A 144,179-nucleotide genomic window follows, 5' to 3' on the forward strand; every position below is an offset into this window, starting at 1 on the left:
CTCAACCCCTTAGTGTAAAAGAACGTCACGTCATATTGCCCCTTGTGATGGCAACCTTTATTATGCAGTCTTTCGCTTTTATTCTTCACCATCACAAGTTTGTACAACGCTCAATTTTCTCTTACACTAAATGATCTCACACTTTTAGAAGCAATTTGTATTGCCTTATTGCACCGATGACAACTTACTTGAAGGATCTTACTCAATCCTTAGGTAGGTATGGTGGACACTTGAAAATAAGATTCGGGTTTAAGGGTTTTTTGATGCACAAGTAGTATCTTTACTTAGAATTTTTGGCTAGCAAAGATAGGGGCAAGCACCACATGTTAAAGGATCCATGACAATATGACTTCTTTGTGAATATGGACAAACATAAATCATTAAGTTGTCTTCCTTGTCCAACGTCAACAATTTTGGCATATAATATTTTGATGGGGGCTCACAATCCCAAAAGATTTCTAGGATAGTATATTTATATGTGAATCTTCTCTTCCCTTATTAATTCTTTCGTGAGTTGCATCATTAACCAATGCTATGTTTGTCAATCTCTAATAAAATTTTCTACTTATACTTTTCCTTATGTGGTGTCGTCACCTACCATAAGATTAGCATATGATCTTCTTGATTTATTTCCTTTCCTTTTATTTATTTCATTTCTTTTTATTGCTACAAGAAAGCAAAAACTCAAACTAAACTTTATTATATATCTCACACACGATTAGAAGTATAGATCACTAAGCAAACTCTCGAAAAGAAAGGATCGAACTAGACTTTTATTCATCTAAAGCAAAAGATAACTATGGATCGAACTAAAATAAGTGAAGGCAAAAGATAGTGGGGATGATACGATGCTGGGGCACCTCCACCAAGCTTGGCGGGAGCCAAGGGGAGTGCCCATACCCGATACTCAATTTTCTTTTTGTGATGAAGAAGAAGGTGGTGGTGTAGTAGTATTCTCCAATATAACCATGAGTAGATCCTTCAAACCTTGAATCTCCCGAAGGCTTGATGAAGTAACTCACTATTTTTTCTCCACTTCAGCCATTATGTGTTTATTTTCTGGCCCCCAGGAGTTCGTTCCTGCACTGTTTTCTCTTGGGCGAGATATGTCCCAATTGGACGATATGTGCCTACGAGGAGTATTCTCAAACCCATAATTATGAATCAAATTGCGAAAATTGTCACGATGTAACCTGTGTAGAGGCCTTCTTGGTGGGATTTCTTCTTGCACTTCGAGGCCCTCTTGATTATTTGATGATCTCATAGCTTGATGAGGATTCGGATGAGTAGATATACCAGCCAATGTGTCTCTCTCGGAAGCCGGAGAGTGAACCCCAAAAGGATTTTCCTCTTCTTCCTCCATAACAACTTCTTCAGCTTCCTCTCTCCTTAGATCTCCCCGAAACACCTCTGCGTCTTCTTCTCCGTTGTTGGAGGGTGAGGAAGACATGATGCTAGCCTTACTGAATCTGTCAGGAAACAGTAGGAAAAGAAAACAGAATATTTCTCTGCGATAAGGTGATCAATAGGTTCGGGGGGTATGTAAAGATTTTTTATCTTGGGGGACAAGCAAACTGTAGAAAAATGGAGTCCGAAAACTACCCAAGGTGGGCACAACCCACCTGGGCACGCCTGCCAGGCGCGCCCTGGTGTCTTGTGCCCACCAGGGTACGCTTCCTGGTTGTTTCTTATTTTCTTAATTTTTGTTATATTTCAAAACTGACAAAAAATATTTTTGCGGATTTTTTGGAGTCCGTTTACTTACCATATCACGTACGTCCTTATTTTCACGATTCTGTGGTGTTCCGGAAGGACTTTTTTATGTGTTCTTCCGGTGTCAAAGTTTGGATAATATTACTTTCAACATTAATGGGCGTACCTGAGATATAATGTTTTATTCGTTGCCCATTTACAACCTTCAGGTTAGTACCTTCGGCATTATTTATTTTGATAGCTCCAGACTGATAAACCTCCTCGATAACATAGGGTCCTTCCATTTGGAGAGAAGTTTTCCTGCAAAGAATCTGAAACGAGAGTTGTATAAAAGAACATATTCTCCAACTTTAAACTCACGCTTTTGGATTCTTTTATCATGCCATCTTTTAACTTTTTCTTTAAATAACTTGGCATTTTCATAAGCTTGGGTTCTCCATTCATCTAATGAACTAATATCAAATAACCTCTTTTCACCGGCAAGTTTGAAATCATAGTTGAGTTCTTTGATTTCCCAATATGCTTTATGTTCTAAATCAAGAGGCAAATGGCAAGATTTTCCATAAACCATTCTATAAGGAGGCATACACATGGGATTTTTATATGTTGTTCTATAAGCCCAAAGTGCATCATCTAATTTCTTAGACCAATATCTTCCGGGACCTATTGACAGTCTTTTGCAAAATTAATTCTATTTCTCTATTGCTAAGTTCAACTTGACCACTAGACTGAGGATGATAAGGTGATGCAATTCTATGGTTGATGTCATACTTGGCAAGCATTTTAGGGAAAGCACCATGAATAAAGTGTGAACCACCATCAATCATTAAATATTTAGGGACTCCAAACCTTGAGAAAATAACTTTTAAGCATTTTAATAGAGATGTTGTGATCAGTACTACTAGTTGGAATAACTTCTACCCACTTAGTAACATAATCAAGTTTTGGGGTGTTATAGATAACCACTCCGCCCAAGTTCCCTTCACTGTTAGAACAAGGGGGCGCATCCTACTTGAGTTATTCAAGCTAGTTTTCTTCGGTTTTTATTTGTTTCTTCTCTTTTTTCTTCCCCGTTTTTGTTTGGTTTTCAATTTTCTTCTCCATTTCTTGTTTGGTTTCCCTTTTTCTTCTCCATTCTTTCTTTTTCTGATGTTTATTTTCGTTTTCACTGTATATTTTCGTATATGTCAAAAACATTTTTTTAGTAAGTGATCAACATTTTTTGTGTACACGTTCAACATTGTCAATATTTTTAAATACTTGTTTAACATTTTAATACTCATTCAAAAAATTCAAATACATGTTCTACATTTTTCAAATACTCGTTCAATAATTTTTTAATACTTATTCAACATTTTCAAATACCTTTTCAACATTTTTAGTACTTATTCAACATTTTGAAAAACGTGTTCAGCATTTTTTGCAAATACTCATTCACTAATTTTTTATACTTATTCACATTTGTCAAATACTTCTTCAACATTTTTAATACTTATTTAACATGTTTAAATACTTGTTCAATATTTTTTTAATTCTTGTTCAACATATTTTAATACTTATTATATATTTTTCAAATACTTGTTCAACATTTTTCAAATGTTTTTCAAATGTGTTTTTAAACAGTGTTTTTTCTGTATATCTATCTATCTGGGGCCCCTCCAGACACGAGGCTTCCCTTGTACTCGCCACGAGAGCTATTTATCGCTTTAAGCGATACGATAGCCTCCTCACTCCGAAGGAATCTTCCTCTGTCGTATGAATCAGGCTGGCCCATTTTATACATTTTTCACCAGATCTCTTGTTTCTGTTTTTTCTTTTCTTTTTTCTTCTCCATTTTTTCATTCTTTTTTTGCACTTTGTTTTCTTTCTTTCTTCCTTCCTTTCTTTCTTTTTTCGTTTTATTTTGTTTGTTTTTTCTTATCATTTTATGTTTTCTTTTCTTTTTTCTTCTCCATTTTTTGTTTTTATTCAGTTATTTGTTATGTTTGTTTATGTTTTCACTTTACATTTTCGTATATATAAAAACGATAAAAATCGTAACAAAGTTGACATTGCCTAACGCCACACATGGCCAACAAATGTTCCTACTCTTTCAGGCTCACATCCAGTCGCCACCATCAAGGTGGTGTCCTTGACTTCAAAGAAATCCGTCAGTGGGCGGTTCTCAGGAACGGAGGTCGCAACAACATGAGTGGAGACCTCGCTACAGCGCGACTCAAGCGTGCAAGCACAAGTCAGGCTCCTTCGTTGGCGGCAGCTTCTTGGAGGTCGACCAAGCGATCCCAGGCTCCAACTACACGTTCGATCAACGGACCCAAGTGGACATCAACATCCTGCGAGATCCACATCGAAACCTGCCACACGGGTCAGCGCCTAGTGACAACACCAAGGCTGTCTTGATCCGGCACAACATATATTTACGGAAGAATACCTGCAACAATTAACCACAATTAGCAAACATGGCGAGACGCCAGACAAAAAGCACGTCACAGAAGGACAAAGAAAGGGCATCCACCTCGGGCGACCTCCTGGAGCTTGGCTATTTGGCCGTATTGATCTGACAGTTTCACCGACATGCATTGACCGACCTCTCGCAGGGCGGCCCCCTCGGCAATCGAAGGGCCCTCACGCTTCCCTGAAGCTTCAATCTCATCCCGGATGGACTGGATTAGTCACCGCAGGTCGGCCTCTGCCACTCTCTCATTTTGCACCATTGCCCGGAGACTGGAGGTAATGTTTTGGTTGGAATCCCCAGCGTCTCGCGTTTTCAACAATAATTCCTGGCAGGAACAGCCCTCCAAAGCATCCAACTCGGCGATGCTCTGTTAATTGCTGGCCTCCTTCCAAACCAAGCTAAGACAACGACGAATCTCGCAATATTGCTCCTCGGCTGCTTCATCACAGCAATAACAAGCTATATCAGCAAAAAACAAGTCTACACCAATTAAATGCTAGTAAGCAGAAGGTAGGTACTCACAGATGCAATCGGATACTGAGGCCTCCAACGCAGCAGTTCGGGCCTTCTCGCTCTCTAGCAATTGGCGCCCCCTCTCAATCTTCTTGGTCAGCAAAGCGCCGCGCTCCTGCAGGACCTACCATCAATGGGATCAAAAATCAATACATTTACAGGCCATGTCTACAACACAAGCAATTACGAAAACAAGTGCACACATCCTGTCCACAAGCACTTACGAAATATAAGCAGCACGACGCGAAATAAAACACGACACGTCAGCCTAATCCAGAATGTAAAATCATCACTTAACTAACAAGCATCACAAGAGTATAATGAAAACAAAGCTAATGCATTAAAAGAAGGTTGCAAACCTTGATGAACTGAACAAAGAAAAAGCAGACTGGATAGATGGATTCCAGGTGAAACATTCGAAACTATACCCCAAATATCGTTCTTCTGTTACAGAAGATGCATAAACAATGGGGTTCCTTGCCCGAAATTCATCATAGTAAGCTTGGTGCAGATTACTGTATCATGAATAGGATATTTAAGACCAGAACACAAAAGAGTTGCTGTTACATGCATATGCAAAAAACTAAGCTCTAAAATTTGAACAGAGATGCTATTCTCTTACTAAGCTCTTAAATTTCTTCTCCCGGAACAGAGATGCTATTCTTTTGCAAAGCTTTTAAATTTATACACAATTTTGATAGAAACATGTGAGACGTCCCTTGCTTATTGCTGATACTGCAACTGTAGTTTATATGAGTCTACTTTTGTGCTTCCATACACCTGTTATGAAGCATTCATCCTGACAAAAAAAAACAAAGGATGACATTGGACTCTTCTACCAATTCTAGAACTTGTTCCTTTCTGAACCAAGCATCAACCAAAAAGTCATGTCAAATTTGAACCAAAACACATATCAAACATCATAAAGAGAGAGAGAGAGAGAGAGAGAGAGAGAGGTCAGAAAGGAGGGGAAGGATTGGGAGCAGGTCACCTAAGCAAAGTAGATCACGAGCACCAAAATCCTACATGAGGCAGCATGGTGCAGAACAAATTATTGGGATGGATGCCATACAACTTAGAAATGATGCCTGAAATGGAAAGGTTGCACAAGGCACTCAAGAATCATCTAAAGCACTTATAAATATAAAACAATAGAATATAGACAGAAGGGAGATGAGAATGTATCCTTAAATTCATAAACCAGGAACACTAACTGGGCTTTCACAAGATGCCTACACTTGAAAACCCGATGATTGTTTTCTGCAGAAAAATCACAATGGAATGGTATCAATGCATCATATGAGGAAATTGCAAATCATGGGGTGGAAGTGGAGAAACCATCATATACTTTGGCATTGATAAACTCGGTTATCCCAAAAGTTTGTAAGCATGGAGCTCTTCTATCTGAACCCAAACCTGCAAAGCAATCAACAACACGAGTCAATTCATAAGCAAATCCAGAGAGAGAGAGGGAGAACTGGAACAAGGGCTCCAAGAGGAGGAAGCAAGCGAGGGGAGGAGGCGGCGCGCCAGTTGCTCTGCTCGCTTCTCTGCACTTACGCAGCTGCCTGGCTTCTGGTCCAAGCCAGAGAGGAGCAGCCGCCATTTGAGGAGCCCTGGCTTCCCTTCATCTTCTTCAGTGGCCCGTGCTGGACAGTGGGAGATAAAGCCCCACCATTCCCCACCTGCTGCTCCTTGCGCCCCACGCCAGCCTCTCCTCCAGGGCCGGCACTGAAGGGGGGCAGAGGGGGCCGCCGCCCCAGGCCCCCCAAGCTGCAGGGGCCCCAACCCAAGGTACGTACGCTGCTAGCTTAGGCTAGCCCACACACGCAGCTACGCATTATTTTGTTTTGGAAAAGGAGCTGAGCACTACATGGGCTGGACACGCAGATGTAAGCACGGCAAGCCCACGCACGCAATCGCTAGTTCCTCGACTCATCATAACCGTACGTACTAGCCTCGAACGCGCTCCTGTTCGCTTTCCTAATTCCCCTTTCTTTCAAGATCCAATCTTCCCGACCCCCCGGATCTGATTGCAAGTCGCTGTTTCGCCGGCGAGCTCCGCTCTCCTGTCTCCACTCGAGATGTCATCCACGTCGTGTCATCTCCGAGCGCACCATAATGACATGCCAGGTTGCCAATGGCAGTCCCCTTCGTGTCATGGCAGAGCGCCCGATCAGGCCATTAGCAAAGCAGATCCAACCGCTCTAAGGTATACCATGTTATTCACTATTACTCCCTCCATTCCTAATTATATGTCTTCCTAGTGATTTCAAAAAGACTGCATATGGATGTATATAGACGTATTTTAGAGTGTAGATTCACTTATTTTGCTTCGTATCTAATGCATATTAGCATCTCTAAAAAACTTATATTTAGGAACGGAGAAAATAGTTTATTATAAGTAGCCCTTCTTTGCACATATTCAACTTATGTTCTATTTTATTTATTTACAATATCGTTTTTGTGTGTATAAACTATTTCATATAAATATTTGTTTTGATTTGATTAAAGTATATATACACATACTAGAAATTACTCGTGCATTGCAACAAATATAAAATAAACTGATACATGTTGATAAACTTGAAACAAACACCCCGCTCTCGGTATATATATCACTACAAATATGTTAGGACTCATCCATAGTATATTCCTCTTATTTGTTTGGATGATGTCGGGAAAGGTTGGGGCTGGTTCGGACACACTAACGGATTTATTACAAACATGATGCATAATGGGGGTCTCTTTTCAATACCATTACCTACATCACATGCATTAGATGCAAACCGAATGATCAAATTTAGGGATAACACACATGCCATCGTCGTTGGCTGAGTCTTTTAAAGAGCAAAGATGGTTAGTATTATTATTATGATTTTCATGCAAAGGGGGCCCCGAGTTTTGGTTTCGCCCCGGGCCCCCAAAATCTCAAGACCGGCCCTGCTCTCCTCCACCCCGTGATGTGTGCACCGCCTAGAGCTCATGCCTCGTGCTTCATCCCCCCGCCGCTAGCCTAATGACCACCCCTGCTCCTCCACCCCCACAGTAAAGACCCTGTCGCCCTGGTCTTCCACGACGACAACCTGCGCCCGATCCGGGCAAAGGGCAAGCAATGGGGAGGCAAGGATGAGGAAAACGGGAGGTGCAAGAGGAGGCTGGATAGGAAGTTGAGATGGACGCCGGCAAACGAGGGATGGAGGGACATATGCGTGATTGGGGCTAGGGTTCATATGGGGTTGCACGCAAAAGCGAAGACGCCAAATACGAGCAGTACAACATGCGACATGTGAGGATAGGGTCGCTCGCACCCATGAAGGGCTCACCCGGGCCACTAAGGAGGAAGATCGAGCCCACCGGTGAGGGATATTGAAAATTAACCGCACGGTGAAAACTAGCAGAACAAATCTCCAAGACGAACCAGTTGGCCAAAAGCAACTCAATCGAACGGCCAACGAAGCTTCAATCTAGGGGAGTGCTGGGAGGCTGAGTTGGCCAACCTCATTATAGGTTAGAATGTTGATGACATGATCATGAATGGCGACGACCCCGAGTATATTGCCTTTGTGAAGGCACGTCTTAGTGAGCAGTTTCTTATGTCTAATCTTGGCCCCCTTCGCTACTTTCTTCAAATAAAGGTCTCTTCTACTTCTGGTGGATATATTTTTCTCATCGTTGTCAGACTATTCTTTTGGATATATTTTTCTAATCGTGATTGAACTCTTCTTTTTTATATGTTGATGACATGATCATCAATTGGGACGACCCTGAGTATATTGCCTTTGAGAAGGCACTTCTTAGTGAGCAGTTTCTTTTTCTTATGTCTGATCTTGGCCATCTTCCATACTTTCTTGGGATAGAGGTCTCTTCTACCACTAATGGCTTTACTCCCTCCATCCGAAAATACTTGTCGGAGAAATTTCAGGTAGTATTTCCCAAGACAAATATATCCAGAATCTTCTTGCTCGTGCTACTCTTACTAAGGAGTGCACTATTGAGACTCCCATGGAGCTCAATGTTCACCTTCGTGCTACTGATGGTGACAGTGTCTGATCTGACACGTTATCGTCATCTTGATGGGAGTCTTGTCTATCTAGATGTCACTCGTCCAGGTATCTTCGATCATGTCCATATTTTCAGTCAGTTTGTCTCTGTGCCCACATTGGTTCACTATAGTCACCTCCTTTGTGTTCTCCGATATCTTCGTGGCATTATCTCTCGCTGTCTATTCTTTCCCTGCTCCAGTTCATTACAGCGTCAGGCCTACTCAAATGCTATGTGGGCTAGTGATCCCTAGGATTGTTGTTCACTTTTTGTTTACTATGTTTTTCTTGGTGGTTCTCTCATTGCCTCTAAGACAAAGAAACAGACTGCAGTTTCAGGTTCGAGTGAAGAGGCCGAGTCGCGAGCTATGGCTCTTTTGGCGGCAGAGGTGACTTGGTTACGATGCTTACTTTAGAAGTTTGGTGTTTCTGTCACTACACTCTGCTCTTGTCTGACATTACATGTGCTCCTAGTATTGTGAGCGACCCTGTGAAGAATGAGCTCACCAAGCATATTGGTGTTGATGCTTCTTTTGTGCATGCCGTTGTGCAAGATTCAGGTTATTACCCCTCAGTATGTGCCTACCGAGTTACAGTTGGCGGATTTCTTTAGATAGGCCCAGACTAGAGCACAACATGACTTCTATCTCTCCAAACTTGATGTTGATCCATCATGAGTTTGGGAGGGGGGGGGGGGTTAAGAGTTATATATGTAGCCATGTACCCCTTTGTATTTTCCCCGTTCTATAATGTTTTTTTTCATATTGTAACACACTTGCATGTTTGTGTATAATGGCATATGGCCACCTCGAAATACAAGTTGCATATTTCCTAACAGGTACGATCCCTCCTGGTTAATGGCCAAGGACTTCTTAGCATTTCATTTTTTCATGTTCCTCGATTTACCATGCAGCTCATTTTTTGTGGTCAAATTGTTGACTCTGGTTGTCGGGTAATTCTCGACTTTGACTCATGCTTTGTTCCAGAACGTCACACTAGTGCTCTCCTTGGTGCTGGCCCCCGGTGGCTTGACTCAAAGGGCCTCTAGGAGTTCTTTTTCTTATGTCTGATCTTGGCCATCTTTCATACTTTCTTGGGATAGAGGTCTCTTCTACCACTAATGGCTTTACTCCCTCCGTCCGGAAATACTTGTCGGAGAAATTTCAGGTGGTATTTCCCAAGAAAATATATCCAGAATCTTCTTGCTCGTGCTACTCTTATTGATGAGTGTACTATTGAGACTCCCATGGAGCTCAATGTTCACCTTCGTGCTACTGATGGTGACCGTGTCTGATCTGACACGTTATCGTCATCTTGATGGGAGTCTTGTCTATCTAGATGTCACTCGTCCAGGTATCTCTGATCATGTCCATATTTTCAGTCAGTTTGTCTCTGCGCCCACATTGGTTCACTATAGTCACCTCCTTTGTGTTCTCCGATATCTTCGTGGCATGATCTCTCATTGTCTATTCTATCCCTGCTCCAGTTCATTACAGCGTCAGGCCTACTAAAATGCTACGTGGGCTAGTGATCCCTAGGATTGTTGTTCACTTTTTGTTTAGTGTTTTTCTTGGTGGTTCTCTCATTGCCTCTCAGACAAAGAAACAGACTACAGTTTCAGGTTCGAGTGAAGAGGCTGAGTCACGAGCTATGGCTCTTTTGACGGCAGAGGTAACTTGGTTACGATGCTTACTTCAGAAGTTTGGTGTTTCTATCACTACACTCTGCTCTTGTCTGACATTACATGTGCTCTTAGTATTGTGAGCGCCCCTGTGAAGAATGAGCTCACCAAGCATATTGGTGTTGATGCTTTTTTTGTGCATGCCGTTGTGCAAGATTCAGGTTATTGCCCCTCAGTATGTGCTTACCGAGTTACAGTTGGCGGATTTCTTTAGATAGGCCCAGACTAGAGCACAACATGACTTTTATCTCTCCAAACTTGGGGTTGATCCATCATGAGTTTGGGGGGGGGGGGGGGGAGGGGGTGTTAAGAGTTATATATGTAGCCGTGTACCCCTTTGTATTTTCCCCGTTCTACAATGTTTTTTTTCATATAGTAACACACTTGCACGTTTGTGTATAACAACATGTGGCCACCTGGAAATACAAGTTGCATATTTCCTAACAGGTACGATCCCTCCTGGTTAATGGCCAAGGACTTCTTAGCATTTCGTCTTTTAATGTTCCTCGATTTACCATGCAGCTCATTTTTGGTGGTCAAATTGTTGACTCTGGTTGTCGGGTAATTCTCGACTTTGACTCATGCTTTCTTCCAGAACGTCACACTAGTGCTCTCCTTGGTGCTGGCCCCCGGTGGCTTGACTCAAAGGGCCTCTAGGAGCTTGATTGGCTTCACCTTCTCTCCGTTGCCACCATCACAAGTCTCTCCACCTTTGTTTCCTTGTCTACCAGCTCTTTTCAGCATTGCGAATCGCCTTGGACACTTGTGTGACTCTCGTCTCTTGTCCTTCATTCGGTGTGGTCTTCTTGAAACGTGTGGGGCCTTAATGCACTAACGCGAACCATTGCCCTCTGTGTTCGCCTCAAGCACCCCCTTGGTGATTGTCAACCTTATATGGTCCTTTCCCTGATGCAAATTGCTTCGCTTTGCTCCAAGAGCTATGAGTTCCGCTCCTCGCACCATGGTCCTTGGGTCGTTACCGGTGACTACTTTATCTAGCAGGCAAGGGATAAGAATAACACTAACCAAAAAAAAGATAGATGGTCAAATTTCACCATTTCCTTAATGACCTTGAGCTTTGCAAGATCAACCTCGTTGGTTGGAACTACAGTTGGAGCAACAAGCTCCTTCATGCTCACCGACAAGGGCTAGCACGCCAGATCGCAACCCTCATGCTCAAGGTTGACACTGCGAAGGCATTCGGTTCAGTCTCATGGCCCTTCCTCCTATGAACGCGTGGCACGCTGACATTGGCGACAGATTCACCTAGTGGGTCTAAATGATTCTACCATGGACATCCTCAAAAGACATCCTCAACAAGATGCCCGGAAGGCATATTCTTCACCATCATGGCATGTGGCAACATGACCACTTTTTGTCGTTGTTGTTTCTTCTTTTGTGTTGGTGGTGCTCGACGCCTTGTTGGTCCATGTGAAGAGCGTTATCATGTCGGAGCCATCGCACTGGCATCCATGAAGCACCTCATGTCACTGTACAATGTCGACATGGGCATCCTCCTGTCTTTGACATGCAGCAACCTGATCTTGGTGGCGTGTCAAACTTATGCACCAACTTTGAAAAGTGCTCCTTTGCACCAAACTGCTGCAGCATCGTCCAGATTTAGGTGATCAAGTTAAGCTTCGCATGTGCTTTCTCATTGCTCCCGTGCACCTAACTCAGCCTCCCCTTGTCGTGCAAGAAGATTCAAACGGTCCACCTGTGGCCTCTTCCAGACAAAGTTCTCAACTTCCTCCCCACTTGGATTGAGAGTCTACTCAACATAAGACCTCCTGTCTTCAACGTGCGTCAACCTGATACCTCCTGTCTTCGACGTGCGTCAACCTGATCTTGGTGGCGTGACAAACTTATGCACCAACTTTGACAAGTGCTCCTTTGCGCCAAACTGCTGTAGCATCGTCCAGATTTAGGTGATCAAGTTAAGCTTCGTATGTGCTTTCTCATTGCTCCCGTGCACCTACCTCAACCTCCCCTTGTCGTGCAAGAATATTCAAACGGTCCACCTGTGGCCTCTTCCAGACAAAGTTCTCAACTTCCTCCCCACTTGGATTGAGAATCTACTCAACATGAGAGGCTCCTCAAATTTGCTCTCCATCCCAGATTATCAAGCCATCGCCATAAAACTACCTCTGTGGTTACTTGCGGAGATCGAGAAGTGCATTCGCGCTTTCCTTTAGAGCGGGACCGACATAGTCAACGATGGGCAATTTATGGTTACCTGGAGCAAGGTGTGCTCCATGTGGAACTCAGCGGCTTCAGAATCCTTGAGTGCATCTCTCATTTGTTGGGCAGATTCCTTGTTGAGCAGGGTACACTTCCTTAGTTCTCTTGTCCTGGTGCTCATGCTCAGAATGATGTTGCTGAGCGCAAACATGGTCACCTTCTTGAGGTGGCTCGTGCGTTGATGATTGTCATGGTTACCTTCTTGAGGTGGCTCGTGCGTTGATGATTGTCATGGTTACCTTCTTGAGGTGGCTCGTGCGTTGATGATTGTCGCCTCTCTTGCACCTCACTTTTGGGTTGACGTAGTTTCTACTCCATCTATGTCATCAACATTCATCCTTCCTCTGCTCTACAAGGTGACATTCCTCTCGAGCGTTTTTTTGGTCATTCTCCTAACTCAATAATTCCTTTGTTTGCTTACATTTGCTACATTTTTTTTGCCCCCCCCTCTCGAATGCAGCAAACTAACTGCTCAGTTTGTTGAATGTGTCTTCTTAGGTTACAGTGATGAGCAAGGCTATCGGGTTGGGATTCTGTCAGTCGTCAATTTCTCGAGATGTGACTTTTGATGAGTCTCGTCCTTTATATGCCGATGCTACATATCAACGCGCCATGGCTAAGATCTTTGATGAGATCATACATAAGATTGTCGAGTGTTATGTAGATGATCTCATTGTAAAGGTGGTATCCTATGAAGAACATCTTCAACATCTCCAAATCGTACTCGACCGCCTAAGGCAACATGCACTCAAGTTAACCCCGTCGAAGTGCGCCTTCATGGTCTCGTCAGGCATTCCAACGGTTTCTCATTCGACATCAGGTAATAGAAATCAACCTGAGTAAAATCAAGGCCATACTCGAAATGCCTCGTCCTCAAAACCTTAAGCAGCTGTGTTTGCTCGTCCATCCTCTCCTTTGGCCTCCCCCATTGAGGATATTTGTTTCCTCACTTTTTCCAATACACCTATCACTCAAGTATTTGCTCTCGTCCACCCATCCCACCGTGTCTTTCCGTAGTACTATTGTAGACCCCACACCGTCGTCACCTGCGGCTTCCCCACCCCGTTTATTACCTGAGACTACCTCTCCTAGCTCGTCCCCTGAGGCCGCCCTATTGACTCCACCTCATCTTCGTTACTTCATTAACCATCCGCGTATTTTGGGTTGATCTGATGAGCCATCTCCCTCGACTACTATCTTCTTCTATTGGTAACGCACTGCCTCCGGCTCAACCTACTTATGGCTTCCGAGCTCGCCCACTTCCTCTTATTGACGCTTATGGTTAGTCTGGGGCCACACTTCTTGAGACGACTTCTTAGCTTGACAGCGTTGTTCGTGCCAAATGGCAGCATGCGACGACAGCTGAGATTGATGCTCCTGCGTGCATCGGCACGAGGGATCTCATTTCCCTTCGTCCTCCTGCTCGTCTCATCACTTATAAGTGGGTCTACAAGGTTAGTTAAGCCTCTGACGGTTCTATTGAGCATTACAAAGCTTGTCTAGTGGTGAGAACATGGTCATGACTATGATGAGATATTTGCTCCTATACAGCCCAAATGACCACTCTTCGCACACTTTTTGATGTGGCTTTTGTTCGCCACTAGTCTCTCTCTCTCGCTCCCTCCCTCTCTCTCTCAGCTTGATGTCAAGAATGCCTACATGTAGCCACCACCTGGGTGTTCCCTTCCTAATGGCATGGTCTATCGTCTTCGTCACTCTATATGGTCTTAAGCAAACCCCTCGTGCCTGGTTTGAGCACTTTGTCTTAGTAGTGACTATGGCTGGTTTTTCGGCCAGTGCTCATGATCCTTCACGTTCTATCCACCATTCAACTCGTGGTCCAACACTTGTTCTATATGCCAATCATCACTGGTGACAAAGTACATTGCATTTGTGAAGGCTCGTCATAGTGAGTTTCTTATGTCCGATATTGGTCCTCTTCGCTACTTCCTTGAGACTGAGGTTTCTTCTACCTCTAATGGCTTCTTTATTTGCTATAAGAGAAGTATAGCTAGGATCTTCTTGCTCGTGTTGCTCCTACTGATGAGCACACTGTTGAGACTCCTATGATTCTCTTGGAGACATTGTTCTCTTAAAGTTTGGGGTCCATCTCCCTTTGCCTCGAAAGGAGGTCATCGCTACTATACTGTCTTTATAGATGACTTCTCTCAGCACAGCTAGATATACTTTATTTCTTCTCATAGTGGTGTCTTATCCATATAAGTGTTTTGATGACATGGTTCACACTAAGTTCTCTACGCCTAGTCTTGTATTTTGTGATGACTCTGGTGGAGAATACATCTCCACGTTGTTGCTTTGAGTCCTTGTCGAGCAGGGTACTCTTGCTCAGTTCTCTTATCCTGGTGCTCATGCTCAGAATGGCGTGGTTGAGCGCAAGCATCATCACCTTCTTGAGAAGGCTCGTCCATTGATGGTCACTGTCTCTCTTCTACCACACTTTTGGGCCGAGTCTGTCTCCAGTTCCATCTATCTCATCGACCTTCGGCAATCCAATCCACTGAGTGGGGGTCTCCTTTCGAACGTCTATTTGATCGTTTCCTGATTGTTCGACGCTTCAATTGTTTGGTTGTGTTTGTTGTGTCCTTCTTGCCCCTCGTGAACGCACCAAACTTACAACAATGAGCATAAGGGATATCATTGTTAGGATCATGTTGGTCGTCAGATGACTATTTCTTGGGATATGACTTTTGATGAGTCTCGTCCCTTCTACCCGCGTCCATCTTCCCCGACCTTTTCCATGGAGGATATCTGTTTCCTCACTTTTCCCGACACTCCTATCACCCTTGTTGAGCCCTAATCCATTCCTCGTACTACTCCTCTATTATTCCAGATTCAGCACCATCATCACCTATGATTTCCTCACCTCGCCTGTCACAGGATTCTACACCTTTATCACCGGTGGCTTCCTTGTCTTCATCACTTGAGTTTATCTCGTTGATTCTTCCTCGTATTCTTCCATATTTGCCTCACTTTTATACACGTCATTCATGTGTTGTGGATGTGTCTACTGATGTGCCATCTTCCCCGTCTCATCCTACTTATGGGTCCACGTCCGCTTTTGCCTGTTGCCCGCCTTAGTCTTTCAGTCTCTTGGCTTGATGTCAAGAATGGCTACATGTAGCCACCACCTGGGTCTCTTCCTAAGGGGCAAACCCCTCGTGCCTGATTTGAGCGCTTAAGTGGTGCCTGTGGCTAGTTTTTCGATGAGTGCTCATGATCCTGAACATCTGTCCACCATTCAACTCATGGCCAAACACTTACCCTATATGTCGATCATCACTGGCGACGACTAAGTACATTGCCTATGTGAAGGCTCGTCATAGTGAGTTTCTTATGTACGATCTTAGTCCTCTTCGCTACTTAAGATTGAGATTTCTTCTACCTCTAATGGCTTCTTTATTTCCTATAACAGAAGTATATCCAGGATCTTGCTCGTGTTGCTCTTACTAATGGCGCACTATTGAGACTCCAATGGAGTCAACGTCCACCATTGTGTCCACCTCCACTCCCTGTCAGTCTAGATGGGCATCCTTTGCTTTGCTGTGGAGCGGCACCAATGGCAAGCAGGAGCTCGGACAGTCGAAATAGAGGACACAACACAACCTAAAGTCGGGGCCAAGGGCGCACAGTAGTAGATGTGGGGTGCTTAATTAAGTGTGTGGCACAAAACTCACAAACAGGAGAAGAACACCAAGCCGAATCAGCGGTGAACAGAGAGTGCACACGCACATGGGATGTTGGATCAAGTTCCTCTACTGCCACCGCCACCAGTCTCTCCACCTTTGTTGCATTGTCTACGAGTTATTTTCAGTAGTGACATCATCACCTTGGGTCACTTGTGTGGCTCTCATCTCTCATCATTAGTTCGACGTGGTCTTCTTGGATACGTCTCCAACGACGTATTTAAACCATCGAGTTGTCACCTTGGTAGACAGGTCTAGTTTCCTTATAGTCATATTGAGACAGTGTCTCGGCGTCCTTTTAACCTTGTTCACTCTGATGTGTGGGGCCCATCTCCCTTTGCCTCGAAAGGAGGTCATTGCCAGTATATTATCTTTATAGATGACTTCTCTCGACACACCTGGATATACTTTATTTCTTCTCGTAGTGAGGTCTTATCTATATATGTGTGTTTTGCTGCCATAGTTCACGCTCACTTCTCTACGCCTATTCGTGTGTTCTGTGACGACTCTAGTGGGGAGTATATCTCCAAGTTGTTGCATGGAGTCCTTGTTGAGCAGGGTACTCTTTCTCAGTTATCTTGTCCTGGTGCATATGCTCAGATGGCGTGGCTAAGCGCAGACATCATAAGCTTCTTGCGATGGCTCGTGTGTTGATGGTCTCTGCCTCTCATCCACCGCACTTTTGGGTCGAGTCTGTCTCCACTTCCATCTATCTCATCAACCTCCATCCACTACTTTGTCGGGTGGCGCTGCTTTCGAGCGTCTCTTTGATCGTTTCCTGATTATTCGACGCTTCAATTGTTTGGTTGTGTTACTATGTCCTTCTTGCCCCTCGTGAACACACCAAACTGACTGCTAAGTCCGTTGAGTGTGTCTTCTCATGATACAACGATAAGCATAAGGGATATCGTTGTTGGGATCATGTTGGTCGTCATATGCCTATTTCTCAGGATATGGCTTTTGATGAGCCACGTCCCTTCTAGCCGCGTCCACTTCGACCTTTTCAGTGGAGGATATCTATTTCCACAATTTTCCCAACACTCCTATCACTCCGGTTGAGCCCTTATTCACTCGCCGTACTGCTCCTGCTTCTCCGATTATTGCAGATCCAACGCCATCATCCCCGATGATTTCCTCACCTCGCTTATCATAGGATTCTACACATTCATCGCCGGTGGCTTCCTCGTTCCATCACCTGAGTTTATTCCAATGATTTCTACTCGTATTCTTCCATCTTTTCCTCACTTTGATACACACTATCTATGAGTTGTGTCGTCTTCCCCATCTCAGCTTACTTATGGCTTGCATCCTCGTCCGATTCCGCATGTTGACTGCCTTGGTCGTTGGCACTACTTTTCTTGAGCCGGCTTCTCATTGTGATGTTGCTCATACCAAATGGAACCTTGCGATGGTGGAGGAGAATGCTTGAGCGCATCGGCACATGGGATATTATTTCTATTCCTCCTCGTGTTTGTCCCATCACCTGGTGGGTCTACAAGATTAAGACTCGCTTTGATGCTTCTCTTAAGCGTTACAAAGCTCGTACTATCACTCGTGGCTTTCAGCAGAAGCATGGTGCTGATTACGATGAGACATTTTGCTCCTGCAAACCATATGATCTCTGTTTGCCACTAGTTTGTGTCCCGGCTTGATGTTATGAATGCCTTTCTTAATGGTGAGCTGCGTGAGGAGGTTTACATGCACCCACGACCTGGTTATTCTACTCCTAATGACATGCTTTGTCGTCTTTATCGCTCTCTCTATGGCTTTAAACAAGCCCCTCGTGCCTGATTTGAGTATTCTGCCTTTGTGGTGGCTACCGCTGAGCGAGTGCTCATGATCCTACATTGTTTGTCCACCTTTTTGCTCTTGGTAGGACTCTTCTGCCATATGTTGATGACATGACATTCACCGGCAAAGACCCCCGAGTATATTGCCTTTGTGAAGGCACGTCTTAGTAAGCAGTTTCTTATGTCTGATCTTGGCCCTCTTTCAAGAAAAATAATCCATGATCTTCTTGCTCGTGCCGCTCTTACTGATGAGTGCACTGTTGAGACTCCCATGGAGCTCAATGTTCACCTCTGCTATTGAAGATGACTCTTTGTCGGATCTAACACCTTATTGTCATCTTGTTGGGAGTCTTATCAATCTGGCTGCCACTCGCCCGAAAGAAGAAATAGACTGCACTGCCCCTTGTTCGGGTGCAACTCCTCCCGAAGCGTCGTTGCTCCACCGTCCTACACCCTCTACCATATGCTCTGCAGCATTGCCGTCGTGGTGGCAACCTTGCTAGTGGCGATGCCTCTCGCACAATGTCGCAAGAGCCTTCATCCTCTCAAGTGGCATGAAAGGAGGGGATAATGCCGCCATTGCCGCTGGCGTTCTCTCTCTACGATCGTGAATTATTTTTTTGAATTTTTTGAATTGCTTACCACATGTGACACGTGCGGATCATGAAGTGTTTGGGAATGAGACTAAGAAATATGGGAAATGAGATAAATGACTGGCGCATTAGGGGAATGAGGCCTAAACATAATTGCTGAGATGAGTTATAGCTACCAAAATCATTGGTGCATTCTTCTCCAAAGTAGGACACGCTTTTGATGCAAACAGGATCGAGTGGGATTTACTCGTATTCTATCCGGTCCGAATGATAATCTTCTTTTATTTGGCAAACTTTAACCCTTGCTTTCAAAAAATAATTTGATCCAAACAGTAAATATATCATTGACCATAATTCTTTATACATCACACCATATCCTTAGTGTTAATCTTCATGAACTAGCCAATGCAAACCAAAAGTCCAAAATAATGGAAAGGGCTAGACAATTCACGCAACCTAAAGTCTGAACTAATGGAAAGGGCTAGGCAATCCACATACACACTTCAACACTTACAATCTAATAACATATAAGGCGAATTTGACAAAATAGTTAGAAATTCAATAAATGTTCACAAATTCAAAATATATGTTTGCGAATACGAAAAATGTTCACCAATTCCAAAAAAGATTGTGGATGCAAAAAATGTTCACTAATTCCAAAATATTCACGGATTCCAAAAAACCTGTGAATTCCAAAATTGTTCATGTATTCAAAAGATGATCACATATTCAAAAATTTCACGCATTCAAAACAAGTTCGTGAATTCAAAAAATGCACATGAATACAAAAAACTATTCACATATACAAGAATACGTGAATTCGTAAAATGTTCGCGTCGAATTCAAAATATGTTCGCGAACTACGTCTTCTTCTGTTGGCAACGCACCACCTCCAACTCAGCCTACTTATGGCTTCCGAGCTCGCCCACTTCTACTTATTGACCGCTATGGTTATTGCACCACTCTTTCCGAGACGACTTCTTATCCCATATGGCAACATGTGATGGCATCGAGGAATGATGTTCTTGCCCACATCGGCACGTGGAATCTCATTTGCCTTCCTCATCGTGCTCGTCTCATCACTTGTAAGTGGGTCTACAAGCGTAAGACTAATGGTTCTCTTGAGCATTACAAAGCTCGTCTAGTGGTGAGAACATGGTCATGACTACGATTAGACATTTGCTCCTATACGGTCCAAATGACCACTCTTCACACACTTTTCGATGTGGCTTATGTTCGCCACTAGTCTCTCTCAGCTTGATGTCAAGAATGCCTACATGTAGCCACCGCATGGGTATTATCTTTTTGATGGCATGGTCTGTCGTCTTCGTTGCTCTCTATATGGTATCCTCGTGTTTGGTTTGAGCGCTTCGTCTCAGTGGTGATTGTGGCTGGTTTTTTGGATGCTCATGATCCTTCACATCTTATCCACCATTCAACTCATGGTCGAACATTTGTTCTAGATGTCAATCATCACTGGCGACAAAGTATATCATTTGTAAAGGCTCGTCATAGTGAGTTTCTTATGTCTGATCTTGGTCCTCGTCGCTACTTCCCTGAGACTGAGGTTTCATCTACCTCTAATGGCTTCTTTATTTCCTAAGAGAAGTATATCCAGGATCATCTTGCGTGTGCTGCTCTTACTAATGAGCGCACTGTTGAGACTCCTATGGTGTCAACATCCACCTTTGTGTCCACCTTCGCTCCCTACCAATATACATGGGCATCCTTCGCCTTGCTGCTAGTTGCTATGGGAACTGTCTCAATCCCACATCCCTTGTTTCCTTGTTGGGCGACACCAAGACCGGACACTCAAGCAACACCAATGGCGAGCACGAGCATGGACAGTCGGCACATACCTAAAGCCGAGGCCAAGGGCGCACAGTAGAAGAACGTGCGGTGCTTAATCAAGTGTGTGCTACACAACCTGTAAACAGGAGAAGCACACCAAGCGAGATCGGCGGGAACGAAGAGTGCACAGGCAGATGGGATGCAATCAAGTCCCTCTGTTGCCTTGTCTACCAGTTATTTTCAGCAGTGGCATCATTGCCTTGGACACTTGTGTGGGTCTCATCTCTCGTCATTAGTTCAACGTGGTCTTCTTGGATCCATCTCCAACGATGTCTCTAAACCACCAGGGTTGTTGGCTTGGTAAACAGGTACAGTTACCTCATACTCATAGCGAGACAGTGCCTCAGCGTCCTTTCGACAATGTTCTTTGATGTCTAGGGTCCATCTGCCTTTGCCTCAAAAGGAGGTCATTGCTAGTATACTATCTTTATAGATGACTTCTCTGAACAGTTGGATATCTTTTATTTCTTCTAGTAGTAAGGTCTTATCTATATAAGTGTTTTGCCGCCTTGGTTCCACTCAGTTCATTACGCCTATTCCTGTGTTCTGTGATGACTCCGATGGAGTGTATATCTCCAAGCTGTTGCGTGGAGGTCCTTGCTGAGCAGGGTGCTCTTACTCAATTCTCTTATCCTGGTGCTCATGCTCAGAATTGCATGGCTGAGCGCAAGCTTCATCACTTTCTTAAGGCTCATCTATTGATGGACACTACCTCTCTTCCACCACACTTTTAGGCCTAGTCTATCTCCACTTCCATCTAACTCATCAACCTTCGGCAATCCAATCCACTGCTATGTAGGGTGGTCTCCTTTCGAGTGTCTATTTGATCGTTTCCTGATTGTTCGGCGCTTCAATTTATTGGTTGTGTTTGTTGTCTCCCTCTTGCCCCTTGTGAAGGCACCAAACTTATTGCTCGGTCCGTTGAGTGTGGCTTATTAGGATATAACAATGAGCATAAGGGATATCGTTGTTCGGATCATGTTGGTCGTCGGATGACTATTTCTCAGGATATGACTTTCGATGAGTCTCGTCCCTTCTACCCGCGTCCATCTCCCCGACCTTTTCAGTGGAGGGCATCTGTTTCCACTCTCCCCGACACTCATATCACTCTTGTTGAGCCCTGATCCATTCCTCGTACTGCTCTTGCTTCTCCGATTATTCAAGATTCAACACCATCATCTCCTACGATTTTCTCACCTGCTTATCACAGGATTTGACACATTTATCACGGGTGGTTTCCTTGTCTTCATCACCTGAGTTTATCTTGATGATTCTTGCTTGTATTCTATCTTATTTGCCTCACTTTTATACACGTCGTTCGTGTGTTGTGGATGCGTCTACGAATGTGCCATCTTCCCCGTCTTGGCCTACTTGTGGCCTGCGTTCTCATCCTCTTTCGCCTACTTACCGCCTTGGTCTTTCAAACATTGGCATTGTTGTTCTTGAGCAGACTTCTTATCTTGATGTTGTTCATACCAAATGGCACCTTGCCATGATAGAGGATATTACTACTGTTGAGCGCATCGGCATGTGGGATATTGTTTCTCTTCCTCCTCATGTTCTTCCCATTATTTGGTGGGTCTACAAGGTGAAGACTCGCTCTACTGGTTCTCTTAAGCATTACAAAGCTCGTCTTGTGGCTTGTGGCTTTCAGCAGTAGCATGGCCCTGATTACGATGAGACTTTTTGCTCCCGCGGGTCATATTCATCATGTGTCTGCGTCTCGGCTTGATGTTAAGAATGTCTTTCTTAATGGTGAGCTGTGTGAGGAGGTTTACGTGCAGCCGCCACTTGGGTATTCCACATCTAGATTCCCCTATTCATGTTTTTACTGTCAAATGGAACTTCCCTACCAGTTGATAGTCGAGCCACTCTTGCGCTTCGTCTTTTCATCTTCCTTCTTTTGCTCATCTTCCTTGACTTTACTACAATAATTGTCCGTGTGTTGTGCATTCTTCTAATGAGTCATCTTCCTCGACTACCATGTCTTCTTCTATTGGCAACACATGGCCTCTAGATCAGCCTACAGCCTACTAATGGCTACTGAGCTCGCCGGCTTCTACCTATTAACTACTATGGTTATTGTGCTGCTCTTCCCAAGAAGACTTCTTACCGTGACATTTTTGTTCATGCAAAATAGCAGCATGTAATGGCATTGAATGCTCTTCCCCGCATCGGCTAGTGAAATATCATTTCCCTTCGTCTTGCTCGTCACATCACTTGTAAGTGAGCCTACAAGGGTAAGACTCTGATGTTTCTCTTGAGCTTTACGAAGCTCTTCTAGTGGTGAGAACATAGTCAAGACTACGATTAGAAATTTGCTCATGTATGGCCCAGATGACCACTCTTCGCACACTTTCCGTTGTGGCTTCCGTTCGCCACTAGTCTCTCTCTCAACTTGATGTCAAGAATGCCTACATGTAGCCACCACATGGGTATTCTCTTCCGGATGGCATGGTTTCTCGTCTTCGTCGCCCCCTATATGGTCTTAAGCAAACCCCTCGCGTGCCCGGTTTGAGCGCTTCATCTCAGCAGTGAATGCGGCAGGTTTTTAGTGAGTACTCATGATCCTGCACATTCTGTCCACCAACTAACTCGTGGTCTGACATTTGTTCCATATGTCGATCATCACTAGGGACAACTCTTACATTGCCTTTGTGAAGGCTCGTCATAGTGAATTTCTTATGTATGATCTTGGTCCTCTTCACTACTTCCTTGAGAATGAGGTTTCTTCTACCTCTGATGGCTTCTTTATTTTTTAAGAGAAGTATATCCAGGACCTTCTTGCTCGTGCTGCTCTTACTACGAGCGCATTGTTGAGACTCAACGTCCACCTTTGTGTCCAACTCCGCTCCCTGCCAGTCCGGATGGGCATGCTTTGCCTTGCTGCGGGCTGCTATGTGTACTGTCTCAATCCCACATCCCGTGCTCCCTTGCTGAGCGACACCATAACCCTCGAGCAACACCAATGGTGAGCAAGAGCTTGGACAGTTGGCGCGTACCTGGATTATGCACGACAAGCCGAGGACAGGCGCTACCTAAAGCCAGGGCCAAGGGCGCACAAGTTGAGAACGTGGGGTGCTTAATCAAGTGCGTGCCACACAACCCGCAAACAGGAGAAGCACACCAAGCCGGACCGGCGGGTAACGGAGAGTGCACAGGCACGTGGGATGCTGGACCAAGTAACTCTGCTGCCATCGCCGCCGCCAGTCTCTCCACCACTGTTGCCTTGTCTACCAACTGTTTTTAGAAGTGGCATCATCGCTAGGAGTCACTTGTGTGGCTCTCATCTCTCATCCTTAGTTTGGCGTGGTCTTCTTGGATCCGTCTCCAACGATGTCTCTAAACCGCCAGGGTTGTCAGCTTGGTAAAGAGGTATAGTTACCTTATGCTCATAGCGAGACAGTGTCTCAGCATCCTTTCGACATTGTTCTCTTTTATGTCGGGGGTCCATCTCCCTTTACCTCGAAAGGAGGTCATCGCTAGTATACGATCTTTATAGATGACTTCTCTCAACACAACTGGATATACTTTATTTCTTCTTGTAGTGATATCTTATCTATAAGTGTTTTGATGCGATTGTTCAAACTAAGTTCCCTATGCCTGGTCTTGTATTCTATGATGACTCTGGTGGAGAATACATCTCCAAGTTGTTGCTTTGAGTCCTTGCTGAGCAGGGTACTATTGCTCAGTTCTCTTATCCTAGTGCTCATGCTCAAAAAGGCACGGCTGAGCGCAAGCATCGTCGCGTTCTTGAGACGGCTCATTAGTTGATGGTCACTGCTCTATCTTCCGCCGCACTTTTCTGTCAAGTCTACCTCCACTTCCATCTATCTCATCAACCTTCAGCAATTCTTTTCCCTACAGGGTGGCGCTCCTTCGGAGCGTCACTTTGATTGTTTTTTGATTATTTAACGCTTCAATTGTTTGGTTGTGTTTGCTATGTTCTTCTTTCCCTTCATGAAGGCACCAAACTAACTGCTTGGTCTGCTAAGTGTCTTCTTAGGATATGACAATGAGCGTAAGGGATATCGTTGCTGAGATCATGCCTATTTCTCGGCATATGACTTTCGATTAGTCTCGTCCCTTCTACACGCATTCATCTTCCTCGACCTTTCCAGTGAAGGATATCTCTTTCTACAATTTTCTCGACCCTCCTATCATTTCTATTGATCCCTTATCCATTCGCTTCTCCGATTATAACAGATCCAACATCACCATGTTCTATGATTTCCTGACCTCGCTTATCACAGGATTCTATGCCATCACTGGTGGCTTCCTCGTCTCCATCACCTGAGTTTACCCCGATGATTCCTCCTCATGGTCTTTCATCTTTTCCTACTCATTGGCCGCGTGTTGTGCATGCGTCTACTGATGTACCATCTTCCCCGTCTCAGCCTACTTACAACTTGCCTTCTCATCTGTTTCTGCCAATTGACCGCCCTAATTTTTCAAGCGCTCGTGTTGCTACTCTTGATCTGATTTCTTATCGTGACTAGTAATAATGTACGTGCAATGCACGTTTATATTAGGTAAGATATATCTGTTGCACGTTGGTATTTGGTAAGATATCAATTATTTTTTCGCGGGAATGGTAGGATATTAATTACATGGCAGATTTCAAGGGATATCGTTGAGTCAAAACATGTTTATAACCAATGGCAGTGGTGGGTAATTAGAGCGTTAAACGCGTTTGGTGTTCAACATTGCATCGATTTGAACCGCTAGATAACATGATTTGACACCCGAGATGGTTTGGATCTGTCCATTTGGGTCTTTTTATATTGGTATAGATGTTGTTGCTTATCTGAAATGGCAGTTTGCGATGTCAGAGGAGATTGTTGCTCTTGAGCGCACCGGCACGTGGGATCTTGTTTCTCTTCCTCTTTGTGTTTGTCCAATCACTTGTAAGGGGTCTACAAGGTTAAGACTCGCTCTGATGGTTCCGTTGAGCGTTACAAAACTCGTTTTTGTGGCTCGTGGCTTTCAGGAGGAACATGGTATTGATTACAATAAGACTATTTGCTCATGTGAACCATATGACCACTGATCGCAGATTCGCCACTTATCTGTATCTCAACTTGATGTTAAGAATGTCTTAATGGTGAGCTACGCGAGGAGGTTTACATGCAGCAACCACCTAGCTATTTTTTTACTTACGACATGCTTTGTCGTCTTCATCGCTCTCCATGGCCTGAAGCAAGCCCTCGAGATTGGTTTGAACGTTTTGCCTCTACTGTGGCTGCCGCTGGTTTCAACGAGTGCTCATGATCCTGTGTTGTTTGTCCACCTTTCTGCTCTTTGGTCGAACTCTTCTTCTATAAGTTGATGACATGTTCACCACTGGCAAAGACACAAGAGTTTATCTTTGTGAAGGCACGTCTTAGTGAGCACTTTTTTATGTCTAATCTTGGCCCACTTTGCTACTTTCTTAGGATTAAGGTCTCTTCTTGGTCAAGAAAAGTAATCCAGGATCTTGCTTGTGTTGCTCTTACGGATGAGCGCACCGTTGACGCTCATGTAGCTCAATGTTCACCTCCGTGCTACTGATGGTGACCCTTTGTCAGCTCCGACACGTTATCGTCAACTTCTTGGGAGTCTTCTAGCTGTCACTCGCCTGGATATCTCCTATCATGTCCATATTTTGAGTTAGTTCGTCTCTTCCCCCACCTCGGTTCACTATAGTTATCTTCTTCGTGTTTTTTTGATATCTTCGTGGCACGATTCCTCATTGTATATTCTTTCCCCGTTCCCGTTCATTACAGCTCCCAGGCATATTGAGATGTTATGTGGGCTAGTGATCCTTTGGATTGTCGTTCACTTCTACTTACTGTGCATTTCTAGTGGTTCTTTGATTGCTTGGAAGAAGAACCAGACTACAGTTCCCTTGTTGGGCAACACCAAGACCAGACACTAGAGCAACACCAATGGTGAGCACGAGCACGGACAATCGGCGCATACCTAGATTATGCACGACAAGCTGAGGACACGACGCTACCTCAAGCCGGGGCCAAGGGCGCACAGTAGGAGAAAATGCGGTGCTTAATCAAGTGTGTGCCACACAACCGACAAACAGGAGAAGCACACCAAGCTAGACCGGCGGGAAAAGAGAGTGCACAAGCAGATGGGATGCAATCAAGTTCCTTTGTTGCCACCGCCGCCAGTCTCTCCGCCTCTGTTGCCTTGTCTACCAGTTATTTTCAGCAATGGCATCATTGCCTTGGGACACTTGTGTGGGTCTCATCTCTCATCATTAGTTCAACGTGGTCTTCTTGGATTCATCTCCGACGATGTCTCTAAACCACCAGGGTTGTCAGCTTGGTAAACAGTTACCTCATACTCATAGCGAGACAGTGTCTCGGCGTCCTTTCAACCTTGTTCTCTCTGATGTTTGGGGTCCATCTGCCTTTGCCTCAAAAGGAGGTCATTGCTAGTATACTATCTTTATAGATGACTTCTCCGAACAGCTGGATATCTTTTATTTCTTCTAGTAGTGAGGTCTTATATCTATACAAGTGTTTTGCCGCCTTGGTTCCACTCAGTTCTCTACCCTATTCCTGTGTTCTGTGATGACTCTCATGGAGTGTATATCTCCAAGCTGTTGCGTGAAGGTCCTTGTGGAGCAGGGTGCTCTTACTCAGTTCTCTTATCCTGGTGCTCATGCTCAGAATGGCGTGACTGAGCGCAAGCATCATCATTTTCTTAAGGCTCATCTATTGATGGACACTACCTCTCTTTTGCCACACTTTTGGGCCGAGTCTATCTCCACTTCCATTTAACTCATCAACCTTCGGCAATCCAATCCACTACTATGTAGGGTGGTCTCCTTTCGAGCGTCTATTTGATCGTTTCCTGATTGTTCGGCGCTTCAATTGTTTGGTTGTGTTTGTTGTGTCCTTGCCCATCGGGAACGCACCAAACTTATTGCTTAGTCCGTTGAGTGTGGCTTATTAGGATACAACAATGAGAATAAGGTATATCGTTGTTCGGATCATGTTGGTCGTTGGATGACTATTTCTCGGGATATGACTTTCGATGAGTCTCGTCCCTTCTACCCGCATCCATCTTCCCCGACCTTTTCAATGGAGGACATTTGTTTCCACACTTTTCTCGACACTCCTATCACTCTTGTTGAGCCATAATTCATCGACACTCGTATCACTCTTGTTGAGCCCTAATTCATTCCTCGTACTGCTCTTGCTTCTCCGATTATTCAAGATTCAACACCATCATCTCCTACGATTTCCTCACCTGCTTATCACAGGATTTGACACATTTATCACCGGTGGCTTCCTTGTCTTCATCACCTGAGTTTATCTCGATAATTCTTGCTCGTATTCTTTCATATTTGCCTCATTTTTATACACGTCGTTCGTGTGTTGTGGAAGCGTCTACTAATGTGCCATCTTCCCCGTCTCAGCCTACTTGTGGCCTGCGTCCTCGTCCTCTTTCGCCTACTTACCGCCTTTGTCTTTCAAACACTGGCGTTGTTGTTCTTGAGCAGACTTCTTATCTTAATGTTGTTCATACCAAATGTCACCTTGCCATGATAGAGGATATTGCTACTGTTGAGCGCATCGGCACATGGGATATTGTTTCTCTTCCTCCTCGTGTTCTTCCTATTACTTGGTGGGTCTACAAGGTTAAGACTCGCTCTAATGATTCTCTTGAGCATTACAAAGCTCATCTTGTGGCTCGTAGCTTTCAGCGGTAGCATGGCCCTGATTACGATGAGACTTTTTGCTCCCGGGGGCCATATGACACTGTTTGCACACTTCTTGTCGTGGCCTCTATTCGTCATGTGTCTGCGCCTCGGCTTGATGTGAAGAATGCATTTCTTAATGGTGAGCTGTGTGAGGAGGTTTACGTGCAGCCGCCACTTGGGTATTCCGCATCTAGATTCCCCTATTCATGTTTTTACTGTCAAATGGAACTTCCCTACCAGTTGATAGTCGAGTCACTCTGGAACTTCGTCTTTTCATCTTCCTTCTTTTGCTCATCTTCCTTGACTTTACTACAATAATTGTCCGCGTGTTGTGGATTCTTATAATGAGTCATCTTCCTTGACTACTATGTCTTCTTCTGTTGGCAACACATGGCCTCTAGATCAGCCTACAGCCTACCCAGATGACCACTCTTCGCACACTTTCCGTTATGGCTTCCGTTCGCCACTAGTCTCTCTCTCAGCTTGATGTCAAGAAAGCCTACATGTAGCCACCACCTGGGTATTCTCTTCCGGTTGGCATGGTTTCTCGTCTTCGTCGCTCCCTATATGGTCTTAAGCAAACCCCTCATGTGCCTGGTTTGATCGCTTCATCTCAGCAGTGAATGTGGCTGGTTTTTAGTGAGTGCTCATGATCCTGCACATTCTGTCCACCAACTAACTCGTGGTCTGACATTTGTTCCATATGTCGATCATCACTAGGGACAACTCTTACATTGCCATTGTGAAGGCTCGTCATAGTGAATTTCTTATGTATGATCTTGGTCCTCTTCACTACATCCTTGAGAATGAGGTTTCTTCTACCTCTGATGGCTTCTTTATTTTTTAAGAGAAGTATATCCAGGACCTTCTTGCTCGTGCTGCTCTTACTACGAGCGCATTGTTGGGACTCAACGTCCACCTTTGTGTCCACCTCCGCTCCCTGCCAGTCCGGATGGGCATGCTTTGCCTTGCTGCGGGCTGCTATGTGTACTGTCTCAATCCCACATCCCGTGCTCCCTTGCTGAGCGACACCATAACCCTCGAGCAACACCAATGGTGAGCAGGAGCTTGGACAATTGGCGCGTACCTGGATTATGCACGACAAGCCGAGGACAGGCGCTACCTAAAGCCAGGGCCAAGGGCGCACAGTAGGAGAACGTGGGGTGCTTAATCAAGTGCGTGCCACACAACCCGCAAACAGGAGAAGCACACCAAGCCGGATCGGCGGGTAATGGAGAGTGCACAGGCACGTGGGATGCTGGACCAAGTAACTCTGCTGCCATCGCCGCCAGTCTCTCCACCTCTGTTGCCTTGTCTATCAACTGTTTTCAGCAGTGGCATCATCGCCAGGAGTCACTAGTGTGGCTCTCATCTCTCATCCTTAGTTTGACGTGGTCTTCTTGGATCCGTCTCCAACGATGTCTCTAAACCGCCAGGGTTGTCAACTTGGTAAAGAGATGCAGTTACCTTATGCTCATAGAGAGACAGTGTTTCAGCATCCGTTCGACATTGTTCTCTTTTATGTCTGGGGTCATCGCTAGTATACGATCTTTATGGATGACTGCTCTCAACACACCTGGATATACTTTATTTCTTCTCGTAGTGATATCTTATCTATATAAGTGTTTTGATGCCATTGTTCACACTAAGTTCTCCATGCATAGTCTTGTATTATGTGATGACTCTGGTGGAGAATACATCTCCAAGTTGTTGCTTTGAGTCCTTGCTGAGCAGGGTACTCTTGCTCAGTTCTCTTATCCTGGTGCTCATGCTCAGAATGGTGTGGCTGAGCGCAAGCATCGTCGCCTTCTTCAGACGGCTCGTTAGTTGATGGTCACTGCTCTATCTTCCGCTACACTTTTCGATCAAGTCTGCTTCCACTTCCATCTATCTCATCAACCTTCAGCAATTCATTTCCCTACAGGGTGGCGCTCCTTTGGAGCGTCACTTTGATTGTTTTCTGATTATTTAGCGCTTCAATTGTTTGGTTGTGTTTGCTATGTTCTTCTTTTCCCTCATGAGCGCACCAAACTAATTGCTCGGTCTGTTAAGTGTCTTCTTAGGATATGGCGATGAGCGCAAGGGATATCGTTGTTTCGCGCCGATCGACGGATGCCTATTTCTCAGCATATGACTTTCGATTAGTCTCGTCCCTTCTACATGCATTCATCTTCCTCGACCTTTCAGTGAAGGATATCTCTTTCTACAATTTTCTCAACACTCCTATCATTCCTATTGAGCCATTATCCATTCACTTCTCCGATTGTAACAAATCCAACGCCATCATCTCCTATGATGTCATAACCTCGCTTATCACAGGATTCTACACCATCACCGGTGGCTTCCTTGTCTCCATCACCTAAGTTTACCCCGATGATTCCTCATGGCCTTCCATCTTTTACTCACTTTCACACTCGTTGACCACGTGTTGTGTATGCATCTATTGATGTACCATCTTCCCCGTCTCAACCTACTTACGGCTTGCCTTCTCATATGTTTCCGCCAATTGACCATCGTGATTTTTCAAGCGCTCGCGCTGCTTTTCTTGAGCTGATCTCTTATCGTGACGTTGTTGCTTATTTGAAATGGCAGTTTACGATGGTAGAGGAGATTGCTGCTCTTGAGCATACCAGCATGTGGGATCTTGTTTCTCTTCCTCTTTGTGTTCGTCCCGTCACTTGTAAGGGGTCTACAAGGTTAAGACTCGCTCTGATGGTTCCGTTGTGCGTTACAAAACCCGTCTTGTGGCTCGTGGCTTTTAGGAGGAGCATGGTCTTGATTACAATAAGACTTTTTGCTCATGTGAACCATATGACCACTGTTCGCACATTCGCCACTTATCTATACCTCAACTTGATATTAAGAACGCCTTTCTTAATGGTGAGTTACGTGAGGAGGTTTACATGCAGCCACCACCTAGGTATTTTGTTCCTTATGACATGCTTTATCGTCTTAGTCGCTCTGCATGGCCTGAAGCAAGCCCTCAAGACTGGTGTGAGTGTTTTCCTCTACGGTGGCTGCTGTTGGTTTCAGCGAGTGCTCATGATCACCACTGGCAAAGACACCGAGTATATTACCTTTGTGAAGGCATGTCTTAGTGAGCACTTTCTTATATCTGATCTTAGCCCACTTTGCTACTTTCTTAGGATTAAGGTCTCTTGGTCAAGAGAAATAATCCAGGATCTTCTTGCTCGTGTTGCTTTTACTGATGAGCGCACCGTTGACTCCCATGTAGCTCGATGTTCACCTTCATGCTACTGATGGTGACCCTTTGTCAGCTCCGACACATTATCATCATCTTGTTGGGAGTCTTCTGGCTATCACTCACCAGGATATCTCCTATCATGTCCATATTTTGAGTCAGTTCGTCTCTGCCCCCACCTCGGTTCACTATAGTCATCTTCTTCGTGTTTTTTTATGTCTTCGTGGTTTTTGATAGCTTCGTGACACGATCCTCGCTGTATATTCTTTCCCCGTTCACGTTCATTACAGCTCCCAGGCATATTAAGATGCTATGTGGGCTAGTGATCCCTTGGATCGTCGTTCACTTTTTGCTTACCATGCATTTCTAATGGTTCTCTGATTGCTTGGAAGAAGAAACATATTGCAGTGCTCGTACAAGTGCACCTCCTCCTGCAACTTCGGCATGCCACCATCCAGCTCTACCCTCCAGTATATGCTCTACGGCATTGTCGTCGTGGCTCAGATGGTGGCAAACTCGCTAGCGCTAATGCCTCTCGCACGATGTCGCAAGAGCCTTCATCCTCTCAAGTGGCATGAATGGCCGGGGGGACAATGGTGCCATGGGCGCTAGCATTCCCTCTCTCAAATCGTGAAGTGAATAAGAGAAATAGTCTAGCATATTAGGGTAACGAGGCCCAAACAGAATTGTTTAGATGAGTTAGGCTCACTACCAAAATGGTTGTGTATTCTTCTCCAAAGTGGGCCACGTTTGCATAACATGACCCCATGGGATATAGTCATACTCTATCAAGCCCAAATGATAATCTTCTTTTCTCAATAAACTTTAACCCCGACTTCCAAATAATAATTTGACGCAAACACTAGACATAGCATTGACCATAATTTTTTATACATCACACCATATTTTTAGAATCTACTAACATGTAAGTCATATGAAAAAAGGAATAAATCTACGCATGTAATTTACATGTAACCATTATATTATATTGTTTCAGAAATCCTAGGTAGGTCTCACTAGATGTCTAGACCAACATTGTACATTTGTAAATAGAAGGGTTTGGTTTAATTTATAACCATCGTCTAGACGGTAATCTCTAGTTCCCAACCTAGGGGTGTGCATTACATGATGGAGAATACAATAATTTTTTGAACTTTGTCAAAAACTTACGGAAGTACTTTCAACTCAATAAACAATTATGTTTGCGATTTCAAAAGGAAGATATAATGATAAGGTGTTTAACAAATATGCATGCATGTTGTATCATGCTTATCGAGTGAACAAAACAAATATTAGGATAGATACTAGGAAATAGAATGCATACCAATATGAATACAACCACTGGCTCCATCACCAAAGGTTGCGTGATAAAAGCCCGCGCCCGCCATGCTAACTCAGCAGCTTCCTCAACTTCCTCAACTGCAACTGACACGTTGAATTTGTAACTGAAATGTAAAACACAAACATAAGGGATGCAACTTCAAGATAATATGAACAGTGAGCAAAGCAACATATAGAGGTATAAAAGAACATACCCCTCATCCAAGATACCATGAGCATACAATAAGCATACAGAGAGTTAGAGAACCGGCTTCCCTTGAGCCTTGCACCCTCGCTTATCAACATAGTACCAAGACCGAACCCTAGAAAAAGAGCAGTATTGTTAAGCATAGACCTAAGTACAGCTTAACGACACTAAAATATGTCAAAGGGCCACTCACAGTTCCATCAAATCTCTAAAGGAAGAAACTATTGTTATGCTAACTGTCTTTTACTATCAAAGGAGAGTGCGGTTGTGCTGGTAGGTCGTGGTACATCGATTCGCATGTTCGTGTGTCGCTTCCTCCGCTCTCAACCAAATTATCGCCGATGAGTGGACCCGCCCGCTCTCTTCCCTGCCTCATCGACTCGCTCGACCCAATCTGATTTATTCTTCCTCTCTCATGAAGAGTGAGCGCGACCAGCTAGGGTTACTATCGCGTTCAGTCGTCGCCGCCTCGCATAACATTTGTCGAACACAAGCCTAGGTCGCCCTCATTTGTACATGCAAGATGTAGCTCACCATCTTCTATGTCATGTACGACCTTCATCTATACCTGCTTCCTAGCGGCATCGAATAGTGGCACCGCAGCAGGTCTCCGAGTGCAGCAGCTACTCCAGTTGTACGTGAGCCATGGGTTCAAGAGAGGTTCTTGGAGTTCTCATGGTCCACGGCCGCCCAAAGGGTGTAAGAGTAGATTTGTTAAGGCTTCCAGGTGTTAACGTATTCTTTTCTCATCACTAAGCATTTGTCTCGCTCACTAATTGTTTCTTGCACTATATGGCCAGATCTAGCTTCTTCATTTATCCATGATTTTTCTTTAAAGTCCATCGACTAAATGTACAAGAGCTTGGCGGCTCTTTTCTAGCTGCGGCTAAAACTTTATATTAAAGTAAACTTTAGTTTTGTTGGTTTCTTGTTCATAGAAACCAGCGGCAAGAAATAAGGCTAGATTAGCCACGGCAACATCAACCAACTTTATGAGCATGTACCTGGACCCTCCTGTATGGCAGTTGATCCACCTTACATGAAGATTAATGTCATCTACATCAATATATTAATTTTGCTCCTGGTATGCATTTCTTGGAGAAATCTTAGGGCAAATATTTTCTTATTTTTGCTTTCTTCAGAAATCTTGGGAGAAATTTAGTGTCAGCACCTTCAGTTCTATTACGTCCATCCCAAAAAGTTTGTCTTAAATTTATCTAGATACGGATGAATCTAACACTAAAAATTAGCATTGTAATCACAACTGTGGGCTAATTCTGTAAAGAAATGCAATGATGTAATGTTCTTGGTTAAACTTCAGTTCTGTATATACTCCCTTCGTCCCAAAGTAAGTGCCGCTGATTTAGTACAAAGTTAGTGACACTTATTTTGGGATGGAGGGAGTACTTAGTAATGCAAATTCAAGAATGTTGCAGGCATGTTGTCATTGAAGTTTTGATAGATATTTTGCTTATGCGTATTTAACATTAACAGAGTTACTAACATTGTTTCGATATTTCGCCAGTAGAAGACTGGATTGTGTCTATAGCCATTGTGCATCAATGCGATCCAAAAATAGGTAATTCGAGGTGGATTTCACTTGTGGTAGCACACAGTTCAGATAGCAACGCGGGAATTTTACAGAAGCCTTCTACAAAATCCTTCTACAAACCACAAACATGCATCAAGCAAAAGCCTTCTACAACGACTAACAAACATGCAAGGGCAATTTTACAGAAGGATCAGCACTTGTGGAAAAATAGACATTTCATACAATAACAGCAGCTTTCTATTAGCTTACTCCAAACCACAAAGACACAAATCAATATGCACAAATGTTGGACCTACAGATAAGCAGACTTGAATTCAATAGTAAGTATTAGCAAAACTATCTTTTTTGTGTGTGTGATATCAGTATCACATCAATTCACAACTCTCTATCATTAACAATCCCACTACAGATTACCTCCCTTCTCAGTTCCTACAGATAATTAGCATCCAAACTCAATAAGTATCTTTGTATTCACCGCGTAATCCAAATGAACCGCCACATCCAAGCACGGTCACCACAACTGGTGTGAGGTTATGGCACTGCAATTGGTGGTTCAGCTATTGTGAGGTTGCGATATGTTTTTCTCTGTTGTACACTAGAACCTAAGCAGAAGTTCTTCACACCCAAATCAAGTTGGTTTGAGATTTCATAGATGTATGAATCACTGCCCTGAATTACTAGATATGAAAATGTACAGCCCTGGTACGCAAGAGTAAAGAAACACACCCCTGACCACCAAATTGTCCTCCCAGAGATAATCAACGGACAAAGGAGACAGATTTCGCTAGGACATCTATAAACATCCCGACCCTAAATCACGCGTCCACGCCAGCAAATCGAATCCCCGCAGCACCAAACCCTAGCACGAATGCGAGGCCAAGGGACAGGGGACTCACATGTGTACCCGCCCATGCTGGCCCGGGAGTCGGCGGCGACGATGACGCCTTGTCGAAGATGAAGGAGAGCGTGTTCGTCCCATTCTTGTTGCTCACCATCTCCTTGGTCGCCTTCTGGAACCCATCGAACTGCCACCGGGAAACGAAAACGGGGCGCAAACGGATCAGAGGCCGGCGGAGAGAGAAGGGGATTGAGGGAGGGGATGGCTCACGCACGTGGTTGCAGGTGGGGAACTCGAGGGCGAGTTGGTCGGCGGTGTCGGCGGAGAAGAGGCCGCCGAAGTCGTCGCTGCCGGCCGCAGCGGCGCCGGTTCTCTAGGGCGGACAGGTTGGGAACTCGAGGGAGATCAGGTCGTCGGTATCGGCGGAGAGGAGGCCGCCGAAGTCTTCGCTACCGGCCGCGGCGGTGCCGAAGTGCTTCTCGACGGCGTGGATGTGTAGCGGCGGAGGCGATCAATTGAGATCTTTTTTCTCCTCTCCTCTTCGCGTCGGTCTCCCCCTTCCTTCTTGCGGCAGGCCTTCGCGTCGGGATCGGGCCGGGCTGTGCGCCCCGACTTGGATGGAGGCGGTTATGGCGCCCCATGGGCCGCGGCCCATAAGCGGGAGGTGGTGGTTCGCTCCCAGCAGAGCATTAAAAAAGGCAACTTTTTTTTAAAGATTACTAGTACTAGTAAGCGTGACATGAAACATATTAAAAAATCGCTATAGTTTAGCACTGCATAGAGAGCAAAAACACGACTATTTCCTAATATATGTCTAAAAATTAAGTATAATATCAGTAATCTTGAGTGCATCTTCTCTCAGGTGCGGCTGCTCAAGTGTTGAGGGAGCTAGGTCTTCGTGAGCAAGCAATTTGCATGCATACACACTTAGTTTTTTTTGTTAAGCTTTAATGTATTTATAACTCTAGTGCATCCGTTGTATGACAATCCCTACTCGTTGCATTGACATCAATTGATGGGCATTTCCATAGCCCGTTGATTAGCCGCGTCAATGTGAGACTTTTCCTTTTTTGTCTTCTCACACAACCTCCATCATCATATTCTATTTCACCCATAGTGCTATGTCCATGGCCCGCGCTCATATATTGAGTGAAAGTTGAAAGAGTTTGAAAAGGCTAAGTATGAAATAATTTATTGGCTTGTCATCGGGGTTGTGCATGATGGGAGCATTTTGTGTGACAAAAATTAAACATGGCCAAACTATATGATTTTGTAGGGATAAGCTCTCATTGGCTATGTTATTTTGATAAGACATAATTGCTTGGTTAGCATGCTTGAAGTATTATTATTTTTATGTCAATATTAAACTTTTTTTAGAATCTTTTGGATCTAAACATTCATGCCGCAATAAAGAGAATTACATTGAAAATTATGTTAGGTAGCATTCCACATCAAAAATTTCGTTTTTATCATTTACCTACTCGAGGACGAGCAGGAATTAAGCTTGGGGATGCTTGATACGTCTCTAACGTATCTATAATTTTTTTATTATTCCATGCTATTATATTACCTGTTTTAAATGTTTAATGGGCTTTATTATGCACTTTTATATTATTTTTGGGACTAACCTATTAACCGAAGGCCCAATGCAAATTGCTGTTTTTTTGTTTATTTCAGTATTTCACAGAAAAGGAATATCAAACGGAATTTAAACGGAACGAAACCTTCGCGAGGATTTTTTTTGGAACAAACGCAATCCAGGAGACTTGAAGTGGAGGTCAAGGAAGCAACGGGGTGGCCATGAGGTAGGGTGCAGCACCCAAGGGGTAGGCGCGCCCCCCACCCTCGTGGGCCCTTCGTAGCTCCACCGACCTACTTCTTTCGCCTATATATACTCTTATACCCTGAAAACATCCGCGAGAGCCACGAAACCACTTTTCCACCGTCGCAACCTTCTGTACCCGTGAGATCCCATCTGGGGACCTTTTTCGGCGATCTGCCAGAGGGGGATTCGATCACGGAGGGCTTCTACATCAACACCATAGCCTCTCCGATGATGTGTGAGTAGTTTATCACAGACCTTCGGGTCCATATTTATTATCTAGATGGCTTCTTCTCTCTCTTTGGATATCAATACAAAGTTCTCCTTGGTATTCTTGGGGATCTATTCGATGTAATTCTTTTTACGGTGTGTTTGTCGAGATCCGATGAATTGTGGGTTTATGATCAACATTATCTATGAACAATATTTGATCCTTCTCTGATTTCTTATATGCATGATTTGATATCTTTGCAAGTCTCTTCGAATTATCAGTTTGATTTGGCCTACTAGATTGATCTTTCTTGCAATGGGAGAAGTTCTTAGCTTTGGGTTCAATCTTGCGGTGCTCGATCCCAGTGACAGTAAGGGAACCGACACGTATTGTATTGTTGCCATCGAGGATAAAAAGATGGGGTTTATATCATATTGCTTGAATTTATCCCTCTACATCATGTCAGCTTGCCTAATGCGTTACTCTGTTCTTATGAACTTAATATTCTAGATGCATGTTGGATAGCGGTCGATGTGTGGAGTAATAGTAGTAGATGCAGAATCGTTTCGGTCTACTTGACACGGACGTGATGCCTATGTTCATGATCATGCCTAGGTATTCTCAAAACTATGCACTTTTCTATCAATTGCTCGGCAGTAATTTGTTCACCCACCGTAATTTATGCTATCTTGAGAGAAGTCACTAGTAAAACCTATGCCCCCCGGGTCTACTTCACATCATATAACTTTCTGATCTACAACTCTGGATTACCGTTTATTTTGCAATCTTTATTTTCCAATCTATACAACAAAAATACCCATAATATTTATCTTATTATCTTTATCAGATCTCACTTTCGTAAGTGACCGTGAAGGGATTGACAACCCCTTTATCGCGTTGGTTGCGATGTTCTTGTTTGTTTGTGCAGGTACTAGGCGACTTGCGTGTAGTCTCCTACTGGATTGATACCTTGGTTCTCAAAAACTGAGGGAAATACTTACGCTACTTTGCTGCATCACCCTTTCCTCTTCAAGGGAAAACCAACGCATGCTCAAGAGGTAGCAGAGAATATGTTCTTTTGCACAACTCTCGTTTCGGATTCTTTGCAGGAAAACTCCTCTCCAAATGGGAAGGACCCTATGTTATTGAGGAGGTTTATCGGTCTGGAGCTATCAAAATAAATAATGCCGAAGGTACTAACCCGAAAGTTGTTAATGGGCAACGAATAAAACATTATATCTTAGGTACGCCCATTAATGTTGAAAGTAATATTATCCAAACTATGACACCGGAAGAACACATAAAAGAGATCTTCTGGAACGATTCAGAATCGTGAAAAAGAGGAGGTACATGATACCGTAAGTAAACGGACTCCGAAAAATCCGCAAAAATATTTGCTGTCAGTTTTGGAAAATAACAAAATTTAGGAAAATAAGGAACAACTAGGAAGCGTACCCTGGTGGGCACAAGACGTGCCCAGGTGGGTTGTGCCCACCTCGGGTACCTTCCGGACTCCGTTTTTCTACAGCTGGCTGATACGTCTCCAACGTATTTGTAATTTTTGATTGTTCCATGCTATTATATTATCTGTTTTGGATGTTTATGGGCTTTATTATGCACTTTTATATTATTTTTGGGACTAACCTATTAACCCAGAGCCCAGTGCCAGTTTTTGTTTTTTCCTTGTTTTTAGAGTATTGCAGAAAAGGAAAATCAAACGGGGTCCAATTGACCTGAAACTTCACGGAACTTATTTTTGGACCAGAAGAAGCCCACAGAATATCAGAGATGGACCAGGAGAGTCCTGATACGTCTCCAACGTATCTATAATTTTTGATTGCTCCATGCTATATTATCTACTGTTTTGGACTATATTGGGCTTTATTTTCCACTTTTATATTATTTTTGGGACTAACCTATTAACCGGAGGCCCAGCCCAGAATTGTTGTTTTTTTGCCTATTTCAGTGTTTCGGAGAAACAGAATATCAAACGGAGTCCAAACGGAATAAAACCTTCGGGAACGTGATTTTCTCACGGAACGTGATCCAGGAGACTTGGACCCTACTCCAAGGAGTCAAAGAGGAGGTCATGAGGGTGGGGGGCGCCCCCCTAGGGCGCGCCCCCTGCCTCGTGGGCCCCTCGGTGCTCCACCGACGTACTCCTTCCTCCTATATATACCTATGTACCCCCAAACTATCAGAACAGGAGCCAAAAACCTAATTCCACCGCCGCAACTTTCTATATCCACGAGATCCCATCTTGGGGCTTGTTCCGGAGCTCCGCCGGAGAGGGCCGTCATCATGGAGGGCTTCTACATCATCCTAGCCCCTCCGATGAAGTGTGAGTAGTTTACCTCAGACCTTCGGGTCCATAGTTAGTAGCTAGATGGCTTCTTCTCTCTCTTTGGATCTCAATACAAAGTTCTCCCCCTCTCTTGTGGAGATCTATTCGATGTAATCTTCTTTTTGCGGTGTGTTTGTTGAGACCGATGAATTGTGGGTTTATGATCAAGTCTATCTATGAATAATACTTGAATCTTCTCTGAATTCTTTTATGTATGATTGGTTAACTTTGCAAGTCTCTTCGAATTATCCGTTTGGTTTGGCCAACTAGATTGGTAGTTCTTGCCATGGGAGAAGTGCTTAGCTTTGGGTTCGATCTTGCGGTGTCCTTTCCCAATGACAGAAGGGGCAGCAAGGCACGTATTGTATCGTTGCCATCGAGGATAACAAGATGGGGTTTATTTCATATTGCATAAATTTATCTCTCTACATCATGTCATCTTGCTTAAGGCGTTACTCTGTTTTTAACTTAATACTCTAGATGCATGCTGGATAGCGGTCGATGAGTGGAGTAATAGTAGTAGATGCAGAATCGTTTCGGTCTACTTGTCACGAACGTGATGCCTATATACATGATCATGCCTAGATATTCTCATAACTATGCTCAATTCTGTCAATTGCTCAACAGTAATTTGTTCACCCACCGTAGAATACTTATGCTCTTGAGAGAAGCCACTAGTGAAACCTATGGCCCCCGGGTCTATTCTCATCATATCAATCTCCATCACTTTAATCTTGCTTTGCTTTTTACTTTGCCTTTACTTTTTACTTTGCATCTTTATACCAAAAATATTATATCTATCAGATCTCACTCTCGTGAGTGACCGTGAAGGGATTGACAACCCCTAACCGCGTTGGTTGCGAGTAGCTATCGTTTTGTGTAGGTACGAGGGACTTGAGAGTGGCCTCCTACTGGATTGATACCTTGGTTCTCAAAAACTGAGGGAAATACTTACGCTACTCTGCTGCATCATCCCTTCCTCTTCGAGGAAAACCAACGCAAGCTCAAGGCGTAGCAAGAAGGATTTCTGGCGCCGTTGCCGGGGAGTCTACGCAAAAAGTCAACATACCAAGTACCCATCACAATCCCTATCTCTCGCATTACATTATTTGCCATTTGCCTCTTTTTTTCCTCTCCCCCACTTCACCCTTGCCGTTTTATTCGCCCTCTCTCTCTCTATCCTCCCTCTCTATTTGCCTCTTTTGCCCACTTGCTTTTTGTTTGCTCGTGTGTTAGATTGCTTCTTTGTCGCGATGGCTCAAGATACTACCAAATTGTGTGACTTCATGAATACCAATAATAATGATTTCCTTAGCACTCCGATTGCTTCTCTTGCTAATACTGAATCTTGTGAAATCAATGCTGCTTTGTTGAATCTTGTTATGAAAGATCAATTCGTCGGCCTTCCTAGTGAAGATGCCGCTACTCATCTGAATAGCTTCGTTGATTTATGTGATATGCAAAAGAAAAAAGATGTCGAAAATTAAAATTAAAGATCATGAGTTTTATGCTTTGTGTGATTTGGGTGCTAGTGTCTCTACTATTCCCAAGACTTTGTGTGATTTGCTAGATTTCCGTAATTTTGATGATTGCTCTCTAAACTTGCATCTTGCGGATTCCACTATTAAGAAAACTATGGGAAGGATTAATGATGTTCTTATTGTTGCAAATAGGAATTATGTGCCCGTAGATTTCATTATTCTTGATATAGATTGCAATCCTTCTTGCCATATTATTCTTGGTAGACCTTTCCTTAGAACGGTTGGTGCGATTATTGATATGAAGGAAGGGAATATTATATTTCAATTTCCATTAAAAAAAGGCATGGAACACTTTCCAAGAAATAAAATAAAATTGCCATATGAAACTATCATGAGAGCCACTTATGGATTGCCTACCAAAGATGGCAATACCTAGATATATCCTCGCTTTTATGCCTAGCTAGGGGCGTTAAATGATAGCGCTTATTGGGAGGCAACCCAATTTTATTTTTATTCCTTGCCTTTTGCTCCTGTTTAGTAATAAATAAATTATTTAGCCTCTGTTTTGGTTGTGTTTTTTGTGTTTAATTAGTGTTTGTGCCAAGTAGAACCGTTGGGAAGACTTGGGGAAAGTCTTGTTGAACTTGCTGTAAAAAACAGAAACTTTAGCGCTCACGAGAACTGCTGTCATTTTTATTTGAAGAGTGATATTTAGTTAATTCTTTTTGCAGATGATTAATAGATAAATTCCACACGTCCATCAATTTATTTTAGAATTTTTGGGGTTCCAGATCTTGCGCTAGCTACAGATTACTACAGACTGTTCTGTTTTTGATAGATTCTGTTTTTCGTGTGTTGTTTGCTTATTTTGATGAATCTATGGTTAGTAAAATAGTTTATAATCCATAGAGAAGTTGGCATACAATAGGTTTAACACCAATATAAATAAATAATGAGTTCATTACAGTACCTTGAAGTGGTCTTTTGTTTTCTTTCGCTAACGGAGCTCACGAGTTTTCTACTTTAAGTTTTGTGTTGTGAAGTTTTCAAGTTTTGGGTGAATTCTTTTGATGGATTATGGAACAAGGAGTGGCAAGAGCCTAAGCTTGGGGATGCCCATGTCACCCACAAGATAATACAAGGACACCAAAAAGTCAAAGCTTGGGGATGCCCCGGAAGGCATCCCCTCTTTCGTCCACATTCATCAGTAATTTACTTGGAGCTATATTTTTATTCACCAACATGATATGTGTTTTGCTTGGAGCGTATTGTATTATTTGTGTCTTTGTGTCTTAGTATTCCATAATCATCCTTGCTGTACACACCTTTTGAGAGAGCCATAAATGAATTATAATTTGATAGAATACTCTATGTGCTTCACTTATATCTTTTGAGCTAAGTAAGTTTTGCTCTATGTGCTTCACTTATATCTTTTGAGCTAAGTAGTTTTTATCTATCTGCTTCACTTATATCTTTTGAGCTAAGTAGTTTTGCTCTATGTGCTTCACTTATATCTTTTGAGCTAAGTAGTTTTGTTCTATGTGCTTCACTTATATCTTTTGAGCTAAGTAGTTTTGCTCTATGTGCTTCACTTATATCTTTTGATCTAAGTAGTTTTGCTCTATGTGCTTCACTTAGATCTTTTAGAGCACGGTGGTGGATTTGTTTTGAAGAAACTATTGATCTCTCATGCTTCACTTAAATTATTTTGAGAGTCTTAATAGCATGGTAATTTGCTTAATAATAATATGCTTGGTATTCAAGATTTGTGAAACTTTCTTTTGAGTGTGTTGAATACTAAGAAAAGATTGAAGCATGATAATTGTTTTGAGATATGGAGGTGATAATATTAAAGTCATGCTAATTGAGTAGTTGTGAATTTAAAGAATACTTGTGTTAAAGTTTGTGATTCCCGTAGCATGCACGTATGGTGAACCGTTATGTGATGAAGTCGGAGCATGATTTATTTATTGATTGTCTTCCTTATGAGTGGCGGTCGGGGACGAGCGATGGTCTTTTCCTACCAATCTATCCCCCTAGGAGCATGCGCGTAATACTTTGCTTTGATAACTTCTAGATTTTTGCAATAAGTATATGAGTTCTTTATGACTAATGTTGAGTCCATGGATTATATGCACTCTCACCCTTCCACCTTTGCTAGCCTCTCTAATACCGCGCACCTTTTGCCGGTATCATACACCTACCATATACCTTCCTCAAAACAGCCACCATACCTACCTATTATGGCATTTCCATAGCCATTCCGAGATATATTTCCATGCAACTTTCCACCATCTAGTTCATCATGACACATTCATCATTGTCATATTGCTTAGCATGATTATGTAGTTGACATAGTATTTGTGGCAAAGCCACCGTTCATAATTTTTTCATACTTGTCACTCTTGATTCATTGGATATCCCGGTACACCGCCGGAGGCATCCATATAGAGTCATACTTTGTTTTAGAATCGAGTTGTAATCATTGAGTTGTAAATAAATAAAAGTGTGATGATCATCATTTAATAGAGCATTGTCCCAATAAAATAAAGGCCAAAGAAAAAAAAGAAGGCCCAAAAAAGAAAATAAATAAAAAGGGGCAATGCTACTATCCTTTTACCACACTTGTGCTTCAAAGTAGCACCATGATCTTCATAGTAGAGAGTCTCTCATGTTATCACTTTCATATACTAGTGGGAATTTTACATTATAGAACTTGGCTTGTATATTCCAATAATGGGCTTCCTCAAATTGCCCTAGGTCTTCATGAGCAAGCAAGTTGGATGCACACCCACTTTGTTTCTTTTTGAGCTTTCATGCATTTATAGCTCTAATGCATCCGTTGCATGACAATCCCTACTCACTCACATTGATATCTATTGATGGGCATCTCCATAGCCCGTTGATACGCCTAGTTGATGTGAGACTATCTTCCCCTCCTTTTTGTCTTCTCCACAACCACCATTCTATTCCACCTATAGTGCTATATCCATGGCTCATGCTCATGTATTGCGTGAAGATTGAAAAAGTTTTGAAAAAGTTAGAGTATGAAACAATTGCTTGGCTTGTCATCGGGGTTGTGCATGATTTAAATACTTTGTGTGGTGAAGATGGAGCATAGCCAGACTATATGATTTTGTAGGGATAACTTTCTTTGGCCATGTTATTTTGAGAAGACATAATTGCTTTGTTAGTATGCTTGAAGTATTATTATTTTTATGTCAATATAAACTTTTGTCTTGAATCTTTCTAATCTGAATATTCATATCACAATTAAGAAGATTTGCATTGAAATTATGCCAAGTAGCACTCCGCATCAAAAATTCTCTTTTTATCATTTACCTACTCGAGGACGAGCAGGAATTAAGCTTGGGGATGCCTGATACGTCTCCAACGTATCTATAATTTTTGAGTGCTCCATGCTATATTATCTACTGTTTTGGACTATATTGGGCTTTATTTTCCACTTTTATATTATTTTTGGGACTAACCTATTAACCCGAGGCCCAGCCCAGAATTGCTGTTTTTTGCCTATTTCAGTGTTTCAAAGAAACAGAATATCAAACGGAGTCCAAATGGAATAAAACCTTCGGAAATGTGATTTTCTTACCGAACGTGATCCAGGAGACTTGGACCCTACTCCAAGGAGTCAAAGAGGAGGTCACGAGGGTGGGGGGCGCGCCCCCCTGCCTCGTGGGCCCCTCGGTGCTCCACCGACGTACTCCTTCCTCCTATATATACCTACGTACCCCCAAACGATCAGAACAGGAGCCAAAAACCTAATTCCACCGCCGCAACTTTCTGTATCCACGAGATCCCATCTTGGGGCCTGTTCCGGAGCTCCGCCGGAGAGGGCCGTTGTCGGTGTGAAAACCGACGGATCTCGGGTAGGGGGTCCCAAACTGTGCGTCTAGGCCGGATGGTAACAGGAGGTAAGGGACACGAAGTTTTACCCAGGTTTGGGCCCTCTTGATGGAGGTAAACCCCTACGTCCTGCTTGATTAATATTGATGATATGGGTAGTACAAGAGTAGATCTACCACGAGATCGGAGAGGCTAAACCCTAGAAGCTAGCCTATGGTATGATTGTTGTGTATGTTGTCCTACGGACTAAAACCCCCCGGTTTATATAGACATCGGAGAGGGTTAGGGTTACACAAAGTCGGTTACAATGGTAGGAGATCCACATATCCGTATCGCCAAGCTTGCCTTCCACGCCAAGGAAAGTCCCTCCCGGACACGGGACGAAGTCTTCAATCTTGTATCTTCATAGTCCAGGAGTCCGGCTGAAGGTATAGTCCGGCCATCCGGACACCCCCTAATCCAGGACTCCCTCAGTAGCCCCTGAACCAGGCTTCAATGACGACGAGTCCGGCGCGCAGATTGTCTTCGGCATTGCAAGGCAGATTCCTCCTCCAAGTACTTCATAGAAGATTTTGAACACAAAGATAGTGTCCGGCTCTGCAAAATAAATTTCCACATATTTCCATAGAGAGAATAATGTTCACACCAATCTAATCTGCTGACGTATTCCGTAGCATGACAACACCACGGCCAAGGCTTTATTCGAATCGTTTTATTATCCCACCTCAGCGTGTCATGCGAGGCGGTTTCCTTGGCACGTCTTGTTAAAGCAGAGATCGTGTCCCCTTATTCCGGGATTCTCATCGATACGGGCGTGGGTAACCCAACCGCTTCTAGGACTCCTAGACTATAGGCAAGTCCAAACGGCCACGGAGGGGACGCTTGATATTCACCCTCTTTATAAAGGGACAAGGCTTTTATTTTTTTCCCTTTCGTGCTCAATCAAATCCTTCCCCCACCTCAAGCTCAAACACCCAAAGTTCAGGTCAGGTGCTTCGAACCTTCAATCATGTCCGGATCTAGCCTTCAAGGCCGATGGATGCCTTCCTCCGTCACGGAAGAAGACATCAAAAAGTTGAGGGAGGCCAGATATCTTACCGCCGAGGTTTCGCATCGGCTGCCTGCCCGAGGGCAGGCCGTCCCCTCCCCCGAACCCAACGAGAACGTCGTGTTCGTCTCCCACTTCCTCCGAGGTCTAGGCCTTGCTCTGGATCCTTTCGTCAGGGGTTTGATGTTTTATTACGGGCTAGATTTCCATGATCTAGCTCCGGACTACTTTCTTCATATCACGACATTTATTGTCGTGTGTGAGGCCTTCCTCCGGGTTACCCCTCACTTTGGCCTATGGCTCAAGACCTTTTGAAGTAAAGCCAAAGATGATCGAGGGGCGACATGCAGCGTGCAAAGGTGCCTCAATATGCAAGATGACGGGAGCTCCATGGACCAAAGGTTCCATTCCAGAGGTGTCTGAATTGTGGCAACAGGAGTGGTTCTACATCACGGCTCCTAGAAGTGCCAAGTGGGCGGCCGCCCCTGTTTTCCGCTCGGGCCCTCCACCACAACTGATGTCATGGATCAGCAAAGGTCTGAGCTGGGGTCCAGCCAAGGACGTGCCTATACTGCAAAGCCGCATTCGAGATCTCTTCAATGGAGATTTTAGTTTGGTTGCGGTAATACAAGTTATGTTGGTTCGTCAAGTCCAGCCTTGCAAACGCCGTCCCCTTCACTTGTGGGAGTTCAATCCCGAGGGACCGCGTGTCATTCAAAATTTCCTTGGCCTGACGCACGAGGATATGTACAAGTCATTCTTTGGACCTCGGGTAGAGTGTCCGGAAATCACCGAGGACGTGGTCCTGAGCAGTAACCGTGCCGCCGAACAGGTAAGGAATCTTCCGGCCGAACATACTATCTCTCATTTGTTACGAAGTTATTTCTGAGAGTTCGCTTTTTGACCAGGACTGGCTAACAAAGGCGAAGTTGATTCGGTGTTCGGCCCCCCTCCCTGAGGGTTTGGACAATCCGGTATTGGAAAAGATGCTCCAGGTCGCACCTTGCCCGGAGCCCTTGAAGGAAGACACTGGGGAGGATAATACGGGCGGACGTGGGCCCCCAACGCTGCCCATTCTAATCGAGGGAGCGAGCGTCTCCATGAAGGAAGACGACCGGAGGAGGAACAGGACTGCGCCCGGGGATTCGGAAGCCGAAGCTTCCAAATGGGAGAAGAAGTCTCCCACAGAGGGTCCTACCTTGGGGGTGCTTTTGCCGCACAAAGTCCGCAGGGGGATCAATTCTCCAGCGAGTCGTAAGTGACCCGAAATACTTTAATAGTACAGGTATGCCATCTTTTTCTTCTGAGAAAATAACCACCGCATATATCTTTGCAGTTCGGGCCTTAGCCCCTCTCAAATGAGCTCGTCTTCAAGGGATCTTCTTCCAGAGATGATGGAGAGCGAAACGCCTCCTCCGGATTCCTCCGCTCCGGAAGCGGGCGACCCCGAAGTGTCGTCACGGAGGGCCTCTCCGAGTCCGGTGAGGCCAGAAGATAATCCCATTGACCCCCAAAGCTCCCAGTGTCCGGCTCCCGATGAGAGCAGACAAAAGAGTCCGGCACCGTCTGGTGTGCGATCAGATGTTCTGAGGGAGTTGGTGGGGCGAGCGGCCATCTCATATGAACACCGTATGCTGATGAATACGGTGATGGAGAGAATCTCGTCCGCCAAAAGCGGATTGCATGAAGCTTTTATGAGTCTGCTGACAGGCTTTGAGGTACGTAAAATAATGTATGATAGTCCTGCACATGCTAGGTGTGCCCTGTGTAGATAGTAGCCCCCGAGACTCTGGTTGTCGTCGGAAACGACGATGAACAGAGGATCATATTCCCAGGTAATAACCATACTGCCTCTATGTGCAGGTGATGGAAGCTCCGGTGGCTAGCCGGACTAGCGAGTTTGCCCATTTAAAACGGCAGTTAGATGCGGTAGACGCCGACATCGAGCTTGCTAACAAAAGGCTTGACGAGGCATAGGGTAAGTGTCATTATCTGGTAAACGCCACATAGTAAGAGCAGCATGATGCCAGTATCTTTAATATGTTGTGACTACAGATGGAGCTGCCACTGTTGAAGCCTTGCGGGCAGAACTTGCCCGAGCCAAGGAACAAGTGAGGTTTGGTAATGCGGCTGCTTTGAAGGCGGCCGAAGAGTTGAAAGCCGAGAAGGCCGCGCATGGCGAGAGCCGAGATAAGATGGCCAAGATGGCCATAGAATTAAAAGCCGCCGCTGACCGTTGCCGAGTTCTTGAAAAGGAAGACCTAGCGAAGGCATCGGGCCTTGAGAAGGCTGCTGCGACGAGAAAAGACATCCGCTCTGCTATGAGGGCGAAGAAGGAGGAGCTGCGGGAAGCTGGGGATATTGTAGCTGGGAAATCCTTTATGTTGCGGAGGAAGTTCGGAGATCCATGGTATGCCCCTCTGGATCGGCTGTGGAGTTCGGAGGATGTGTATATGGATTTGGCGGCGAGCGCCGCCGATGCAGCCAAGTACTTCCAGGGTCAGACGGACCGTGAAGTGGACCAGCTGTTTTGGTCACAATTCCATTCTCCCGAGCGTATGTTTTCATTGACTGACCAATTAGCCGAATGGGCCGAACTGAATAGGTTTTCCGGACTCGCCATGAGGTCTGTTGTGGATCAGCTATGGCCGGAAAGGCCAAAACCGAACAACTATTTCAGCTTGGTGCAGCAGTTCCTTGACGTGGTGCCGCGCATTAATGCGATGATGAGGTCGGCATGCATAGAGGGCTCACGGATGGCCTTTGCCCGTATTAAAGCATACTGGGTGGAGATGGATGCTACCACTGTTGCGGCGCGGGATTCGGCCATAGGCCGAATGGCTGCTGAGCACTACTTTGAAGAAGTTCTTGAGGGTGCTCGTTTGATAGAGACCCAGTGCTCAAAAAATATTATGTTTGAGTGACATGTAATCTCATTGTAAGAGAAATGCTTTTATAAGTTTTAAGGCTATTTTTATACTTTTGCCTGAAAGTAATATGATGCCTCCTGGGCGGCCGTTTATGTATACATGTGTATAACCTGAAAGATTGCAGTCGTCGGCTTCAACCCCCACGCATATAATGTAGAGGTGCTCGCAAAAAACACGCGTTCACACTTAACCCAACGTCTTGGTCCTATTAAGGAGGTGATAGCGGAGCGAGCGAGGCAACCGGACTATAATGCTTTAGCACTTTCACTTAGCCATAGGAGTTTGACAGTGGGGCTACTAGATAGCCCCTGGTGGCTCCGCACTCTCCCGATCCCGGGGTGCGTACATGCCTTGCCGAAAAACGGCCCTTCGTTAAGGCGGAGGAATTCTAACATTCCAACAGGTCATCGAGTGGTTGACCAGTCTCACGCTATATCATGACAGTCAGTTTTCGGCTTTCTCTACTGAGGTGCTCGTCCGGATGAACCAGGGCACAATCGCAGTAGTTCTCTTGGTGCTACCTTAGCCGGTAAAGCGGAACGTAAGGCACCAAAACACAGGAGCCAGGCAAACCCAACATTTGACCAAAGACAATGATTTGGAGCTGATGCATATAGGGCCAAACTTGCGACGCCGAACACTCCCTAAGGTATTCGGTCTTTGTGGTATAAACCGGGCCTAAATAATGGCTTTTGTAAGAAGCCCCTTGTGTCCAGGTACGTGCATTGTTCTGGCGTGGCCACATGCCAAGACGTCAGCATCCTTCTCAACGGTGGATATGTATCAACAAGAGACAGTAAAAAAGGTTTACGCAGGGTCTTAATCTAAAAATAATCCTTGGAGCGGGTCCCTGCTGCACGTCTGCGCCTGTGTCTCCGTTGTGCCATATCCTGGATGGGTGTAGCACGATGACCATCTGTAAAAGAGAGGAATTTAGGTGAAAAAGTTGTCGTGCAAAAAGATAGTTTTTAAAGAAACCATGTATAATTCAAGATGAGAAAAAATTGCCACTTGTCTGCGCGCCTTGAGCCCCTTGTATTGACAAATAGGGGTGTGACCATTTATTCGGTATAAATAGCGGCGCTGGACTTGATTAGTTGTGTCTGAGGTCTTGACGACATATTGGATGCTTTCGCTGGTCCGGGTGCCTTTAGTGTGCGGCTGCCAAGGCAGCCACACTCTCTTCGGCGCACAGAGATCGCTTGATATTTCCGTTCACTGAAATGATGCCACGTGGACCGGGCATCTTGAGTGTGAGGGAGGCGTAGTGTGGTATTGCATTAAAGCGAGCGAAAGCTTCACGTCCGAGCAGTGCTTGATAGACACTTTGGAACGGAGCGATGTGGAAGGTTAAATGCTCGCGACGGAAGTTATCGGGGGAGCCGAATATAACTTGTAGTAGGAGGGAGCCCGTACAACGAGCCCCTGGGCCTGGCATTACTCCTTTAAAGGTAGTATTGCTATGGCGAATTTTTGTTGGGTCTAACCCCATCTCGCGGATTGTATCCTGATATATTAGGTTTAGATTGCTGCCACCGTCCATCAAGACTCATGTGAGATGAAATCCGTCAATAATTGGGTCTAGAACCAATGCGGCGAATCCGCCATGACGGGTGCTAGTGGGATGGTCCCTTCGATCAAAGGTGATCGGGCAGGGGGACCATGGGTTGAGCTTTGGGGCGACTGGCTCTACCGCGTATACGTCCCTTAACGCGCCTTCCGCTCCCTCTTGGGGATGTGGGTTGCGTATATCATGTTTACCGTCCGCACTTGTGGGGGAAAACCCTTCTGTCCACTGTTGTTCAGCGGCCGGGGCTCTTCGTCGTCATCGCTATGCAGCTCCTTGTCTTTATTTTCATCATTTAACTTGCCTGCCTGCTTGAACACCCAACAATCCCTGTTGGTGTGATTGGCTGGCTTTTCGGGGGTGCCATGTATCTGGCACAAGCGGTCGAGTATTCGGTCCAAACTGGACGGGCCCCTAGGATTTCTTTTGAATGGCTTTTTCCGCTGACCGGATTTATAGCTTCTGAATCCGACATTAACTGTCGTATCCTCAGCATTGTCACCGTTAATGCGGCGCTTCTGCTTGTTGCGACGCGACCTGCCACTACTGTCCCTGGTATCTGAATTACCAGGGTTCTTGGTCATATTGTTGCTACGAGCAAGCCAGCTGTCTTCTCCCGCGCAAAAGCGGGTCATGAGTGTCGTGAGTGCTGCCATAGATTTTGGCTTTTCCTGTCCAAGGTGTCGGGCAAGCCACTCATCACAGATATTGTGCTTGAAGGCTGCTAGGGCCTCTGCGTCCGGATAGTCGACTATTTGATTTTTGTTTGTTAGGAACCGTGTCCAGAATTGCCTGGCCGATTCCTCTGGCTGCTGAATTACGTGGCTTAGGTCATCGGCGTCTAGTGGTCGCACATAAGTGCCCTGGAAATTGTCGAGGAATGCGGCTTCTAGGTTGTAGGATCGAAAGTATGTCTAGAGGGGGGGTGATTAGACTACTTGACCAAATAAAAACTTAGCCTTTTCCCAATTTTAGTTCTTGGCAGATTTTAGCTATTGTAGGACAAGTCAAGCAATCATCACACAATTCAAGCAAGCATGCAAAGAGTATATTGGCAGCAGAAAGTAAAGCATGCAACTTGCAAGAATGTAAAGGGAAGGGTTTGGAGAATTCAAACGCAATTGGAGACATGGATGTTTTTCCCGTGGTTCGGATAGGTGGTGCTATCCTACATCCACGTTGATGGAGACTTCAACCCACAAAGGGTAACGGTTGCGCGAGTCCACGGAGGGCTCCATCCACGAAGGGTAACGGTTGCGCGAGTCCACGAAGGGCTCCACCCACGAAGGGTCCACGAAGAAGCAACCACCCACAAAGGGTCCACGAAGTAGCAACCTTGTCTATCCCACCATGGCCATCACCCACAAAGGACTTGCCTCACTAGCGGTAGATCTTCACGAAGTAGGCGACCTCCTTGCCCTTACAAACTCCTTGGTTCAACTCCACAATCTTGTCGGAGGCTCCCAAGTGACACCTAGCCAATCTAGGAGACACCACTCTCCAAGAAGTAACAAATGGTGTGTAGGTAATGAACTCCTTGCTCTTGTGCTTCAAATGATAGTCTCCCCAACACTCAACTCTCTCTCATAGGATTTGGATTTTGTGGAAAGAAGATTTGAGTGGAAAGCAACTTGGGAAGGCTAGAGATCAAGATTCATATGGTAGGAATGGAATGTCTTGATCTCAACACATGAGTAGGTGGTTCTCTCTCAGAACATATGAGTTGGAATTGTGTATGTGTTCTGATGGCTCTCTCCACGAATGAAGAGGATGTGGAGGGGTATATATAGCCTCCACACAAAATCCAACCATTACACACAGTTTTCCAATCTCGGTGGGACCGAATCAACAAACTCGGTCGGACCGAAAAGGTAAACCTAGTGACCGTTAGAGATTTTTGGTGGGACTGACATGCAACTCGGTAGGACCGATATGGTTAGGGTTTGGGCATAACGTAATCTCGGTGAGACCGATTACACAAACTCGGTGGGACCGATTTTGGTAATAAGCTAACCAGAGAGTTGGTCAGGCAAACTCGGTGGGACCGATTTGCTCTTTCGGTGAGACCGAAAAGTTACAAAAAGGAAACACTGAATTTACATTGCAATCTCGGCGGGACCGATCCGCTCTTTCGGTGAGACCGAAAAGTTACGAAAGGGAAACAGAGAGTTTGCAATCCCATCTCGGTGAGACCGAGATCCCTATCGGTAGAACCGATTTGCTAGGGTTTGGCAGTGGCTTATGACAAGTGAAACTCGGTGGCGCCGGATAGAAAGAATCGGTAGGACCGAGTTTGGCTTAGGTTTTAGGTCATATGTGGATATGGGAAAGTAGTTGAGGGTTTTGGAGCATATCACTAAGCACATGAAGCAAGAGGCTCATTAAGCAACACCTCATCCCTCCTTGATAGTATTGGCTTTTCCTAAAGACTCAATGTGATCTTGGATCACTAAAATATAAAATGAAGAGTCTTGAGCTTTTGAGCTTGAGCCAATCCTTTGTCCTTAGCATTTTGAGGGTTCCACTTTCACATCCATGCCATGCCAATCATTGAGCTTTCCTGAAATAATCATCTTGGAATAGCATTAGCTCAATGAGCTATATGTTGTTATGAATTACCAAAACCACCTAGGGATAGTTGCACTTTCACAGGTCCTCCCAACAACTAATTGATCCTGCTGGCAAGCTGTTAAGCTAATGACGAGCTGGTCCTTTAAGCTTGAGTGGGAGGTATTTGATGGCGTGGAGATCATCGCCGCAGGCCATGTGGATATGAAGGAGATAATCCTCGATCCATACCGCAGGATCTGTTGTGCCATCGTATGATTCGATGTTTACGGGTTTGAAACCCTCGGGGATTTGATGATCCATTACTTCGTCTGTGAAGCATAGTGGGTGTGCGGTGCCTCTGTACTGGGCTATATCACGACGTAGCTCCAATGAGCTTTGTCTACTGTGTTCGGCCCTACCGGATTTGTGTCCGGCGTGACGGTTATCGTCTCGAGTCGTGGGGCGCCCACGCGATCCGTAGATCGATCTTGTTTGCCTTGCCTTGTCCTCCAACATATCTCGTAGGTCTGGCACATTTTCCCGTGCCTTGGTACGGGGTGCGGCTTGAGTGGAGGGCCGAGAGGCCTCTCTATCGCGGCCACGAGGTGGCCGGTCGGCCGTATCAAGTGCTGGTGATGTAGGTTTAAGTGCTTCCTCCTCTAATCGGGGTAGCAACCTGCGCTTTGGGTAGCTCTTGGAGGGGCGTTCGAGTTTATGCTCTTCGGCCGCAAGGACTTTAGTCCATTTGTCGACTAGAAAATCTTGATCAGCTCTAAGCTGTTGCTGTTTTTTCTTGAGGCTTCTTGCCGTGGCCATAAGCCTGCGTTGAAAACGCTCTTGCTCGACAGGATCCTCTGGCACGACAAATTCGTCGTCATCGAGGCTTGCTTCGTCTTCGGAGGGAGGCATATAATTATCATCCTCGACCTCTCTGTCTGCCGCTCTCTCATGAGGGCTGGCTTCTCCATCCTCCTGTGCTGAATCTTGCTGGAGGGGGTTTTCTTTGGCACTCTCCAGAGTATTATTATCTCCCGTGCTGGAATCACCGTATTTGCTTTGGTGGGATTTTGAGCGGCGCCGCTGACGTCGGCGCTTAGGCTGTTTCTTGGAGGGGTCATCCTCCGCTGTTCCATCGCCATCTCCTTCTTTTGGGGTGTCCACCATGTATATGTCATATGACGAGGTGGCTTTCCAGGGCCCAATAGGCGCTGGTTCTTCATCGTCTCCTGCATCAGCGTCCATACCGTCGATGTCTTCGGAGTCGAAGTCGAGCATGTCGGTTAAATCATCGACAGTGGCTACAAAGTGGGTGGTGGGTGGGCTTTGAATTTCTTCATCGTCCGTATCCCAACCTTGCTGACCGTAGTCCGGCCAGGGCTCTCCTGATAAAGAGAGAGACTTTAGTGTCTTCAGAATATCGCCGAAGGGCGAGTGCTGAAAGATGTCCGCAGCGGTAAACTCCATGATCGGCGCCCAATTGGATTCAATCGGCAGGGGCGCGGATGGTTCGGAGTCCGAGGAGGAGTCCGGCTCCTTGGAGTCACGAGTCTCGCGGAGTGCGGGGCTGGTGTTCGGCTCGATCGTTGTTGGGATCGCAGCCCCTGAGGCGGCGTCCAACCACCCATCCTCGATCGGCGCAGTTGACTCCAAATTAAGGGTCGAAGCCGATGCGGGTGCGGCCTCTAGGGCACTGTTCGGCGGCAGAGCTAGATCATGCCCGTCGTGACAGTGCGGCGTGCTCGGCAGTGGCTCGACTCTGTCGAAGATCAAGTCCCCGCGGATGTCAGCCATGTAGTTTAAACTTCCAAACCTGACCTGACGGCCAGGGGCGTAGCTTTCGATCTGCTCCAGATGGCCAAGCAAATTAGCCCGCAGTGCAAAGCCGCCGAAGATAGAGATCTGTCCGGGGAGACAAGTTTCACCCTGGACCGCATCACTATCGATGATAGTAGGAGCCATCAAGCCTGACGGCGACGACACAGACGAACTCTCAATGAAAGCACCAATGTCGGTGTCAAAACCGGCGGATCTCGGGTAGGGGGTCCCGAACTGTGCGTCTAGGCCGGATGGTAACAGGAGGCAAGGGACACGAAGTTTTACCCAGGTTCGGGCCCTCTTGATGGAGGTAAAATGCCACGTCCTGCTTGATTAATATTGATGATATGGGTAGTACAAGAGTAGATCTACCACGAGATCGGAGAGGCTAAACCCTAAAAGCTAGCCTATGGTATGATTGTTGTGTATGTTGTCCTACGGACTAAAACCCTCCGGTTTATATAGACACCGAAGAGGGTTAGGGTTACACAAAGTCCGTTACAATGGTAGGAGATCCACATATCCTTATCGCCAAGCTTTCCTTCCACGCCAAGGAAAGTCCCTCCCGGACACGGGACGAAGTATTCAATCTTGTATCTTCATAGTCCAGGAGTTCGGCTGAAGGTATAGTCCGGCCATCCGGACACCCCCTAATCCAGGACTCCCTCAGCCGTCATCACGGAGGGCTTCTACATCATCCTAGCCCCTCCGATGAAGTGTGAGTAGTTTACCACAGACCTTCAGGTCCATATTTAGTAGCTAGATGGCTTCTTCTCTCTTTTTGGATCTCAATACAAAGTTCTCCCCCTCTCTTGTGGAGATCTATTCGATGTAATCTTCTTTTTGCGATGTGTTTGTTGAGACCGATGAATTGTGGGTTTATGATCAAGTCTATCTATGAATAATATTTGAATCTTCTCTGAATTCTTTTATGTATGATTGGTTATCTTTGCAAGTCTCTTCGAATTATCCGTTTGGTTTGGCCAACTAGATTGGTAGTTCTTGCCATGGGAGAAGTGCTTAGCTTTGGGTTCAATCTTGCGATGTCCTTTCCCAGTGACAGAAGGGGAAGCAAGGCACGTATTGTATCGTTGCCATCAAGGATAACAAGATGGGGTTTATTTCATATTGCATGAATTTATCTCTCTACATCATGTCATCTTGCTTAAGGTGTTGCTCTGTTTTTAACTTAATACTCTAGATGCATGCTGGATAGCGGTCGATGAGTGGAGTAATAGTAGTAGATGCAGAATCATTTCGGTCTACTTGTCACGGACGTGATGCCTATATACATGATCATGCCTAGATATTCTCATAACTATGCTCAATTCTGTCAATTGCTCAACAGTAATTTGTTCACCCACCATAGAATACTTATGCTCTTGAGAGAAGCCACTAGTGACACCTATGGCCCCCGGGTCTATTCTCATCATATCAATATCCACAACTTTAATCTTGCTTTGCTTTTTTACTTTGCCTTTACTTTTTTACTTTGCATCTTTATACCAAAAATACCAAAAATATTATATCTATCAAATCTCACTCTTGTAAGTGACCGTGAAGGGATTGACAACCCCTAATCGCGTTGGTTGCGAGTAGCTATCGTTTTGTGCAGGTACGAGGGACTTGAGCGTGGCCTCCTACTGGATTGATACTTTGGTTCTCAAAAACTGAGGGAAATACTTACGCTACTCTGCTGTTGGGGAACGTAGTAATTTCAAAAAAATTCCTACGCACATGCAAGATCATGGTGATGCATAGCAACGAGAGGGGAGAGTGTGATCTACGTACCCTTGTAGACCGACAGCGGAAGCGTTAGCACAACGCGGTTGATGTTGTCATACGTCTTCATGGCCCGACCGATCAAGCACCAAAACTACGGCACCTCCGAGTTTTAGCACATGTTCAGCTCGATGACGATCCACGGACTCCGATCCAGCAAAGTGTCAGGGAAAAGTTCCGTCAGCACGACGGCGTGGTGATGATCTTGATGTACTACCGTCGCAGGGCTTCGCCTAAGCACCGCTACAATATTATCGAGGATTATGGTGGAAGGGGGCACCACACACGGCTAAGAATATGATCACGTGGATCAACTTGTGTCTAGGGGTGCCCCCGGCCCTCGTATATAAAGGATCAAGGGGGGGGGGGCTGCGGCCGGCCAGGAGGAGGGCGCGCCAGGAGGAGTCCTACTCCCACCGGGAGTAGGATTCCCCCCCTTTCCTAGTTGGAATAGGATTCGGGAGGGGGAAAGAGGAGAGAGAGAAGGAAGGGGGGCGCCGCCCCCTCTCCTTGTCCTATTCGGACTAGGGGGGGGGGGGAGGGGCGCGCGGCCCAGCCCTGGCCACCTCTCCTCTCTTCCACTAAAGCCCACTAAGGCCCATATACCTCCCGGGGGGTTCCGGTAACCTCCCGGTACTCCAGTAAAATCCCAATTTCATCCGGAACACTTCCGATATCCAAATATAGGCTTCCAATGTATCAATCTTGATGTCTCGACCATTTCGAGACTCCTCGTCATGTCCGTGATCACATCCGGGACTCCGAACAAACTTCGGTACATCAAAATGCATAAACTCATAATATAACTGTCATCGAAACCTTAAGCGTGCGGACCCTACGGGTTCGAGAACAACGTAGACATGACCGAGACACGTCTCCGGTCAATAACCAATAGCGGAACCAGGATGCTCATATTGGCTCCTACATATTCTACGAAGATCTTTATCGGTCAGACCGCATAACAACATACGTTGTTCCCTTTGTCATCGGTATGTTACTTGCCCGAGATTCGATCGTCGGTATCTCAATACCTAGTTCAATCTTGTTACCGGCAAGTCTCTTTACTCGTTCCGTAATACATCATCTCGCAACTAACTCATTAGTTGCAATGCTTGCAAGGCTTAGGTGATGTGCATTACCGAGAGGGCCCAAAGATACCTCTCCGACAATCGGAGTGACAAATCCTAATCTCGAAATACGCCAACCCAACATGTACCTTTGGAGACACCTGTAGAGCTCCTTTATAATCACCCAGTTATGTTGTGACGTTTGGTAGCACACAAAGTGTTCCTCCGGTAAACGGGAGTTGCATAATCTCATAGTCATAGGAACATGTATAAGTCATGAAGAAAGCAATAGCAACATACTAAACGATCGAGTGCTAAGCTAACGGAATGGGTCAAGTCAATCACATCATTCTCCTAATGATGTGATCCCGTTAATCAAATAACAACTCTTTGTCTATGGTTAGGAAACATAACCATCTTTGATTAACGAGCTAGTCAAGTAGAGGCATACTAGTGACACTCTGTTTGTCTATGTATTCACACATGTATTATGTTTCCGGTTAATACAATTCTAGCATGAATAATAAACATTTATCATGAAATAAGGAAATAAATAATAACTTTATTATTGCCTCTAGGGCATATTTCCTTCAGTCTCCCACTTGCACTAGAGTCAATAATCTAGTTCACATCGCCATGTGATCTAACATCAATAGTTCACATCTTTATGTGGTTAACACCCATAGTTCACATCGATATGTGACCAACACCCAAAGGGTTTACTAGAGTCAGTAATCTAGTTCACATTGCTATGTGATTAACACCCAAAGAGTACTAAGGTGTGATCATGTTTTGCCTGTGAGAGAAGTTTAGTCAACGGGTCTGCCATATTCAGATCCGTAAGTATTTTGCAATTTTCTATGTCTACAATGCTCTGCACAGAGCTACTTTAGCTAATTGCCCCCACTTTCAATATTTATCCAGATGAAGACTAAGAGTCATCCGGATCAGTGCCAAAACTTGTATCGACGTAACCCTTTTACAACGAACCTTTTGTCACCTCCATAATCGAGAAACATATCCTTATTCCACCAAGGATAATTTTGACCGCTGTCCAGTGATCTACTCCTAGATCACTATTGTACTCCCTTGCCAAAATTAGTGTAGGGTATACAATAGGTCTGGTACACAGCATGGCATACTTTATAGAACCTATGGCCAAGGCATAGGGAATGATTTTCATTCTCATTCTATTTTCTGCCATGGTCGGGCTTTGAGTCTTACTCAACTTCACACCTTGTAACACAGGCAAGAATTCTTTCTTTGACTGTTCCATTTTGAACTACTTCAAAATCTTGTCAAGGTATGTACTCATTGAAAAAACTTATCAAGCGTCTTGATCTATCTCTATAGATCTTGATGCTCAATATGTAAGCAGCTTCACCGAGGTCTTTCTTTGAAAAACTTCTTTCAAAACACTCCTTTATGCTTTGCAGAATAATTCTACATTATTTCCGATCAACAATATGTCATTCACATATACTTATCAGAAATGCTGTAGTGCTCCCACTCACTTTCTTGTAAATACAGGCTTCACCGCAAGTCTGTATAAAACTATATGCTTTGATCAACTTATCAAAACATATATTCCAACTCCGAGATGCTTGCACCAGTCCATAGATGGATCGCTGGAGCTTGCATATTTTGTTAGCACCTTTAGGATTGACAAAACCTTCTGATTGCATCATATACAACTCTTCTTTAAATCCATCAAGGAATGTAGTTTTGTTTATCCATTTGCCAGATTTCATAAAAATGTGGCAATTGCTAACATGATTTGGACAGACTTAAGCATCGCTACGAGTGAGAAAATTTCATCGTAGTCAACACCTTGAACTTTTTCAAAAACCTTTTTTCGACAAGTCTAGCTTTGTAGATAGTAATACTACTATCAGCGTCCGTCTTCCTCTTGAAGATCCATTTATTTTCTATGGCTTGCCGATCATCGGGCAAATCCATCAAAGTCCATACTTTGTTCTCATACATGTTCTCATACATGGATCATATCTCAGATTTCATGGCCTCAAACCATTTCGCGGAATCTGGGCTCATCATCGATTCCTCATAGTTCGCAAGTTCGTCATGGTCTAGTAACATGACTTCCAGAACAGGATTACCGTACCACTCTGGTGCGGATCTCACTCTGGTTTACCTACGAGATTCGGTAGTAACTTGATCTGAAGTTACATGATCATCATCATTAGCTTCCTCACTAATTGGTGTAGTAGTCACAAGAACAGATTTCTGTGATGAACTACTTTCCAATAAGGGAGAAGGTACGGTTACCTCGTCAAGTTCTACTTTCCTCCCACTCACTTCTTTCGAGAGAAACTCCTTCTCTAGAAAGTTTCCGAATTTAGCAACAAAAGTCTTGCCTTCGGATCTGTGATAGAAGGTGTATCCAATAGTTTCCTTTGGATATCCTATGAAGACACATTTCTCCGATTTGGGTTCGAGCTTATCAGGTTGAAACTTTTTCATATAAGCATCACAATCCCAAACTTTAAGAAACGACAACTTTGGTTTCTTGCCAAACCACAGTTCAGATTGTGTCATCTCAACGGACTTAGATGCTGCCCTTTTAAACGTGAATGCAGCTGTCTTTAATGCATAACCCCAAAACGATAGTGTTAGATCGGTAAGAGACATCATAGATCGCACCATATCTAATAAAGTACGGTTATGATGTTCGGACACACCATTATGCTGTGGTGTTCCAGGTGGCGTGAGTAGTGAAACTATTTCACATTGTTTTAACTGAAGGCCAGACTCGTAACTCAAATATTTTACCTCTGTGATCATATCATAGAAACTTTTATTTTCTTGTTACGATGATTCTCCACTTCACTCTGAAATTCTTTGAACTTTTCAAATATTTCAGACTTGTGTTTCATTAAGTAGATATACCCATATCTGCTCAAATCATCTGTGAAGGTCAGAAAATAATGATACCCGCCACGAGCCTTAACACTCATCGGATCTCATACATCAGTATGTATTATTTCCAATAAGTCAGTTGCTCGCTCCATAGTTTCGGAGAACGGCGTTTTAGTCATCTTGCCCATGAGGCATGGTTCGCAAGCATCAACTGATTCATAATCAAGTGATTCCAAAAACCCATTAGCATGGAGTTTCTTCATGCGCTTTACACTAATATGACCTAAACGGCAGTGCCACAAATAAGTTGCACTATCATTATTAACTTTGCATCTTTTGGTTTCAATATTATGATTATGTGTATCACTACGATCGAGATCCAACGAACTATTTTCATTGGGTGTGTAACCATATAAGGTTTTATTCATGTAAACAGAACAACAATTTATTCTCTTACTTAAATGAATAATCGTATTACAATAAACATGATCAAATCATATTCATGCTCAACGCAAACACCAAATAACACTTATTCAGGTTCAACACTAATCCCGAAAGTATAGGGAGTGTGCAATGATGATCATATCAATCTTGGAACCACTTCCAACACACATCGTCACTTCACCCTTAACTAGTCTCTGTTTATTCTGCAACTCCCGTTTCGAGTTACTAACCTTAGCAACTGAACTAGTATCAAATACTGAGGGGTTGCTATAAACACTAGTAAAGTACACATCAATAACATGTATATCAAATATACTTATGTTCACTTTGCCATCCTTCTTATCTGCCAATCACTTGGGGTAGTTCTGCTTCCAGTGATCAGTCCCTTTGCAGTAGAAACACTTAGTCTCAGGCTTAGGACCAGACTTGGGCTTCTTCACTTGAGCAGCAACTTACTTGCTGTTCTTCTTGAAGTTCCCCTTCTTCCCTCTGCCCTTTTCTTGAAACTAGTGGTCTTGTCTAGCATCAACACTTGATGTTTTTCTCGATTTCTACCTTCGTCAATTTCCGCATTACGAAGAGCTTGGGAATCGTTTCCGTTATCCCTTGCATATCATAGTTCATCACGAAGTTCTACTAACTTGGTGATGGTGACTAGAGAATTCTGTCAATCACTATCTTATCTGGAAGATTAACTCCGACTTGATTCAAGCGATTGTAGTACTCAGACAATCTGAGCACATGCTCACTAGTTGAGTGATTCTCCTCCATCTTTTAGCTATAGAACTTGTTGGAGACTTCATATCTCTCAACTCGGGTATTTGCTTGAAATATTAACTTCAACTCCTGGAACATCTCATATGATCCATGACGTTCAAAACGTCTTTTGAAGTCCCGATTCTAAGTCGTTAAGCATGGTGCACTAAACTATTAAGTAGTCATCATATTGAGCTAGCCAAACGTTCATAACGTCTGCATCTGCTCCTGCAATAGGTCTGTCACCTAGCGGTGCATCAAGGACATAATTCTTCTGTGCAGCAATGAGGATAAACCTCAGATCATGGATCCAATCCGCATCATTGCTACTAGCATCTTTCAACACAATTTTCTCTAGGAACATATCAAAATAAACACAGGGAAACAACAATGCGAGCTATTGATCTACAACATGATTTGCAAAATACTACCAGGACTAAGTTCATGATAAATTTAAGTTCAATTAATCATATTACTTAAGAACTCCCACTTAGATAGACATCCCTCTAATCCTCTAAGTGATCACGTGATCCAAATCAACTAAATCATGTCCGATCATCACGTGAGATGGAGTAGTTTCATTGGTGAACATCACTATGTTGATCATATCTACTATATGATTCACGCTTGACCTTCCGTGTTCCGAGGCCATATTTGTATATGCTTGGCTCGTCAAGTATAACCTGAGTATTCCGCGTGTGCAACTGTTTTGCACCCGTTGTATTTAAATGTAGAGCCTATCACACCCGATCATCACATGGTGTCTCAGCACGAAGAACTTTCGCAACGGTGCATACTCAGGGAGAACACTTCTTGATAATTAGTGAGAGATCATCTTATAATGCTACCGTCAATCAAAGCAAGATAAGATGCATAAAAGATAAACATCACATGCAATCAATATAAGTGATATGATATGGCCATCATCATCTTGTGCTTGTGATCTCCATCTTCGAAGCGCCGTCGTGATCACCATCGTCACCGGCGCGACACCTTGATCACCATCGTAGCATCGTTGTCGTCTCGCCAATCTTATGCTTCCACGACTATCGCTACCGCTTAGTGATAAAGTAAAGCATTACAGCGCGATTGCATTGCATACAATAAAGCGACAACCATATGGCTCCTGCCAGTTGCCGATAACTTGGTTACAAAACATGATCATCTCATACAATAAATTTAGCATCATGTCTTGACCATATCACATCACAACATACCCTGCAAAAACAAGTTAGACGTCCTCTACTTTGTTGTTGCAAGTTTTACGTGGCTGCTACGGGTTGAAGCAAGAACCAATCTTACCTACGCATCAAAACCACAACGATAGTTTGTCAAGTTGGTGCTGTTTTAACCTTCGCAAGGACCGGACGTAGCCACACTCGGTTCAACTAAAGTTGGAGAAACTGTCACCCGCTAGCCACCTTTGTGCAAAGCACGTCGGGAGAACCGGTCTCGCGTAAGTGTACGCATAATGTCGGTCCGGGCCGCTTCGTCCAACAATATCGCCGAACCAAAGTATGACATGCTGGTAAGCAGTATGACTTATATCGCCCACAACTCACTTGTGTTCTACTCGTGCATATAACATCAACACATAAAACCTAGGCTCTGATGCCACTGTTGGGGAACGTAGTAATTTCAAAAAATTTCCTACGCACATGCAAGATCATGGTGATGCATAGCAACGAGAGGGGAGAGTGTGATCTACATACCCTTGTAGACCGACAGCGGAAGCGTTAGCACAACGCGGTTGATGTAGTCGTACGTCTTCACGGCCCGACCGATCAAGCACCGAAACTACGGCACCTCCGAGTTTTAGCACACGTTCAGCTTGATGACGATCCCCGGACTCCGATCCAGCAAAGTGTCAGGGAAGAGTTCCGTCAGCACGATGACGTGGTGACGATCTTGATGTAGTACCGTCGCAGGGCTTCGCCTAAGCACCGCTACAATATTATCGAGGATTATGGTGGAAGGGGGCACCGCACACGGCTAAGAATATGATCACGTGGATCAACTTGTGTCTAGGGGTGCCCCCGGCCCTCGTATATAAAGGATCAAGGGGGGGGGCTGCGGCCGGCCAGGAGGAGGGCGCGCCAGGAGGAGTCCTACTCCCACCGGGAGTAGGATTCCCCCCCTTTCCTAGTTGGAATAGGATTCGGGAGGGGGAAAGAGGAGAGAGAGAAGGAAGGGGGGCGCCGCCCCCTCTCCTTGTCCTATTCGGACTAGGGGGGGGGGAGGGGCGCGCGGCCCAGCCCTGGCCACCTCTCCTCTCTTCCACTAAAGCCCACTAAGGCCCATATACCTCCCGGGGGGTTCCGGTAACCTCCCGGTACTCCAGTAAAATCCCAATTTCATCCGGAACACTTCCGATATCCAAATATAGGCTTCCAATGTATCAATCTTGATGTCTCGACCATTTCGAGACTCCTCGTCATGTCCGTGATCACATCCGGGACTCCGAACAAACTTCGGTACATCAAAATGCATAAACTCATAATATAACTGTCATCGAAACCTTAAGCGTGCGGACCCTACGGGTTCGAGAACAACGTAGACATGACCGAGACACGTCTCCGGTCAATAACCAATAGCGGAACCAGGATGCTCATATTGGCTCCTACATATTCTACGAAGATCTTTATCGGTCAGACCGCATAACAACATACGTTGTTCCCTTTGTCATCGGTATGTTACTTGCCCGAGATTCGATCGTCGGTATCTCAATACCTAGTTCAATCTTGTTACCGGCAAGTCTCTTTACTCGTTCCGTAATACATCATCTCGCAACTAACTCATTAGTTGCAATGCTTGCAAGGCTTAGGTGATGTGCATTACCGAGAGGGCCCAGAGATACCTCTCCGACAATCGGAGTGACAAATCCTAATCTCGAAATACGCCAACCCAACATGTACCTTTGGAGACACCTGTAGAGCTCCTTTATAATCACCCAGTTACGTTGTGACGTTTGGTAGCACACAAAGTGTTCCTCCGGTAAACGGGAGTTGCATAATCTCATAGTCATAGGAACATGTATAAGTCATGAAGAAAGCAATAGCAACATACTAAACGATCGAGTGCTAAGCTAACGGAATGGGTCAAGTCAATCACATCATTCTCCTAATGATGTGATCCCGTTAATCAAATAACAACTCTTTGTCTATGGTTAGGAAACATAACCATCTTTGATTAACGAGCTAGTCAAGTAGAGGCATACTAGTGACACTCTGTTTGTCTATGTATTCACACATGTATTATGTTTCTGGTTAATACAATTCTAGCATGAATAATAAACATTTATCATGAAATAAGGAAATAAATAATAACTTTATTATTGCCTCTAGGGCATATTTCCTTCATCTGCTGCATCATCCCTTCCTCTTCGGGGAAAACCAACGCAAGCTCAAGACGTAGCAAGTCCCGGGCTACCCACGAGGGTGGGGGCGCGCCCCCCTACCTCGTGGACAGCCCGGAGATCCACCGATGTACTTATTCCTCCTATATATATCCATATACCCTAAAAACTTCAGGAAGCAGAATAGATCGGGAGTTCCACCGCCAGAAGCCTCCGTAGCCACCGAAAGCCAATCTAGACCCGTTCCGGCACCCTGCCGGAGGGGGAACCCCTCTCCGGTGGCCATCTTCATCATCTCGGTGCTCTCCATGCCGAGGAGGGAGTAGTTCTCCCTTGGGGCTGAGGGTATGTACCGGTAGCTATGTGTTTGATCTCTCTCTCTCTCTCTCTCTCTCTCTCTCTCTCTCTCTCGTGTTCTTGAGGTGGCACGATCTTGATGTATCGCGAGCTTTGCTATTATAGTTGGATCTTATGATGTTTCTCCCCCTCTACTCTCTTGTAATGGATTGAGTTTTCCCTTTGTAGTTATCTTATCAGATTGAGTCTTTAAGGATTTGAGAACACTTGATGTATGTCTTGCGTGGGATACCCGTGGTGACAATGGGGTATTCTATTGATCCACTTGATGCATGTTTTGGTGATCAACTTGCGGGTTCCGCCCATGAACCTATGCATAGGGGTTGGCACACGTTTTCATCTTGACTCTCCGGTAGAAACTTTGGGGCACTCTTTGAAGTTCTTTGTGTTGGTTGAATAGATGAATCTGAGATTGTGTGATGCATATCGTATAATCATACCCACAGATACTTGAGGTGACATTGGAGTATCTAGGTGACATTAGGGTTTTGGTTGATTTGTGTCTTAAGGTGTTATTCTAGTACGAACTCTACGATAGATTGAACGGAAAGAATAGCTTCATGTTATTTCACTACGGACTCTTGAATAGATCAATCAGAAAGGATAACTTTGAGGTGGTTTCGTACCCTACCATAATCTCTTTTCATCTATTCTCCGCTATTAGTGACTTTGGAGTGACTCTTTGTTGCATGTTGAGGGATAGTTATGTGATCCAACTATGTTATTATTGTTGAGAGAACTTGCACTAGTGAAAGTATGAACCCTAGGCCTTGTTTTCTAGCATTGCAATACCGTTTACGCTCACTTTTATCATTAGTTACCTTGCTGTTTTTATATTTTCAGATTACAAAAACCATTATCTACTATCCATATACCACTTGTATCACTATCTCTTCGCCGAACAGTGCACCTATACAATTTACCATTGTATTGGGTGTGTTGGGGACACAAGAGACTCTTTGTTATTTGGTTGCAGGTTTGCTTGAGAGAGACCATCTTCATCCTATGCCTCCCACGGATTGATAAACCTTAGGTCATCCACTTGAGGGAAATTTGCTACTGTCCTACAAACCTCTGCACTTGGAGGCCCAACAACGTCTACAAGAGGAAGGTTGTGTAGTAGACATCACTGGCTTGTTTCCCAAGATAAAAAATCTTTATATACCCCCCGAACCTATTGACCACCGTATCACGGAGAAATCTTCTGTTTTCCTCTCTTGTTGTTTTCCTAATAGATCTGAAAATGTATCATCCCAAGACTCTGAGGGTGAGAGCTATGTTGCTGATTTTGTCGCAAACCCCAAGTCCTATGGGGATGTGGAGCATTATGGCTGGACCACGGAGGAAGAGGAAGACTACTATCCTAGGGAGAAGGAGGAGACGAGCTTAGATGAGGACGAAACCCCATTGCCTCAACCTGGGGACATGCATGTGGAATTCAAGAAGTCAAGCCTCCCTAACAAAGCAAAGAGGCCTAAGGTTTAGTTTATACCCTTCTGCCTTTTACAGGTAAATAAGCAAGATTTATGCAAAAAAGGTACTGGAGCATGATCAGGAGATTGGCGAATTGAAGGAGGAAAATTCCATCCTCAAGCATTAGCTGAGGAAGAAGGACAAACCCTCTACTCCCACTACAAGAAAATACACTTCCGTGATGATACGTGTTTGTCACACTAGGTCATGTTTTCTGTCATGCATGTACATCCATGACGATTTTATGACAGAATCAAGATAGTCATACATGTGCTGACGTAGAAGTGTTCCATGACATTACCAAAAATATCATCACAGAAGTGTCCACTTCCATGACGATAAATCACGCGTCACAGAAGTGCTTTCGTCAAGGGTGACCGACACGTGGCATCCACCGTAACGGAACGTTGTTAAGCTATCGGGTCCGGTTTTGGATCCGATAACCCGTTAACAGCCCCGACTAATGGGGATTTTCCACGTGTAAAATCATCATTGGCTGGAGGAAACACATGTCGGCTCACCGTTGGGACAGATGTCATCCACTCATTGGACCCAAAGCGCCTATGATACGTCGACACGTGGCACGTCCCAAAAGAGGCCCATTCCTGTGAAAAGTCCGGCCCGTTTGACTTGGTCAAAAGGTGGTGGGCCGGCCCACGGCAAGCCTGTTAACGACCTGTTCGCATATAGCCCATTTACAGCCCGCTAACCCAGGCCCCGTTTACGGCCTATCCGAATTAGGCCCAGTAGCGTCATCTGGGCCGTCTAATATAATTCCAACCCATTTTAACTTCCGGCCCATGTATGGCCCATGACGTCTTTCGGCCCATATGAGGCCCTTATTACTCCCGGCCCATTAACGGCCCATGGTAAAACTGGCCCGTAATGAACAGTGTATCACTTTATACCCATTAACGACCCATTATTCCGTTGGGCCGTTTCCAGCCCATGTTATCTTTCGGCCTTCTCAGGGGCCATTTATTATTGGGCTCATTTCTAGCATTCGTTTACTTACGGCCCGTTACTGTCATTTTCTGCTTATGGGCCAAATTCATCCCGTGGTTACAGTCGGCCCGTTTGTGGCCCGTTAATACGTTGGGCCGTTTTCATAGCGTCATCAAATACGGTTGATTAACGACAGCCCGTTATGGTCGGCCCATGAACGGAAGATTTCAACTCTAGCCCATTTACGGCCATAATGTGGTCTGTTATTGGCCCATGTTTGGCCAACCGATCATATGGCCCGTAGAAGGCCCATTGATGATACGACCCGTAGAAAGCCCATTGATGATACACCCCGTAGAAGGCCCATTGTGTCTACGGCCCATATAAGGCCCATTGTTTCTACCCCACGTAGAAGGCACATTGTTTCTACGGCCTTCTAAGGCCCGTAGAAGGCCCATTGTTTCTACGGCCCGTAGGAGGCCCATGTTAACTACAGTCGATGGGCATCAAAGTTTGCCACCAGTGCAAATATAGGGAACACCCTACACTATACAAAAATGGCTTGTTGTTTTCTTCATCCGGTGGCTGCATGTTAAGAACAAATTTTGTATCGCACCAAAACAAATTACAACTATATAAAACAAAAGGAAGGTTGGCATAAAAGTTAACAGTCTAGCAGATAAATGCACCACCAGAAGTTCAGAAACTCAGTTCATTTGACCTGACTGTTACGTTTTCATGATGTATTGTCCGATGGAGCACCATAACCTTCGCCTTCAGTTCTCCTAGGCTCCTGAACAACATAGCAAATGTCTGATAGTCTGGTTTCAAAACCATGCATATCTTGACAACATCGAACAATGTCTCTCCTTGTTTCACAAAGGGTCTTTGTTAGGGAATGGACTTGTGTCTGCAGCGCAGATACAACATTATTTTGATCTTGCATATCTTGATCATGAGGCTGTTTGGACGAGTTTGCCTTAACAACCAACCCAGTATTATGCAGGAACATGCTTTTGGCACTGTTAGTGGACATGTACTGACCCACTGCAGCAAGAGCTGACATTGCGGTTATAGTTGCCTCGCCACCTTCAGAAGGTGGCGGTTCCACCATTTTTTCCGTAGCTCGCTGAAAAGTTGAGGTTTTACATTAGTAGTACCAGAACATAAGATATTAAGGAGGCAGCAAAACCAAACAAAATAGCTTGGGTCTATATATACAGAACTTATTCTGGTGAACCCATGTAAAATATTAGTTGTATTTTATTGCAAAGTACATAATAAAACCAAGTTCCAAACAGATGACCATGTACCATCGCTAATGTATTGTCTATTTCTTCACATTGTATTGAGGGCTAAGGATAAAGAGACGAAGTTTATAATACAGTAAGCATAGTATGACATCATTCATATCACAAAACAACTAAGAACAGACAAACATGCAATTGTAACGTTGTGTGGCAAGTCCAGCATGGAACTAGATTACAGGTCAAGATCAAAGGAACACCACTCCTCTCTTTTAAACCTTGTAAGGTGCAATGATACGCTAAGACAATTGTGTATAAAATTGAAAAGAGTAATAGACATTGGCTGCAAACCATGCAGTTCAAGGCACAAGTCAGAGTAAGTAGTAGTTAAAAGGCATGAGGATTAAGGACTTACAACAGCGGCTTTGACTGGTGTAGTCATGCCCTTCTTCTTGCTGGTGTGACAGTCGTTGAAGATTTCCACATCATTTGGTTCAGGTACTTTTTGGTCCTTGCGGGCTTTCCTCTGCATTTGGAACAAGTCAATATAGATCTGATAATATGGTACAGCGAAAAGAGTGAAACAACAGCTAATTACAAGAGCCTCGTAGTGTGCAATATAGCTACGAGATCCTATCGTCTGTTGGAATTTCACTTTCGTACAGTTGGCCTTGTTCTTTGAACATTTCACCTACAAGAAGATAGATTCGTGTGGCACATGCGTAAATAGGACTTCAACATGTGATCTGATCACATATATATATAATGTACCTAATACTTCGGATCAGACCAGTGTTTAACGAGGCCCCACCAGTCTTCATCTGATATATTTTCCACTGGAGATGTTTGGGAAAGTTCACTATTAGACTTGCCTTCAATGTGAGTTTTCCTCAAGTTATACCGATACTGTCGTAAAGCAGACTTGAAAACATGGGTGCAAGCTTGTCTGGTTGCATCATCTTGGCTATCCAACTTGAACCTCATCTGTTGAAAATTATGGGAGTCTCATTATCAGCAACCTAGAAAGTATGGGACAGAGCAAGACGATATTACTAGTTTCCATACATAACCATACTTACAGATAAATGGTCGAGGAAGGTGTTGAACTGGGTTTCGTCTTTGTCATTCTTGTATTGAATCCAATGTTGGGAGGATACGTACATGACACCTAACGGCAACCGCTGCCTCTGATACTAACTTGGCTCACTTTGTAGCATCACGTGGCCTTCTTAAACCTGCCTCAAAATGGATCTCCATTCTTCCTCCTCTAGATTTAGTTAACCTATCGAGCATTATCCCTGATGTTTGTTTCCTCTTGCGCCTAGGTGCTAGTCCAACAACGAACATAGGAAGTGTTAGTGTACATCAAATTGTGAGACTACATATAAAGAAGCATGCAACTGTAACTTGACTCCAGCAACTCTTCTTGCTGTTGAAGCTCATAAGGTTCATCTGATCTTGCCAACTCGTCTTGTGTAAAGAGTGCTTGGGAAGTAGTGTCAGGTGGCAAGGGAGCTTGGGAACGTGCTGCTAGCTCAGTTGACGCACGAGTAACTCATGCAGATGGTAGTACTGTGGAAGGTGTTGCAAGAACTAGGGATGTCTCTGCTTGTTTGGTGGCAGCTATTTGTTTCTGTTTGGCTTTTTCTGCAGCTCGTGTAGCATGGGATACCCTGTTTGTAGAATTTTCCGCTGGACTTTGACGTTCTATTGCACCATCAGTACCAGCAGAATCTGCAGGATTTTTCCGATTCCCGTTCCCTGCCATTTTGTGTTTCTTCCTCTTTCTCTGTGCCATGTTAAGTCAAGCCGACAAGAAAAACGAATAACAATTTAGTTCTTCAGAACAAATTGATGTGTGATACGGACAAACTGAACTTTGATGTTAGACAACCACATGATAGGAGGATGTAATATGTACGAAAAACAGGACGGAAGAGATAACCAGAACTATGATGTGTAAACTAAGCAGAAGACATTTCACTAAATTAGAAGCAATGCAATGGAAGGTAGACACCATATGAAAGATGCTGCAAATATCGCTCTGCCAAGTTAACAGTGTCTCATCATAAATGGCATTTAAACAAATGTGAAGCAGTACAAGAAATAAATCATATGCAAGATGCAAACAACATCACACTACCAAGTTAGAGGTCTCTCGTCATTAGTGCCATTGCATATTCACAGCTTATGATGTGTAAACTAAGGAGAAGGCATTTCAAAAAATTAGAAGCAATGAAAGCTAGACACCATATGAAAGATGCAACGAATATCACTCTACCAAGTTAAAATTGTCTCGTCATAAGTGCCATTTCAACAAATTAGTAGTACAAGCTAGAAAAGAATGCGAAATGTAACCTATATCACACTCCAAACTCAAACGTGTCTTATGATAAGTGATTGTTGTAGGTTACACAACAATAGTAATTTGATGTAAGAACATGGTGTGATAGATGATATTGTATGTTCTAGAAACAGGAGCACGTGTCTTATTCAAGTATAATGTGTAAAGTAAGCAGATGGAATTCAACAAAATTAGAAGCAATACAAGCTAGAAATCACACATAACATGCAACCACATATAACAGTGCAAAGTTAGAGGGAGCACCGGTGATGGTGCACTAGGGGAGACGTGCTCATCATAAACACAGCTACGTTGAGTGTCTATGCATGTGTTGTCTTGGAAATCATCTTGGGGGGATGGAGGAGTAGAAACTGTAGAGGCCCTCCATTTGGAAGGAGCACCTTTATCCGCTGCCTTGCTAACTTCCTTCCGCTTTATTGATTTTGAATTGTCAGGTAAGACCGACAAGAAAAAACAATAAAATTCTCTCTTCAGAACTCATTCATGCATGATACTGACAATCACTACTTTGATGTAAGGCAAACACATGATACCAGGATGGAATATGTACGAAAAACAGGACGGCATGGCATGTTCACAACTGTTTGTGTAAACTAAGCAGAAACCATTCCAACAAATAAGAAGCAATGCAAGCTAGACACCACATGAAAGATGCAACCAATATGACTCTGCCAAGTTAAAAGCGTCCCATCATAAATGGAATTTCAACAAATTAGAAGCAGCGCATGCTATAAATCATATGAAAGATGCAACTAATATCGCACTGCATATACTAAAGGTGTCTCGTCATATTGATTGATGCGGGATACAAAAAAACAATAGTTTTATGTAAGGACATGCTTAATAGACAGATGTACTATGTACTAAATACAAGAAGGCATGTCACATTAACAGGTATAATGTATAAGCAAAGCAGAATGCCACATGCAGTTTAACCAGATTGGAAGATTTACAATCTAGACACCATATGCAACATGCAACCACATATCACGCTGCCAAGTTAGAGCAAGCACCTGCGATGCTAGTGTAGGGGAAATGCGGTAATCAACTACAGAGCTACGTTCACTATCTTCATCTAGCCTTGCTGTTTCTTGAGAATCATGTCGGGAGGCTGACGCTGCATTCTTTAAATGAGTAGTCCACTTGCCTGACTGCCTCATCATAAGTGATTGATGAGGGATACACAAGAAAAATTAGTTTTGTGTAAGAACATGGTTAATACAAAGATGTACTAGTATGTACCAAAAACAAAAAGACATGTCATATTCAAAGGTACAATGTGTAAGCTAAGCAAATGTAATTTAACTAAATTGGAAGCAATACAAGCTAGACATCCGGCTGGAGTGGTGAGCATGATCATCTAGGACCCGAGAGCCTGGTGGGAGGCGGGCTGCTTCGCCACCATCGCGGCTTTTTAGTTGGCTTCCAGGTGATGCCTGTCTTTGCTGGGCTTGTCACTGGCTCGGCCAGTGCCCTGACTAGCTATTTGTCTTCTGGTGCTCACGGGATGGTGGTTCATGTAAAAAATATCTTTCCTTATCTTAATAAAGACCGACTACGACCTTTCGAATACAAGCTAGACACCATATGGAACATGAAACCACATATGACACCATGGAGTTAAAGCAAGCACCTGGGATGGTGGTTCATTGCGAGCGAGGTCATCAACTCCAGAGCTACGTTTACCGTCTCCATCTGCTGACACTACACCCTTTATAGCGCTGTAACGTGTCGTGCTTACCCGCGTAGAAAGCTGGAGCAACTTCTCTCTTTTCTTTTCTGCTTCTCTTGAGGCAGACTCTGAAATAACCTTGCATAAAAACACAATAGTGAGAGTATGGGTGAAGTATGTGCAGAACTAGTGCACTGTAAAAGTAGCAGATAGCAGGTGGCTGAAAAATAAATGACAGGAGACATATGATAGCTCTACAACATTGCATGGCAAACAAAATTAGATTCTACTCCGTATGATTTTGTAATATATGAGCACAGGAAATGCAGGTACTCCTCCAGCACACCACCACATGTGGTCATATCAAGATAACAGTCGACTGAAAATAAATAGGTCAGTCAATTTTTTAATGAACCGTCCGATCTATAAGGAATGGGCAGATGACCTTCGTCTACCTCCCGTCGGTCACTGTTGACGATCTTTCTCGAACTGCCAGCGACCACCGGCCTAAACCCCTGCCTTCGCCACCCCGCCCTCCCCTCGACCTCACACCACCACCGTGCTTGGCAGCGCCCCTAGGCCATCCCTTTAATCCAGGCCGACCTCCAGATCGGGCGCTAGTAGCTCTAGGCCCCACACGCCTCTAAGATAAACACCGAGGCACCGCTTCCCTGGCGTACTAGGAGGATGATAATCCCCAAGTGTAGGGAACCATCGTAGCAATTTCCGAAGGTGGAAGTGATAAGTATGGAGTGTCGAACCCACAAGGAGCTAAAGGTAAGATCAATATTCTCTCAAGCCCTATCTGCCACTGATACGACTCTATGTACACCGAACGTTTGCTTCCAACTAGAAACAAGAAATAAAACTATGTTGTGGGTATGAAGAGGATAACTTTACAAGATATCGGAGAGATAAAATATAAAAGAAGGGGCTGTTATCATAAAGTTAGAATATATTACTAAATATTATAAATAGCGAGTGTGGAATAATGGTGGATCGGTGTGCAGAATTGTCCTAGGCAATCGTTAACAAGACCGGTAATCACTATTGCAGTTTCATATGAGGGAGAGGCATAAGCTAACATACTTTCTCTACTTGGATCATATGCACTTATGATTGGAACTCTAGCAAGCATCCGCAACTACTAAAGATCATTAAGGTAAAACCCAACCATGGAATTAAAGCATCAAGTCCTCTTTACTCCCATACGCAACAACCCCCTTACTCGGGTTTGTGTTTCAGTCACTCACCAACCCACTATAAGCGAATCATGAATGTATTGCAACACCCTACAGCGGGAACCCACACGCTTGCGCGACACGAAGGGCACCATAGGACAACATCAAAGTAAAACATACAACTCATACCAATCTAGATCATCAATCAACCCAAACACAAAAGATATCTACTCAAAACATCATAGGATGGCAACACATCATTGGATCATAATATGTGGCATAAAGCACCATGCTTAAGTAGGGATTACAGCGGGGTGCGGGAGAGTGGACCGCGTAAAAGACATGAGGATGGTGATGATGATGGTGATGTTGATGAAGAAGATCACCGCGGCGATGATTCCCCTCCCGATGGCACTCCGGTGCCACCAAGAGAGAGGAGGAGAGGTTCTCCCCCTTGTGCTTCCTCCTCCATGGCCTCCCCCCCTAGATGGGGAGAAGTTCTCCCTCTGGTCCTTAGCCTTCATGGTGATGATGGCCCCTTCGGGATCCTCCTCCATGCCCTCCGGTGATGATGGCCCCCTCCGGCAGGGTGCCAGAGAGGGCCTAGATTGGTTTTCGGTGGCTACAGAGGCTTCTGGCGGCAGAACTCCCGATCTAGGTTAACTTTCTGAGGTTTCCGTATTTATAGGAATTTTTGGCGTCGGCCTCACGTCAAGGAGGTGCCCGAGGCATCCACGAGGCAGGCCCACGCGCCTGGGGGGGCACCCTCGTGGACGCCCCGGGACTCTCCTGGCCCAACTCTTTTACTCCGGGGTCTTCTTTTGGTCCATAAAAAATCATCAAAAATTGGCACGTCAATTGGACTCCGTTTGATATTCCTTTTCTGTATAACTCAAAAACAAGGAAAAACAGAAACTGGCACTGGGCACTAGGTTAATAGGTTAGTCCGAAAAATCATATAAAATAGCATATAAATGCATATAAAACATCCAAGGTTGATAATATAATAGCATGAATACTTCATAAATTATAGATATGTTGGAGACATATCAGCATCCCCATGCTTAATTCGTGCTCGTCCTCGAGTAGGTAAATGATAAAAGAAGTAATTTATGAAGTGTGAATGCTAACAAGTGCATAAGTTTCATCAATGATACTTCCAATCACTTTTTCTAGCATCATTATATATCATAACAGTAGCTCATCTTCACAAAACTTTTCATGATCAATTAACAAGCTATTCACATGTTAAAGTATAGATCACAAACTTTCTTGAAACTAACAAACTATATTCTCAGTCATCAAACAATTGCAGTTCATTTTATTTTCAGGAAGGGTCTATGTCAGAGCTTTGATTTAGCAAACTCCACATACTCAACTATCATTTAATATTTCACAATTGCTAACACTCACGTGATATTTATGGGTTCAAAGTTTTAATCGGACACAAAGAAAGATAAGGGCTTATAGATTCGCCTCCCAACCTTTTACCTCAAGGGTAATGTCAACGATAATAGTTCATGATAACTTACATCCAATTGGATATATATATATATCATGATCCTTCCAACACAATGTGCTTGCCAAAGGATAAAATGTAAAAAGGAAAGGTGAAGATCACCATGACTCTTGCATAAGGTAGAAGATAAAAGTAAAAGATAGGCCCTTCGCAGAGGGAAGCAGAGGTTGTCATGCGCTTTTATGGTTGGATGCACGAAATCTTAATGCAAAAGAACGTCACTTTATATTGCCACTTGTGATATGGACCTTTATTACGCAGTCCGTCGCTTTTATTTCTTCCACATCACAAGATCGTATAAAGCTTATTTTCTCCACATTAATAGATCATACATATTTAGAGGGCAATTTTTATTGCATGCACCGATGACAACTTACTTGAAGGATCTTACTCAATCCATAGGTAGGTATGGTGGACTCTCATGGCAAAACTGGTTTAAAGAATGTTTGAAGCACAAGTAGTATCTCTACTTGGTGCAAAGAATTTGGCTAGCATGAGGGGGAAAAGCAAGCTCAACATGTTGGATGATCCAAGACAATATACTTTATTTTGGATATAAGAAAACATAACCCATTATGTTGTCTTCCTTGTCCGACATCAACCTTTTAGCATGTCATATTTTAATGAGTTTTCACAATTACAAAAGATGTCCAAGATAGTATATTTATATGTGAAATCTCTCTTCCTTCAATATTCTTTCATGAATTGTTCAAATGACCAATTCTACGTTTGCTAACTTTCAATAAGTTTACTACCTATACTTATTCTATGTGAAGTCATTACTCCCCATGGTATAAGCATATGAAACATATATAAATTCAGATTTATGATATTCAATTATTCAACCATTTACTCATAGGATATACGTGAAGCACGTGAGTAAATGACAAACTACTCCAAAAGATAATAGTGAAGGACACTGAGTAATCAAATAATTAACTAGCCATGGGAGGATTATTTTTTATTTAATAATTCAGATCCAATGATTTTATTCAAAGAGAAAGTAAAATTGAAAATACGCTCCAAGCAAAACACATATCATGTGATGAATAAAAATATAGCTCCGAGTAAGGTATACCGATAGTTTTGAAGACGAAAGAGGGGATGCCTTCCGGGGCATCCCCAAGCTTGGGCGCTTGAGTCTTCCTTGAGTATTACCTTGGGGTGCCTTGGGCATCCCCAAGCTTAGGGTCTTTCCACTCCTTATTCTCTTCATATCGATATCTCACCCAAAGCTTGAAAACTTCAATCATACAAAACTTAACGGAACTTCGTGAGATAGGTTAGTATGATAAAGAGTAAACCATTCACTTTGGTACTGTCAAAGACAAGGATCATAATTGTTCTCACACAATTCCTACTGTACCATATCATTTCTACAATTTATATTGAGAAATATAAGCCATAGAAACTTGAAAACAAGCAAACTATGCAATGAAAACAGAATCTGTCAGAAACAGAACAGTCTGTAATGATCTGAACACCAACCATACTTATGCTACTCAAAGAATTATGAAATAAATTGGTGGACGTGAGGAATTTTGTCTATTAATCTTCTGCAAAAAGAATCAGGACCAAAGCACTCTTCTGTAAAAAATGGCAGCTAATCTCGTGAGCGCAAAGTTTCTGTTTTTTACAGCAAGATCACATTAACTTTCACCCAAGTCTTCCCAAAGGTCTTACTTGCACTTTATTGAAACAAAAGCTATAAAACATGATTACTATAGTATCTTAATCATATAAACACACAAAAACAATAAGGGTAAATATTGGGTTGTCTCCCAACAAGCGCTTTTCTTTAATGCCTTTTAGCTAGGCATGATGATTTCAATGATGCTCATATAAAAGATAAGAATTGAAACATAAAGAGAGCATCATGAAGAATATGAATAGAAAATTTAAACCTAACCCACTTCCTATTCCTAGGGATTTTGTGAGTACACAACTTATGGGAACAAGAATCAACTAGCATAGGAAGGAAAACAATGATAACTTCAAAACTTTAAGCACATAGAGAGGAAACTTGATATTATTGCAACTCCTACAAGCATATATTCCTCCTTCATAATAATTTTCAGTAGCATCATGAATGAATTCAACAATATAACCATCACATAAAGCATTCTTTTCATGATCTACAAGCATAGAAATTTTCTACTCTCCACATAAGCAAAATTCTTCTCATTCGGAATAGCGGGATCACTAGTTCCTAGAGTTGACACTCTTCCAAACCTGCTTTGGATGATATTATTATTCATACTCCAAAAGATATAATTGAAGTTCATGGAGCATTCTACAATTAATATAAACTAACCAATGTCCAAGCTCAAAATGTATAAGTGAAGCACACGAAGCATTCTATAAAACCATACTCAAAAGATTTAAGTGAAGCACAAAGAGCAATTCTATAAGATCATACTTAAAAGATATAAGTGAAGCACATGAAGCATTCTATAAATCAATGAAGGGTTATTTCATACTAGCATGGTTCATAAAGGAAGAACAAAAAAACAAAGGACACAAATCATGTGAACGAAACAAAAACCGAGGTATAATGATAATTGTTGAAGAAGAAAGATGGGATGCCAACCGGGGCATCCCCAAGCTTAGATGCTTGAGTATCCTTAGAATATTTACTTGGGGTGCCTTGGGCATCCCCAAGCTTGAGCTCTTGCCTCTCTTTATTCTTATCACATCGGTAACTCCTCGTTCTTCGAACACTTCATCCACAAAAAAACTTTAACAAAAACTTTGTGAGATCCGTTAGTATAATAAAGCAAATCACTAACTTTAGGTACTGTTGCAAACTCATTCCAATTTCATATTAGAACTATATCTACTGTATTCCAACTTCACCATGGTTCATACCCCCCGACACTACCCATAGATTCATCAAAATAAGCAAACAACACACGAAAAACAGAATCTGTCTAAAACAGGACAGTCTGTAGTAATATGAACGTTTCGTAAACTTCTGTAACTCCAAAATTATGAAATAAATTTGAAAATTCGAAAAATTTGTACAGAAGTAAAGTGCAAAAAGTTTCAGACCCATTTTACTTTCCAGTAAAAAATGTAAAATCACGTGCTACAGCCAAAGTTTCTGTTTTTGTTCTGCACATAGTAATCAAGCAATCTAATCATCCTAAAACCAAAGCTCGGCACATTATTTTTATAATACAATGGATATATATATAAGGGGATAATTATTTATAGAGAAACATCCATGAAAAATTCTACATTGTTTCCGTGAGCATGAACACGAGTGCTCAAGGTCGACCCTCACTTCTTCAATGCATAACTTTCCAATCACTTCTCTTTTTGAAAAACTTTTTAGGCATGAAAGGCAAGTAATATTTTTTTGTATTTTCATTCTTTAAAAAAAAATTGTATGTTTCACCCACAACTAAACAGAAACAAAAAAGGAAAAACAGAATCTACTTAGTGAAGAAAGCAAACAAGCACACACGAGAATATCAACCCGACGCTATTGCTCTCTAGCAACGGCACCAGAAAAGAGCTTGATAATCCCCAAGTGCAGGGAATCATCGTAGCAATTTCCAAAGGTGGAAGTGATAAGTATGGAGTGTCGAACCCATAAGGAGCTAAAGGTAAGATCAATATTCTCTCAAGCCCTATCCGCCACTGATATTACTCTACGTACACCGAACGTTTGCTTCCAACTAGAAACGAGAAATAAAACTACGTTGTGGGTATGAAGAGGATAACTTTGCATGATATCGGAGAGATAAAATATAAAAGTAGGGGCTTTTATCATAAAGTTAGAATATATTACTAAATATTATAAATAGAAAGTGTGGAATAATGGTGGATCGGTGTGCGGAATTGTCCTAGGCAATCGTTAACAAGACCGGTAATCACTATTGCAGTTTCATATGAGGGAGAGGCATAAGCTAACATACTTTCTCTACTTGGATCATATGCACTTATGATTGGAACTCTAGCAAGCATCCGCAACTACTAAAGATCATTAAGGTAAAACCCAACCATGGCATTAAAGCATAAAGTCCTATTTATTCCCATACGCAACAACCCCCTTACTCGGGTTTGTGTTTCAGTCACTCACCAACCCACTATAAGCGAATCATGAATGTATTGCAACACCCTACAGCGGGAACCCCACACGCTTGCACGACACGGAGGGCACCATAGGACAGCATCAAAGTAAAACATACAACTCATACCAATATATATCATCAATCAACCCAAAGACAAAAGATATCTACTCAAAACATCATAGGATGGCAACACATCATTGGATCATAATATGTGGCATAAAGCACCATGTTTAAGTAGGGATTACAGCGGGGTGCGGGAGAGTGGACCGCGTAAAAGAGATGAGGATGGTGATGATGATGGTGATGTTGATGAAGAAGATCACCGCGGTGATGATTCCCCTCCCGATGGCACTCCGGTGCCACCAAGAGAGAGGAGGAGAGGTTCTCCCCCTTGTGCTTCCTCCTCCATGGCCCCCCCTAGATGGGGAGAAGTTCTCCCTCTGGTCATTGGCCTTCATGGTGATGATGGCCCCTCCGGGATCCTCCTCCATGCCCTCAGGTGATGATGGCCCCCTCCGATAGGGTGCCAGAGAGGGCCTAGATTGGTTTTCGGTGGCTACGGAGGCTTTTGGCGGCGGAACTCCCGATCTAGGTTAATTTTTCGAGGTTTCTGTATTTATAGGAATTTTTGGCGTCGGTCTCACGCCAAGGAGGTGCCTGAGGCGTCCACGAGGCAGGCCCACGCGCCTGAGGGGGGGGGGGGCGCCCCCACCCTCGTGGATGCCTCGGGACTCTCCTGGACCAACTCTTTTACTCCGGGGTCTTCTTTTGGTCCATAAAAAATTGTCAAAAATTGGCATGTCAATTGGACTCCGTTTGATATTCCTTTTCTGTATAACTCAAAAACAAGGAAAAACAGAAACTGGCACTGGGCACTAGGTTAATAGGTTAGTCCCAAAAATCATATAAAATAGCATATAAATGCATATAAAACATCCAAGGTTGATAATATAATAGCATGAATACTTCATAAATTATAGATACGTTGGAGACATATCAGCGGACTAGCGCCTGTTACGCTGGGGAATGCTTCCGTTAACTCGGAATCAACTGATCAGGAATTGAAATTCAGGGGGGCGACGGACCTCTAGCTAAGGTGAAATAGTATATGAGGAGAAACCTTGTGCATCGCGAGTTACTAGGAACATCTAGTATCAAGAAGAAGCGGTCAACTAGTGTCTTCTGTGGGATGAATACCGTGCAAGCAGACACATAAGATTTGCACGAATAAGGGAAGAGGAGTACCCTTATCAGTTTCCGGCGTGGTCTCCTCCATATGTTGCGGCGATCTTCTTTTTTCTCCTGGGGGAACCGATGTTTTGGAGAACCGTCGATCCTTGGACAAACCCATGGCCAAATTGTTGACTGTGCTACCGTGGCCGTATATCAGTGGAGGGGAAGCAGATCCAAGGCGGCGAAGGACGGCGTAGCAGGAACAGATCCGGTGCGGTGGAGGGTGGTGAAGTTGGAGCGGCAGCGGTGAGGTGCAGGACGGCGTGGTTGAACTGGCTTGGGTACGGACGGCTCGGCCTCGGCTCCAACTACTAGCCGTGGAGGGCGTTGCGGTTGAGGTTGCGGTGGACGACAACATCGGGGTATCGGCTCCGGCGTGATGGAGGAGGGCGGCGGTTGTGTCACAGCCCTAGAGTTTGCTTGTAACTAGTGGCATTGCATCCATGCATGATGTTTAAATTTCATGAAACTTGAAATGGGGATTGTTGAAACCCTAGCACCAAATGAATTTAACTAGGCTCAGTAAAAATATTTTCAGAGATCCCAAAATATCCTTTGAAAATGTTCATGATTTTTGATAAAGGTGAAAACCTCTGCCGAAAATGATGAATATATTTCCAGGACATTCTCGATCTTTGAATTAACTCATATCGTATTTGAATTGGAGCATTTAAATCCTATAAATATTTTTAAATGCTCTAATAACTCTGAAACTAGTTTTGGGTTGTTGGAAATAATCCAAACACTACCCACAATTATTTTCAGGATTTTACAAAGTGGATTAGTATTTTTACTAATTCAAAACAGAATAAAAGAAATAGAAAACTGAAATAAAAGAGAGAAAAGGAATCGTACCTGGCCTCACCTGTGTAGCCCACCAACCGGCCCAACACCGAGCAAAGCCAGCCCAGCCCACTAGGGGCTCCTCCTATCGTCTTCCTCCCCTCGCCCCAAAGCTTCTGCTGCCACCGCGAGAGAGCGCCCGCGCAGGCTCCAGCTCCTGCTTGCCACCTCCTGCCTCTCCCTCACGCCTGGAGACGCCCAGAGACCCCTGACCTCTCTCTCCCTCGCCCGCAACCTCTCCCCTCCCCTCTGCTCTCTCTCCCATGGCCGACCGAACAAGCCGGAGCGCACCGACGCCGTTCGCCGCGGCCACAACCACTCCCTTGCTCCCTCTCCGCGACCCCGAGCTCTGCATTTCGCCCTCCTCATCCACGCCGAGCCAAACAACTGGGGGAGCAACGCGTCGCCGTCCCGGACGTCTTCTTCAACCTCGGTGCCGGCGATCCCCGCCGCTTGATTCGTCACCATCAGGCCGTCCCCGAGCCCGCGGACACCGCCGTCTGACTCCTTGTGAGCTCCGCCGTCGTTACCCACTCTTCCCCGCGTCGTTTCCTTGCCGTAGCGCCGTTCCCCCCCGTCACCGAAGCTCGCCGCCGTTGTGCTTCGTCGCCACCGTGGCTAGAGCAAACGTAGCTCGAAGCCGAGCACACCGCTATGCTCAGCGCGGCTCCAGGAGCCCGTAGCGCCCACCAGCTCCTCCCCACGTGTCCCCTAGCTCCAACCCGAGCACGCCCATAGCTCCGGCCGCCGCCCAAGTGGTCGCTGCCATAGTTCCCGATCTCTCCTCGCCCAGCGGCCTGCTCTGTTGGATGCGGTGCACGTCCAGCAACCCGTAGGGCCAAACCGCGAGCCCAATGGTCGCCGGATGGCAAAACCCGACGCCTCCGCCGTGCGGAATGGTTGCCGCCGGCCAGATTCCGGCGAGGCCGACGTGGTGACATCATTAGTTGCTAATGAGCCCACTAATGACCCCTCTAGAGCCACTGACATGTGGGACCCTGTGACTAATTAAGTTAGTCTAATTTTCTGTTAAGATTAGTACTAATATGTGTGGACCCCACGTGTCAGCTTTGACTTTGATCAAGTCAACGTTGACCGGTCCCACCTGTCATCCACACAAACCAGCCCAGTGTCACTGACGTATGGACCCCACACGTCAGATTTGACCCGGGGCAGTTCTGTTGACCTGCTGAGGTCAGCATGACGCAGTGCTGACGCAATAATCTATTTTCTGGGTTTAATTTAATCCAGGAAATTCCAGAAAATGTTTTAAACTTCTAAAAATCATATAAAATCAACCGTAACTCCAAATGAAATAATTTATATATGAAAAATTATCAGAAAAATCCAAAGAATCTGAATATGGTATTTTCATGCATGTTCGAACAAGTTAACCTCACTGAATAGGACAATTCATGATTATCGAATAAATGGTAATTGGTTCTGGAGTTGGAATTTGCTATAGGTTTGAATTCCACTTCAATGAATATGACTAACTATTGCACTAGGTCAATTCAGTACCTTAATATGACATATCATTCATATGTATGTGCATTGCATTGATTGCGGTTCGTTTTGTGTTTCCGGTGGTTGTTCCCTCTCGGTAGACGTTCGTTCCGACGATGAGTTCGATGACACCGATGAGGAGTTATATCATCTTCAGAAGTGCCAGGCAAGCAAAACCCCCTTGTTCATTCCGATACAATCCCACTCTCTCGCTCCTGCTCTCTTTTACTGCATTAGGACAACAACGATTCAACTGTTACATGCTGCGGTAGTTGAACCCCTTTCCCCTGCATGACCTGTCATTGCCACAGTAAATATATGAAACCCACTAGCATGAGTAGGAATTGTTTGAGCCCTGATGTGCCTACTCATTCATGCTTGTTTTTCATGCCTGCTATTGCTTAGAGTTGAGTTAGGTCTGATTCATCGGGAATGAATTGGAAAGTTGTGAACATGCCCTACTGTGTGTGAGCTAAGTGTGTGAACATGATTTGGTAAAGGTAGCAGTGAGAGGCCATGTAGGAGTACATGGTGGGTTGTCTCATTGAAACCGTTCTTAGGAACTGAGTTCTGTGTTTGTGATCCATGAAACAGTTACTACTACGCATTGGGCCCGAAACCAATGGACCCTCTCGGCTTCTTGATCACCCTTGTCCTCTGTCCAGGAGTTGCAACTAGTTTTTGGTGTTTATAGGATATGTGTTGGCGGCCGTGCGTAGCGCTGACCCTAGGGGTGGGCTATGATGCGGTAAATACACCGTGGCCGGGCATGCCGGGCGCCCGTTTGGTGTCTCAGAACCCTGTACACATCGTTCGGGGCCGTATGTGGAAACCTCGGTCGGACTCCCTACGGATGGAACCTAGATAGGCGATAAACCTGGACTAGAGACTTGAGTGTTTAGCTAGGCCGTGGCCGACACCCTCGTTGGGCTTCCGCTTGAAGGTTGCCGAGTACATGTCTTGTAAACGGCGGTAAGTGGTGAGAGCGTGTGTGAAGAAGTAGACCCCTGCAGGGTTAACATCATCTATTCGAATAGCCGTGTCCGCGGTAATGGACTTCTGGGTTGCCTATAACAGTTCATAGACAAGTGAAAGTGGATACTCTAAAACTCGCAAGATAAGTGTGAGTGCTATGGATGGCGTTCTCGTAGGGAGACAGAAGCGGATCCATAGTGGTGTATTGATATGGTGAATATGTGGACTCGTGTGCGCCAGCTCAAAAGAGTTGCTTGCGGTCGTAGTTCAGGTTAGCCACTGAGTCAAAGCTGGCTTGCTGCAGTTGAACTCCACTACCCCTTTGTTGATACCGATGCATATGTAGTTAGTTCTGATGTAAGTCTTGCTGGGTACATTTGTACTCATGTTTGCCTATTCTATGTTTTTGCAGAGAGACGTCAGTCTCGCTAGTAGTTCCGTGTGGACTTCGACGTTTAGCTTGATACCTCAGCTACGATCTTGTGCCCTCGGCAGGATCTGGTAGATAGTCAGGCTTCTCAGGCTTTTTCTTTTGTAGATGTCTGTACTCAGACATATTAAGCTTCCGCCTGTGCTTTATCTGGTATGCTCTGAATGTTGGGTCATGAGACCCATGTTTGTAATATCTGGCTCTTCGGAGCCTAATGAATACTACTTGAGTTGTAGAGTTTTGTTGTGATGCCATGTTGTATTTGCACATATCGAGCATATTGTGTGTATGATTGAAATGCTTGGTATGTGTGGGATCCGACAATCTAGTTGTTTATCCTTGGCAGCCTCTCTTATGGTGAAATGTAGTCTAGTGCTCCTTGAGCCATAGTAGTCCGTTATAGCCCAGTTCACCGGAGTCCTGCTAGCCCAGCACTAGTGCTCAGGACACTTGACTGGCCGGCATGTGTTTCACTTCGTTCCTATGTCTGTCCCTTCGGGAAAATGTCACGCGGTGACTTCCGGAGTCCTGCCTAGCCTGCTACAGCCCGGGTTACCCGGAGTCCTATTAGCCCAGTGCTACAGCCCGGATTCACACGCTGTTGACCGACATGCTCGATGTGATTCATGTATGCCTGTTTCCATAGGTCTGTGCCGCTTTGGGTTCACGACTAGCCATGTCGGCCCGGGTTCTCTGTCATACGGATGCTAGTGACACTATCATATACGTGAGCCAAAAGGCGCAAACGGTCCCGGGCCATGGTAAGACGACACCCGTGGGGATACCGTGCGTGAGGCCGCAATGTGATATGAGGTGTTACCGGCTAGATCGATGTGACATGGAATCGGGGTCCTGACAGCTTTGGTATCAGGGCCTGACTGCCTGTAGGATTACCAAGCCAAACTGGTCGAAGTTGAGTCTAGAAATGCTTTAGTTATGTAAGGGAATTGATTGTAGAAGGGAACGTAAGGCTCTTTTTACTCCTTTACCCTATGCCCTTCTGATCTGAGTCAAACTCTTCTTTTCTACGGGGATTAAGAATTATGCCTTCTCATCTATCTATCAGGATGACGTGCTACTAATCCTTAGACTTATAGAATTGATAGTTCAAGCCTCAGTTCCGTTCCTACTACTTCCGTATGTTGACAGTTGATCTCAGAACCTTGATATTGTGTTCTTGAGTGGTTATGCCACCATTTTTGCAGGATGTCTCAAATCTTTTGAGCATTTACAGCCGTTATGCTGTCCGAGTCATCCCAGGTTTCTAAATAGTCTGGTGCATTTGCAAATCCTTTCTTCCCGTTTCTGATATCCTTTTGGGCCAGATTAACCACACTAATCGGTGAGTTGAGGCACTCTATTGCCTCGACATATAGGTTGGAGCTAGTATGATGACCCTAGGTGTTTTAGAGGATCACCTAGTAATCTAGCCATGTCTTGTGTTCCCAGTGTGATGATTCTGGCCATCATTCTCGAAAGCATCCCGTGATGCCATTTAGTCAGTAGGTATTTTATTCCTGGGTTTGAACCCGAGATTCACTCGAGTCACCTCTTGTTGATAGTGTTTGCTTGTTCCTTTAGGATATTAGTAACCTTGCGACAGTCCTCGAGGTCTGTGGTATTTCCTTCTTCCAAATACCATGAACCATTAAGGCATAAGTTCTTTGAACCAAAATATCACAATCAGAGTACTCTTGAGGAGTTCTCCATTCATAATTGTGATTCTACCAGTTCTACCTTTCTGCATGGGTTATCTGGAAGAAACTTGTTGAACTTGGTTCGACATATTAATCTATGCATCCACAACTCAGAAAGATATATGTCCTCTTGAGTTGTCCCTCTTCATTTGTATTCCGACCATCATCTATCAATTGATAGTCAGGAGTAATTGTGCATCCGTGTTATCGATGCTATCATTCTTGTGGTCCGTTAAGCCATTCTATTTCAGAATTACTAGGAGAAACAAACTCTAGTACCTCATCCATATCCAGGATTGGATCAAAGTAGTTGTGTTCTGCAGATCAAATGCTAATCCAGCTTTTGCTCTGTTCTACCTGAAGTATTACCCACTTTATGTCAAGAATATTGTGAGAATTGTACCATCTCTTATGAACTCTTGATGCAGTGATACTTCGCACCATCATCATTCATTTCTCGGTCCTCGTGTTGTTGAAACCGGAATGCCGACAAGTGAATTGTGATGTGTGAAATCAATACTCCTAGCAACCGTGTTGCTTGGTAGTTAATGGACATTAATATCATTCTTAGTGTGTTGGTTATCAAATCACTATTCTAGGATCGCTCGTGTTATCTTGTCCTTATTTCTGGTGCACTCTTCGATCTTTTAATTAGAATTGAATCCCTTACCCTTCTGATCATGTCATCTTGCCTCGAAAGCAAGATTGTTCTCGAGCATAGTAACATATCGATGGTTCGTGATGTTCCGAATATCTTATCGGAAGTATTACCAGGTTGACACCTTACCGCTATGTTGAGTTCGTGATCATGCTGGTTTTACTCCAAACCACCCATTCTCCAAGAATCTGTGTTGGATACCCCTGAGCTAGTTGGTTAAGCTAAACAACAACTTAGAGATTTGGAAGATAAAAGCTTGTCTGACTTAGTTCGTGTCAAGGGATATCTTTTGTGTGTGTGTTGAAGAAAGATGATATCTTCATCGATTGATCCTTGTGATTAGTTGTTGGATCTATTGTCTTGTCCAAACTTTGTTTTGAGTGTGGGCTATCCTCAAATCAAACCAGAACCAACGATGTTCGTAATGTTGTCTTACTCGTGGTTGACTCCTCGAGCATACACCATTACATCTTTGGTATGACCAATACTATCACATTGTTCACATAGTGGTGGAAGTCCAGTGATATGGAAATTCCGATGAGTTGCTGTTGAGCCCATCAGTGGCATTTTGTCTCCTCCATGATTTGTGTTGAACATCCAGCTAGTGTTGGAAACTTGTGTAAGCATTTTCTTCACGCCTCGTTCATGAAGTATATGTTTGGATGAAAGAAATGACTTCCTTTGATTCACGTGCATTTGATGTAAGTTGCCGCCGTGAATTCAGGAAAGTTTGTTTTGCTTCCTCTGGAATCATCCCAAGTCCGTCATGCATGTGCGAAGTATTCTATGGTCTGATAGACTAATCATCTTCATTCCATACGTGTCCCTAGCACACCAAGCCACTGATTGACTTGTTCAGGGAGAAGAAGTTCTCCATAAGAGCTAATCATATGACTTATGCAAGGACTTCGATATCCTTGATGATGGTTCCCAACCAGGACTCGGTAGTGTTTCATTGTAAGACCACCATGTGGTCATGCTTGTCTGGGACAGCGTGTTCACATGTGTTTAGCAGAACCAACTCATGTTTTGGAGCTTACTACCATAGTCCATTTCCTGAGAATCTCTCAATGTCATCTCATCAATTTGTGTTGCAAACTTTCATTTCTTTCTAGATTCGATGAGTCTGTAATATCCTGACACCAACCAGATCTGAATCTCAGGCAGATGTGATGGTTGGGACATTTTCCCAAGAGCTATGATATTGGTCTCTCTGTAACCCGGTAAAGTGCATGTCGTGGCCAACACACCCAGCCGGAAGACCTATTATTGTAGTATCTTGATTGAGTAAGTTGGCCACCTCCCCATAAGGATTACGTAGGATTTACTCCAGTAGTTATTCCCTATGGATTCCTAAGCTCCCGGAGTCTGACCTGCTACTTGATGTTCTAGATACCAAACCATTTCAATGAATGGGTTAGGCTAGCACATCAAGGAGAACATTAGAAGCGGAGCGCTAAATGTCTCTCGGTCGATCATCCAGATTTTGATCCCTTGGCCTCGCTAAGGTAAAATCTGAGAAAGTGTTATCTTTCTTTGCATCTGCATCTTCCACCATTATTCATCATGGTAGCATGTTGTGTTGCCAGGATCCTTGACACGGATATTGGTAAAACCTTGATGAATACGGAAATGCTCAAGTTCTTGAGAGCACGCGTAAGCACTAGGATTTATCATCGGCATTAACTCGGATCCGTTCTCAGTTTCTTCAATTATGCCATAACCTTTCAAACAGTGGAATCTCTCTCTACTGTTGGGTTTCTCCCCAGTTACTAGAATCATTCCCAGCATTTGCATTTTGTTCCCAGCTTGCACCGCCATTGTGTCATCCTACTACGGACTACCCTTCTCAGTAATTACTGATCAGGATCATCTTCAAAGTGGTCCTACCACGGGTTCCATCCATTTCCAATGATAAGCAAATCATCCATCGCGTTTTCTTCAAAAAGGTAGTCCACATCATCCATTCAAAAGTAAATCTTTTTGCCACTTAAGGGAATATTTCTGCGAGTCACCTTCCTTAAGGTGTCTCATTGTGGTATCTTGGCAACCTAACTCCTCGCTACGTTGACACCGTTCACCACCCTCTTAGGTGTGGAATTATTGTCTACCAATTTGAACCCTTGTCATCCACTTCTTTCCATCACCCCTGATGTGTGTTTTGTCTCTCAGCTCAAGGGATGTTTCAACGTCTCACTCCCTAAGTTGATCCTGAGTACTCGATCTTCGAGGAGATCGATTCCTGTAGAGTTTCTTTCTGCCAGCATCGTGTTGGATGGAGATCTCGAAAGCAAAGACGTCAAGATCAAATTGAAGCAATGAATCAACATCTTTGAGAAGGACAGTTGGATCGTGAAGATCATATTAGCTTTGTGTCCCCTCTATCTTCTTACCTCGCGTCTTGAATCTCGGGACAGATTCTTGTTTAGTGGGGGTGAGTTGTCACAGCCCTAGAGTTTGCTTGTAACTAGTGGCATTGCATCCATGCATCATGTTTAAATTTCATGAAACTTGAAATGGGGATTGTTGAAACCCTAGCACCAAATGAATTTAACTAGGCTCAGTAAAAATATTTTCAGAGATCCCAAAATATCCTTTGAAAATGTTCATGATTTTTGATAAAGGTGAAAACCTCTGCCAAAAATGATGAATATATTTCCAGGACATTCTCGATCTTTGAATTAACTCATATCGTATTTGAATTGGGTCATTTAAATCCTATAAATATTTTTAAATGCTCTAATAACTCTGAAACTAGTTTTGGGTTGTTGGAAATAATCCAAACACTACCCACAATTATTTTCAGGATTTTACAAAGTGGATTAGTATTTTTACTAATTCAAAACAGAATAAAAGAAATAGAAAACTGAAATAAAAGAGAGAAAAGGAATCATACCTGGCCTCACCTATGCAGCCCACCAACCGGCACAACACTGGGCAAAGCCAGCCCAGCCCACCAGGGGCTCCTCCTGTCGTCTTCCTCCCCTCGCCCCAAAGCTGCTGTTGTCGCCGCGAGAGAGCGCCCGCGCAGGCCGCAGGCTCCAGCTCCTGCTTGCCACCTCCTGCCTCTCCCTCGCGCCTGGAGACGCCCAGAGACCCCTGACCTCTCTCTCCCTCGCCCACAACCTCTCCCCTCCCCTCTGCTCTCTCTCCCATGGCCGACCGAACAAGCCGGAGCGCACCGACGCCGTTCGCCGCGGCCACAACCACTCCCTTTCTCCCTCTCCGCGACCCCGAGCTCCGCATCTTTGCCCTCCTCATCCACGCCGAGCCAAACAACCGGGGGAGCACCGCATCGCCGTCCCGGACGTCTTCTTCAACCTCGGTGCCGGCGATCCCTGCCGCTTGATTCGTCACCATCAGGCCGTCCCCGAGCCCGCTGAGACCGCCGTCCGACTCCTTGTGAGCTCCTCCATCGTTACCCACTCTTCCCGCGTCGTTTCCTTGCCGTAGCGCCGTTCCCCGCCGTCACCGAAGCTCGCCGCCGTTGCGCTTCGTCGCCACAGTGGCTAGAGCAAACGTAGCTCGAAGCCGAGCACACCGCTGTGCTCAGCGCGGCTCTAGGAGCCCGTAGCGCCCACCAGCTCCTCCCCACGTGCCCCCTAGCTCCAACCCGAGCACGCCCGTAGCTCCGGCCGCCGCCCAAGTGGTCGCCGCCATAGTTCCCGATCTCTCCTCGCCCAACGGCCTGCTCCGTTGGATGCGGTGCACGTCCAGCAACCCGTAGGGACAAACCGCGAGCCCAATGGTCGCCGTCTGGCAGAACCCGACGCCTCCGCCATGCGGAATGGTTGCCGCCGGCCAGATTCTGGCGAGGCCGACATGGCGACATCATTAGTTGCTAATGAGCCCACTAATGACCCCTCTAGAGCCACTGACTTGTGGGACCCTGTGACTAATTAAGTTAGTCTAATTTTCTGTTAAGATTAGTACTAATATGTGTGGACCCCACGTGTCAGCTTTGACTTTGGTCAAGTCAACGTTGACCGGTCCCACGTGTCATGCACACAAACCAGCCCAGTGTCACTGACGTATGGACCCCACACGTCAGGTTTGACCCGGGGCAGTTCTGTTGACCTGCTGAGGTCAGCATGACGCAGTGCTGACACAATAATCTATTTTCTGGGTTTAATTTAATCCAGGAAATTCCAGAAAATGTTTTAAACTTCTAAAAATCATATAAAATCAACCGTAATTCCAAATGAAATAATTTATATATGAAAAATTATCAGAAAAATCCAAAGAATCTGAATATGGTATTTTCATGCATGTTTGAACAAGTTAACCTCACTGAATAGGACAATTCATGATTATGGAATAAATGATAATTGGTTTTGGAGTTGGAATTTGCTATAGGTTTGAAGTCCACTTCAATGAATATGACTAACTGTTGCACTAGGTCAATTCAGTACCTTAATATGACATATCGTTCATATGTATGTGCATTGCATTGATTGCGGTTCCTTTTGTGTTTCCGGTTGTTGTTCCCTCTCGGTAGACGTTCGTTCCGACGATGAGTTCGATGACACCGATGAAGAGTTATATCATCTTCAGAAGTGCCAGGCAAGCAAAAACCCCTTGTTCATTCCGATACAATCCCACTCTCTCGCTCCTGCTCTCTTTTACTGCATTAGGACAACAACGATTCAACTGTTACATGCTGCGGTAGTTGAACCCCTTTCCCCTGCATGACCTGTCATTGCCACAGTAAATAGATGAAACCCACTAGCATGAGTAGGAATTGTTTGAGCCCTGATGTGCCTACTCATTCATGCTTGTTTGTCATGCCTGCTATTGCTTAGAGTTGAGTCAGATCTGATTCATCGGGAATGAATTGGAAAGTTGTGAACATGCCCTACTGTGTGTGAGCTAGTGTGTGAACACAATTTGGTAAAGGTAGCGGTGAGAGGCCATGTAGGAGTACATGGTGGGTTGTCTCATTGAAACCGTTCTTAGGAACTGAGTTCTGTGTTTGTGATCCATGAAACAGTTACTACCACGCATTGGTCCCGAAACCAATGGACCCTCTCGGCTTCTTGATCACCCTTGTCCTCTGTCCAGGAGTTGCAACTAGTTTCTGGTGTTTATAGGATATGTGTTGGCGGCCGTGTGTAGCGCTGACCCTAGGGGTGGGCTATGATGCGGTAGATACACCGTGGCCAGGCATGCCGGGCGCCCGTTTGGTGTCTCGGAACCCTGTACACATCGTCCGGGGCCGTATGTGGAAACCTCGGCCGGACTCCCTGCGGATGGAACCTGGATAGGCGATAAACCTGGACTAGAGACTTGAGTGTTTAGGTAGGCCGTGGCCGACACCCTCGTTGGGCTTCCGCTTGAAGGTTGCCGAGTACATGTCGTGGAAATGGCGGTAAGTGGTGAGAGCATGTGTGAAGAAGTACACCCCTGCAGGGTTAACATCATCTATTCGAATAGCCGTGTCCGCGGTAATGGACTTCTGGGTTGCCTATAACGGTTCATAGACAAGTGAAAGTGGACACTCTAAAACTCGCAAGATAGGTGTGAGTGCTATGGATGGCGTTCTCGTAGGGAGACAGAAGCGGATCCATAGTGGTGTATTGACATGGTGAATATGTGGACTCGTGTGTGCCACCTCAAAAGAGTTGCTTGCAGTCGTAGTTCAGGTTAGCCACTGAGTCAAAGCTGGCTTGCTGCAGTTAAACTCCACTACCCCTTTGTTGATACCGATGCATATGTAGTTAGTTCTGATGTAAGTCTTGCTGGGTACATTTGTACTCATGTTTGCCTATTCTATGTTTTTGCAGAGAGATGTCAGTCTCGCTAGTAGTTCCGTGTGGACTTCGACGTTTAGCTTGATACCTTAGCTACGATCTTGTGCCCTCGGCAGGATCTGGTAGATAGTCAGGCTACTCAGGCTTTTTCTTTTTTAGATGTCTGTACTCAGACCTATTAAGCTTCCGCCTGTGCTTTATCTGGTATGCTATGAATGTTGGGTCATGAGACCCATGTTTGTAATATCTGGCTCTTCAGAGCCTAATGAATACTACTTGAGTTGTAGAGTTTTGTTGTGATGCCATGTTGTATTTGCACATATCGAGCATATTGTGTGTAGGATTGAAATGCTTGGTATGTGTGGGATCTGACAATCTAGTTGTTTATCCTTGGCAGCCTCTCTTATGGGGAAATGTAGTCTAGTGCTCCTTGAGCCATAGTAGTCCACTACAGCCCGGTTCACCGGAGTCCTGCTAGCCCAGTACTACTGCTCAGGACACTTGACTGGCCGGCATGTGTTTCACTTCGTTCCTGTGTCTGTCCCTTCGGGAAAATGTCACGCAGTGACTTCCGGAGTCCTGCCTAGCCTGCTACAGCCCGGGTTACCCGGAGTCCTGTTAGCCCAGTGCTACAGCCCGGATTCACACGCTGTTGACCGACATGCTCGATGTGATTCATGTATGCCTGTCTCCATAGGTCTGTGCCGCTTTGGGTTCACGACTAGCCATGTCGGCCCGGGTTCTCTGTCATACGGATGCTAGCGACACTATCATATACGTGAGCCAAAAGGCGCAAACGGTCCCGGGCCATGGTAAGACGACACCCGTGGGATACCGTGTGTGAGGCCGCAATGTGATATAAGGTGTTACCGGCTAGATCGATGTGACTTGGAATCGGGGTCCTGACAGGTTGATGGGTGGGATGGGGTGGCGGACGGAGGACGCCGGGGTTTCGCGGCTAGTGGAGAGGTAGTTTTTGCGCCCACGGAGTACGAATGGGGAATCGGACGGGTGGGCGGGGGGAGGGGGGAGAACCATGTTTCGCTCTGGGACGCACTTGTTTTTGGCTTTTTTGAACAGAAGATGGGCCACACTTGTTTGAAATTTGGGGAATTACAAACTTTGCCCCCCTCTTAAATTTCGGACCAACTGCGGGTCAGGGGTAGGATGGTAATCCCAGGTGTCACAAATAGTGGGCGGGAGCAATTTCGGCCGCGTGCATGTGTGCTTAGGCGGCCATTGTGTATGAATGTTTTTCGGAGGCGGTTGCGTGGCGTCTAGATGAAGCTACAAACCTACCCCAGTTTAGACCTTTGGACGTCGGGCCAGTAGGTTTCACGGGTCGGATTTATTAGAAAACTAATTTCCTTGTACTACCAAACATTGGTCTCATGCGGTTTCGGGCGAGTAGAGGCTCTTTTGGCGCTTCGTTCAAAATTTTGGAACACAAGCATTTACGTTTAGAGTACTCTTGAACTTTGAGGATTGGCCTAAATAGACAACGTTAAATTTGACCTTGTATGTTTGAAAACCTCATTAAATTATCTGCTTCTTTTTGAAATTTTGACACTTGAAAATCCTATAACTACAATTATTTTGGAATGGAGGAGCTAAATTTGAATCTATTTTGTACATGACTACATATGCTATTATGTACAAAACCAGAGCAAAGATTGGTGCCCCTATAATTTAGGTATGATTTACAAATGCCATGATATCAAATTCGAATAATTGAATGGACTTCATGTTGGATTCGATTTTTTAAACCACCTTAAGTTGAATTCAAATGTATGCTAGTTCATAGGTAGCTATTTATAATGTTCATTGTGTATCTTTCGTATGTATAATGTGCTTTACACACACAACATGAACTATACTCACGTTTATATTCGATTGCTAAAGCGATGCATTGTCTGGAGTTCAAAATACTAACTATGTGGATCAATTGTGTCGAATAATAACATAGACATGCTCAAATTCGATAGAATCTAGATGTCTGATGGATCAATGACCGTTCCTTACGCGAACTGCAAATTTCATGATCCCATCCTAATATTTGGATACAATTTATATCTTTATAATCAATGTGTACAACAGTCTTTTACGTGTAGTTTCACTCTCCATCGGTGGTCTCTCACACATGCTCACACACTCTCTCTCGAGGTGTCTTTCTCTCACACATGCTCTCGATATAACCCTCCCTCCCTCTTGTAACCATTTATGACCGTTTTCACTAACCTTTATCACAAGCACTCTTCCTCTTGCAAGCATACACACGCACAATCCCCATCGACCCTTTCTATATACGTAGACCTGCCTACGTGTCTTCTGTACGCACATTATCTTTAGGCATGTCTCTCACACATTGTCTCACACCTCTCTTCCTAATCGACGAGTATGATTCTAGCTGAGCATTCTATAGGATTCCCCTTAAATTTATGTTGGATGAATTGTAATATCAGAGATAAAGGGGTTACCTTAGTCCGAGAACCCAGGGTTACAAATCCTAGCCGGCTTTGTCAGTGGACACAGAGTCCTTCACAATTATGTTATTTTTATCTTGTACGACTAGTCATCCATGGGTCTCCCTAAATGCGTCACGGGCCGACCAATGTGGCGCAGGACGGAACCTAACGAAGGGCCTCACCTCGACCCACCGGACCTCACACGGTGACACACCCTCTGCCCCACGTCTCGTTATCTTCTCACACCCACACATACCAACACAGACACCACACACACAAAAAAAATTCTCCTGGTGCCTCTATCCACTCCCCCCTTGCATATACACACTCAAGGGAATCTCTCACCGTGACGTCATATTCGTCTCTCCAGACCACTCTCATTTCTCGTGCTATCTCGCCCACGCCCCCCGCCGGCCCCTCTATCCATGCCTCTCTCGAATATGTAATACACACACATACCTCTCTAGGCCCTGCCAAATGCATCAACTACACATTCACACATGTTACATCACGTACCCCATTGATCTAAAAATCCCTCTCTTCACGTTTACTTCGCATACAACATTCCTTTTGAATAAAGTGTGGCCAAAAAATTATTTTAGAATTTCTACATATATACAACATTACAAAGTTATATGGGGGAGTATGAACGCTAATTTGCATTGCATGGTGCCCACAATGATATTTATTCTGCACTGTGAATTTGTATATTTTTATAATATATATAAAGTTAGTCATAATAAAGAGAAACGAAGAGCATCTCTCTCTCCATTGCATAACCCCCCCTCTATGCCCCTTTCACGTACGCACACAAACTATCTCTAGGTCCTCTAAAAGTAAGCCCCCCAGCACATTCACGCATGTTTCATCTTTCTCTCGTGATATATAGAGTGACGATCATTGTATTTGAAGCGAAAGCACGATACGTACATTGGACTTCAGAATCCACTCATTACGGTCACCATTTACATTTTGTGGTTATTATACGGTCACGGGCTCACCGTACAACTCTGTATTTGCTCTAGACACGAGTAGTTGCCAGTTAAATGCTCCACGTGGCACCTCTAGTGTTGCATCACATTATCTCACTACCATCGGGCCCACCTGTCGGCGTGTATCTACTCTACATCTACACTCTTATAAAATACACTCTTATAAAAACATAGTTGGTGATGATGGTGTGCCTACCATCCTGCAATATAGGCCGCCCGATTTATATCTGACGGATAGGAAAGAAACTATGGCAATTTTGCAAAAAGGTACCCACACACCTCTCCACATTTGCAAATAAGGCATTCCCTCGTTCATCATTTTCTCTCACAAGATAAACTAGTCATACAAATGCATCTTGATGTTACGTGCAATGCACGGGCATCTTGCTAGTAAGAATGAAAACAAACGACAAAAGAATATTGGACGGTGGTTCGAAGTCATGACCGCGGGCACAACGAACAAGGTAGCCTTGTATTGGTATGCTGAGCCGTCTGTTTTAACACACAGGAGCTGGTGTGGTGATTATACACACGCCTCCATGCACACGAACTGCATGCACGCAACACCCACATGAACACATGCACCCACTCACGCATGCAACACTCACACGTACACATGCAGCCACGCACGCACGCAACACTCACACGTTCACACACGCACACATGCATGCACACACCAGTACACCACACGACCAACACACACTCTCACGCTCAAGTGCTCAACCTACACGTGCATGCGCACACATCAGGCCCTGATAGACACATATACAACCAGGTGATTCCCGCGCACGGGTTGGAGTCTTGTTGCGCCTGCGTAAATTTGTGTTTATCAGACCTTTTCCCTATGCGAACTGACAGGTGGGACCCACAAGGAACGTGGTCAATTTAACTAGTCAACATGGTGCCACGCAGACTATTTGGCCGGTCAATAGAGCGCAATCCGATGCTGAACCGTGAGCAAGTGACCGTATAATCACCGCAAAATGTATATAGTGACCGTAATCAGCTTATTCCGAAGTTCGGTGAACGTATTACGCTTTTCTCTTTGCAGGCCCTCCAAAATAACATCTCTACACGTTCTCGCATGCTACATGTAACAACTATGCAATACAGCACTACTACTACACTCCAACACAATAAATCATATGTGTTTTTAGTTTTAATAGATATCATATTGTTACTTAATTATTCAGTTTGCATACATTAAAATTGCCTTTGAAATGTATGGCCAGTATCATATACCATGCGGGAAAAATCCCGCCCTTTCATGTTTAATCGGGTTTGTATCGATGGATTGTGCGAAACAGCAAAACTATAGTACTATACAGTACAAGTGACAGTTCACTAGGCCGTCGTGTCGTGTACTCCTCTGTCGTAAGAGCAGAGTGCTCGCTTTCATAAATCTTCTAGTCCTTTCCGCCGACATGTGGGACATCAAACTACCGGGTCCACGTGCCATACCGGAATAGAGTGCAGAGCAGCCGGGGTGAAGTACCCAGTCATGGCGCCAGCATAGTAAGGAGCAATGAGGTGTCAAATCACAAAGCTGCACCTTTCCCGCAGTAAGTTGGAGGGACGAAGTAATAATGCTAAAAAAGAAGTTGGAGGGACGAAGCAACCATCATTTCACTCGTTGTTGAATCCGCTTCTCCCTCATCTTCTTCAAGTTAACCACGTGTTGCTTCTGCCGTTGTTCTGCCTCATGTGGGACGCGGATCGGCTTGGTAAAGCACTAATACATGGGACCGCATGTTCGCAAACCGCCAAGACAATGTCCTCTAAAAATAAGAAACCTTCCCCACCATCCGCGCGACAAAATCACCTCCTTTTTTTTACTAATCTTGATTATATAATTTTTTAGATCAATATAATTGAGATTTGTATAGATAGCACAGGAGCAAAACCAAGTGGTACGGTTAAGGGCATCCACAATGTGTAGCCAAATGTGAAAATAGCTTTTGGCATCGCGGGAACCATTGTGGATGGTGTTGCCAAAGCCAAAAGGATGGAACCGAAGCACCCTGATTGATTGATTGAAGGAATAGAAAAATGCAACCTCTCTCCTCTTTCTCCCGTGCTTGGACGCATGTACATTATTGAGCCTAGAGTCTACTCCCCTGTCCCTTCTATCACAAATCACAAAGCAGTGAGGCGTCAAATCACAAATCACGAACGAAGCAACCATCATTTCACTCTTCGCTGACTCCGCTTCTCCATTGTCTTCTTCGAGAATCCATCTCACCGCACTAAGCTGGACGGACGACGCTATTGTGTACTGATACATCCATTTTGCATCATGCTTTTACATCGATATTTATTGCATTATGGGCTGTTATTACACATTATGTCACAATACTTATGCCTATTCTCTCTTATTTTACAAGGTATACATAAAGAGGGAGAATGCCGGCAGCTGGGATTCTGGGATGGAAAAGGAGCAAATATTAGAGACCTATTCTGCACAGCTCCAAAAGTCCTGAAACTTCACGGAAGACGTTTTCCAAATATATAAAAAATACTGAGAGCAAGAACCTCACCAGGGAGGCCACACCCTACCCACAGGGGTGGGGGGGGCGCCCTACCCCCTGGGTGCGCCCCCCTACCTCGTGGGCCCCCTGGTGGCCCTCCGGTGACCATCTTCTGCTATATGAAGTCTTTCGATGGAGAAAAAACTAAGAAGCCATCTTCTCGGACGAAACTCCGCCGCCATGAGGCGGAACCTTGGCGGAACCAATCTAGGGCTCTAGCGGAGCTGTTCTGCCGGGGAAACTTCCCTCCCGGAGGGGGAAATCATCGCCATCGTCATCACCAATTCTCCTCTCATCGGGAGAGGGCAATCTCCATCAACATCTTCATCAGCACCATCTCCTCTCAAAACCCTAGTTCATCTCTTGTATCCAATTCTTGTCTCTAAGTTCGGGATTGGTGCTAGTAGTGTTAATTACTCCTTGTAGTTGATGCTAGTTGGTTTAATTGGTGGAAGATCATATGTTCAGATCCTATATGCACATTAATATCCCTCTGATTATGAACATGTTTATGCTTTGTGAGTAGTTACGTTTGTTCCTGAGGACATGGGAGAAGTCTTGCTATTAGTAGTCATGTGAATTTGGTATTCATTCAATATTTTGATGAGTTCTATGTTGTCTCTCCTCTAGTGGTGTTATGTGAACGTCGACTACATGACACTTCACCATTATTTGGGCCTAGAGGAAGGCATTGGGAAGTAATAAGTAGATGATGGGTTGCTAGAGTGACAGAAGCTTAAACCCTAGTTTATGCGTTGCTTCGTAAGGGGCTGATTTGGATCCATATATTTCATGCTATGATTAGGTTTACCTTAATACTTTTGTTGTAGTTGTGGATGCTTGCAATAGAGGTCAATCATAAGTGGGATGCTTGTCCAAGTAAGGGCAGCACCCAAGCACTGGTCCACCCACATACCAAATTATCAAAGTACTGACACGAATCATATGAACGTGATGAAAACTAGCTTGACGATATTCCCATGTGTCCTTGGGAGCGCTTTTCTCTATATAAGAGTTTGTCCAGGCTTGTCCTTTGCTACAAAAAGGATTGGGCCACCTTGCTACACTTTATTTACTTTTGTTACTTGTTGCTCATTACAAATTATCCTATCACAAAACTATCTATTACCACTTATTTTAGTACTTGCAGAGAATACCTTGCTGGAAACCGCTTATCATTTCCTTCTGCTCCTCGTTGGGTTCGACACTCTTACTTATCAAAAGGACTACGATATATCCCCTATACTTGTGGGTCATCAAGACTCTTTTCTGGCGCTGTTGCCAGGGAGTGAAGCGCCTTTGGTAGGTGGAATTTGGTAAGGAAAAATTTATATAGTGTGCTGAAATTTACTGTCACTTGTTACTATGGAAAGTAATCCTCTGAGGGGCTTGTTTGGGGTATCTTCACCCCGACCAATAGAGCAAAGATTTGCTCCTCAACCTGCTCAACCTACTGAAAATGAAAATGAAAATGAAAATGAGAAAGCCTACTTTGAAATTCCTTCGGGTATGATAGAAAAACTGCTAGCTAATCCTTTTTTAGGAGATGGAACAAAACATCCTGATGAGCATCTAATATATGTGGATGAAGTTTGTGGATTATTTAAGCTTGCAGGTGTACCCAGATATGTTGTTAAGAAGAAGGTCTTCCCTTTATCTCTGAAGGGAGACGCATCGACATGGTATAGGCTATGTGATGATATGGGGTACTGGAATTACAAACGATTGAAATTGGAATTTCATCAGAAGTTTTATCCTATGCATCTTGTTCATCATGATCGCAATTACATATATAATTTTTGGCCTCGCGAAGGAGAAAGCATCGCGCAAGCTTGGGGGAGGCTTAAATCAATGTTATATTCATGCCCCAATCATGAGCTCTCAAGAAAAATGATTATTCAAAATTTCTATGCTCGGCTTTCTGATAACAATCGCACCATGCTTGATACTTCTTGTGCTGTCTCTTTTATGATGAAGACTATTGAATTCAAAAGGGATTTATTGGAAAGAATTAAACACAACTCTGAAGATTGGGACCTCGACAAAGGTAAGGAGTCAGGTATAACACCTAGTTTTGATTGTGTTAAATCTTTTATGGATACCGATATTTTTCGTAAATTTAGCACTAAATATGGACTTGACTCTGAGATAGTAGCTTCTTTCTATGAATCTTTTGCTACTTATGTTGATCTCCCCAAGGAGAAGTGGTTTAAATATCATCCTCCCATAGAAGTAAAAGTAGCTGCACCTATTAAAGTTGAAGAAAAGATTGTCACTTATAATGACCCTATTGTTCCTACTTCTTATGTTGAGAAACCACCTTTCCCTGTTAGGATAAAGGATCATGATAAAGCTTCAACTGTAGTTTGTAAAAGCAATATTAAAACATATACACCTCCTGATCAAGTTAAAGTTGAACCTAATATTGCTATTGTTAAAGATCTCTTGTCTGATAATATTGATGGGCATGTTATTTATTTCTGTGATGAAACTGCTAGAATTGCTAAACCCTATGCTAAAGATAAACCTAGACCTGTGGTAGGCATGCCTGTTATTTCTGTTAAAATAGGAGATCATTGTTATCATGGCTTATGTGATATGGGTGCTAGTGCAAGTGCAATACCTTATTCATTATACAAAGAAGTTATGCATGATATTGCACCTGCTGAGATGGAAGATATTGATGTCACAATTAAACTTGCCAATAGAGATACTATTTCACCAATGGGAATTGTTAGAGATGTTGAAGTCTTGTGTGGGAAAACTAAATATCCTGCTGATTTTCTTGTTCTTGGTTCCCCACAAGATAGCTTTTGTCCCATTATATTTGGTAGACCCTTCCTGAACACTGTTAATGCTACCATAGATTGCAAAAGGGATGTTGTTACTATCGGTTTAGATGATATGACTCATGAATTTAATTTCTCTAAATTTAGTAGACAACACCGAGAAGAAGAATTACCTAGTAAGGATGAAATTATTGGTCTTTCTTCTATTGCCGTACCTCCTAGTGATCCTTTAGAACAATACTTGTTAGACCATGAAAATGACATGTTTATGAATGAAAGAAGGGAATTAGATGAAGTATGCTTTAAACAGGAACCTATTCTAAAAAAAAATTTACCTGTTGAAATCCTAGGGGATCCTCCTCCACCCAAGGGTGATCCCGTGTTTGAGCTTAAACCGTTACCTGATACTCTTAAATATGCTTATCTTGATGAGAAAAAGATATATCCTGTTATTATTAGTGCTAACCTTTTAGAGCATGAGGAAGAGAGATTATTGAAAACTCTGAAGAAGCACCGTGCTGCTATTGGGTATACTCTTAATGATCTCAAGGGCATTAGTCCCACTCTATGTCAACATAAAATTAATTTGGAAGAAGATGCTAAACTAGTTCGTGATCATCAACGCCGGCTGAATCCTAAAATGAAAGAAGTGGTAAGAAAGGAAATACTAAAGCTCCTTGAGGCAAGTATGATTTATCCCGTTGCTGATAGTCAGTGGGTAAGCCCTGTCCATTGTGTCCCTAAGAAGGGAGGAATTACTGTTGTTCCTAATGATAAAGATGAATTGATCCCTCAAAGAATTATTATAGGTTATAGGATGGTAATTGATTTACGCAAATTAAATAAGGCTACTAAAAAGGATCATTACCCCTTACCTTTTATTGATCAAATGCTAGAAAGATTATCCAAACATACACATTTTTGCTTTCTAGATGGTTATTCTGGTTTCTCTCAAATACCTATGACAGCCAAAGATCAATCAAAGACTACTTTTACATGCCCTTTTGTTACTTTTGCTTATAGACGTATGCCTTTTGGTTTATGTAATGCACCTGCTACCTTTCAAAGATGCATGATGGCTATCTTCTCTGACTTTTGCGAAAATATTTGTGAGGTTTTCATGGATGACTTTTCCGTCTATGGATCTTCTTTTGATGATTGCTTGAGCAACCTTGATCGAGTTTTGCAGAGATGTGAAGATACTAATCTTTTCTTGAATTGGGAAAAGTGCCACTTTATGGTTAATGAAGGTATTGTCTTGGGGCATAATGTTTCTGAAAGAGGTATTGAAGTTGATAAAGCCAAGGTTGATGCTATTGAAAAGATGCCATGTCCCAAGGACATCAAAGGTATAAGAAGTTTCCTTGGTCATGCCGGATTTTATAGGAGGTTTATTAAGGACTTCTCAAAAATCTCCCGGCCCCTGACTAATTTATTACAAAAAGATATACCATTTGTCTTTGATGATGATTGTGTAGAAGCATTTGAAATACTTAAGAAAGCATTGATCTCTGCACCTATTGTTCAGCCACCTGATTGGAATTTACCGTTTGAAATTATGTGTGATGCTAGTGATTATGCTGTAGGTGATGTCCTAGGGTAAAGAGTTCATAAGAAATTAAATGTTATTCAATATTCTAGTAAAACCCTAGACAATGCTCAAAGAAAAATTATGCTACTACTGAAAAAGAATTCTTAGCAGTTGTATTTGCTTGACCTTATATTGTTGATTCTAAAGTAACTATTCACACTGATCATGCTGCTATTAAATATCTCATGGAAAAGAAAGATGCTAAACCTAGACTTATTAGATGGGTTCTCTTGCTACAAGAATTTGATTTACATATTGTTGATAGAAAGGGAGCTGAGAACCCCGTTGCAGACAACTTGTCTAGGTTAGAAAATGTGCTTGATGACCCACTACCTATTGATGATAGCTTTCCTGATGAGCAATTAAATGTCATAAATGCTTCTCATACTGCTCCATGGTATGCTGATTATGCTAATTACATTGTTGCTAAGTTTATACCACCTAGTTTCACATACCAGCAAAAGAAAAAGTTCTTCTATGACTTGAGGCATTACTTTTGGGATGACCCACATCTTTATAAAGAAGGAGTAGATAGTGTTATTAGACATTGTGTACCTGAGCATGAACAGGAACATATCCTATGCAAGTGTCACTCCGAAGCTTATGGAGGACACCATGCTGGAGATAGAACTGCACATAAGGTATTGCAATCTGGTTTTTATTGGCCTACTCTCTTCAAGGATGCCCGTAAGTTTGTCTTATCTTGTGATGAATGTCAAAGAATTGGTAATATTACTAGACGTCAAGAAATGCCTATGAATTATTCACTTGTTATTGAACCATTTGATGTTTGGGGCTTTGACTATATGTGACCCTTTCCTTCCTCTAACACATATTCAAGTTGCTGTTGACTACGTTACTAAGTGGGTAGAAGCTATTCCAACTAGTAGTGCTGATCATAACACTTCTATTAAAATGCTTAAAGAAGTTATTTTTCCAAGATTTGGAGTCCCTAGATATTTAATGACTGATGGTGGTTCACATTTTATTCATGGTGCTTTCCGTAAAATGCTTGCTAAATATGATATTAACCATATAATTGCATCCCCTTATCACCCTCAGTCTAGTGGTCAAATAGAATTGAGTAATAGAGAACTCAAATTAATTTTGCAAAAGACTATCAATAGGTCTAGAAAGAATTGGTCGAACAAACTTGATGTTGCATTATGGGCCTATAGAACTGCATATAAAAATCCTATGGGTATGTCTCCATATAAAATGGTCTATGGAAAAGCATGTCACTTACCTCTCGAACTAGAACACAAGGCTTATTGGGCTATTAAAGAACTCAATTATGATTTTAAACTTGCTGGTGAGAAGAGGTTATTTGATATTAGCTCACTTGATGAATGGAGAACCCAAGCCTACGAAAATGCCAAGTTGTTTAAAGAAAAAGTTAAAAGATGGCATGACAAAAGGATACAAAAGCGTGAGTTTAATGTAGGTGATTATGTATTGCTATACAACTCTCGTTTAAGATTTTTGCAGGAAAACTTCTCTCTAAATGGGAAGGCCCTTACGTTATCGCGGAGGTCTATCGTTCCGGTGCCATAAAAATCAACAACTTTGAAGGCACAAATCCGAAGGTGGTGAATGGCGAAAGAATCAAACACTATATCTCAGGTAATCCCATAAATGTTGAAACCAATATTATTGAAACCGTAACCCCGGAGGAATACATAAGGGACACTTTCCGGAACGTTTCAGTCTCCGAAAAGAAATAGGTATGTGGTACGGTAAGTAAACCGACTCCAAAACAATTTTTAAGGCAATATTTCTCCGTTTTATAGCTGCAAGATGGAGGAGAATAGTTCCGTCAGTGAACATATACTCAGAATGTCTGGATACCACAACCACTTGACTCAACTGGGGGTTAATCCTCCTGATGATAGTGTCATTGACAGAGTTCTTCAATCACTGCCACCAAGCTACAAAAGCTTCGTGATGAACTATAATATGCAAGGGATGGATAAGACAATTCATGAGCTCTTCGCAATGCTAAAAGCTGCGGAGGTAGAAATCAAGAAGGAACATCAAGTGTTGATGGTCAACAAGACCACTAGTTTCAAGAAGAAGGGCAAAGGGAAGAAGGGGAACTTCAAGAAGAACTGCAAACAAGTTTCTGCTCAAGTGAAGAAGCCCAAGTCTGGACCTAAGCCTGAAACTGAGTGCTTCTACTACAAAGGGACTGGTAACTAGAAGCGGAATGGCCCCAAGTATTTGGCGGATAAGAAGGATGTCAAAGTGAAAGGTATATTTGATATACATGTTATTGATGTGTACCTTACTAATGCTCGCAGTAGCACCTGGGTATTTGATACTGGTTCTGTTGCTCATATTTGCAACTCGAAACATGGGCTACGGATTAAGCGAAGATTGGCTAAGAATTAGGTTACGATGCACGTGGAAATGGTTCCAAAGTCGATGTGATCGCGGTCGACATGCTACCTCTACATCTACCTTCGGGATTAGTATTAGACCTAAATAATTGTTATTTGGTGCCAGCGTTAAGCATGAACATTATATCCGGATCTTGTTTGATGCGAGACAGTTATTCATTTAAATCAGAGAATAATGGTCGTTCTATTTATATGAGTAATATCTTTTATGGTCATGCACCCTTGATGAGTGCTCTATTTTTATTGAATCTCGATGCTAGTGATACACATATTTTTTTGACTAACTACTGCAAGGCACAACCCCACAGTCTTTTATTCCATAGTGATACACATATTCATAGTATTGAAGCCAAAAGATATAAGTTTAATAATGATAGTGCAACTTATTTGTGGCACTAACGTTTAGGTCATATTGGTGTAAAGCGCATGAAGAAAATCCATTCTAATGGGTTTTTGGAATCACTTGATTATGAATCACTTGATGCTTGCGAACCATGCCTCATGGGAAAGATGAGTAAGACTCCGTTCTTCAGAACAATGGAATGAGCAACAGACTTACTGAAAATAATACATACTGATGTATGCGGTCCCATGAGTGTTGATGCTCGTGGAGGGTATCGTTATTTTCTGACCTTCACAGATGATTTCAGCAGATATGGGTATATCTACTTGATGAAACATAAGTCTGGAACATTTGAAAAGTTCAAAGAATTTCAGAGTGAAGTGGAAAATCATCGTAACAAGAAAATTAAGTTTCTACGATCTGATCGTGGAGGTGAATATTTGAGTTATGAGTTTGGTCTTCATTTGAAACAATGTGGAATAGTTTCGCAACTCACGCCACCTGGAACACCATAGCGTAATGGTGTGTCCGAATGTCGTAACCGCACTTTATTAGATATGGTGTGATCTATGATGTCTCTTACTGATTTACCACTATCGTTTTGGGGTTATGCTTTAGAGACGGCTGCATTCATGTTAAATAGGGCACCATCGAAATCCGTTGAGATGACACCATATGAACTGTGGTTTGGAAGAAACCCAAGTTGTCGTTTCTTAAAGTTTGGGGTTGTGATGCTTAGTGAAAAAGCTTCAACTTGATAAGCTCGAACCCAAATCGGAGAAATGTGTCTTCATAGGATACCCAAAGGAAACTGTTGGGTACACCTTCTATCACAGATCTGAAGGAAAGATATTCCTTGCTAAGAATGGATCCTTTCTAGAGAAGGAGTTTCTCTCGAAAGAAGTGAGTGGGAGGAAAGTAGAACTTGATGAGGTAACTGTACCGTCTCCCTTATTGGAAAGTAGTTCATCACAGAAATCAGTTCCAGTGACTCCTACACCAATTAGTAAGGAAGTTAATGATGATGATCATCAAACTTCTGATCAAGTTACTACCAAACCTCGTAGGTCAGCCAGAGAAAGATCCGCACCAGAGTGGTACGGTAATCCTGTTCTGGAAGTCATACTACTTGACCATGACGAACCTACGAACTATGAGGAAGCGATGATGAGCCCAGATTCCGCAAAATGGCTTCCGACCATGAAATCTGAGATGGGATCCGTATATGAGAACGAAGTATGGACTTTGGTTGACTTGCCCGATGATCGGCGTCGGTGTCAAAACCGGCGGATCTCGGGTAGGGGGTCCCGAACTGTGCGTCTAGGCCGGATGGTAACAGGAGGCAGGGGACACGAAGTTTTACCCAGGTTCAGGCCGTCTTGATGGAGGTAAAACCCTACGTCCTGCTTGATTAATATTGATGGTATGGGTAGTACAAGAGTAGATCTACCACGAGATCAGAAAGGCTAAACCCTAGAAGCTAGCCTACGGTATGATTGTGTGTTGTGATTGTTGTCCTACAGACTAAAACCCTTCGGTTTATATAGACATCGGAGAGGGTTAGGGTTACACAAGGTCGGTTACAAAGGAGGAAAATATCCATATACGTATCACCTAGCTTGCCTTCCACGCCAAGTAGAGTCCCATCCGGACACGAGATGAAGTCTTCAATCTTGTATCTTCATAGTCTAACAGTCCGGCCAATGGATATAGTACGTCTATCCGGAGACCCCCTAATCGAGGACTCCCTCAGTAGCCCCTGAACCAGGCTTCAATGATGATGAGTCCGGCGCGCAGTATTGTCTTCGGCATTGCAAGGCGGGTTCCTTCTCCGAATACATCACAGAAGAATTTGAATGCGAGGATAGTGTCCGACCCTGCAAAATAAGTTCCACATTCCACCGTAGAGAGAATAATATTTTCGTAGATCTAATGACGTTATGTCATGGCCCGGTGATTATTCGAACCATTTCTTTTAACCAGCCCCGCACATAATGCGAGACAGTTTTTTGACACGTCTTGTCAAAGCAGAGATCGTGTCCCCTTATTACGGGATTCTCATCAATACGGGCGTGGGTAACCCAACCGCACCATCAATTGCGGCGCTTGGGGGATAAGCGAGTTTTACCAGGCAAGTGGGGACGCTTAGTTTCGTCCGCCCATATAAAGGGATAAGGATTCACCTTTCTATCCACGCCTTCTTCCTCCTTTGCTCATCCGCTCCCGCACACTCGAGCTCTAGCGCCCAAGTCCTCACTTCCATCTCAACCTTCTCCAACCATGTCCGGAGCGGGAGGCAAGTGGATGGTCTCCTCTGTCACAGAGGGAGACATCAGGAAACTGAGGAGAGCCGGATACCTGCCCGACGACATCGCGCACCGGCTCCCAGATGAGGGGCAGCTCATCCCCACCCCCAGGCCCGATGAGAGGGTGGTATTCCTCACCCATTTCCTCCGCGGACTGGGATTCCCTCTCCATCCCTTTTCCGGGGGCTCATGTTTTATTATGGCCTAGATTTCCACGATCTGGCCCCGAACTTCATCCTTAACATCTCGGCGTTTATCCTCGTGTGCGAGGCCTTCCTCCGCATCAAGCCCCACTTCGGCTTATGGCTGAAGACCTTCAACGTCAAGCCGAAGGTGGTGGGCGGCCGCCAGGCGGAGTGCGGGGGCGCCATGGTGGGCAATATGCCCAACATAACATGGCTCGTGGGCTCCTTTGTGGAAACCATAAAGGGGTGGCAATCGGGGTGGTTCTATATCACCGAGCCGCGCAACCCCGCATGGGTAGCGGCCCCCGAGTTCCGATCTGGCATCCCCATGCGGCTCACCTCCTAGAAAGAGAAGGGCCTGTCCTGGGGTAGTTCGAAAGAGCTGACCGGACTCCAAACATGTATTCAAAACATGATGGACAAGAAGCTCAAGCTTGTCAACATAGTCTAGGTTATGCTCATCCACCGGATACTCCTGTGCCAACAACGGGAGTTCACCTTGTGGGAGTTGACTGGCTTGTCTGGGGATAGTCCGGCTGTTCGGAGACCCCCTAATCTAGGACTTCCTCAATCGGCAAGCCATAGAGAATAAATGGATCTTCAAGAAGAAGACTGACGCTGACAGTAATGTTACTGTCTACAAAGCTCGACTTGTTGCGAAAGGTTTTTGACAAGTTCAAGGAGTTGACTACGATGAGACCTTCTCACCTGTAGCGAAGCTTAAGTCCGTCCGAATCATGTTAGCAATTGCCGCATTTTATGATTATGAAATTTGGCAAATGGATGTCAAAACTGCATTCCTTAATGGATATCTTAAAGAAGAGTTGTATATGATGCAACCGGAAGGTTTTGTCGATCCAAAAGGTGCTAACAAAGTGTGCAAGCTCCAGCGATCCATTTATGGACTGGTGCAAGCATCTCGGAGTTGGAATATACGCTTTGATAGTGTGATCAAAGCATATGGTTTTATATAGACTTTTGGAGAAGCCTGTATTTACAAGAAAGTGAGTGGGAGCTCTGTAGCATTTATGATATTATATGTGGATGACATATTGTTGATCGGAAATGATACTGAATTTCTGAATAGCATAAAAGTATACTTGAATAAGAATTTTTCAATAAAAGACCTCGGCGAAGCTGCTTATATATTGGGCATCAAGATCTATAGAGATATATCAAGACGCTTAATTGGACTTTCGCAAAGCACATACCTTGATAAAGTTTTGAAAAAGTTTAAAATGGATCAAGCAAAGAAAGGGTTCTTGCCTATGTTACAAGGTGTGAAGTTGAGTCAGACTCAATGCCCGACCACTGCAGAAGATAGAGAGAAAATGTAAGTCATTCCCTATGCCTCAGCCATAGGTTCTATCATGTATGCAATGCTGTGTACCAGACCTGATGTGTGCCTTGCTATTAGTTTAGTAGGGAGGTACCAAAGTAATCCAGGAGTGGATCACTAGACAACGGTCAAGAGCATCCTGAAATACCTAAAAAGGACTAAGGATATGTTTCTCATTTATGGAGGTGACAAAGAGCTTGTCATAAACGGTTACGTCGATGCAAGCTTTGACACTGATCCGGATGACTCTAAGCCAAAAACTTGATACATATTTTTATTGAATGGTGGAGCTGTCAGTTGGTGCAGTTCTAAGCAAAGCGTCGTGGCGGGATCTACGTGTGAAGCGGAATACATAACTGCTTCGGAAGCAGCAAATGAAGGACTCTAGATGAAGGAGTTCATATCCGATCTAGGTGTAGTACCTAGTGCATCAGGTCCAATGGAAATATTTTGTGACAATACTGGTGCAATTGCCTTGGCAAAGGAATCCAGATTTCACAAGAGAACCACACACATCAAGAGACGCTTCAATTCCATCCGCGATCAAGTCAAGGTGGGAGACATAGAGATTTGCGAGATACATACAGATCTTAATGTTGCAGACCCGTTGACTAAGCCTCTCTCACGAGCAACACATGATCAGCACCAAGACTCAATGGATGTTAGAATCATTACTGTGTAATCTAGATTATTGACTCTAGTGCAAGTGGGAGACTAAAGGAAATATGCCCTAGAGTCAATAATAAAGTTGTTATTTATATTTCCTTATATCACAATAAATTTTTATTATTCATGCCACAATTGTATTCACCGGAAACTTAGTACATGTGTGAATACATAAACAAATAAAGTGTCCCTAGTATGCCTCTACTTGACTAGCTCATTAATCAAAGATGGTTAAGTTTCCTAGCCATGGACATGTGTTGTCATTTGATGAACGGGATCACATCATTAGAGAATGATGTGATGGACTAGACCAATCCGTTAGCTTAGCACTATGATCGTTTAATTTTTTGCTATTGCTTTCTTCATGACTTATACATGTTACTATGACTATGAGATTATGAAACTCCCGAATACCGGAGGAACACTTAGTGTGCTATCAAATGTCACAACGTAACTGGGTGATTATAAAGATGCTCTACAGGTGTCTTCGATGGTGTTTGTTGAGCTGACATAGATCGAGATTAGGATTTGTCACTCTGATTGTCGGAGAGGTATCTTTGGGCCCTCTCGGTAATGCACATCACTATAAGCCTTGCAAGCAATGTGACTAATGAGTTAGTTGCGGCATTACAGAACGAGTAAAGAGACTTGCCGATGACGAGATTGAACTAGGTATGATGATACCGATGATCGAATCTCGGGCAAGTAACATACCGATGACAAAGGGAACAACGTATGTTGTTATGCGGTTTAACCGATAAAGATATTCATTGAATATGTAGGAGCCAATATGAGCATCCAGGTTTCGCTATTGGTTATTGACCGAAGATGTGTCTCGGTCATGTCTACATAGTTCTCGAACACGTAGGGTTCGCATGCTTAATGTTCAATGACGATTTGTATTATGCATTGTGTGATTTGATGTACCGAAGGTTGTTTAGAGTCCCGGATGAGATCACGGACATGACGAGGAGTCTCAAAATGGTCGAGACATAAAGATTGATATATTGGACCATGTTATTGAACACTAGAAGTGTTCCGGATGGTTTCGGATAAAACCGGAGTGCCGGAGGGGTTACCGGAACTCCCCGAGGAAGTAATGGGCCTTTGTGGGCCTTCGGGGAGAGAGAGGGAAGTAGCCAGGAGGTGGCGCGCACCCCCCAAGGGGAGTCCGAATAGGACTAGGGGAGGGGCGCGGCCCCTCTTTCCCTCTCCCTCTCCCTCTCCTTCCTTCTCCTACTTGGACTAGGAAAGGGGGGGGACCGATTCCTACTTGGAGTAGGATTCCCCCGTTGGGCGCGCCCCTTGTGGCCGGCCGGCCTCCTCTTCCCCTCCTTTATATACGAGGGAGGGGGCACCCCATAGAGACACAAGTTGATCTTTAGCCGTGTGTGGTGCCCCCCTCCACAGTTTTCCACCTCGGTCATATTGTTGTAGTGCTTAGGCGAAGCCCCGCGTCGGTAACTTCATCATCACCGTCAACGTGCTGTCGTGCTGATGGAACTCACCCTCGGCCTTAGCTGGATCAAGAGTACGAGGGACATCACCGAGCTGAACGTGTGCAGATCACGGAGGTGCCGTGCGTTCGGTACTTGATCGGTTGGATCATGAAGACGTTCGACTACATCAATCACATTACTGAATGCTTCCGCTTTCGGTCTACGAGGGTACATAGACACACTCTCCCCTCTCGTTGCTATGCATCTCCTAGATAGATCTCGCGTGATCGTAGGAATTTTTTTGAAATACTGCGTTCCCCAACAGGGATGCCTTCCGGGGCATCCCCAAGCTTAGGCTCTTGGTTGTCCTTGAATATTACCTTGGGGTGCCTTGGGTATCCCCAAGCTTAGGCTCTTTCCAGTCCTTATTCCATATTCCATCAAATCCTTACCCAAAACTTGAAAACTTCACAACACAAAACTCAACAAAAAATCTCATAAGCTCCATTAGTATAAGAAAATAAATCACCACTTTTGCTACTGTTGTGAACCCATTATTTATTTATATTGGTGTAATGTCTACTGTATTCCAACTTTTCCATGGTTCATAGTCCCCGATACTAGCCATAGATTCATCAAAATAAGCAAACAACACATACAAAGCAGAATCTATCAAAAACAAAATAGTCTGTAGCAATCTGGATAATTCGAATACTTCTGTAACGCCAAAACTTCTAAAAAATTAGGGCGACCTAAGAAATTTGTATATTAATCTTGTTCAAATAGAATCAATATTTTTCACGTTTCTGCTAAAAATTAGAATTGTTTTCCTGAGTGCAAAAGTTCCTGTTTTTCAGCAAGATCACATCAACTATCACCGTAAGCTATCCCAAAGGTCTTACTTGGCACAAATCTTAATTAAAACACAAAACCACATCTAACTAGAGGCTAGATGAAATATTTATTGCAAAATAGAAAATAAGTAAAAACAAAAAAATGGGTTGCCTCCCAACAAGCACTTTCCTTTAAAGCCTTTTAGCTAGGCATTGATAATTTTAATGATGCTCACGTGAAAGATAGAAATTGAAACACAAAGAGAGCATCATAAAACATGTGACAAACAAGTTTAAGTCTAACATGCTTCCTATGTATAGGGATTTTATAAGCAAGCAAATTATCAAGACAAGCAAAAACTAGCATATGCAAGGAAGTGGAAAGAAACAATAGCAATCTCAACATAACGAGAGGTGATTTAGCAACATGAAAATTTCTACAACCATATTTACCTCTCTCATAATAATTACATGTAGGATCATAATCAAATTCAAAAATATAACTATCACATAAAATTTTCACTTCATGGTCTACATGCATGCAAAGTTGACACTCTTCCGAAATAGTGGGATTATCATAAAATAAAGTCATGACCTCTCTGAACCCACTTTTACCAAAAACTTCATAAGATTGAACATTATCCAAATATGTGGGATCTAAAGTTGACACTCTTCCAAACCCACTTTCAATATTATTGCAAACAATATTATCAATCTCATATTCATTATGGGGCTTAAATAGATTTGGAAGATCATAAGAAGAATCACCCCAATCATGATCATTGCAACAAGTAGTAGACATAGCAAAATTAGCATCCCCAAGCTTAGGGTTTTGCATATCATTAACATAATTGACATTAATAGAATTTATATTAAAAGCATTGCAATCATGCTTTTTATTCAAGGAGCTATCGTGAATCACTTCATAAATTTCTTCTTCACAATTTTTAGATTCACGAATTTCAAGCAAAACTTCATAAAGATAATCTAGTGCAAAAAACACACTAGCAATTGGTTCATCATAATTGGATCTCTTAAAAAGATTAGCAAGTGGATGAGGATCCATAAACTTTTAGCAAGCGAAGATGCAAGCAAAAAGAAGGCACATGGTAACACAAGCAGACAAAAGATCAAACGGAAGAAGGGCGAAGAAAAGGCAAATCTTTTCGAAATCGTTTTAGAAGTAGGGGAGAGGAAAACGAGAGGCGAATGGCGAATAATGTAATGCAAGAGATGAGAGTCTATGATGGGTACTTGTATGGCTTGACTTGGCGTAGATCTCCCTGGCAACGATGCCAGAAATTCTTCCTCCTACTTCTTGAGCTTGTGTTAGTTTTTCCCTTGAAGAGGAAAGGGTGATGTAGCAAAGTAGAGTAAGTATTTCCATCAGTTTTGAGAACCAAGGTATCAATCCAGTAGGAGAAATACACAAGTCACCGAATACCTGCACAAAAAAACACCAACTTGCACCCAACGCGATAAAGGCACTACTGCAGGATGCTGCTAACGCGATACTACGATTAGAGACCCTTCGACGAAACTGTGTGCGATGCAATAATCGCAAACGTTGGTGTAAAAAACCGTCAAAAAGGTGCAAAACATTTGCGATGGCGGATGCATCAAACACGGTTCAGATTTTAGTTGCGTGTGCGATGCATGGCATACAGTTCAGTTCCATTAACTGTTTGCGATGAGGAGGAACAAAACAAATGGGCAGCTAGATGAAGGTGTGTGTGCGATATACAACATATGGTTCACTCATATGAACTGTTCGTGATTAGGCAACACAAAAGAAACGGCCAGCCAGATCAAGGTGTGTGCGATATACGGCATGTAGTTCACTCGGGTGAACTGTTTGCTTTGAGCCAAGAGAACAGAAATGGTTCAATATAACAAGATGTGTGTGATACGCGACAAACATGTATGTAATCAGAAACATGTGGGAAAACCTATAACAACACAGATGATTCCTGTTAACAAGCCATATGTGTTGTGAGCAAACGATTGCTGGTATATAATTGTGAGTGACTGATACGTCTCCAACGTATCTATAATTTTTGATTGTTCCATGCTATTATATTATCAATCTTGGATGTTTTATAATCATTTTATATCATTTATTGGTAATAACCTATTGACATAGTGCCAAGTGCCAGTTCCTGTTTTTTCCGTGTTTTTACACCGTAGAAAATCAATATGAGACAGAGTCCAAATGCCACAAAACTTTACGGAGATTTTTTATGGACCAGAAGGAACATGTTAGGCCCTGGTTGTACCTGGGGGGAGTCCCGAGGAGGGGACAACCCACCAGGGCTCGCCAGGAGGCCCAGGCGCGACCTAGTGGGTTGTGCCCACCTCAGGTGCCCCCCGGACCGCCTCTTTGCTCTATAAATACCCCCCAAAAAACCCAGAACCCTAGGGGAGTCAAAGAAATATTCATCCAGCCACCACAGAGTCCAAAACAACCATATCCAATCTAGACACCATCTTGGATGGGGTTCGCCACCTCCATTGGTGCCTCTCCGATGATGCGTGAGTAGTTCTTTGTAGACCTTCGGGTCCGTAGTTAGTAGCTAGATGGCTTCATCTCTCTCTCTCTCTCTCTTGATTCTCAATACAATGGTCTCTTGGAGATCCATATGATGTAACTCTTTTGCAGTGTGTTTGTTGGGATCGATGAACTTTGAGTTTATGATCAGATCTATCTTTTTATATACATGAAAGTTATTTGAGTTTCTTTGATATCTTATACGCATGATTGCTTATAGCCTTGTATTTCTTCTCCGGTATTTGGGTTTTGTTTGGCCAACTTGATCTATTTATCTTGCAATGGGAAGATATCAACGAAACTCAAAGGCAAATATCTGAAAATAAATGCAAGAGAAAATTAGCAAGAAGACCCGGGGGCCGTAGGTTTCACTAGTGGCTTCTCTCGAGAAAAATATCAAACGGCGGGTAAACAAATTACTGTTGGGAAAAATCTCAAATAATTATGACGATATCCAGGCAATGATCATTATATAGGCATCACGTCCAAGATTAGTAGACTGACTCCTGCCTGCATCTACTACTATTACTCCACACATCGACCGCTATCCAGCATGCATCTAGTGTATTAAGTTCATGGAGAAATGGAGTAATGCAATAAGAACGATGACATGATGTAGACAAGATCTATCTATGTAGAGATAGACCCAATCGTTTTATCCTTAGTAGCAACGATACATACGTGGCGTTTCCCTTTGTGTCACTGGGATCAAGCACTTTAAGATCGAACCCACTAAAAAGCACCTCTTCCCATTGCAAGATAAATAGATCAAGTTGGCCAAACAAAACCCAAATATTGGAGAAGAAATACGAGGCTATAAGCAATCATGCATATAAGATATCAAAGAAACTCAGAGGCAAATATATGAAAATAGATCAGAGAAACTCAAATAACTTTCATGGATATAAAAAGATAGATCTGATCATAAACTCAAAGTTCATCGATCCCAACAAACACACCGCAAAAGAGTTACATCATATGGATCTCCAAGAGACCATTGCATTGAGAATCAAGACAGAGAGATATGAAGCCATCTAGCTACTAACCATGGACCCGAAGGTCTACAAAGAACTACTCACGCATCATCGGAGAGGCACCAATGGAGGTGGTGAACCCCATCCGAGATGGTTTCTAGATTGGATTAGGTGGTTCTGGACTATGTGGCGGCTGGATGAATATTTCATCGACTCCCCTAGGGTTCTGGGTTTTTGGGGTATTTATAGAGCAAAGAGGCGGTCCGGGGGCACCCGAGGTGGACACAACCCACCAGGGCGCGCCTGGGCCTCCTGGCGCGCACTGGTGGGTTGTGCCCCCCTCGGGGCACCCCCCAGGCGTAGCCAAGGCCCGTTGTGTTCCTTTTGGCCCATATAAATTCTCCGTAAAGTTTTGTGGCATTTGGACTCCGTCTGATATTGATTTTCTGCGATGTAAAAAACATGAAAAAACAGAAACTAGCACTTGGTAGTATGTCAATAGGTTAGTACCAAACAATGATATAAATGATTATAAAAGATCCAAGATTCATAATATAACAGCATGGAACAATCAAAAAGTATAGATACGTTGGAGACGTATCAATGACTTCCCTGCAGTCTTGATGTATGTAAAGGGAAAGATTGTGCACTACAGATTCTATTGCATAGCAAGGGACGTGCTGCAGAAAATGGTAGGATTTTTAAAAAATATGGTCACATGCAAATATGGGCCCAAATTGAAACAACTATACATAAGTTGAAATCGAAGGACAAAAATCTATAATTAAATAGATAGGGTAAACATGATGTCATGGAAATATGAGAGTAATTGAAAGAACAATACATAATTAATTTGCCTAATATAGAAAGAAGAGGGGAAAAATCCCCTTTGACGTATATGGTGCATGTGGCACATTTTATCCAAATGTAGAAATATTTAGAATATGTTCAGGAAAGTAGGCCATGCCAACCGATTTAGGGTGAGATTGAACACACCGCGTGCATCCACAAGGCATCTGGTACAGTGAGATGGATTGTCTGGAAGAGGCCGCAAGGTCTTGATGTGTCCGTGCACTGTACACTTTATGAACGCAAGAAAACCCTCAAATCAGCTCAAATAAAAATGAATTCATGACGATTTCGGCCGGGTGATTAAAGGAGGCAGATGAACTGGGATAAGAGATGAGATAATATCTCATTAAATTAGTTACCTTGTTGACCAAGAGAAAGAACCCTCAGTAATGCAGATTCCCCAACCGAGCGGAGCTGGGTCAAGCGCGAGCAGCATCGAGAAACTCGATGGCGATAGGCGGCGGCAAGCGGAAGTGGCGAAATGCGGTGGGCTTTGCCGCAGCCTGGCGGCGGCAAGTGTCGAGCTAAGTGCTTATCGCCGCGATAGGCCGGTGCCATGCATAGACGCGGAGGAGCTTGTGCAGGTGTGAATGGGGACCGGAGAGGGTGGTGGGTGGGGTGAGAGTTTTTGTGACGTGGGGGTGGTGAGGGTTTTCTTTTTTCTTTTTTGAATTGGGTGGTGAGGGTTTTCTGTCCCGAAAAGAATTTTGGAGGCGACGGTTTGCTAGAGCCAACCGCGTGTGACTGACGCAATAGGCAAAATGAAAGTCATTGCACACGGTTCCAATTTTGGGAACCGTGTGTGATTGACGTACTACCTCCGTCCTAGTTTATTGGTCCCCTTTGTAATTTTTACCAAATTTTGATCAAATATTTAACTAAGAAATGTTTATGCATGTCACCAAAATTATATTATTGAAAACTATGCTCAAATATCCATCCAACGATATAATTTTTGCTGACCTGCACTAAAATCTTGTCAGTTAAACCTTTGGTCAAAATTTAACACAAATTACAAAGGGGACCAATAAACCAAGACGGAGGTAGATTCCATCAACCAAACTGATTGCATCCATATCCCACGGTTAGACATAAGTAAACATAGATTAAACATACTCAGACATAGATAATAAGTGTACACGTACACAAGCGTAGTTCAACCGTCATTAAGCATACTCAAGCGTACATAGTTTGATCCCACATCTCATCTCACACGCCGGCACGATCCTGAAGCTTCTACAGGCACTCAGCGTACGCGTTGTGTGCCACCTTGCGAGAATACTTCTGCTTGAAGGAGCCAACGACCTGTCCTCTTGCATGCGCCAGAACACTTAGATATGCATCATGAAGCTTGTGGTTGAAAAATGGGCATCGATAGCCACCGTACTAGGTCCTAATACGCCTGTTATGCTTTACCGCATAAAGCTCCCTTAGGATTTGCCTCTTGTACCTCCTCTGGCCATCTTCATCCTCATTGTCCACATCGTCAGACAGCACCTATAAAAATAGTAAAACAAATTTGGCATCAAATCAATGTTTATATTCCGTGAAGTAGGATTAGGAATTTTTGGCTATTTATTTATACATAACTGATGTCACTTGAAGCTACGTCGGTATTTCCCCAAAGAGGAAGGGATGATGCAGCACAGCGGCGGTAGGTATTTCCCTCGGATGTGAAACCAAGGTTACCAAACCAGTAGGAGAACCAAGCAACACAACGTAAACATCCCCTGCACACAGATAACAAATCCTCGCAACCCGACGTGTTAAAGGGGTTGTCAATCCCTTTCGGGTAACGGTGCCAGAAATTGGTGCCTGACGGGAGAAAGTTGTAATAGATTGAATTAAATAGTTCGCAAATAAAATAAAGTGCAGCAAATTATTTTTGGGTTTTTGGATTAATAGATCTGAAAATAAAAGCAAATGAAAGTAGATCGCAAAGGCAAATAATATGAGAAAGAGACCCAGGGGTCGTAGATTTCACTAGTGGCTTCTCTCGAGAAAAATAACAAAGCGGTGGGTGAACAAATTACTGTTGGGCAATTGATAGAACTTCAAATACTCATGACGATATCCAGGTGATGATCACTACATAGGCATCACGTCCAAGATTAGTAGACCGACTCCTGCCTGCATCTACTACTATTACTCCACACATCGACTACTATCCGGCATGCATCTACTGTATTAAGTTCATGGAGAAACGGAGTAATGCAGTAATAACGATGACATGATGTAGACAAGATCTATCTATGTAGAGATAGACCCCATCATTTTATCCTTAGTAGCAACAATGCATACGTGTCGGTTCCCCTTCTGTCACTGGGATCAAGCACCATAAGATCGAACCCACTACAAAGCACCTCTTCGCATTGCAATATAAATAGATCAAGTTGGCCAAACAAAACCCAAATATCGGAGAAGAAATACGAGGCTATAAGAGATCATGCATGAAAGAGATCAAAGAAACTCAAATACTTTCATGGATATAAAAAGATAGATCTGATCATAAACTCAAAGTTCATCGGATCCCAACAAACACACTGCAAAAAAGTTACATCATATGGATCTCCAAGAGACCATTGTATTGAGAATCAAGAGAGAGAGATGAAGCCATCTAGCTACTAACTACAGACCCGAAGGTCTACAAAGAACTACTCACGCATCATCAGAGTGGCACCAATGGAGGTGGTGAACCCCATCCGAGATGGTGTCTAGATTGGATCTGGTGGTTCTGGACTCTGCGGTGGCTGAATCAATATTTCATTGACCCGAGGCGGTCCGGGGGCACCCGAGGTGGGCACAACCCACCAGGGCACGTCTGTCCTCCTGGCGCGCCCTGGTGGGTTGTGCTGTAACGCCCAAGATGCGGCTATATCTCCCATGTGTCGAGGCATGACTTAGAGGCATAACTGCATTTTGGTTTTGTCACAAGAAGGGTCATCTTCACACAATCCCATGTACAAGAACAAGGATAAATAAATAGTTGGCTTACAATTGCCACGTCACACAAAGATCATATAATTCATACATCATTCAGAGTACACACATAGTCCGACTATGAATGAATCCAAATGAAAAGAAGACAACCCCAAATGCTAAATCCCGATCGTCCCAACTAGGCACCACTACTGCTCATCCGGAAACGAAACATAGTAACGGCCAAGGTCCTCGTCGAACTCCCACTTGAGCTCGGTTGCGTCACCTGCATCGGTATCATCGGAACCTGCAACTATTTTGGTAGTATCTATGAGTCACGAGGACTCAGCAATCTCAAAACCTGCGAGATCAAGAATATTTAAGCTTATGGGTAGGATGAGGTTATGAGGTGGAGCTGCAGCAAGCGCTAAGCAAATATGGTGGCTAACTTACGAGTACAAGAGTAAGATGAGAAACTATGCAACGGTCGTAAACTAGAAGTGATCAAGAGGTGATCCTAAACTACTTACGTTCAAACATAACCCCGCCGTGTTCTCTTCCTGAACCTCGTCGAAAAGAGACCATCACGGTTATACACGCGGTTGGTGCCTTTTAATTAAGTCAAGTGTCAAGTTCTCTACAACCGGATATTAACAAAATCCCATCTTCCACATAACCGCGGGCACAACTCTCGAAAGTTTAAACCCTGCAGGGGTGTCCCAACTTAGCCCATGACAAGCTCACGATCCGCGGAGACAATCCTCCATCGTGGGACCCTCCGATCAGACTCGGAATCCCGGTGCACAAGATATTTCGACAATGGTAAAGCTAGTCTAGCAAGACCTCCTAATGCACCGACCTAGCCTGACAGGAGTAGCGCGATCTCGTTCTTAGCGTACAGGTACCAACATAACCCAAGTTGCCAAGGGGTGGTCTCGCACGGTGCTCTAGTTTGGACCAACACTCATGAGGAGCACTAGCCCGGGGGGTTGATTAAGTCCACGGGGTCCGGAAAATCCCTATGCAAGTTTTAGTTGTTATTATGCAAATGGTAAAACCCAGGTTGGGCCTTGCTGGAGGAGTTTTATTCAAAGCAAACTATCAAGAGGGGCCCACAAACCCTCATCATGTTAGGGACGCAAAAATCAAGGAACATAACACCGGTATGACGAAAACTATCAAGAGGGGCCCACAAATCCTCATCGTGTTAGGGTCGCAAAAATCAAGGAACATAACACCGGTATGACGGAAACTAGGGCGGCAAGAGTGGAACATAACACCAACCAAAGGCCTAGCCTTCCACCCTTTACCAAGTATATAGATGCATTAATTAAATAAGACATATTGTGATATCCCAACCTATCTATGTTCCAACATGGAACAACCTGCAAGGCACCTGCAACTAGCAACACTATAAGAGGGGCTGAGCAAAAGCGGTAACTTAGCCAAACAACGTTTTGCTAGGAAGGTGGGTTAGAGGCTTGACATGGAAATATGGGAGGCATGATAATCAAGTGGTAGGTAGCGTGACATAGCGATAGAACGAACAACTAGCAAGCAAAGATAGAAGTGATATCGGGGGTAATGATCATCTTGCCTGCAAAGTTCTCAGAGTTGTTGAAAGCATGCTCCTCATAAACATACTCAACAGGATCCTCGTTCACGAACTCGTCTCCCGGCTCTACCCAAAGCAAGAACACAAGCAACAAAACAACAATCAATCACGGTGCAATGCACAAGCAACATGATGCAAGACATGGCATGGAATGCAAGATATGATGAGCAATGTATATGGGTACTCCGGAAGGGAAAGGATGATCATGGCATCAACTTAGCAAACCAAGCATGCCACTGGAAAGAGGGGGTGATTTCGGTCGAAATCGATATAAGGATCACCGGAAACGGATGCACGGTTTGCAAATGATGAGCAAAACAAGAACAATGCAACATTGCGTTTAACAACATCATAGCACTTAAAATGCATCAAGAAACTATGCGACAACACTCCAACCTAGCAACAAAGCAAATGGCAGTGAAGTACAAGTGAAGCTCTACAAATCATGAACACTGAGCTCCTGCTAGAACTCACTAGAACAAGCCTAAAACAGCATGGCAAAAATGCAAATGACAAACAGGTTTCAGACTTGGTGGAAATACTAAACATGGCATAAACAGCATCAGGTAGCACTGTTTAGAGCTAGCAAACAACATGCTACAAGAACATATCATGGCAAACAAGAGCATGGTATGCTAGTACTAAAGGCAAAGAACAAAACTCCCTTAGTGAACTTTAGCCAAAGATGCTTCGAAAAGATGGTAGCCTCACTGCAAACATGGCAATTGATATGAACAGTTTCAGACTTAGTGAAAAACATAGCATGGTAGAAACAGATTCATGATAGCAACTTTGCAAGCTCATGCCACTCACCACAAAGCATTTCATGGTAACCAAAGGTAACCAATAGTAAGAAGACACATTTATGAAGATAAACATGGCAAGAGCAATTTCATAGGGTGCATGGATCACTAGCAAAACACATGGAAAAAATGAACTTCATGTTAACAAACTGAAAGCAACAATATTTAGCAAAAGTAGAGCACGGTAATGACAAGCTACACTGCTCCATAATTACGAACAGAGGCATTAATGGATAGAGCATAACCATATCTTCAAAACATCCTTACTGAAGTTCATCAAAACATGCATGGATATACTTGTGGCAACAAGTCAACATAGCAACATAATGTAACAGAAAAGACTTAGCAAAAATACTAAGTGTCTGAAATCAACAACATCATGTGGCCTGCTTTGTATACTTGTGCTAGTCACCACAGAGCTCATAAAAATGCAAGCTTGCACCTCTGTAAAGATGGAATGAAGGTGCTCCTAAAACATGTAGACATGATGCTCAAAGGGTGCACATACAAAATGCAATGAAAATGATAGGTTATGATGAATTCCAGCAGACAACATCATATAGCACTTTTCCAATGAAGATTAAGGCATCAATATGGACAGCAACATGCATGCAAATGAACTAACATGAAGAGCATCATGAGACGGACATTTTGATATATCATATGCGCAAATCGGAGCCACGGGCATGGAGATATGGCATGACAAAGAGGTGCACATGAAGTAGAATATTTTGGGACTTAGACGAAAAACAATAGGTCAACCTCAGATCTAGGGTTTTCACGGAACCCGAGGCGGTGGTGGATCGGATCCGGCGACGGTGGCTGCCCGGCTCCGGCGAGCAGGGGCTGGCCGGCGACGAGGAGGGTCGGGGAGGAGGGGCGCCGATGATGGGAGGCACTGGACGGTGGCGATGGGCGGCGCGCGGGGCGGCACGGTAAACGGTGGCGCAGGCACGGGCAGCGCAGCGCCGGAACTCGGCGGGTGGCGGCCGGCGAGGCCGAAGCAGCGGCGGTGTAGCAAAGCAACGAGTCCGGGCGGCGGTGCTGCTGAGCGAGCGCGGGGAGGCGGCGGTAGACGAAGCGGGCCAGGGGGCGTCCACGGGCCTCGGCGGGCCGCGGCGGCGGTGGAGTACGGGTGGACACGTATCGGGCGCGGGTTGGTCCGGGCGCGGCGGCGGACGCGTCCGGCGCCGTCCGGACGTGTCCGGCACGGATGGGGGAGGTGGAGCTAGGGTTTGGACGCAAATTTCAGGGGGAGAGACATATACAGGTAGGGGCTGGAAGAGTCCAAATGAGGTGCGGTTTTTTTCCCACACGACCATGATCCAATGACGGATAGCATGGAGGGGGTTTAGATGGGCTAGTGGGCTGTTTTGGAGGGGTGTTGGGCTGCAATGAGAGAGGGGTTTTGCGGTTACCCGGTTAACCGTTGGAGCATCAAACGACCTCCACATGGAACGAAATTTCACAGGCGGCCTTCCGGTGATGTACCAAGGCCACTCGACAAATCTCGGCCCATTTCGAAAATGTTTTTCTCCTGCTCACGAAACGAGATTTGAGAGGTGCAACGGGTGCATGTGTGAGTGTCGGATTCTGAAAGGGACAACGGGGAAAAGGACCGGATGCATGAGACGAACACGAATGCAAATGAGATGCACATGATGACATGATATGAAATGCATGACATGAAAAAAAATGCAAAAATGAGGACAAAACCCAACCACGAAGGAAATAACATATCATATAGCCAGAAATGGCAAGAGTTGGACTTACAATTATGAAATGTTACATCCGGGGCGTTACATGTGCCTCCCCCGGGGCACCCCCAGGCGCAGCCAGGGCCCGTTGTGTTCCTTTGGCCCATAAAAATTCTCCGTAAAGTTTCGTGGCATTTGGACTCCGTTTGATATTGATTTTCTGCGATGTAAAAAACATGGAAAAACAACAACTGGCACTTGGCACTATGTCAATAGGTTAGTACCAAACAATGATATAAAATTATTATAAAACATCCAAGATTGATAATATAACAACATGAAACAATTAAAAATTATAGATACGTTGGAGATGTATCAACATCCCCAAGCTTAACTCCTACTCGTCCTCGAGTAGGGAAGTGATAAAAACAGAATTTTTGATGTGGAATGTCGTGTAACACCCTCGATGCGACTATAGCTCCCACGTGTCGAGGCACGACTTAGAGACATAATCGCATTGAAGGCATATGTCGCAAGTGAGGTAATCTTCACACAACCCATGTAATACGTAAGGAAAAGGGATACATAGTTGGCTTACAATCGCCACTTCACACAATTACATGAATAAAGCATTACATCAATCATATACAATCAAGGCCCGACTACGGAGCCAAAAATAAAAGAAGAACCCCAAATGCGACAAAAGGTCCCCGATCGACCCCAACTGGGCTCCACTACTGATCAACTAGAACGAAACAACACAAAGGACAAGATCTTCATCGAGCTCCTCCTGAGCTTGGTTGCGTCATCTGCACGGACTCATCGGCACCTGCAAACTGGTTTTGGAAGTATCTGTGAGCCACAGGGACTCAGCAATCTCGCACCCTCGCGATCAAGACTATTTAAGCTTATGGGTAAGGTAAAGGTATGAGGTGGAGCTGCAGCAAGCGACTAGCATATATGGTGGCTAACATACGCAAATGAGAGCGAGAAGAGAAGGCACAGCACGGTCAATAAAGGTATGATCAAGAAGTGATCCTAGACTACCTACGTCAACCATAACTCCAACAACTGTGTTCACTTCCCGGACACCGCCGGAAAGAGACCATCATGGTTACACACGCGGTTGATTCATTTTAATTAATGTCAAGTTCAGGTTTTCTACAACCGGACGTTAACAAATTCCCATCTGCCCATAACCGCGGGCACGGCTTTCGAAAGTTCAAATCCCTGCAGGGGTGTCCCAACTTAGCCCAACACAAGCTCTCACGGTCAACGAAGGAATAGACCTCCACCCGAGACGTTCCGATCAGACTCGGTATCCCGGTACAACAAGACATTTCGACAGGGTAAAACTAAACCAGCAACACCGCCCGAATGTGCTGACAAATCCCGATAGGAGCTGCACATATCTCTTTCTCAGGGCACACTCAGATGAGACTAGCTACGAGTAAAACCAACCCTCAAGTTTCCCCGAGGTGGCCCCGCAGGCAGCTCAGTTCGGACCAACACTCAGAGGAGCACTGGCCCGGGGGGGTTAAAATAATGATGACCCTTGGGCGTGCGACCCCCAAGGGAAAAGAAAAGGCTAGGTGGCAAATGGTAAAACCAATGTTGGGCATTGCTGGAAAAGCTTTACTTAAGGCGAACTGTCAAGGGGTTCCCATTATAGCCCAACCGCGTGAGGAACGCAAAATCCGGGAACATAACACCGATATGACGGAAACTAGGGTGACAAGAGTGGAACAAAACACCAGGCATAAGGCCGAGCCTTCCACCCTTTACCAAGTATATAGATGCATTAATTAAATCAGATATATAGTGATATCCCAACAAGTAAATAAATATTCCAACAAGGAACGGCCTCCAAACTTCACCTGCAACTAGCAACGCTATAAGAGGGGCTGAGCAAAGCGGTATCATAGCCAATCAACGGTTTGCTAGGACATGGTGGGTTAGGGGTTTGACATGGCAATTTGGGAGGCTGACAAGCAAATGGTAGGCATCGTAGCATTGGCACAGCAAAAGAGCAAGCATCTAGCAAAGCAAAGATAGTAGTGATTTCGAGGGTATGATCATCTTGCCTGAGATCCCGCAAGGAAGAAGAACGAGTCCATGAAGAAGACAAACGGAACATAGACGAACGGATCCTCACAAACGCGACGTTAACGGAGCCAACCCGAAGAAGCAACACCGGAAAAGAGCAAACAACAAAGTAAACAACCACCACATAATCATGGCAGGATGCACAATCAAGTATGATGCATGTCCGGTTTAAGTATGCATGGCATGGCAAAGTGCACAAGCACTCCTACAAATTAAGTGGAGCTCAATATGCATCGGGATGCATATTGACAAAACACCACATCAATTATTTAGTTCTCTCTCGTTTATGTACCCCAACAATATTAAATGTTTATTAACATGGCAAGAGGTGAAGCACAACAAAACTACCTATCTAGGCAAGTTTAAATGAGGCCGGAAGCAACGAACAACAATTCCGAAAAATCCTAATATGCATAATTTAAGGTTTGGTACTGTTCTGCCCTAAACATTATTTTAGAGTTGTTAAACATGCAAGATGAGTGCACCATGTTAAACTAGGCATTTTTCTACCCCAATTACATATAAAGATTATTAAAATCGGAGTTACGGTTATTTAGTTATGAATTAAATCATTTTAGCATGGCATAGGAGCAAATTAATGCAAACAACATTTTAAATATTTCAAACATAGATGAAAGTTGGATATTATTAATCCACACAAAATTCTGAGCAAGTTTCATATATAAATCATTTTAATCCGATGCACCATTTGTGAGTTATTATATGCATGAAGAAAAGGGTCTAAACTGTAAAACAGCAGTATCCTGGAAATTAGCTAAAATCACAGAGACTGAAAAAAACATCCACGGGCTGAAACTGGTTGGCCCATCAGTGCACAGGAGGGGCTGGGGGTTCTCACATTGGGCCAAGCCCATCTGAATCCGTCGCTGGGCAGGGTGGCGCTGCGAAGCTGGGCCGTTCGGGGCATGGCCCAGGTGGAGGTGCGTGAGGAGGCAGCCTGGCAGGATCGAATCGAAGCAGAGGTTGAGCGAGGCCGGTTGGGGAGGTCGGACGCGGGCCAGCTGGAGCCTGGCGCGGCTGGGCTTGGGTCTTGACTCGATCGAACGAGGAGGAGAAGGGGGCACGGTCAACGCTCGAATACGAGCGGGCGAGCGGGCGCCTCATCCTGGAAGAAGCAGGGGACGCAGGCAGAGGCAGGTGTTCGGCAGCGCTCCTCCGCACGGATCGGGACGACGGCGATGGCTTGGCGTGTCTCCGGCGAAGGAGGGAGGCGGATCCCATCGAAGATGGAAGGATCCGGGCGGTGGGGGCCGGATCCCGCCGGATCCGTCGCCGGAGCAGGGCGGCAGCAGGGAGCCAACGACGAACTCCAAGGCGGTGGCGGCGAGGAGCGCTGCAGGGGAGAGGAGAGAGGTTAGGGAGAGGCAGGGAGATGCAGAGGAGGGCGGCGGAGCTGGCCTGAGGCTCGGCAGCGGCGGAGATGACCGGCTGGGCTGCCACTCGGGTTGGCGTGGCAGCGAGGCAAAGGAGCTCGTGCTCCTTGGCGACGGGAGGCTCGAGCACGGCGTCGCTGCACCGACGGGATGCAGGCGCGGCTCGCAGATCGAGGTGGGTGGATGGATCGGAGGAGTTGCACCGGTTGGTTGGGCGGAGGAAAACGAGGAGGAGAGGGATCCCGAGGTGGATCGAAGGATTGGTCCGGTGGGGAAAAACGAGGTGGAGCTCGGGCTCGGTGGTTGGTGGGATGGGGATCCCGAGCTGGGGCGGCGGCTAGAGGATCCAAATAGTCTAGGAGTGGACTATATATATGGCAAAGAGTAAAAGTTTAGGGACTAATCCGTCCCTCTAATTAAAATTGGACGGTCGAGGATAAATAGCTTAGGAAAGTCCAATGAGAAACCGATGATGTTTTGTAGATGTTTGGGGATGATCCGGACACAACGGTGGCAACAGTCCGGGTCAGGTTCCGGGACAGCTTTCGGACGTGCGCGAGGAGGGTTGCGGGCTGACGAGAGAGGTTAGGTTGGACCTGGCGGTAGGAGGTAGTGCAGAAGGCAGAGGGCTGAGAAGAGAGAAGAGGAGAGGCCCGGCGACTGCTTCCGGAGACCGAAAACGTCCGACGAAAAGACCGGCTATACTGCCGCTATAGTTAATCGTTGGGGCGTCAAACAAACTCCGAATGCGATGAAACTTGACAGGCGGTCTACCTATACTATAACAAGACCGCACGCCAACTCTCATCCCATTCCGAGAACATTTTCCGGCCACTAATAAAATAATATCTCGGACATGCCGCGGGCGCGTGCAAGTGTGGTTGGGCTCAGAACGGACAATAGAGAGAATGAGGAGACCGGAACAGATGCAAGTTTTAGAAACATGATGATGCAATGCACATGATGACATGATATGCAATGCATGACACGCAAGCAATGACAAGGCAACAATAGCGAATAACAGGAAGACAACTGGCACATCGGTCTCGGGGCGTTACAACACTCCACCACTACGAGAGGATCTCGTCCCGAGATCTAGAATGGCACCGAAGGGAAAACGGAAGAGAAAGAGAAGCGGTAAACGAAGTTGCTTCTTGACAAAAGAGTAAAAACAAAGAACCTTGAAGAGGTTAGTCCATATCGAGAAAAGAATACAATGGAGATGAATGAAGTTGAACGCACTCTGTTAGAAAAGAGGGACAAAGAACATAGCGGAAAACCTTGAGGTTGAAGGGAAGATATACATAGAAAACACTCCGGTTAAGGAAGGGGATCAAGGAAGACCAAATTCGGGCAGCACTCCGGTAGAAAAGGGAGGAATTGAATACGAACTTGATAAGGTGATATAACTTGAAAAGAGGGCACGACACTCCGGTTAAATGGGCAATTATGAAAAGAACATGATCTTAGCCAAACGATATGATGGGTTGAAAAGATGAACATCACCATGCCTCCGGAAAAAAGTAAGAATAGAATGAACTAAGGGAAACACGATCTTGAGAGAGCACGCTTACAACAAATGCTAGCATGGAGTTGTTGGAAAAACCAACAACGAAAGAATAAGTTTGTAGTGGGCTTATGGAAAACATCTCAAAACTATGAGGTGAAATTGTGCCACTAACAGAAACGATAAATTGGATTGATAACAACAAGGGGATGAGAAGAATAAATCACCGGGAGGATAGATGAATAACTTGGGTCATTTATAAACAACATAGATAGCAACAAGCCATAGGGAAGGCTTTAGGTGAAATATAACCCAAGATAATTCCAATGACGAGATTGGTGGATTTAAATACCTCATTCTTGACAACATGTGAATCATAAAACATGAACTCAGATTATTAAAAATGACACAATACCACCTCGAATGATAAGATAGACAGAAATGCACTCCGGATAGCAAGAAGAAGATAACTTGAACTCCTTTGAAAAGAATCTCGATGAACACTTCGAGAAAAAAAATATAAATCCTTGATGAACCATCGTGAAAGAACCTTCATGAAGAACTCCGTTAAACAAAAGAATGATCAAACGGAAAGAAAGGGTAGTTGAAAACACAAGGTGGAACCTTGTAATGATTTAGAAAGATCTCCGTGAAGATATAATGCGAGAACTTTGGACTCCGGAAAAGAAAGATGAACAAAAGAAATCAAGAATTTGATTAGCCTCCGGAATAGGGAATTAATCATTTGGATGAAACAAGAATAAGAATTACATTATGCTTATCCACCACCAATTTAAATTGATGACAAACAACGGATTTGGCACACTACTTATTCTCGTAGAAAGGATTAAGAGAGATATCGCATAAACTCGAGAAAATCTTCAACGAACCACCGGTAGGATTGAAAAGAACGAAAGAATTGATATGATAAGAAAGAAGAAAATCTTGAACGAACCATCGTAAGAAATGAAAATGAACGAAGAGAAGATAAAGAAACACCGGGAAGAATTATAAAATGAACAAAGATGCTTGAGAGGATTTAGATACATGAGAACGAAGAGCTCACGAGCCTAATAGAGAATATTTGAATGATGTACCGGTAAGATTTGGGGAACGAGAGACGAAAGCTGAGAATGAATAAACCTGAATTGATGGACTCCGGATAACCAACTGAGAAGACTCTTGAATTACTCCGGATAGGTGAAAAGAATTCTCACGGTCAAAACAATTACGAGAGGATGGCAACAAGCTAGAATCACGAATCTTGAAGAGAATGGAGCACGATTAAAGAGAACTCTTCTTCGGTCTTCAACAATCTGAGAATTACAACGGGAAACACCACCAAGAATTGTTGAGGCACTCCGGGATGAAGAATGGAAAGGTTGAGCCAATGATGAAAAGAATTCGATAGATCTTGAAGAAAAGCATTTGACTGATGATAATTCATTCTTACGTCAAACTTCGAAAAGCAATGTGAGGATAGCTCCGGGAAGATTGGAAGAGTCAGGTAAGATCCTGGGAAAAGACTTGTGGGTTAGGGCCCACTCAAAATAAACACCGTTGAACGATTTAAAAGAGAGATTGCACCGGTTGAATTAAATGACTTGAATGAGATAACATCCTCGAAATAGGTTGAACTGATCTTGAATGAAAAGACGAGCCTTCTGAGATATTTTGAGCACTCCGGGAAAAATGAATAGTGAGAAGTGAATTATTATGAGGTGCACCGGTATGAGAAGGCATTGAAATGAGGAAAGGGTAAGATCACCAAAGCTTGACTTGAAACCACCGGGGAAGATAAAAGAAACGAAGAATGATGAACTAGAAGCTCCGTTAGCATCTTCATGAGCATCACCGGATAAGAAAATTGACGAAAAAGGAATGGAGATGCTTTCCATCAATAAAGGATACTTGGATAAGAAATCTGAATCCTTGGAGAAAAACAAAGGGAGGGAGGGTGGGAAAAACAAAGACAATTTGGAATGGATGAAACGAACAATGTTGAGAAGACTTTGAGTTGATCTTACGGATGTTGAAAAATGATCAAATCCACTTGAAGAGAAGCACACCGGTTGAAAAGGATAGACATGACAATCTGGATGATCCAAAAGGATTGGTATTCACACCGAAGTATGAGAACACCATTTGGGGAAGGTATGGAATCAACATTTGACTTCGAAGCAACTCGAATACCACAACTCAAAACAAAACAAGGATTGGCTCGCAGAATAAGCCGGAACAAACATATGATAGAGATTTCGTCCGAAGTTTTCGTGGTGGGGCCTACACGGGCTCGATCGTACAGTACCATCATGTACAAGGCAGTGCACATGACATACGAAGCGTCCCCGAGTCGGCATAGCCAAGGACTCTTTAAGACACAACGAGACCACTGTAAAACCGACCGTGAATAGGCGGACCACTAGACGTCGAACCCCAATTTCATATCATACATCTGTCGGAAAGATATCCTAAGAGCTACTTGAATTCCCACCTATGAAACTCCCAAAACTTTCCGGTTATGCAATCAGGTGTTGGGGATACAGGGGAAGCATAATATCTCACCCAAACTAGCAAATCCTACATCCAGCTGTATCCATCCTTCAACACATAACCAAGAAACCTTCGGAAACCATCTACCTCAACCTTCGAAAAGCATCCGTTATACAAGTTATGGCGATACTCCTGAACTCCCGCCCCAGTACTAGGTGGCGTCGAGGTTATCTCACCAACGAACTGCATAAAAGAGATTTTCGATGTCGGCGTACTAAACTCAGGTATTCCAGAATTGCAACGATAAAATTATGACGACAACACCTCAAAGCTCACTCCCCGGGACACTTCCACGAAACCCCTGACAGGAGGCACCAAGACAATGTTCTCATCATAAAACCATCGGAACGATTCCAAGATACCCGCGTGATCCTAAATTTTTTTTTAGTGAAATTTGAGAAGAGAAGAGTCAAAACTCTACGCCAGGATGCCTTACCAGAGCGATGAGGAGACTGGGAAGTAAAAAGAATTCCTAAGCTCTCCGATATATAATTCCTAAGTGACTCAAAACATTTTTCTAGACACAACTCGGCCGCTAATAACGATCAAGCAATGGGGCTCCTAAGGTCGGGGAAGGCTCTGATACCAACTTGTAACACCCTCGATGCGACTATAGCTCCCACGTGTCGAGGCACGACTTAGAGACATAATCGCATTGAAGGCATATGTCGCAAGTGAGGTAATATTCACACAACCCATGTAATACATAAGGAAAAGGGATACATAGTTGGCTTACAATCGCCACTTCACACAATTACATGAATAAAGCATTACATCAATCATATACAATCAAGGCCCGACTACGGAGCCAAAAATAAAAGAAGAACCCCAAATGCGACAAAAGGTCCCCGATCGACCCCAACTGGGCTCCACTACTGATCAACTCGAACGAAACAACACAAAGGACAAGATCTTCATCGAGCTCCTCCTGAGCTTGGTTGCATCATCTGCACGGACTCATCGGCACCTGCAAACTAGTTTTGGAAGTATCTGTGAGCCACAGGGACTCAGCAATCTCGCACCCTCGCGATCAAGACTATTTAAGCTTATGGGTAAGGTAAAGGTATGAGGTGGAGCTGCAGCAAGCGACTAGCATATATGGTGGCTAACATACGCAAATGAGAGCGAGAAGAGAAGGCAAAGCACGGTCGATAAAGGTATGATCAAGAGGTGATCCTAGACTACCTACGTCAAGCATAACTCCAACAACCGTGTTCACTTCCCGGACACCGCCGGAAAGAGACCATCACGGTTACACACGCGGTTGATTCATTTTAATTAAGGTCAAGTTCAGGTTTTCTACAACCGGACGTTAACAAATTCCCATCTGCCCATAACCGCGGGCACGGCTTTCGAAAGTTCAAATCCCTGCAGGGGTGTCCCAACTTAGCCCATCACAAGCTCTCACGGTCAACGAAGGAATAGACCTCCACCCGAGACGTTCCGATCAGACTCGGTATCCCGGTACAACAAGACATTTCGACAGGGTAAAACTAAACCAGCAACACCGCCCGAATGTGCCGACAAATCCCGATAGGAGCTGCACATATCTCTTTCTCAGGGCACACTCAGATGAGACTAGCTACGAGTAAAATCAACCCTCAAGTTTCCCCGAGGTGGCCCCGCAGGCAGCTCAGTTCGGACCAACACTCAGAGGAGCACTGGCCCGGGGGGGTTAAAATAATGATGACCCTTGGGCGCGCGACCCCCAAGGGAAAAGAAAAGGCTAGGTGGCAAATGGTAAAACCAATGTTGGGCATTGCTGGAAAAGCTTTACTAAGGCGAACTGTCAAGGGGTTCCCATTATAGCCCAACCGCGTGAGGAACGCAAAATCCGGGAACATAACACCGATATGACGGAAACTTGGGCGGCAAGAGTGGAACAAAACACCAGGCATAAGGCCGAGCCTTCCACCCTTTACCAAGTATATAGATGCATTAATTAAATCAGATATATAGTGATATCCCAACAAGTAAATAAATATTCCAACAAGGAACGGCCTCCAAACTTCACCTGCAACTAGCAACGCTATAAGAGGGGCTGAGCAAAGCGGTAACATAGCCAATCAATGGTTTGCTAGGACATGGTGGGTTAGAGGTTTGACATGGCAATTTGGGAGGCTGACAAGCAAATGGTAGGCATCGTAGCATTGGCACAGCAAAAGAGCGAGCATCTAGCAAAGCAAAGATAGTAGTGATTTCGAGGGTATGATCATCTTGCCTGAGATCCCGCAAGGAAGAAGAACGAGTCCATGAAGAAGACAAACGGAACATAGACGAACGGATCCTCACAAACGCGACGTTAACGGAGCCAACCCGAAGAAGCAACACCGGAAAAGAGCAAACAACAAAGTAAACAACCACCACATAATCATGGTAGGATGCACAATCAAGTATGATGCATGTCCGGTTTAAGTATGCATGGCATGGCAAAGTGCACAAGCACTCCTACAAATTAAGTGGAGCTCAATATGCATCGGGATGCATATTGACAAAACACCACATCAATTATTTAGTTCTCTCTCGTTTATGTACCCCAACAATATTAAATGTTGATTAACATGGCAAGAGGTGAAGCACAACAAAACTACCTATCTAGGCAAGTTTAAATGAGGCCGGAAGCAATGAACAACAATTCCGAAAAATCCTAATATGCATAATTTAAGGTTTGGTACTGTTCTGCCCTAAACATTATTTTAGAGTTGTTAAACATGCAAGATGAGTGCACCATGTTAAACTAGGCATTTTTCTACCCCAATTACATATAAAGATTATTAAAATCGGAGTTACGGTTATTTAGTTATGAATTAAATCATTTTAGCATGGCATAGGAGCAAATTAATGAAAACAACATTTTAAATATTTCAAACATAGATGAAAGTTGGATATTATTAATCCACACAAAATTCTGAGCAAGTTTCATATATAAATCATTTTAATCCGATGCACCATTTGTGAGTTATTATATGCATGAAGAAAAGGGTCTAAACTGAAAAACAGCAGTATCCTGGAAATTAGCTAAAATCATAGAGACTGAAAAAAAACATCCACGGGCTGAAACTGGTTGGCCCATCAGTGCACAGGAGGGGCTGGGGGTTCTCACATTGGGCCAAGCCCATCTGAATCCGTCGCTGGGCAGGGTGGCGCTGCGAAGCTGGGCCATTCGGGGCATGGCCCAGGTGGAGGTGCGTGAGGAGGCAGCCTGGCAGGATCGAATCGAAGCAGAGGCTGAGCGAGGCCGGTTGGGGAGGTCGGACGCGGGCCTGCTGGAGCCTGGCGCGGCTGGGCTTGGGTCTTGACTCGATCGAACGAGGAGGAGAAGGGGGCACGGTCAACGCTCGAGGACGAGCGGGCGAGCGGGCGCCTCATCCTGGAAGAAGCAGGGGACGCAGGCAGAGGCAGGTGTTCGGCAGCGCTCCTCCGCGCGGATCGGGACGACGGCGATGGCTTGGCGTGTCTCCGGCGAAGGAGGGAGGCGGATCCCATCGAAGATGGAAGGATCCGGGCGGTGGGGGCCGGATCCCACCGGATCCGTCGCCGGATCCGTCGCCGGAGCAGGGCGGCAGCAGGGAGCCAACGACGAACTCCAAGGCGGTGGCGGCGAGGAGCGCTGCAGGGGAGAGGAGAGAGGTTAGGGAGAGGCAGGGAGATGTAGAGGAGGGCGGCGGAGCTGGCCTGAGGCTCGGCAGCGGCGGAGATGACCGGTTGGGCTGCCACTCGGGTTGGCGTGGCAGCGAGGCAAAGGAGCTCGTGCTCCTTGGCGACGGGAGGCTCGAGGACGGCGTCGCTGCACCGACGGGATGCAGGTGCGGCTCGCAGATCGAGGTAGGTGGATGGATCGGAGGAGTTGCACCGGTTGGTTGGGCGGAGGAAAACGAGGAGGAGAGGGATCCCGAGGTGGATCGAAGGATTGGTCCGGTGGGGAAAAACAAGGTGGACCTCGGGCTCGGTGGTTGGTGGGATGGGGATCCCGAGCTGGGGCGGCGGCTAGAGGATCCAAATAGTCTAGGAGTGGACTATATATATGGCAAAGAGTAAAAGTTTAGGGACTAATCTGTCCCTCTAATTAAAATTGGATGGTCGAGGATAAATAGCTTAGGAAAGTCCAATGAGAAACCGATGATGTTTTGTAGATGTTTGGGGATGATCCGGACACAACGGTGGCGACAGTCCGGGTCAGGTTCCGGGACAGCTTTCGGACGTGCGCGAGGAGGGTCGCGGGCTGACGAGAGAGGTTAGGTTGGACCTGGCGGTAGGAGGTAGTGCAGAAGGCAGAGGGCTGAGAAGAGAGAAGAGGAGAGGCCCGGCGACTGTTTCCGGAGACCGAAAACGTCCGACGAAAAGACCGGCTATACTGCCGCTATAGTTAATCGTTGGGGCGTCAAACAAACTCCGAATGCGATGAAACTTGACAGGCGGTCTACCTATACTATAACAAGACCGCACGCCAACTCTCATCCCATTCCGAGAACATTTTCCGGCCACTAATAAAATAATATCTCGGACATGCCGCGGGCGCGTGCAAGTGTGGTTGGGCTCAGAACGGACAATAGAGAGAACGAGGAGACCGGAACAGATGCAAGTTTTAAAAACATGATGATGCAATGCACATGATGACATGATATGCAATGCATGACACGCAAGCAATGACAAGGCAACAACAGCGAATAACAGGAAGACAACTGGCACATCGGTCTCGGGGCGTTACATGTCGCCTAACATGTCATATCATATTTCTTTCTTTATAGCATGGACATTTGGACTGTTATATTGTTCATAGCAATAGTCTAGTTTTGACATGATAATTTAAATCCTCAAGCATATCAACAAGCAACCATGTCTTTCAAAATATCAATGCTAAAGTAAGCTATCCCTAGCCCATCATGCTCAACCATTGATCCATTCATTAAACACACTCACATATTAGCTATGTCCAATACTCAAGTACGATCATATTGCCTCCTAGTTGGTGCTTTTATAAAAGAAGATGGAGACTCAAATTCAAAAAAAATTGCATAAAATAAAAGAAAGGCCCTTCGCAGAGTGAAGTAGGGATTTGTAGAGGTGCCAGAGCTCAAAGCGAAAAACTTAGAGATAAAAACATTTTGGGAGGTGTATCCATCCCAGCAACGAAAACGACTTAGAGTTCCCAATACTTTCCATGCTTAGATATATCATAGGCGGTTCCCAAATAGAAAATAAAGTTTATTCCTTTATCCACCATACTTTCACTTTCCATGGCTAAACGTATCCACAGGTGCCCTCCATACCAACACTTTCCAAGGAATTTATTATTTGACAACATAAAGTAAATTCATTTTTTTGCATTTCGGGACTGTGCATCCCTAATACCTTTGCCTTACTCTCGTGCAATGACAAGTGAATAAACACTCATCTTGATAATACCACATCTAGCACGGAAAATATTAGCCACCCCTCACCGCTCTGCGAGCGAAACAAACACACAGAAGAGAAGTTTATTTTTGAAAATTAGAGATGGCACATTCAAATTTTCTTAGAACGGCAAAAGAATACCGCATATAGGTAGATATAGTGGACTCATGTGGCCAAAATGGTTTAAAGGTTTTTGGATGCACAAGTAGTGATCATACTTAGTGCAAAATGAAGGCTACCAAAAGATTGGGAAGCAACCAACCAAGAAACGAATAATCTCATAAGCGAGCATTAAGGATAACTAACACTGAATAATGCACCATAAGTAGGATATAATTTCATTGCATAACTATTGACTTTCGTGCTTCCATAGGGAATCACAAACCTTAACACCAATATTCTTACTAAAGCATAATTACTCATCAAGATGACTCACATATCACATCATCATATCTCAAAACTATTACTAAAAATCAAGTTTATTTTGTCCAATGATCTTCATGAAAGTTTTTATTATATCCTTCTTGGATATCTATCACTTTGGGACTAATTTTCATATGTTGCTTTTGACAAGCTCAAAAAAATATAAGTGAAGATCATGAGCATAATATTTCTTTCTCTCAAATTAATTTAAGTGAAGCAAGAGAGAATTTCTTGAAAATTTACTAACTCTCAAACAAATCTAAGTGAAGCAAGATAGCATTTCTTCAAAAATACTAAGCACACCGTGCTCAAAAAGATATAAGTGAAGCACAAGAGCAAGTCCATAGTTCATAAAAATTTAAGTGAAGCACTAGAGCAAGTCCATAGCTCATAAAAATTTAAGTGAAGCATAGAGAGCAATTCTAACAAGTCATGGCATAATTTTGGCTCTCTCAAATAGGTGTGCCCAGCAAGGAATCAAGACTTAAAACACAAAATAAAACAAGCAAAGACTCAAATCATACAAGACGCTTCAAGCAAAACACATAGTATGTCACGAATAAAAATATAGTTTCGAGTAAAATACCGATGGTCGTTAGAAGAAAGAGGGGATGCCACTCGGGGGCATCCCCAAGCTTAGTTGGTTGCTCGTTTTTGGATAATAGCTTGGGATGTCGTGGCATCCCCAAGATTAGGCTCTTTTACTCCTTATTCCTTCATCCATCGTAAGATAACCCAAAACTTGAAAACTTCAATCACACAAAACTCAACAAAACCTTCGTGAGATCCGTTAGTATATAAGAATAATATATCACTATTGTATGTATCAAACCCATTCATATTTTGTTCTTGCATTATATCTATTGCATTCCAACTTTTCTATGGCAAAAACTCATCAAAGAAAACCATAGAGCCATCAAAATAAGCACACAACACAAAGAAAACAGAATCTCTCAAAACAGAACAGTCTGTAGCAATCTGACTATTTCGAATACTTTTGTAACTCCAAAAATTCTAAAAAATTAGGAAGACCTGAGAAATTTGTGTATTGATCTACCATGAGTGGAATGGGTATTTTATTGATCTCTGGTAAAAAATGAAAATTATTTTCATGAGCACAAAAGTTTCTATTTTTCAGCAAGATGAAACAACTATCACCCAAGAAGATCCTAAAGGCTTTACTTGGCACAAACACTAATTAAAACATAAAAACACAATCATAACAGTAGGATAATTGTGCTAAAACTCAAAAACAGGAAGCAAAAAGCAAAAATAAATTTTATTCATTGGGTTGCCTCCCAACAAGCACTATAGTTTTACGCCCTTAGCTAGGCATAAAGCAAGGATCTAAGTTTTGTCATCTTTGCCGAACTCTTCAATCAAACACTTAGAATCCTTCAGAGATTTAGCATAAAGAATTTCAATATCAACACTTCTAGGAATAAATTCAAATATTTCATTCTTGCATAAAGGATCTCTTATCACTTTAACAAAATCCGGGTGAATACCAATCATCTTAAGATCTTCTTTGTTACTATTACTCGAGGTTGCACCCTTGTTCTTGGAGGCTCTACCAATTTTAACGGGAGTTTTTTTGATAGTTCTAGCAGAAGCGAAAGCCGTGCTTAGATTACTAAAAATTTCTTCTAATTTATCAATCCGAGAAGGGCTTTCTTCTATTCTTTCATGAATTGTGGTACCATTTTCGCTTAACAACTTAAGAATATCCCCCGCTTCTGATCCCATATTGGTGGAAAAATTATGTATCTTTTTATCTATAATTCCCATATGATCTTCGGTGAGCATTTTCTTTTCAATAGCATCTAGTCTTTCCATAACATGCTCAAGAGTCAAAGTTGTTTCATTAATCATGAGGGGTGGTGAGCCCACTAAATTTCACATAGCATTGAAGGCATCAAGAGAAGGACACATTAAGAAATTTCCACCGGTAATCGTATCAAGGAAGAATCTATACCAAGTGGTGATGCCAACATAAAAACAATGAAGAAGAACAACGGTGGATTGCCTAGTGGTGGGAAGGGGCTGATGCCTTCCCACCCACCCATGTTCAAGGCATGGTACTTGCAATTTGGGTTTGTTGCACGAATTATACTGTAGGGTGTTCCCTTACAGTCTTTCTGTCAAAAAAAACAACAACAGTGGATTGCTTACGGGTAGATCTATTATGAGCACTTGAAAATCCTATACCAAGCATCTTTTAAATTTTCTCCTCCCCTTTGTTTAAAGTTAAGAACTTCGTTCTCGGGAGTGCAAGAAATAGGGGAAGGACTATCCATAATGATAATAATGGCAAACAAGGTTGCACACAAAAATGATCCGGCAAGAAAACGGCGAATGGAAAAGAGGGGCGAATAAAACGCCAATTTTTGTGAAGTGGGGGAGAGGAAAACCAGAAGCAAATGGCAAATAATGTAAATTGCGAGGTGATGAGATTTGGGATTAGGAACCTGGTATATGTTGAAGATCCTCCCCAGCAACGGCACCAGAAATTCCTTTTGATGTCGCTTGAAGCTACGTCGGTATTTCGCAAAGAGGAAGGGATGATGCAGCACAGTGGTGGTAGGTATTTCCCTCAGATATGAAACCAAGGTTATCAAACCAGTAGGAGAACCAAGAAACACAACGTAAACAGCCCCTGCACACAGATAACATCCTCGCAACCCGACGTGTTAAAGGGGTTGTCAATCCCTTTTGGGTAACGGTGCCAGAAATTGGATCGTGATGGAAGAAAGTTATAATAGATTGAATTAAATAGATCGCAAATAAAATAAAGTGCAGCAAAGTATTTTTGGGTTTTTGGATAAATAGATCTGAAAATAAAAGCAAATGAAAGTAGATTGCAAAGGCAAATAATATGAGAAAGAGACCCGGGGGCTGTAGATTTCACTACTGGCTTCTCTCGAGAAAAATAGCAAAGCGGTGGGTGAACAAATTACTGTTGGGAAATTGATAGAACTTAAAATACTCATGACGATATCCAGGCAATGATCATTACATAGGCACCACGTCCAAGATTAGTAGACCGACTCCTGCCTGCATCTACTACTATTACTCCACACATCGACCGCTATCCAGCATGCATCTAGTGTATTAAGTTCATGAAGAAACGAAGTAATGCAATAAGAACAATGACATGATGTAGACAAGATCTATCTATGTAGAGATAGACCCCATCATTTTATCCTTAGTAGCAATGATACATACGTGTCGGTTCCCCTTCTGTCACTGGGATCAAGCACCGTAAGATCGAACCCACTACAAAGCACCTCTTCCCATTGCAAGATAAATAGATCAAGTTGGCCAAACAAAACCCAAATATTGGAGAAGAAATACGAGGCTATAAGAGATCATGCATAAAAGATATCAAAGAAACTCAAATACTTTCATGGATATAAAAAGATAGATCTGATCATAAACTCAAAGTTCATCGGATCCCAACAAACACACCGCAAAAGAGTTACATCATATGGATCTCCAAGAGACCATTGTATTGAGAATCAAGAGAGAGAGAGAGAGAGGGAGGGAGAGATGAAGCCATCTAGCTACTAACTACGAACCCGAAGGTCTATAAAGAACTACTCACGTATCATCGGAGAGGCACCAATGGAGGTGGTGAACCCCATCCGAGATGGTGTCTAGATTGGATCTGGTGGTCCTGGACTCTACGACGGCTAGATGAATATCTCGTTGACTCCCCTAGGGTTTTGGGAATATTGGGGTATTTATAGAGCAAAGAGGCGGCCCGGGGGGCACCCGAGGTGGGCACAATCCACCAGGGCGCGCCTGGGCCTCTTAGCGCGCCATGGTGGGTTGTGCCTCCCTCGGGGCACCCCCATGCACAACCAGGTCCCGTTGTGTTCCTTTTGGCCCATAAAATTCTTCGTAAAGTTTCATGGCATTTGGACTCCGTCCGATATTGATTTTCTACAATGTAAAAAACATGGAAAAAAATAGCAACTGGCACTTGGCACTATGTCAATAGGTTAGTACCAAAAAATGATATAAAATGACTGTAAAATGATTATAAAACATCCAAGATTGATAATATAACAACATGGAACAATAAAAAATTATAGATATGTTAGAGACGTATCAATAACCAGAGATTATGGTTCGATTTTTAAGCACAGTCGTCTATGTACAGACAAATCTTGAAGAAAATAATGGCACAAACATATGTAGGTCATCCAAAATCAATTGTCAAGTGCTGGCTAGGAATTATTAGAATGAACATTAACCCTAGTCGGATTACTAGAAGAAACCATTTGTACAGATGAAAATAAAGGGGGAAGCAGGAGTAACCAGAGAAACCCTAGGATCTATTTGACACATAAATGGGTATAGATGACTAACCAGTTGTCCGTCATCGTCGGAGTCGTCGCCGTAGTGGTCTTTGGAATCATCGCTGGGGTTATCGCCCGAGTTGTCACCAGAGTCGGTGTGGAACTCCACCTCCGGTTGTGGAAGCTCGATGCGTCGACGACGTCAGTGTGCAGCGATAACTCGACGCCGGTGACGACAACCTCTGTCTCCATCTACACGCCATACTCCAGTGCTTCAGAAGCCTCGGCGTCGCCACTCCCTCCGATGGGGTGCTTCGGCGGCATCCTCATACACTTACGGCTTTGAGGACTGAGAGCGGCGTCGAGGATGCAAGCGGAGAGAGGATTGTGTGTGCGGCGAGGATGGGGGGCGGCCGCTTGGGCACACCATTAATATAGAGTAGTGGGAGAGAGGCGGGTGGCAATCAAATCACTGGCTCGCCTCCCGGTGAGCCTGCGCACCGGACTGCTCGCATGCCTACCGTCGTTTCACACAACTACTCGCATGCCTCCCGATGACACTGCGCAGCGAGCACGCCTCTGTCAATTCAAAAACCTGCACGCACGCCTCCCGGTCTGCCTGTGCGATGGACTGCCAACATGCACCCCATCAACTCACGCCTGCTCGCACGACACACGGGTCGTGTGGCGGCACGTATATTGTTTTTCTATTTGAATGATTAATGTTGCCACTTTATTACTTAACCGAAGCATGGCACATATCCATTGTTGGTCTAACGCTCACAGTTCAAATAAATAATCCATTTGGGATATTGGTTCCTAATTATTAATAATCTCCCGTTTGTAATTAGATAAAGATTACATCAAAACTGGTCTCAAATTTGACAAAAATAAAGTACAATGCCACTTTGTATTGGTGTCCATATGACAACACGATAAGTTTCATGAACTTCAAATAAGTTTTGGATGTACTAGAATTTAAAAATCAAGATTCTCAATGTTTGAAATTTCTTGCACGGGGAGTAAAACATGCACCTAGTGAGACACATGTGTTTTTGCAATCCATTTAGGTGCATTGTCACGTGTGCATGTAGCTCAAATTTGATTTTTCACATTATACCCGTAGAAAATCGATCAATTAATGTACTAAAATGTCTTAATGATCTCTGTTTTTTTAAATTAAAACGTCCTTCCTTTGTTAACATGCATCATAGTTGCGGTAGATTCGCGGTGTGTGTGTGGGTGTGCACGTCTGGGGGGTGGCGAGTGGCTCGTAGTATACTACGAGTTGTGAGCCACCGTGTGGGTTGGTTGTTTTGTTAGGCAGGTGCCACATCAGAGTCGTGAATTCGTTATTTAAAACATTACACAATCCTTTCATGCATACATGTTTTGGCCACATGTAGTCGATGGTTGTCCTACACGACACTCGATACTCGCGCGTGACGCTTTGTATGGGCCAACGAGGTCATCGTCCATCACTTTGATGAACAGCCGACAGTGAGGTTAATTTGACCAGCAAGGTAGAATCTTTTTTGTTTGTGTTATGGTGGTATATAGTACGCCTCGAAGAGGTGGGAGGGGACTAGCATATATACTATACGTACACGTCCATGAACAAGTACACCTCACTCAGTGTCGGGACTTTTCGGTTTCCGAGGCATGTGCCACATCAAAGTTGTGAAAATGGCTATTCAAACATCACACAACACCTCTTTGGCCCACATGCATGCAGGCGGTAGTTATCCTAGCTAGGACACTCACGTGTGATGCTTCCATCTATGGGCCCACAAGGCCATCATCGATGCATGCATCACTTTGACCTACATCGATAGAGGTTAATTAATTTCACCATCGAGGAGGATTCTTTTTGGGTTGTATTATGGTAGGAGCATATAGTATGCATCGAAGAGGGGAAGGGGACCATCATATGTAGTACGCTTCATGAACCTCGCTCTGTGTG

General features: G+C 44.1%; 1 pseudogene; it reads right to left on the reverse strand.

Moving 5' to 3' along the window:
* Positions 1-6,029: 6,029 nt before the first annotated feature.
* LOC147976439 (uncharacterized) lies at positions 6,030-90,862 on the reverse strand (annotated as a pseudogene).
* Positions 90,863-144,179: the final 53,317 nt, after the last annotated feature.

Source organism: Triticum urartu, chromosome 4A, assembly GCF_056163025.1.
Source record: "Triticum urartu cultivar PI428250 chromosome 4A, HENAU_Tu73, whole genome shotgun sequence".
NCBI classification, from domain to species: Eukaryota; Viridiplantae; Streptophyta; class Magnoliopsida; order Poales; family Poaceae; genus Triticum; species Triticum urartu.